Source organism: Neovison vison, chromosome 2, assembly GCF_020171115.1.
Source record: "Neovison vison isolate M4711 chromosome 2, ASM_NN_V1, whole genome shotgun sequence".
NCBI lineage: Eukaryota > Metazoa > Chordata > Mammalia > Carnivora > Mustelidae > Neogale > Neogale vison.
In genome coordinates this window covers 75,735,702-75,879,880 of record NC_058092.1, presented here as the reverse complement: position 1 = coordinate 75,879,880, position 144,179 = coordinate 75,735,702, and the positions used below count along the sequence as shown (strand labels likewise).

General features: G+C 39.4%; 2 protein-coding genes and 1 pseudogene across 2 annotated transcripts; 2 read left to right on the top strand and 1 right to left on the bottom strand.

The window, feature by feature from the left end:
• Nucleotides 1–67,502: 67,502 nt before the first annotated feature.
• LOC122900172 lies at nucleotides 67,503–141,833 on the bottom strand (annotated as a pseudogene).
• On the top strand, nucleotides 78,977–90,959 carry LOC122900170 (guanylate-binding protein 6-like). Its single transcript, XM_044238643.1, has 6 exons — nucleotides 78,977–79,132; nucleotides 83,808–84,009; nucleotides 85,457–85,541; nucleotides 85,905–86,095; nucleotides 87,033–87,212; nucleotides 89,812–90,959. The coding sequence occupies exons 2-5, from the start codon at nucleotides 83,923–83,925 to the stop codon at nucleotides 87,204–87,206; spliced, it is 537 nt and encodes a 178-aa protein (XP_044094578.1). The 5' UTR covers nucleotides 78,977–79,132; nucleotides 83,808–83,922; the 3' UTR covers nucleotides 87,207–87,212; nucleotides 89,812–90,959.
• On the top strand, nucleotides 96,828–108,784 carry LOC122900171 (guanylate-binding protein 6-like). The gene is made up of 6 exons (XM_044238644.1): nucleotides 96,828–96,983; nucleotides 101,650–101,851; nucleotides 103,298–103,382; nucleotides 103,746–103,936; nucleotides 104,874–105,053; nucleotides 107,637–108,784. Exons 2-5 carry the CDS (start codon nucleotides 101,765–101,767, stop codon nucleotides 105,045–105,047), a joined length of 537 nt encoding a protein of 178 aa, XP_044094579.1. The 5' UTR covers nucleotides 96,828–96,983; nucleotides 101,650–101,764; the 3' UTR covers nucleotides 105,048–105,053; nucleotides 107,637–108,784.
• Nucleotides 141,834–144,179: the final 2,346 nt, after the last annotated feature.

Below are 144,179 nucleotides of genomic sequence, written 5' to 3'. Positions count from 1 at the left end.
TGAACACATCTATCAACTACATCCTGAACCATATGCCCTAATTTAGAAACCTGGAACTGCTTGCCTATAAGCTCCTTGAGTTTGTGTGTCCCCAAATGAGTACCCTGATGTATCTGGTCTATTAACTTCTTACCTAGTCTTCGAGGAAGAATTATTTTTCCTGTTTTAGTCTTAGCCCAGTCCCCTTTATAGTCCAATTTAACCCATTTTGTAAATACTTTAAATCTTCTTCTGAATAGTTCAGTTTTTCTGGTAGGGCTGGAGCCAGGAGTGTAACCAGTTCTTGCACTGTTTCTCGGGCTGCTTGCTTTGAGGCTTGATCTGCTAAGTAGTTTCCTTTTGAAATCAGATCAGTCCCCTTTTGGTATCCTGGGCAATGAATAACTGCCACCTCTTTTGATTCCCAAATAGCCTGGAGGAGAGCCAATATTTCTCCTGTGTTTTTAATTCCTTTTCCTTCTGCTGTTAATAGACCCCTTTCTTTATAAATAGTCCCATGTATATGGAGAGTAGCAAAGGCATACCTGCTGTCCTTATAGATGTTGACGGTTTTACGTTTGGCCATATGCAGTGCCTTAGTGAGTGCAATCAGTCCCGCTTTTTGTACCGAGGTTCCGTGTGGCAGGGCTGCTGTTCAGAGTTCCTGCTCAAGGGAAACTACCACAGCCCCCACATACCTCTTTCCGTTGACCATGTAGCTCCTCCCATCTGTGAACAGAGTCATTTCGGCATCTGGGAGGGGAATGTCTCTGAGATCTGGCCTTATTCCTGCGACTTGGGTTAGGACCTTCCCGCAGTTGTGTGAATGGTCAGCCAGCTCCTCCGGCAGCAGTGTGGATAGATTTAGCACTACCAGAGCCAGAAGGTCACTCTTGGTTCATTGAGGAGGAGGGCCTGATACCCCATCACTCAGGCGTTTCTCATCCCTTGGTCTGGTGGAGTCTGGAGAAGGCCCTTGATAGCATGGGTGGTGGTCAAGATGAGATTTTGACCCAAAGTCAATTTACTTGCATTCTTGACCAAGAGGGCCATGGCAGCAATTATGCAGAGGCAAGAGGGGAACCCAGCCACTACTAGATCTAGTTTCATGCTTAGATAGGCTACTGGCCTTTGCGAAGGCCCCAGAGCCTGAGTCAAAACTCCTTTGGTCACCCCTGCTTTTTCATCTACATACAAGTGGAAGGGCTTACATCTGGGATGGCCAATGCTGGGGCACTTAGTAAGGCTGTTTGTAATTCCTGAAATTATTCTTCTGCCTCAGCTGTCAAATCTAGCATAGTGAACCCCCCTTTTGCCAGTTCTTAGAGAGGTCGGGCAATCTCTGCAAACCATGGTATCCAGAGCCTACAGTAACCCACTGTCCAAGAAACTCCCTCATTTGTCGGGACGTGGTGGGGTGGGGATATCAGGTGATCACCTGTTTCCTGGACTCAGACAGTGAACACACTCCCTCATGGAGATCAAAGCCTAGATAAGTGACGTGGCTCTGACAAAGCTGTGCTTTCTTTGCTGACACCTGATACCCCTTTTCCTGCAGAGTCTGTAAGAGAGGTCTTGTCCCCTGCAAACATGACTCATTGTCCTCAGCGGCTACTAGCAAGTCATCAACATACTGTAACAGAGTGACTCCTGGGTTGGAGGTTCTGTACTCATGCAAATCCTTGTGTAGGGCCTCGTCAAAAAATGGTGGGTGAATTCTTGAATCCTTGGGAAAATCTTGTCCAGGTGAGCTGGCCTTGGAACCCTTCCTGTGGGTCAGACCACTCAAATGCAAAAAGGGGCTGAGACTCCCTTGCTAAGGATATGCAGAAAAATGCATCCTTGAGATCTAAGTTGGTATACATAGTTCTTTTGGGGCCCAGGAGGGACAGTAGGGTATGGGGTTAGGCACTGTCGGGTGGATATCTTCAACCCATTTATTAACTTCCCGCAAGTCCTGAACGGGTCGGTAATCCCAGTCTCAGCCTTTTTGATGGACAGCAAAGGTGTGTTCCATGGAGATTTGCAAGGAACTAGGATCCCGTCTCCTCGGAGGTGGTTAATGTGTTTTCTGATCCCTTCCTTTGCTTCCCAGGGAAGGGGGTACTGCCGGACGCGAACAGCCGTAGCTATTGCCTTTAATTGCACCACCACTGGAGGTTGTCCCCTGGCCAAGCCAGGGGGCTTCCCTTCTGCCCAGACCCCAGGAAACTTGACCTATAAGGTTTGGAGAAGGCTCCCTCGCTTTGTCTCCTCTGGTTTTGAGACTGGCTTGTAAAGGAGGTATTCATCTACTGCTGCCATAAGAACCTGTACAGTGGGTTGTCTCAAGGTTACAGTCATGTCTCCTTCTAAGGAGACTCCTTATATCTGGGGCTGACTGACTAACACAAGATTCATTGCCCTCTGATTTTCGGGTGCCTCAGGGTCGATCGGGCTATACATTTTATAGGCATCAATTAGCCTTTCTAGGAAAGCTCTTGGGGACTCACTTTTACCTTGAGTCACCATACTAATTCTGGTTTAGTCCAAGTGCAACTTTTACTTCTGGAAATTCAGTTCCAGAATTTCAACATATCAAAGACCTGTATTTGTTCTGAAAATCTCCCATATGAATTTCCTTTAAGGCGAAATTCATCTTACAAGAGAATTAAAACAATTACAAATGACAAAAAACTCAGAATAGATATAGTTAAATATCAAATGATGACCCTTATCAAAACATTAAAACTTTAAGAAATGTATCAAACCTCTGGAGTAGTTACAGCATTTACCCAAATGTAACCCAAGGTTTATCATTTATTTAGCAGTACTTCCTGAGTAACTTTGCATATCAGGGAAAAGCCTTATGAGTCAAAGAGATCTCATTTACAATTCTGGGTGGACAAAGAAAACCATTTACATTTTCTTAGAAACATCTCAATCTCTAGTAAAAACCTGAGACAGACAATTAACCATCAGTTCAGTCATCTCTTTGCTAACAGACCTCATGTTCCACCTGGGCCCATTCCACTTCAGACACCATGCTTTCCCACCAGCAGGGAGGAGGGGTTAGGCAGTCCATGTCGGGCCAGAGAAGACAAGGAATTCCCTGAAACAAAGGGGAGTTTCAGCAGCTGATTGGGAATATTCCTTAAAGTCTCTGTCCTGAGTGACTAACCCCAGTTGCCTCCAGTTATAGCCCTTAACACATGAAATGAGTGAGGGAGAAGCCCCACATCTATTATGAGGAATGGAGAGATGAAAGTCAGATTCCCCTTACTCTCTGCTTTCCCCATTCCTTCAAGCACAACAAGCAACACAACAGACAGATCCTTACCCAGAACCTGGTGCTGGTGGGGATTTTCTTGGTCCCCGGTGACCACCTAGGTGGACTTAAACCCCCGGAGACCACCCAGGGGTACTAGAATGCTCTGGCAGGACCCTGACCGCCCATGGGGACCCAAACCCCCCAGAAGGCCCCTGACTGCCCAGGGGGACTCAAACCCCCCAGCAGGCCCCTGACCGTCCAGGGGTACTCAAATCCCCTGGCCATCTAGTGGGACTTGAACCACCCCCCCCAACCACCCAGGGGAACTCAAACCCCTCATCAATCTACCAGCAGAGGGATGGGGCATCCCCGCATCCACACCAGCCCTGGGGAGCATGGCTGCAACCAGCTTCTCCCCAGTGGGCCATACCCTGGAGGTGCAACCAGACAGACAAGATCCCAACACCTCTGGAGGCTTTTCCCACAAATTCCGATGCTGGCTCAGCTCTCGTCATTTGATCCTGAACGAGCCTCCAATGTTAGGATCCGTGATCAAAGGAATGAGACTGACACAAAGCAAAAATCAAACAAAGCTTTATTTCACTCCAAGCATCGAAAATCAAACCGACCAGTCAGGGCCATCTCTTACAAAGAGGCGATGACGACAAGGACACCACTCCGGACAACGAAGAGGCGACGATGACGAGGATGATAACACCGCTCCAACGAGGCCACTCCCCTGAGAGGCCGCTCCCCGGACGAGGCTGCTCCTGACAACAAAGAGGCGACGACGACAGCGAGGACGACAACCCTGACCACACAGACTCTGTTCCCCATGATGCCACTCTGACAAGGCCACTCCCTGGACAACACCACTCCGGAAAAGGCTGCTCTGGACGAGGTTGCTCGCTGATGAGGCCACTCTCCAGCCAGGCCACTCCCCTGCAAGTCCGTTCCCCAGAAGAAGCCGCTCTGGTGAGGCCGCTCATGGCAGGGCCCCGGCTCGGGGTGGCGAGGCCACTCGCGGCGGGCCACTCCCAGCAACGCTGCTCCCAACAACTATTACCCGATGACTACCCTAATGGCTCCCAATGACTATCACTCCGAAGACTAGCCTAACAGCTATCCCAATGGCTACTCTAATGGCTATCCCAACAGCTATTCTAAGGGCTATCCCAATGGCTATTCTAACTCCTCCTACTACTCCACCCACCCCAGCCTCACAGACTAACCTTTATAGAGGTGGTTGAGCCTGGCCCACACACACAGGTGGCCAATGAGATTTCAACTCACCACAGTAAATATATGTGCTCCCCACTGATTGGATGTCTCCATCCTGCCTGGCCCGCCTATATCAGGGGTTTGCAAGTAAGTTCTTCTGGGAGGGGCAGGGTCAATCTAAGTTTACAACCAAATGGCTCCCTCTGGCTCACCAGGCCCCTACAACCCTCACTAAAGATTAGAGAAGAAAGAAATCTTTGTCTTTGGGTACAAACTATATGTGCTTTCCACTCAACTTTGCTATGAACCTAAAAATTGTTCTAAAAAATACAAAGCTCATGGGCAATTAAATTAATTTTTTTAATTAAAAAACATGGGCAAAATTCTTGAACAGATGCTCCACAAAAGAAGATATACAAATGACCAATAAGAACATGAAAAAGTATTCACATATTTATGTAAGTTAAACTACCATAAGCTAAGAATATATGCCCATCAGAAGGGCTAAAATTGAAAAGACTACCAAATGTTGGTGAGGTCGTGGAATAAGTGGCACTGTTATATATTGTTGGTGGGAACATAACATACTACCTCTCCTTGGAAAAAATTACAACAGTTTCTTTTAAACTAAACATACACTTACTCTATCACCCAACAATTCAATTCAAGTTACTTACCCAAGAGAAATAAAAACATGCATCCAAAGAAAAAAATGATAAGGAAATAAAGTGGGACTGCACAAGAGAACCAATATGTTCCTGGAAGAACCTGGAAAAATCCTCACTGATACTCAAAGAATCCCATAAAATATTGATACAGAAAAAATAAAAGCAGCTCACCCTTAACTAAGTTCACAATATAAGGATGCACTATGAATAGGAAGTAGCAAAAACAAAGTAAAGCAAGTAGAGACCTTCAAAGTCTTTAGACATAGAATTATCCATGAAACAAGATGGGACATAGAATTATCCAAAGCATATTAGGAGCACCTGAGTGGCACAGTCATTTAAGTGGCTGACTTTGGTTCAGATCATGGTTCTGGGATTCTGGTATAGGGCCTCAAGTGGGCTCCCTGCTCAGTGGAGAGCCTACTTCTCCCTCTCCCCGACTTGTGCTCACATATTCTCTCTCTCTCTCCAATAAAATGAGTAAAATATTTTTAAAAAGCACATTAAAAAAGCTTAAATTCTCTATGCTTAAAGAAATAAAAGACAGGGGTGCCTAGGTGGCTCAGTCAGTTAAGCATCTGACTCAATTTCAGCTCAGGTCATGATCAGTAACCTGATTTAAAAAGAAAAAAATCTTAAAGAAAAATAAATAAATAAGAGAAAAACTTCAAAATATTTGCAGGAAATGGTGAACTACAAGATTACATAATGTACTTGAAAATGAGCTTATAGAAACTCCAAAGCGAAAATTGAGTAATTTTTCTGAAAAACTCAGAAGATGGCTTTAGAAGCAGATTAGACCCTCTCTGTAGAGAAAATAAAAGTAACATGATCCAACCCACTGATTCTTCCTGTACTTCTTTGGGTCTTTGTTTGTTGTTGCTTTACTAGTGGGTGAGGAAGTATGCCCTAGTTCATTAAATGTTTTCAGTATTTTGTCCTGTTATTTTTTATTCAGAATAATGTTACATAAATTACTGAAATCAAAATAAAAATCCCAAACTCTCAGTAATAACACAAAAGAAATCTAAGCGAAATCCCTCAACTGCCTGAGTTTTGTATGATACATTTGTCTCTTGGACAGAGTGGTTTTTTTCTGAGTCACAGACCAATCAAAGCAAGCCTAATGTAGGTGACAGTGATCATGATGATGACAGCAACAAATACAGTGCTGACAAGAGCTCAGCCTCCTCAGTTCATGTACTGTGGACTGACCCTGGATTTTTCATATATTTTTTGCAGAGAGCTAAAGGCACTGTGTAATCCTGACTGACAGCAAGGTGGGCACTTTTAAAAAGGACTGCATTTAGTCCCTCAGTGACGATGTACTGACCACTAACTATGTGCTGGGCACTGTGGAAGGCACTAGGAAGGCATTCTGTGGGTTGGCATAATAGCCATGGTCCCTGTGCTCATGCATTTTTTAGTTTAGAAATCAGACATTAAAACAAGTGACACCCACAAATGTAATTCTTGAATGTCTGAGAAGCACTGTAAAGGAATAATACTGGGTGCCTTAAGTATAGAAGGGAGACCTGATTTAGATTAGTCAGACAGCCATCTTACCCTGACAAAATGAGGGAAGATTCATTTCTTCATTAAAAGTGGCATTAGGGAAGAAATGAGGGGAGGGAGTTCCAGGCAGATGGAGGGTTTGTGTGCAAAATTCCTGATTCCACAAGAGTCAGCTGTGTTCGGTATGTAAATAAAAGTCCATGCCCTAAAGTGGAGAGAATTGTGATGGGAAGAGGAGCCAGCAGCATGCAGACTGGAGGACATTGTGGTCCCAGAATGACAACCACAAGGTTATATGAAGAGTGACATGACTTACTTCTTTTACAAAACTCACTGTGATGATTGGGTGAAAATGAACTGAACTGAAACTGAAAATGATCCCTGGTCATGCTGTCAGTCCTAAAAATAGGCTTTTTAAAATTACTAGCCCCTCTGTAAAAGATTTAAAATGCTAAGTGCCATACACTTGCTTAAAAAGAGAGCTGCAGGAACTCTTAGCCATAACATTTTCCCCCTTGCTCCCTCCAAACTGCACATACTTCCAGCCACTACTTTTTTTCCCCAGCTTTAGCAAAATACAGTTGACACAGAACATCTTGTAAGTTTAAGGCAAATACCATTAAGTTTTAAAATGTTCTAATATTAAGGGGTTGTTTTTTTTTTAAAGATTTTTATTTCTTTATTTGATAGACAGAGATCACAAGCAGGCAGAAGGCAGGCAGAAAGAGAGGGGGAAGCAGGCTCCCCGCTGAGCAGAGAGCCCGATGTGGGGCTCGATCCCAGGACCCTGAGACCATGACCCGAGCCGAAGGCAGAGGCCTAAACCACAGAGCCACCCAGGCGCCCCTTAAGGGGTTTTTTTACCCAGAAAAATAATCTCTGAGATTTGTTAAGGTCCTTCAAAATGGCATTTGCTGTGAATATAGTTCAGATTGCAACTGAAAGTAACGAAGAGATACTTTCATAACAGACTTCTTTCCAGGAAACCAAGTTATCTTTCTGTATGTACAAAACAAGAGGCTATTTTTTTGATCATCTACATCTCTAGCAAAATGTGTTAGAAGTGTTCTGTTAGACCACTGTCCCAAATGTGCTTTTGCATGCTCTCTTTAGACACCATAGTCTTCCTCTAAGACTACCTGCATTTCACTGGCCAGAAGAAATTCATGAACTAAAGGACTGCTGCTTGGCTGGGAACTTCACCAAAACCCCAGAGTGGTGTAATCCAAAACATGTATTCAATTTAAACTGCAGGGCTCTCTTCTTCTGTGATACACTTTGCTACCGAGTTTCCAAAGTAAAGGAATCTGGGTGCTATCTGAAAGCAGAGCCTTCCTTACATCGCCCTCCTTTCTTGTAACAGAACAGATATAGGATAATATAAAAAGATAAGGATTTATTAAACATCCGATCCTCTTGATAGAGAGACAGATGTGCATTGTAAAAACTCACTGACGTGCCATTGGAGCAGAGGGGGCGAATGCAAGGATGTGAAAACAACGCAATAAAAAATGGTGCTAAATTGCTTTGTTAGGTAAGTTTTAATTGTTCCTAAAAGCAAGGTAGAGAGTAAACAGAAGAAAAGAAGAGGCAGAGGAAGGCAGAGCCAGCAAGGTAGAAAGGGGCTGGGCTTCAGTGAAGTGAAATGTTTATGGTTCCCTTCAAGCTGTGAGAAGCAAAGAAATCTTAGGGAAGAAAGACGTCTTTCCTGATCTTTAATAAAATCTATTACAACTCACATGAGCTTTATGGATAGTCTTGCATTTGGCAGTGGGGCTCGCTTTCTGATTGAATTACTATCTAAAAGGAGAGATGTCAGCTTCCCCAAGATGGCAAAAATTATGCTGCCAAGAATCAGACAATGACCCAGTGCAGTCTCTGATAGCCCTTGAAACTACCCAAACGTTACAGCAAAATAAAGGGAATCACTCCTTAATATGCTTTCCCCTTTGGGAGTTTGTATAATTTGAGCCAGTAGTTTTGAATTACATAAATGGGTTTTTATTCCAATAAATGATCTTAGTAGAGAGAAGAAGTTTAACATGGACTAGCAAACAAAAAGAGTTCTGAAAGTGAATTCCTTGGGAAGGGAATGGAAGTCCATGCCACATATTCTTGGACAGTTCTAAGTTCTTCACTATGTCTAAAGCATCAAGACACAATGACCTGGAGACTGGCTTACATGCATGAGATTGGCCCTTGGCACTAGAAGATAAGCTACAGATTTTGTGCTGCCCAAAACTAGGAGTAGTCTTTGAAAGGGTTGAAAAATTAAAGCAACTAAATGTCTTTCAAGTGGATTTCAATCAAATCCAAAAGTTATATACAAATCTATTTAAGAATCTACTCAAGGATACATTTACTAACACACAAGATCTCAAAAAAATTGTGTGAGAAAAGAAATATTAAAAACAGGTATACCAAATGACTTCATTTTTGTAACAAAATCACTAAAGGATATCAGACATTCAATAGACATATGAAAAGATGCTCAATTGTATAAGGCATCAAAATCACAATGTGTTAACAATGCACATCTGCCAAATGAAGGATAAGCCAACAATACCAAGGATGATGAGGATGTAGAGAACATGGAATGAGCTGTGCTGCTAGTGTGAAGAGAAATTAGTATGACTATGAAAATATTTAGTAGTATTTGCTAATGTTGAATGTCTTTGCAGCAATATTTTTCTATGTATAGACACAAGAAGAATATGCACATAAATGAAAAGATATATTAAATAAAAATTCTTAATAGTCAAAAAACTAGACAATGCTCAAACGTCCATCAATACTTGTGTCAATAAATGTGACAATTCATAGAATGGAATACTAAATGGCAATGAGAATAAATGATTGACAGCTACACACAAAAATATAGACTAATCTCAACAAGTGTAATATTGAAAAAAATATACTACTAAAAACTACACAGTTTATGATTCAACTTGAATATAGTACTACAGCAGGATAGTTGTTATTCTTGGCTGGGAGAGATGGGAGGTGACAGAGCAGACTGGCAGGGTGTTTTGGGGAGTCCTGTCATGATGCGATTATTTGTATTTGGGGGCTGGTGATGTGGATGTGCTTAGTTTGAAAAATTCATACATGTACATATGTTTACAAGGTATGCACTTTTCCATATATATATTTATGCTCAAGAAGATTATTTAAAACATATCTGGGGATCAAACTGACAAACAGATTTAAGAACTATACATAGACCCTCAACTCTATGGTCAACTAATCTTCAACAAAGCAGGAAAGAATGTCCAATGGAAAAAAGACAGTCTCTTCAATAAATGGTGTTGGGGAAAATTGGACAGCCACATGCAGAAAAATGAAATTGGACCATTTCCTTACACCACACACAAAAATAGATTCAAAATGGATGAAGGACCTCAATGTGAGAAAGGAATCTATCAAAATCCTTGAGGAGAACACAGGCAGCAACCTCTTTGACCTCAACCGCAGCAACATCTTCCTAGGAACATCGCCAAAGGCAAGGGAAGCAAGGGCAAAATGAACTATTGGGATTTTATCAAGATCAAAAGCTTTTGCACAGCAAAGGAAACAGTTAACAAAACCAAAAGACAACTGACAGAATGGGAGAAGATATTTGCAAACGACATATCAAATAAAGGGCTAGTGTCCAAAATCTATAAAGAACTTAGCAAACTCAACACCCAAAGAACAAATAATCCAATCAAGAAATGGGCAGAGGACATGAACAGACATTTCTGCAAAGAAGACATCCAGATGGACAACAGACACATGAAAAAGTGCTGCATATCATTCAGCATCAGGGAAATACAAATCAAAACCACAATGAGATATCTCCTCACACCAGTCAGAATGGCTAAAATTAACTAGTCAGGAAATGACAGATGCTGGCGAGGATGCGGAGAAAGGGGATCTCTCCTACATTGCTGGTGGGAATGCAAGCTGGTGCAACCTCTCTGGAAAACAACTTGGAGGTTTCTCAAAATGTTAAAATAGAACTACCCTATGACCCAGCAATAGCACTACTGGGTATTTACCCTAAAGATACAAACGTAGTGATCCGAAGGGGCACATGCACCCGAATGTTTATAGCAGCAATGTCCACAATAGCCAAACTATGGAAAGAACCTAGATGTCCATCAACAGATGAATGGATCAAGAAGATGTGGTATATATACACAATGGAATACTATGCAGCCATCAAAAGAAATGAAATCTTGCCATTTGCGATGTGGATGGAACTAGAGCGTATCATGCTTAGCGAAATAAGTCAAGCAGAGAAAGACAACTATCATATGATCTCCCTGATATGAGGAAGTGGTGATGCAACATGGGGGCTTAAGGGGGTAGGAGAAGAATAAATAAGATGGGATAGGGAGGGAGACAAACCATAAATGACTCTTAATCTCACAAAACAAACTGAGGGTTGCTGGGGGGAGGGGGGTTGGGAGAAGGGGGTGGGGTTATGGACATTGGGAAGGGTATGTGCTTTGGTGAGTGCTGTGAAGTGTGTAAACTGGGCGATTCACAGACCTGTACCCCTGGGGATAAAAATATATTATATGTTTATAAAAAATAAAAAATTTAAAAATTAAAAAAAAAAGAACTATACATTGAAGAGTAGAATATTACTGAGATTTTACTTTTTTATTTTTTTAAAAGGTTTTAAAGAGCACAGGCAGGGAGAGAAAGAAGGTGGGTGAAGCAGACTGCCCGCTGAGTAGGGAGCCAGATCCCAGAGTCCTGTGACTGTAACTTGAGCCAAAGGCAGACACTCAAGTGACTGAGCCACCCAGGCACCCCTACTGAGAGATTTTAAAAGGCCTAATCAATGGCGGAACAGAAAGAGCATGGAAGACTCATTAGTTCTTGATCCCCAAATTTATCTATAGAATCAATGTAACTCCAAATTCCCAAAGATCTATTTGTAAAAAAAGGTAAGCTTATTCTAACTTCTATATGGAAATGCAAAAAAAAAAAAAAAGCCAAATACAGGCAAGGCCATTTTGAAGAACAAAATGAAAGAAGTTGCTCTATCTATATAGAAACTTATAAAGTTACAATACCTAAGGTAGCATGGGACACAAAGGAATAATTACACAGGAATATGCAGGAATAATATGTAGCATAAAGGAACGGATAGAACAACAAGCTAGAGAGCTCAGAGACATACTGACATGGGGACAGAGAGGTGCTTCTTGTCAACTACTGGGAATACTATAGTCTTTCCAGTGGTTGGTGTTAGGCCAATGTTATATCCATTAAAAAATGTTAAACTTGATTCCTATATCCCACTATTCACAAAAATCATTTTTACATGGTTTGTAGATCTAAATGTGAATGACAATACAATAAAGTTTAGAAACTATTACAGAGATAATTCTGTAATAATAATCTTTATTACAGTCCTCCTGGTTTGGAAATAGGACACAAAAGCACTACCTATAAATTAAAAATTCAGGGGTACCTGGTGGCTCAGTCAGTCGCCCATGGACTCGGTTTTAGCTCAGGTCATGATTTCAGGGTCTTGACATCAAACCCCATATTGGGCTCCCCATTCAGCAGGGAGTCTGCTTCCCTTCTCCCTCTCTCTCTGCCCCTCCTCCCACTTGCATACTCTTGCTTTCTCTAAAATAAATAAAATTTTAAAAAATAAATAATTGAATTGAAATAGTTAAAAATTTTAACTATGTAAAATTAAGATCTCCTGTTCATCCAAAATCACCATGAAAGAAAGAAAAGGCAAACCAAAGACTTCTAGGATATACATGTATGTATATGTACACGTGTGTGTGTGTATATATTCATTATTATATATGTATATATGTACACAAATACAAACACACACAAACTCAACCTCAGAATATACAAAGCCATCACAGGCACCCCTGGGTGGCTCAGTAGGTTAAGCATCTGAAAATTTTTGGCTCAGGTCATGATCTCAGGGTCATGAGATCAAGCCCAGCTCGGAGTTGGCTTGAGATTCTCTTTCCCCCTCCCACTGCCCCTCCCCCAGCTCTCACTCTCTTGCTCTCTCACTCTCTCTAAAATAAATAAAATCTTTAAGAAAATAAAGCAGTCATCACATCAAAGGAAAAAAAAAAGACACACAACCCATTAGAAGAATATGCAAGGCAAAGGCTATCCCAATAAATAACAGATGTGAATCAACCTCCTACTTACCACTATTAAAGAAAAGTAAATTAAACCTGATTTAAAACTACAAACTCACCAAAATGACTAAAATTTTAAAGTCTGGCATTTCTACATGATGGTGAGGCTATGGAGCACTGGAAATTTATACAATGCTGGTGAGAGTATAAATTGGGACATTTATATTGAAAAATTGTTGGATATTGTCTATCATAAAATGAACAAATGAACACTACAGGATCAACTAATTTCAGTCTTAGATAAATGCCCAACTGAGATGCTTATGTATGTACTGAGTGCCATAAATGACACCCCAAGTTCTCATCAGCAGTAGAATGAGAACATAATTGCAGTACCTTCATCAAATGAAATACTAAACTGCAAAACATATGAATAAATTATTACTAAAACCAACAACTTGAACAAATTATAAATCATAATGTTGAAGAAGCCAACATAAAACAAATCAACCTGTATAATTCAATTTATGTGAAGATACAAACAGGCAATAGTAACATATGGTGCTATAAGTCAGATTAAAGTTTCTGTATTAGTTATCTATTACTACACACAAACTTCCCCAAGCAACTCTTACCACTTCAGAGTTTCTAGAAACCAGGAATCTAGGCATGGTTTAGCCTGGTTCTGTGCTTCAAGATCTCTCACAAGTTACAATCAGGTTGCTTCCTGGGACCCTAGTGATCTCAAGGCTCAACAGAAGAAGGATCACCTTTCCAAGCTCAGTCACGTGGTTTTTGGTAAAATTCATTTCATCATGGGCTGTTGGACTGAAGCCTGCAGTTCCACACTGGCTGCTGCCTGAAGACTAAACTCAACACTTATCATTTGGGCCTGTCCACTGTAGCAACTTGCTTCATCAAAGTGAGCAAGAAAAGAAGACAAAAGAGAGAGAGTGCTAGAGAAATGGAAATCAGTCCTTTGTAATCATGAAGTGACACTCCATCACTTTTGCCATCTTCTGTTAGTTAGTTAGTTAGTTAGTTAAAGATAACTAATTTAAGCCCACACTCAGGAGAGACTTACATAAAGGTTTAAATACCAGAAAGCATAGATCATTGTCAAAAGCTGCCTATAGTTTCTTGTGGGAGAACAGAAGGAGTTGAAATTTGGGAGTTGCTAGACAAGGCTATTTGGGAATTTTGGTAATAATCTATTGCTTGACTTTGGTTATGGTAGAAGAACATAGCTACTTTTTGAAAATTATCTAGAGTAAGAATATAATTCAGTTACTTTTCTTTATATACATATGATTTATAAATTAATTCCTTTAAAAAAGAAAATCATTAGGCCTAGAATAGAATTTAGGAAGACAAGAATAAATATACTTGGCAAGATTAAAGTCTAGTATCAAAACATGAAAACAATACTTTTGAAAATATGAGATGAACTGGGGCTCCTGAAGAGGGACTAGCCATGAAAGGAGCTGCTGAATTTGTGGGATGAGAGACTCTGTAAAAATAAATGGAGGCCTTATGGTCACATTATTGATTAGAGAGCATGCTGCAGGTATACAAGTATCAAAAGAAAGTCCCTGAAGTTTATTGATCAAGGAGTACATGGGATAATCAATGTTTTAAAGGATTATTCTGCCAGTGAAGCAGCAGCAAAGCAAGGCATAGTGAAACAAATCATCCAGTTTTCAAATTCTGGGTCTACCCCTTACTAACTATAATTCTGGGGGATGGCACTCAGCCTTTCTGAACTTCAATCACCAATTCGCAAAGTGGGTATAATATGCCCTAACTTGCAAAGTTCTTGTAAATACCAGTGAGGTCAGGTATGGAAGGAACACACTATAAAACTTAGCATACAGTAGACACTCAATACATAAGAAGCATTATTTCAATTTTATTTTTATGATGGGAGATAATCAATGGAGATTGATAATACCCTGCATTTCATCACTGACATCATCAGAGAATTGGAGAAAGATGGAGGAAGTCCTCTGCTGTTTAGCAACTAGCCTACAATTTTGTGCCACAGAAAAATACAGAAGGCCCACCAGACCTCAGCTGGTGTACCTGTGCTTTGGATAACCCTGAGGCATAACATGGACTTGTGATTTTATTTTTCCTGGGAAGTTGTTCTGGTTGTGCATGCTACCATGATATCTAAATCCATGATTAGGACCCTCCTATGTCTGGTGTAAAAGAAGACTGAGCATCTTTTGTGAACCAAAAAGCCTAAAAGATTCTCTACAAGATTTTCCAGGTGGGGCGCTTGGGTTGCTCAGTGGGTTAAAGCCTCTGCCGTCAGCTCAGGTCATGATCCCAGGGTCCTGGGATCGAGCCCCGCATCAGGCACTCTGCTCAGCGAGGAGCCTGCTTCCCTCTCTCTCTCTGCCTGCCTCTCTGCCTACTTGTGATCTCAGTCAGATAAATAAATAAAATCTTTTTAAAATTTTTTAAAAAGAGAAGATTTTCTAGGCTGTGGTGTTTGTGGTTATGGCAGAAGTGTGTCAAACTAGATAATCCTGTTTGATGAACTGCTTGGAAAGATCCTTGGTGAGTGAAGTCCTGAGGGAAGAGACTCCACATTTCAGATTAGACAAGCCTTTTAATTCCAGTTCTCACCAGCAAAATTGCAATCTTAATTTCTTTTGTCCCTAGAAAGAATGACTATACACACCTCCTTTCTTTTCTTTTCTTTTTTTTAAGATTTTATTTTATTTATTTGACAGAGAGAAATCACAAGTAGACAGAGAGGCAGGCAGAGAGAGAGAGGGAAGCAGGCTCCCCGCTGAGCAGAGAGCTCGATGTGGGACTCGATCCCAGGACCCTGAGATCACGACCCGAGCCGAAGGCAGCGGCTTAACCCACTGAGCCACCCAGGCGCCCCCCTTTCTTTTCTTTTTACTCCTCTTCAAGGCAAAAGTATACTGTTTCTATTTCCTCTTTTCACTTCTTTTCTTCCCACCTCTTATTTTAGTTGACTGCTTTCTGGCTTTCAACCCTGATACTCCACTAAATTGCTCTTGTCATAGCTGCCAATGACTTCCATTTTGTCAGAATAAATGGATGTCTCCTACTATTCATCTTGGTCCCCTGCCTGGAATCATATCTCATAGATGACTTACCCCTGCTCCTCACCTCTGCTCCTTTCCTTACTTGGCCTCTGTGGCATCATATTCTTCAGGGTTTCTTCCCATCATCTCTTCAGTCACTTTATGAGGTTCCAACTTTTCTTCCAGGCATCTGAATTGTGAGCCCTTCTGGGACCTGGCTCTGGGATCTTTATTCTCTTCTATTTATATCCTACTTTGACGTGATCTCATATAATCCACAGATTTATGCTACCTTTATTCTGATACTTCCCACATTGATATTTCCTGCCTTAATACTCTTCTGAAAGTCAAACTTATAAATCAAATAACACCTGAGTTTTTCTTTTGAAAGTCATCATGTTCACAATAAAAGAAATGATCAACCCCAGTCTTACACCTGCAATGCCTCCTGCTCCTTTACCCACCTGCTCCTTCTCTTCAAGCCTCTGTACAAATGTAGCTCTCAAGCAGGTCTTCCCTCACCATCTTGTCTCATCCTGCCCCTCCTCTTTTTATCTCATCTTTTTTGTTTGTTTCATTCCTGAACACAGTATTAAATTTTGTTCAACTATATCTTTACTTATTTACTGTCTTCTCATAGTAAGACATAAATCTTTATGGTAAGAATGTTTATCTGGCTTTTCATCTGCTCGATTTCCAGCAGTAAGAACAAATATGAAACATAGTAGGCATTCAACAAAGACTTCTTCATTTCACTAACATAAAAAAATAACTATAATACTTATATCTTGGCCCACTGTTATCAGTATGTTTGTGGCTTTAGCTAACCATGAAAAATCTGATTAGGACTGTGTCTTGGTGCTGCTGACTGACTGCAGAGGTTGGCATATCTAAATATCACTGCAGGTTGGCATATCTAAATATCACCAAGCCCACGAGTAAGATTCTGGATAAAGAGAAGGTGCCACCAGGCCTATTAAAATATTAAGAAAAAACAGAAACAACTTACTGGGTCTCATGGGCAAAAACTGTGAACACAGAAGCAGCAGTAGCACCACCTACCAATGCTCTCCCTCTGCTCTGATCCTAAGGTAGTGTTCTCAGACTGGGTTACTTCAATATGAGTGAGACTGACAAAAAATATAAAGTTGATGTTCCTCTTGGAACAGTTCCTATTAGACCTGCTGCTGAGATCACTTGAATTCGTTGTGATTCAAGAATCTTCAAAAGAAAGAAGTCAGATGCAAGAGCCACAGCCTTTTTATGAGATTCAAAAAACTGTAATTTAAAAAGATCTCTTCGCTTCTCCCCATATTCCCATCCAGCAAGAGTCCAGGCTAGAATAAGCATCCTGGAGGAAAAGGCATCTAAACTATTGCCTCAGAATCAATAAGAACTACCAGTTACAGTGCTTGAGGGTGATGGATTTGGAAGTAGGAATCTGAAGCATAAGGTCTCAGTGAAATAATCTATTTAAATAATCTACAGAAATCTTCATTTACAACAGGAACATTCACAAAAATTTTAGTCCAAATCTCCAGATTTTTGAGGATTAACACTTGACTGACTTCTATAAAGCCTGAAATGGACTCGTGAGAAACACCATAAATAAGGCTATTTTTTGGTATTTTGCTTTTATAGTATTAGGTGAGATGATTCATTTCTCCCTATTTTACATTAAATAAACTGCAATCAGCAAGAATATATTTTTGGCTTCCTTTACTTCTAAAAGAGTTTAAAAATTTTTAATAATAATCACAGTCAACCCAATATTGGACCAAAGGATTTTGGACTGTGAAAAAAATGTCCAGATTACAATTAATGCTATAATTTCTCAAGGTTCACTACTTATCTTCCTTATCAAATGCTCCTCCTATATATAATAAGAAAAAGTGCTAGTCAGGGGTGCCTGGGTGGCTCAGTGGGTTAAGCCTCTGCCTTCACCTCAGGTCATAATCTCAGGGTCCTGGGATCAAGTCCCACATCGGTCTCTGTGCTCGGCAGGAGCCTGCTTCCTCCTCTCTCTCTCTCTCTCTGCTTGCCTCTCTGCCTACTTGTGATCTCTCTCTGTCAAATAAATAAATAAAATCTTTAAAAAAAAAAAAGAAAAAGCGCTAACCAGATTGGAAATTATTAACTTCAACATCACAATGAAATAAAATGACCTAACTTTAAACATATATTACATAGCATATTTTAGTAATACCTGGAGAGTCATACATTTCAGAGAAAAAATAATTTTTATATTTTAAAAGGCCAATAATAGAACATTGGCATCTTCCAATAATATGATCAAATACTTCATTTTACCTTTCTCATGATACTACCTTCACTCTTATAGCCTGTCTAATAAAGTTTAACTCAGGTCTGGGGTACCTTCACATTCCAAAGAAAGGTCTAGCCTTTTACTGGCTCCTGGAAGAAAATATATAAGCCCCTGGAATATCTTGCCTTATTAAAATGTTTTGCCTAACTTCTGCAGAGAGGACATACAAATGGCTAACAGACACATGAAAAAATGTTAGACATCATTAGCCATCAGAGAGATTCAAATCAAAACCACATTGAGATACCACCTTACACCAGTTAGAATGGTAAAGATTAACAAGACAATAAGCAAGTGTTGGAGAGGATGTGGAGAAAGGGAAACCCTCTTATACTGTTGGTGAGAATGCAAGTTGGTGCAGCCACTTTGGAAAAGTGTGGAGATTTCTTAAATTAAAAATAGAGCTACATTATGACCCTGCAATTGCACTACTGGGTATTTACCCCAAAGATACAGATGTATGTTCATAGCAGCAATGGCCACAGTCGCCAAACTGTGGAAAGAGCCAAGATGCCCTTCAACAGACTAATGGACAAATAAGATATGGATATGATATGAAGATACGATAAGAAGACATGGATAAAGAAGATAATGCAATGGAGTATTATGCCTCCATTCAAAAGGATGAATACCCAACTTTTGTATCAACATGGGCTGGACTGAAGGAGATTATGCTGAGTGGAATAAGTCAAGCAGACAGAGTCAATTATCATATGGTTTCACTTACTTGTGGAGCATAAGGAATAATATGGAGGACACTAGAAGAAGGAAAGGAAAAGTGAATTGGGGGAAATCAGAGGGGGAGACAAAGCATGAGACTATGGACTCTGAGAAACAAACTGAGGGTTTTGGAGGGGAGGGTGGTGGGGGATGGGTAAGCCTGACGGTGGGTATTAAGGAGTGCCCGTTTTGCACAGAGCACTGAGTATGGTACATAAATAATGAATCTTGGAACACTGAAAAAATAAAAATTCAATTAGTAAATTTAAAAAATAATAAAGAAATAAAATGTTTTGTCTATGTTTTGGACTATCACTAAACTGCCAGATAGTTTATGCTGCTAATGTGATTTATGGTATGGGTCTTAATCTACACTGAATCAATTTGACTTCTAAAGGGGCATCAGGGAAAAAAAAGGGGGGCCTCAGTCTGAGTAACTGAGAACAACTACATGAGGTCTACATGTCTCTCACAATAATAGAATTGCTAAACACCAAGGCTTGGGTGAGCTTTCCTGGTGGGGAATCTTCAGAAGATTCACACTGTGGATATTCTTGGCATCTAGAACCAAATGTATGAAAATATTAGACACACTCATAAAAGAATACTCAGGTGGTAGAGAAACAGACACACATGCTTAGCTGTGGAAGTCGGTAAATATAAAACCCATACCGTGATAATTGGGGATTTTCAGAAGTGAATTCTTTTTCTCTTTGAGAAACCCAAGAAGAACTGCTTGATGAAGGATTTAAAAAGAAATCTGAGGAGTAAATAAAGAGATAAATCAACTGAAAGAAAAGAGACTGAGACAACTAAAAGTAATGAGAGCCGAGGGTTTCACAGCTCCTGATGGAGCTGGTAATGTGTTCACTATGGGATGACAAGGCTATATGGTATAAGGAAGAAAACTCTGAGCCCGTAAATCAAAGAGGCTTTTAGAATTTCTGTTAAGGAGATTACAAAATGAGGCTTCTCTCTGGTTTGGTAGCATAATGCTGTGGCTCACTTTTGAAATATATGTTATGCTACCTTTATTCAATAAAAGTTTAAAAAATAAAAATATTTTCCAAAGAATATCAGAACCTGTAATCCAGGAAACAAATTGCAAGTTTTTTTTAAATAATTCACTTAAATAAATGGGAAACAAGTCAGAAGATGTAATGGAAGACAGACCAAGTTTGTAACATCATTGAAACAAATAACATACTATAGAATAAAATCAAGACACATATAATGTTATATGAAGAATTGTTCAAATATTGAGAGAGAAAAAAATTGCAAAAGAGGGTTAGAAATTAAAATGTCAATCTCTTGAGTTAATGTATACTTTTAATAGGATTCAAATGAATATGGCAAAAAGGATTTTTGGGAAGTAGAAAAACTTACCTTAAGGTAGATATGTAAAAAGTAAAAGTAAGAATGCAATTCTGGGAGAAAAATATTTGTAAATGATGGGGGAAAGTGGACTCACTGTAATCATATGTTAAAACATCCCAACAATTTCTACACTGGTACTGACCCCTGAACATTTAAACATCAATAAGACAGTCTTGAAAGCTTAAAAATAGACTCATATTAATACTGAAAATCAACATATGGTGAATTTGGTGTTTTGCATTAATGAAATGATATGGATTTTTCAGTAAATGGTATTTGGACTATAGGGTAGCCATATGCAAAAAAGTTTGAGTTCCCTTATGCCTTTTACAAAATAAATTTCAGATGAATCAAGTTGAAACATGAAAAATTCAACTAAAATCCTAGGTAATATATTTGAGCTTTAAAAAATAATACTGTAGAGGCACTTGGGTGGCTCAGTCAGTTAAGCACCTGGCTCTCGATTTTGGCTCAGGTCATGATCTCAGCGTTGTGAGATCCAGTCCCGTGTTGGGCTCCAATCTGGGTTTGGAGCCTGCTTAAGATTCTCTCTTCCCTTCTCTCTGAGCCTCCCCTCCACTCACGTGCTCTCCCTCTCAAATTAAATAAATAAAAATTAATAAGTAAATACATTTAAAAAAATAAAAAATAGTACTGTAATAAAGAGGTCCTTTCTATTTTTTCGTATTTTTTTTGAGAGATTTACTTATTTATTTTACAGAGAGAGAGAGAGCTTGAGGCACCAGTAGGGGGAGAGGGGACAGAGGGAGAAGGAGAGAGAATCCTCAAACCAATTCCATACTGAGCACTGAGCCTGGCAAGGGCCTTGATTCCAAGACTCTGAGACCATGACCTGAGCCAAAACCAAAAGTCAGCCTCTTGACTGACATCCAGGCACCCCAAAGAGGCCCTTTTTAAATGTTACATGAAAGAAAGACATAAAATAAAAAATTAATAAATTTACCTACTTAAAATAGTGAAATTATTTATTAAAAATATATAAGCAAAACAAAAAGACAAATGACAAGACGGAAGAAACTGCAATTTATACCAGATAAGGAGATCATTTCTTCACGCTATAAGGACACCCTCATAAAACAGTAAGAAAAAGAACAATCGCATGAAAAACTGGGCTAAAATAGTAGAAGAAAATAAAGCTGTAGGGATGATAAGGAGATGTGCAAATTAGAACTCTAAGTTATTTGACTTCTAAAAGCAGCAAGATGGGGGGGATGGGGTAACTGGGTGATGGACATTAAGGAGGGCACGTGATGTAATGAGCACTGGGTGTTATATGCAACTGATGAATCACTGACTTTTACCTCTGAAACTAAGAATATACTATATGTTAATTAACTGAATTTAAATTTAAAAAAACATAAAATAAATAAAAGCAGCAAGAGATGACATGTTTGTTGGGACATCAGGTCAGCAAGGGTTTGGGGAAACCGACCATCTCTCATAGTTGCTAGTGACAGTGCAAACTGCCACAATTATATATCAAAACTTTAAATGCACAAAAACCTCTGACCCAGCAAGTTCATTTTAAGAGTATCCTACAGATAACTTTGCCAGAGCGGAAAATGACAAACGTACTAGGATACGTGTTGCAGCATTGCGGTAATGGCAAAAGACTGAAACAACTCTGAAGTCCATCCATCAGGCACTGGTAATGTAAACCATGGGACAGATGTATAATGGACACTCTAAAATCATTAACATAAAAAAGAAAACACCATTTTAACTATCATGAGATAATCTCCAAGATGTATCATAAAGTTAAAAAAAATGATGCAGAAACTGCTCAATTTAAATTATCACATGGATAACAGAGTAATAATTTCTTCCAGTTCCTACCTATTGTTATGAAGTTTTGTCTCCTTATTTGCTCACCAGGATAAAGTATCTTTTCTTTTGTCTCCGCAACTATATCAAATGTCCAGGTTCTGTCTAAACCATGGAGGCCACTACTATCTCTCATTCCAGGCATCTTTTCCTGTCTGACCTAACTTAAAACTAATAACTTCAATGAGCCCAGTTGAGCCCTCATGTGTGACAGTATGGGATGTAGTCAGTGCATATTAAATACTTCTCTGATAAATACATGACCAATACATGATCATCAGAATTACTCAGATAATACTACTTGAAAGAAATGACATAAATTTTTCAAAATGGAAACTTTTATTATATATGTGTACTTCTATGATAAAAATAATTCACATTCATTGACGATAAATTTATAAAGCACACAAGACAATAAAAATAACAAAAATAAACTTTAATCTTTTTGGCGACCTAGACTTACAAGTATTTTTTTTTCTTTTTTTTTTCCAGTTCATTTTATTTTATTTCTTTTCAGTGTTTTTTTTTAAATAGACGGCAACTGTATGTACCACAAATTAAATTATTCTAAAATGAACTTTTCCAAGTTCATTTGAATGCAACGAATAACTCGTTTATCTGGAAAGGGATCTGGAGGACGGGCAAGAAATTCAGTTTGCCAAGTTTGCAAAAACATTCAGTTGCTCCTAGAACTCTTTTTGGTTTCCTGACATCAAGACTTTTATTGGTCCCCAGAAAAAGCAGCCAATTTCTCAGCATTTGTCTGATTTCAAAGCAGCCTTGCCCTACTTTCACTTTCAGTCCCCTTATATTAATAGAAAATAAAATGTTAGATTCTGTCCTGAAGACAACACCAGAATTTTGCATCCATGAAGGCGGTAAGGGTAAACGTTAGACCTTATCATTTACAAAATATGAAGCAGGACAACAGAAAGTTAGGGAGGGTCAGAAGAGAAACAGAGAGAGTCGGTGAGTTCTCTGTTTCTCTCAGAGTTCCACAGAGTCCCCAACTCTCCTGACATGCTGGTCACTTTCTCAGCCTATATTCCTGATAGCTTGGATAAGAATCTGAATTTTAGGTCAGGCATTAAATCTTTCATACTTACCACAAAAGCGTGAATTACATGTGCTACCGGTGCCATAAAAGAGCCAACAGTGCTTTTCTTTTTCTTTTCTTCCACCCTCCCTCCCTCCCTCCCTCTATCCCCTTCTCCCTCCCTCTCTCTCTCTTTTCTCTCTCTCTTTTTTTTTTAAAGATTTTATTTATTTATTTGACAGAGAGAGATTACAAGTAGGCAGAGAGGCAGGTAGAGAGAGAAGGAGGAGGAAGCAGGCTCCCCGCTGAGCAGAGAGCCCGATGCGGGCCTCGATCCCAGGACCCTGAGATCATGACCTGAGCCGAAGGCAGCGGCTTAACCCACTGAGCCACCCAGGCGCCCTCTCTTTTGTTTTTGAGGCAGAGCATTTACAATGAAATGTCCTAAGTAGCCTTTTTATTAGTGTAAGAACTTTAGCAGTAACTTTGAAACCTTCAAATTAAAGCATAATGTAAAGACAGAAAAGTGCTCAGCTCAAAAGTATGTAGTAGGTGAAACACAAAATAAATCCATCCCTGTATTTACTATTTAGGTTTAAAATACCCCAAAAACTTTCTTGTGATCCTTCTACTCAAGAACTCCTCCAACCAGCTCAAAGATACCCACTCTCCTTACTTTTCACATCAGAGACTACGTTTGTTCATTTGTGAATTTTATGTAAGTGGAATCAAACAATGTTTTTTGCTGTGTTGTTGGATTTAACTGCAGTTTGATTATTTTCATTACTGTAAGACATTCTGTTATACAAGAGGCCAGTGTTTAGCTATTTTCTGTGGACAGACATTTGGGTTACATTCAGTTTGGAGTTCCTACACATATTGCTGCTATGATCATTCTATATATGTTCTTTATGCACGTGTACCCATGTATCTGCTGGACATACACTTAGAAGTGAAATGGCCAGGTCATAGGAACTTTTTGTCAGCTTCAGTAAATGGTTCCAGTTCTCTGAGTGCATTGTAAGTCATCCTGAATTTTACAATGGTTTCTGAAAAAGAAACAGATTTTCAAGAAGAGAGTTCCAAGTCTGCAATAATTTGTATATATTTAATAATTCTACCTTTTCATGGTGGCAGATAAATTAAACAAATAGACTTTCTATTGGCTTGGAAGTAAGATACCTATGAGAACAAGCAAAATGTGTGGAATAATCTGTGCTGTAAATAGAAGTTTCTGATTCAACAGGCTCTGTGTACCACTTCAAGAAGCAAGAGGAGGGGCACCTGGGTGGCTCAGTGGGTTAAAGCCTCTGCCTTCAGCTCAGGTCATGATCTCAGGGTCCTGGGATCGAGCCCCGCATGGGGCTCTCTGCTCAGCGGGGAGCCTGCTTCCCTCTCTCTCTCTGCCTGCCTCTCTGCCTACTTGTGATCTCTCTGTCAAATAAATAAATAAAATCTTAAAAAAAAAATTTTAAAAGAAGCAAGAGGAGTAAGATGGGGGGAAAGAAGAGAGGGGAAGAAGACAAGACAAAGGGAAGAAAAGAGATGGATTTTAAAACGAAAGAAAGAAAAGAAAGGATGCTGATCATGCAAAACTTTGGTGAAAAATACCAGATACACATATTCAGCAAAAACTGAGCATCAATGTAAAGATAACAGCTCTCCTTAACCAAGGAGAAGGTGAAGGACTTGATGTCCTTCTTCAGGTTTGGTCACTGTTCCTACAGTTTGGAAAGGATATTTCCTGGGGAGCTGGGCCACACACTGACCTAACTCTGGTGTTCCAGTTGGGGCTGGAGCATTCCAAGTTACAAGGAGGAAGCCCACCTACACCCCGAACCCACAGTCCTGAGAACTTGGACCCTTCAGAGAGTACTCAGGATAAGCCTATATCGGAGAGTTCTGTGCACTTCTTCATGTGAGCCTTTTTCTTAGCTCAGGCTACCTCTACTAGGTGACTTTCATCACCACAGATGCTGATTTTGAAGCCCTTGGGGGGATAATGAGTGACAAGTAGTGCCAATGTAAATTAACAAGTTTGCTGCTTCCTAAAAAGAATGAGGCACAAACAAGTCAGCTGCAAGAGAAAGGGAGCAGGGGACAACAGTAGAAAAGAGCAACTCCTCAGTCCTGTTTTCATCAGATACAGACAGTAATCAACAAGGCAGCCGAAGAAGGCTACACATTAATCATATGCCTTATAGATAAACAAGAAGGAGGGCAAAATATTTCTGGCCAAGCAGTATAAAGCTTATAGTTGAGCAAGCACATTCAAAGGGCTCATCTAATTAGCCACAAGTGCTCTCCGGGGAAAGGGGAGATAACGGAAAAATAAAGCAGGTGGCCTTCTCCACCCCCCCCACCCTCTGCGAGCTGGGCATTCCCAGCTGCTCCGCTTCAAAGACGAATATTGTCCTCTCCCCTAGAGGCCTATTGCCAGTCTATGTTTTTTCTTAAGGCTGTATCTGAACATGCTTGGTAACTAGTATAATTTCTCATGGGTCATATTTTAAGTAACACATTGTTCTGAGGGACAGTGACGTAAGTTCAACCAGCAGAGTCTTGACTGATGTGATACCAAAATCACACATTTAAAAAAAGGTTTTTTTAAAATTTTAATTCCAGGGTAGTTAACATACAGTGTTGCATTAGCTTCAGGTGAATAATATAGTGATCCAACAATCCTGTCTATTATTCAGTGCTCATCAAGATAAGCGGATTCCCAATCCTCTTCACCCGTCTCACCCATCCCTCCACCCCCGCCCCCTCTGGTAATTATTGGTTTGTTCTCTATAGTTACGAATCTGTTTCTTGGTTTGTCTCTTTCTTAACTTTGCTTGTTTGTCTAGTTTCTTAAATTCCACATATAAGTAAGATTATATGGTATTTGTCTTTCTCACTGGCTTATTTCACTCAGTATTATACTCTAGCCACATCCATGTCGTTGCAAATGGCAAGATTTCATTCTTTTTCATGGATGAGTAAAATTCCATTATAGATAGATAGCTCGATTGATCCATCTCACATCTTCTTAATCCATTCATCTATCAACGGACATTTGGGCTGCTTCCATAGTTTGGCTATTGTAAATAATGTTACTATAAACATAGGAGTGCATGTACCCCACTAAATTTTTGTTCTCATATATTTTGGGTAAATCCAGTAGTGTGATACTGGATCAGAGGGTAGTTCTATTTTTAGTTTTATGAGGAATATCCAAACTGTCTTTCGCAGCGGCTGGCCCAGTTTGCATTCCCACCAACAGTGCAAGTGGTTTCCTTTTTCTCCATATCCTTGCCAACACTTGTTTCTTGTATTTTAAATTTTAGCCATTCTGACAGGTGTGAGGCGATATGTCATTGTAGTTTGGGTTTATATGTCCCTGATGATGAGTGATGTTGAGCATCTTCTCATGTTTGTGTTGGCCATCTGTGTGTCATCTTTGGAGAAATGACTGCTCATGTCTTCTGTCCCCCTCCCTTTTTTTTTTTTTTTTGAAAGAGAGAGAGAAAGAGCTAGGGTCTGCCCAAGTGGGGAGGGGCAGAGGGAGAGAAGCGAAAATCTTTAGCAGGTTCTGTGTTCGTGCAGACCTGATGTGGGGCTCAATCTCACAATCCTGAGATCATGACCTGAGCTGAAACCAAGAGTCAGACATTTAATAGACTGAGTCACTTAGGTGCCCCTCTTCTGCCCATTTTCTAGCTGAATTATTTGCTTTTTTGGTATTGAGTTGTATCAGTTCTTTATACATTTTGGATGCTAGCCTTTTATCAGTTATGTCATTTGCAAATATATTCTCCCATTCAACATGTTCTCTCTTAGTTTTGTTGGTTGTTTCCTTAGCTGTGCATCAGACTTTTATTTCGATGTAGTATCAATTTTATTTTGGCTTTTGTTTCCTTTGCCTCAGGAGACATATCTAGAAAAATGTTACAGCCGATGTCAGAGAGACTCCTCCCTATGTGCTTTCTAGGACTTTCATGTTTTCAGGTCTCAAATTCAGATCCTTAATTCATTTTGAAACTCAGTTGATAAATTCAAATTGAGTTTATTTTTGTGTATCATATAAGAAAGTGATCCAATGTGATTCCTTTCATGTAGCTGGACAGATTTCCCAAAACCGTTTGTGGAAGAGATAGTCTTTTTTCCATTGTATTTTCTTGACTCCTTTGTCGAGGATTCATTAACCAAAAAACATGGGTTTATTTCTGGATTTTCTATTCTGTTCCATTGATCTTTGTGTCTTTTTCTGTGCCAGCACCATATTGTTTTGATTACTGCACCTTTATAGTATATCTCGAAATCTGGGATTGTGATACCTCTTCTTTTTATTTCTTTAAAGATTTTATTTATTTATTTGACAGAGAGAGATATCACAAGTATGCAGAGAGGCAGAGAGAGAGGGGAGGAAGCAGGCTCCCGGTGGAGAAGAGAGCCTGATGCGGGGCTCGATCCTAGGACCCTGAAGATCATGACCTGAGTCAAAGGCAGAGGCTTTAACCCACTGAGTCACCCAGGTGCCCCATACCTCTTCTTTTAAAAGATAGCTTTGGGGCACCTGGGTGGCTCAGTTGGTTAAGTGTCTGCCTTCAGCTCAGGTCATGATCCACAGTCCTGGGATCGAACCCACACTGGGCTCCCTGCTTATCAGGAGGTCTGCTTCGCCCTTGCCCTCTGCCTACCACTTTCCCTGCCAGTGTTCTCTCTTTCTCTCTCTCTTTCTCTCTCTCTCTCTCTCTCAAATAAATACATAAATAAAATCTTTAAAAACAATAAAGATAGCTTTGGCTTCCTGAGGTCTTTTGGAGTTTTGTACAAGTTTTAGGATTGTTTATTGCTAGGTCTGTGAAAAATCCTTTTGGTATTCTGATAGGGATTGCACTAAATGTGTAGGTTGCTTTGGGTAACATAGACATTTTAATGATGCTTGTTATTCCAATCCATAAGCATGGAATGCTTTTCCATTTCTTTGTGTCCTCTTCAATTTCTTTCATAAGGTATTATTGGATTCAGTTTGCTAGTATTAGGTTAAGGAGTTTTGAGTCTATGTTCATTGAAGATATTGGCCTGTAGTTGCCTTTTTTTTTTTTTTTTTTTTGTAGTGTCTTTATCTCATTTTGGTATCAGGGTAATGCTGACAACATAGAATAAGGGAAATTTCCCTTCCTTTCCTATTTTTCCAGAATAGTTTGAGGAGTTTCCAAGAACTTCTGTTTGTTGGGAGTTTTTTTAAATTATTGATTCAATCCATTGTTGGTAATTGGTCTATTCAAATTTTCTATTTCTTGCTGATTTAGTTGTAGGATGTTATATGTTTCTAGACATTTATCCATTTCTTCTAGGCTGTCCAATTTGTTGGAATATAGTTTTTCATAATATTCTCTTATAATCCTTTGTATTTCTGTGGTGTTATTTATTATTTCTGCTCTTTTTTTTCTGATTTTATTTGAGTTCTTTCTTGGTTTTTGATGAGTTCAGCCAAAATTTCATCATTTTTGTTGATCTTTTCAAAGAACTAGCTCCAAGCGTCATTGACCTGTTCAATTATACTTTAAGTTTCTATTTTGTTTATTTCTGCTCTAATCTTTATTATTTCCTTCCTTCTACTGGTTTGGGGTTTTGTTTGTTCTTTTTCTAGTTCCTTTAGGTATAAGGCTAAGTTTTTTAAGGTTTTTTTCTTTCTCAAGGTATGCCTGTATTGCTATAAATTTCTCTCTTAAAGCCACTTTTGGGGGTGCCTGGGAGGCTCAGTAGGTTCAGTGTCTACCTTTGGCTCAAGTCCTGCAGTAGGTTTCCTGCTCAACGGGGAGGCTGCCTCCCCACCTTTCCCTCTGCCCCCTCCTTTCTGTTTCTGTGTGCTCTCTCTCAAATAAATAAATAAAATCTTAAAAAAAAAAAACCACACTTTTGCTGCATCTCAAAGATTTTGCTTTCATTTTCATTATTTTTATTTTTTTAATTTCCTTTTTGGTTTCGTGCTTGACCCACTCATCATTTAGTAGTTGTTATTTAATCTCTATGTATTTGTGTTCTTTCTAGACTTTTTTCCTGTGGTTGATTTCTAGTTTCATAGTGTTGTGGTCAGAAAAGATGCATGGTCTGCCTTTGAAATTTTTGAATTTGTTGAGACTTGTTTTGTGGATTAATAAGCGATCTCTTCTGGAGAATGTTCTGTGTGCACTTGAAAAGACTACCTATTTTGCTGTTTTAGGGTGGAATGTTCTGAATATACCTGTTAAGTCCATTTGATGAAATATGTCCTTCAAAGCTACTGTTTTCTTGTTGATTTTCTGTCTGAATGATCTCTCCATTGTTGCAAGTGGGGAGTTAAAGTCCCCTACTATTATTGTATTACTATTGATTACTTCCTTTATGTTTTTAATTAACCACTTTATGTACTTGGGTCCTGTGTTGGTTGCATAAATTCTTGTAATTGTTATATCTTCTTATTGGATTGTCCCCTTATGATTCTGTAGTGTCCTTCTTTGTCTCTTATTACACTTTTCATTTTAAAGTCTTTTTTGTCTGATAAAAGTATCACTATCCTAGCTTTCTTTTCACATTCATTTGCATGATAAATGTTCCTCCATGAATTCCTTTAACTTTTGTCTGGGAAACTCTTTATTTCTCCTTCTATTCTGAATGATACCCTATAAGGTAGAGTTGGTTGTAGACTTTTCCCTGTCAGCACTTTAAATGTATCATGCCTCCGTCTTCTGACCTTCAAAGTTTATACTGAAAAATCTGCTGACAGCTTATTAGGATCCCTTGTATGTAATGGTTTTCTCTTGTCACTTTTAAAATTCTTTCTTTATCACTACTTTGTGCCATTATAATTACTCTGTGTCTTGGTGTGAACCTCCTTGGATTGATTTTGTTGAGGGAATCTCTGAGCCTTCTTGAATCTGAATTTCTGTTTCCTTCCCCAGATTTTGGAAATTTCCAGCTATGATTTCTTGAAATAAAGAGTCTGTCCTTTTTCTGTCTCTTCTGCTTTTAGGATCCCTATAATGCCAATGTTATTACTTTTGATGGAGTCACTGAGTTCCCTAGGTTTATTCTCATTTTGCATAGTTTTTCTTTTTTACTCTTACCTACTGAGCCTAATTATTTTCCATTACTCTTCTTCCAGGTTGCTGATTTGTTCTTCTGCTTCCTCTAGTCTGCTATTTATTCCATCTATTTTAAATTTCACTTATTGTGTTCTTTATCTTTGATTGTTTTTTAAAAAATCTTTTAAAGGTCTCACTGATGTCCTCTACTCTTAAGTTCAGTGAGTGGCTTTATGATCATTACTTTAAATTCTTTATCAGGAATATTACTTATTTCTGTTTCACTTAGGTCTCTTGCTATGATTTTATCTTATTCTTTAATTTGGGACACATTCATCTTCATTTTATAAAATCTTCATTTTATCTAACTCTGTTTCTGTGTGTTAGGAAAGTCAGCTGCAGCTCCTGCTCTCAGGGTTATCTCTTATGTGTGTTGTGTGTGCCCTACTTTTGTGCCTAAGCCACTTTTTCCTTCAATCCAGCCATCTCTAGTGGCTCCTTTTGACTGTTGTGGGAAGTGGTGGGTCCTTGGGGTGTTAGCAGACCCAGTCTGAGGCTCCCTTGAGCTTGAATTGAGTCAGACCATGAGCTTGAATTGAGTCAGACCAGGCATTTGCCAGAGATACAGTTGCACCAAACTGAAGGGAGTGTTCCTTTTGTTGTCCCCTGAGAAGCTTCCCTTGGTGGGTAGGACTTGCAGTCAGATCAACTGTCTGCCCCAAACCCACTGCTGGGGTCACAGTCTGAGATGTATGTGATTACTTTTCCCTCTCCCGTGGGTGGGAGTCATGTTGGAGTGGTGCTGGCCCTTGTTGGTGTTGCTTACACATGACCAGACTTGTGGCCCCAGTTTGGATGGGCTCTGGCTAAAAGTAAATTGGAGGGGGCACATCCATAATGTGTGCGGGGGCAGGCTGCACAATTTCAGCAATGTTTGCTTGCTGGTCCTCTGTGAGCTGTATCACTGCCACCAGGACCAAGCTGGTGGGTGGGAGGACATGAATCGGAAATGTGCACAGGTAGGGAGATGAGTGTTAGCAAGACCGCCTTGGTCCGTAGGGTGGAAACGACAGTGCTGGGAATGAGGCAGGCCTGGCTGGAGAGGTAGGGTGCTGGTGTTAGCCAGGCAGGTAGAGAGTGTTGGTGCCACACTGGTTTGTGCAGGTGGCCATGCTTTTATGCTGCAGGGCAGGAGCAGGAAATGGCCCTTCCCAGAGAAGTCTCCCCCAGATTTATGTCCCTCTGGGTCATGTTCTGATACTAGTAAACAGATCTCCTTCCTGTGTGTCCAGGTATTTTTTCCAACTGCTGCTTCTATGTCGTATCTCTCTGGACTATGTGCTCTGTTGTCTCTTTCAGGGTGGGCACTCAGTTTCCTCTCACCCTCTTGACTCTCCCAGAGCTGAGTCCACTGATTTTTAAAATTCTGCTGGTTGTAAGAACTCACAGAATTTGGACGCTCTGGTTTTTAAAGCCAACTGTTATGGGGATTTGTCTTCCCTGTGCCAGCTACCCAATGTGTGTTTCTCTCCCTTCTCTGTGCCAGTGATAGTCCTGCGTGTCCATTTACTTTCCCCACCACATTTGTGTCGTTCTGCCCTCTTCAGTGTGGCCTGTTCTCCACATTTCATTGTGGAGTTTGTTCTGCCAGTCTCCAGATTGTTTTCTGGGTTATTTACACTGATGTGAGTGTTACTTAGCTGTAACTTTGGGAGGAAGTAAGCTTAGGGTCCTCCTACTCCACCATCTTCCCAGCAATCTATTAAATTAATCTAAAATGAACATCCTTGAAACATTTTGAACACATGTATTAAGGGGCATATCCAGCAATGGAGATTAACAACAATCTGCTTGCATATATATTCACTGTCACCAACCAGATGTCACAGGTACTGGAAGGAGGCCAACCTAGCTAACTGCTTTAATTTCACAGCCTGGAGCTTGAGATCAAGGGTGAAGATACTCATTCCAACTGGTCTCACTTGTAAGGCACCAAGTCTGCTCCCTGGGGAATAGGGTTACAGCAAGATGAGGAATGACCAAGAATCTGAGCTACACCCTGGATACCTGATCACCGTCAATGAAATGCCCTAAAACATATATATGTTCAGTGAGGGGTAGAAGGAGGCAGAAGGCACAATTGGCTGAACCTAAAATAAAGGACATAATATAAGAGGAAACACCAGGACTTCTCAGGGAGTGGCACAAGAGGCCCTTTTCTCTTTTGTGAAGGTCATAAATACAAAATGCTAGCATCCACTACTCTGTTCTTAGAGGAAGCTGCTTTCTTCTTTCAAGTGTGTATTCTAAAAATATTAAATTTTCCTAGACTTTTGTTTCCAGTCTGCTCCTCAGGGCCTAGGCACAGTAACTGTTGAACCGACAACAGACTTTCAGTCACCCACGGTATCAGTTCCTGTTCCTTTTTTCTATAGTTCTCCATGCCAGCAATACACACAGTGTTCATTCTATTGTTTTCGGCTTTCTGTCACAGGAGCTACTGCCCTTTCCCCCTGTTTATGAATTCTAAAGCCTATAAATCTTGACTCTAAAGATATTTCTTTCCTTTATTGCCAGACTTCCTTAGTTGAGAAATTTCACTAAAAAAATTCCTGACCTGAAACCGCTTAATGCCTGTGTTTGCAGGAAGCCCGCACAAATCTGAATATCATCAGGTTTGTGCTCCTTCTCCTTATGTTTCATGATTCCTGTCTAGGATTGTCCGCTGAAGTCCCCACAACTGCAAACACTAGGTACCAAACAACACTTCATTTCTAGGCAAGGTGCTCAAACAATTTTTCAGAGTTGGAAGCTGATTAATTCACGGAACATGAAAAAATATTATTCCAATTCAACCAAACTTATTATTTTTTAACCCGTATCAGTTTAGGACAAGCTTCTCATTACAATTCCCTTACTAATGGATTCTTACCAATACACTAATGCCCTCCTCTGTAATTAGACTTACTGAACAGCACATTACATAGATTCACGAGGAGAAGATCCATATAGGTCAACAGTAATGATATTTTTGCTATCTGATGTGAATTGAGCTATATGAATATGAATATTGCCCCACAATGTGCAGAAGCAGATATATATGAGGGAGAAGTAGGGGAAAGAAGGGTTTAAATGTGAGGAGTCAGTCTCCCAAACAGCAGATATGAAAAATTTTAAGGAGAGTATTTGGTTGTCATCTTTGTTCATCTATGATTTCTGGTTGTTTTATAAAAACATTGATTATTTATCAAACTGAATATTTTATTTTTTTTAAAGATTTTATTTATTTGTCAGAGAGAGAGAGAGCACAAGAAGGGGGAGCCCAGGCAAAGCAGGCAAAGGGAGAAACAGGCTCCCTGCTGAGCAAGGAGTCCAATGTAGGATTCCGGGACCCTGGGATCATGACTTGAGCCGAAGGCAGCTGTTTAATCAACTGAGTCACCCAGGCATCCCTAACCTGAATATTTTAAATTTTTTTTTAAATATTTTATTTATTTATTTGACAGACAGAGATCACAAATAGGCAGAGAGACAGGCAGAGAGAGAGGGGGAAGCAGGCTCCCTGCTGAGCAGAGAACCTGATGTGGAGCTCAAGCCCAGGACCCTGAGATCATGAACTGAGCCGAAGGCAGAGGCTTTAACCCACTGAGCCACCCAGGTGCCCCTAAACTGAATACTTTAAAAAGAACAATTGAAACTTCTCTGACTAAGGTATTATCTAAGAAATCCCTCCTAAGAAATAAGCTGTTAAAATCATTGGAATACATTCTTTATCATATGTGGCAAGGACACTGAAGTTAGTGGGAAGAGGTGTGTGAAGAAATGTTTGTGTGAAACTCTTCCAGGATCAGAGTTGGAGGGAAAATAGGCAAGTAGATGGTCTTTGGATTCCTGAAGGCTGAGTAGGGAGAAAATGTGGATTTTCCAAGCCCCTTTCACTCAAAGATATTCTGCAGTCCACTAATACCCACATGATGTCCTAGGTAGTTCAGAGCAGCTAGGTTTACTTTTACTTTTGACTCTGGTATCCTCCTTAGTTTTGCTGAGTATGTGACTATTGTATCCAGCTTTGATCCTGTTTCAAGAAGAGCCTTGTGCCCCTGTTGACTTTGTTTAACAGAGCCTCAATACCAGTCCTGGATTACTTATCAAAGGACTTCCAAGTAAAAGGTAAATAAATAAATAAATAAATAAATAAAATAAAAATTTCATCTTCTTTAATCCTTGCTTTGCTGGATCTTTTCTATTACTCAAAGATGAGTAACAGTGAACCTAATTTTGAATGACTCTAACTTTAGCTGTTATAATTTCTAAGAAAGGTTGAAGGCAAGGACTATCTTGTTCATATTTTTGACTCCAGAATTGAGCATAATATCTGACCATAATAGGTGTTCATCAAATATCTGATGAGCAGTAGAATAACAAGTTGGGCTGGATGTCATAAAATGTGAGATGAACTGAATTCCTTGATGAGGTGTTAAAAAAATGAAGATTTGTCTAGAAACAGTTTAGAGGTTGTGGGATGAATGACAGACACTGCAGAAGTAACATCTCCTTGATTTATACTAGCATACAATAAACCTGCTATGTGATAATCAAAACAGTATACCCATACTTCATTTACAAGGGGCTTATAGGATTTAAAAAATGGTAAGATAGTTAATTTCGGAACATCTGGATGTTTTTGGCTCAGATCATGACCTTACTGTCCTGGGATAGAGTCCTGCATTGGGCTCCTTGCTCAGCAGGGAGCCTGCGTCTCCCTCTCCCTTTGTCTGCTGCTCCTCCTGCGTATGTGCTCATGCTCACTCTCTCTCTCTGTCAAATAAATAGAATCTTAAAAAAAAAAAAAGAAAGAAACTTAATTTCAAGTAAGTTGTTGCATCACCAAGTCTAATGAGAGACAAAGAGACCAGTATTTACTTCTGGATTCTGTCTCTCACTACACAATTTTTGGCAAATCTGTCAGCCTTAATATACTGTATTTATCTACAAAGGAAAAATAAATATCTTTAACCTTAAGGGTTCTTGGAAAAATCAGTAAGATCATATGATTAAGACATCTGGACCAGGGCTGGACACAGTAAGGGATTCAATAAAGATTAAGCAGCACTAGAATGCTATTACAGAAGTAAATCCTTGGAGACTGGTTATACCCCATGAGTCATCACTAGCAAGTAAGGCCATGATAAAGAAAGAGTGGTGCCATCTGCCAATGTTAGTCTTCATAGTGAGAAGACACAAAGTGTCTCTTTCCCCACTGGGTCAACATGCAGGATGACTCTGAGTCAGGGGATGACTTGTGGTCTAGTAACCTCATCGGAGACTCCTTTATTTACTGGAGCCTGGCTCGCATGTATCCAGTGAAAAAACTCAGCAGTGGTCAGTGAATTAGGAAGCATTAAAGAATTTCTACCAGATTCTCAACTATCTCACAAAGACATTAATTTGCATTTTCTTCACTATAAATAAGAGTACATTTTCCTGTTCATCTGCTATTTTGTTTCCCCATGTAATCCCTGTAGACGTCTCTCTTGAGCAGTCTGTCTTTTTCATCTTGATTTTTAAGAATGTTTTTATATATTTCAGATATGAGTTTTTATTGCTTAGGTGATTGCAAATGTCATCTAGTCTGTGACTGCCTTTTAACACTTTTAAGAGTGCTTTCCACAAAAAATGTATCTAGTTTTGATATAGTCAAACTTAATATTTTATTTTATGGAGGTGGTGGTAGGATGTATGTGTGTTCTGTAAGAAATATTTTTCTCATCTAAGATCATGGCTTTATTTATATATGTGAAATAGTTTTTCCCCCATTCATATGATTAAATTGTATTGGAAAAAATGTACCCACCTCTAAAAATACACTTTAGATTACCTGAAAATATCAATTCTCAATGAATTATAGATCTAAAAGTGAAAGGTAAAATAACAAATATTTTAGAAAATAATACAGGTAAATAACAGAATGACTCTGGATGACAAAAATTCTTACAGAACACACACACCACCACAATAATTTACAAATAATAACAGTTTTCTTTGATTATTTTCAATCCTTATACTTTTTTCCTCATTTTATTTGCACACGGGAATGGACAGACCATCCCATACTGTGACATCAGCTTCACTTTGAAGATGTCTTTATTTTGCATTCTGTTTTGAAAAATTTTTACTGGGTAGAGAATTCTGGTTGTACATTCTTTTTCATTCAGTACTTTAGACATGTTATTCCACTTTCTTCCTACTTGCATAGATTTTAGGAAGAAGTCTTCTGACATTAATATTTTTGGTCTTCTGTGGTAGTGCTGTTTTTTTCTCTAGCTGTCTTTAAGATTTTCTCTGAATAATTGGATTTCATGAATTAGATGATGGTGGGCATAGATGTGTTTTTGCTTGTTATTTATTCTTCATGGGGTTGGTTCTCTAAACCTCTGAATATATTGTTTCTTGTTTTTTATTAATTTTGGGAATACATATTCCTTTCTTATCCTCTTCTTCTTTTGCTATTCCAATTACATGTATATTAAATACTTTCCTATCATTCTATGGGATTTCCTTTGAGTATCTCTAAGAGACAGTCTTCCCTCCCACACTCCCCTTCAAGTTTTTTAAAGATTTATTTAAATTTTTCTAAAGAGAGAGAGCAAGAACAGGGGGAGGGGCAGCAGGAGAGGGAAAGAAAATCCTTAAGCAGACTCCCCTCTGAGCATAGAGCCTGATAATGGGGACTAATCCCAGGACTCTGATGTCATGACCTGAGCTGAAATCCAGAGTCAGTCACTCAACTGGCCGAGCCACCCGAGCCCCTCCCTTTCCAATTTTAAAGTCTCCCCACTTTATGTGAACGCTCTAATACCAAAGAAATTGTAGAAAGGAAATACTGAGCCAAGAATAACTTTTTTCTCTTTATAAATGGGATCTTAGAGTGAGTCTAACAGTGAGATGTGAAACCTAAAGTCGAAAATTTAGAATATCTTTTTAATAACCTACATATAATTTAAATGGACCAGCCCTTACAAGTATTGCAAATGTGTAAAGGGGGTACTTCTTGAGGTGTGGCCCCAAAACAGTCCACTCATATATGTTTTCACACCAAAACAGATGTGGTGGGACATGGACAGGCTACACCAGCTGACTGTTGTGAAGGTATTTTCTAATTGAGTCTCTGGGACAAGGACAAGATGCTTCTTCACATCAGGCCCATTTATAAGTCACTGAACTGTTGAAATCAGGGCAGTGTCTATGAAGGGTTTTCGCGGCCGGCATGACAAATCGACCAGGAAATGTGAGGGTTAAGAGGATGGTGAAAAGAAATTAAGAGACAAAGAGATGGGGGCAGGAGGGACACTGAGGATGATGTCCAACAGTGCCGATTTTACTCCACATCTTACAAGCATTTATAAGGCAGACCACAATAGGAGGATACATCAGTATCTAGTCAGATGACCGCAAGTTTCTATAACAAGTTTACATTAACTACAAGCAAACCTTGGGATGCCAGGTAGTCTCCGCTAATGCCATTAGCAAGACAATCAACCAGGCAGTGGGTTATGGGAAGTACAGGAACAACAAGGACCAACTAAGAATTCATGACCCTGACCACATTGTTCCCTTCTGTAGGGAGAGGGTGTGGGAAGTCACGTAGGCGAGCACAGGACACATAGCACGGACCCTTTCTCAGTGTTGCTCAACTTTCCCGTCCTTAACCTTGTCAAGGTGTCCAGACTTTGAAGGAGACACAAGTCAGGGCCTGGTTTGGTCCTCAACTCCAACCGTGCTGTGGCCTCCAACAAAGAGTACTCCTGGAAGAAAGAATGACCAGATGCCTAAAGCTGGGCTCCAGAAAGGGCTTGTGGCCATCATCAGTGACGTGGCACAAGGCTTAGTCTACTTCAGTTAAGAGTGGATGCACCCTTAAAGGCACCACGGGTTTTAAGAGACTAGAGAAGGGGCACAATGAGAATGTCAGGGCCTCTCGTCACAGAAAGTGGCATGAGGGAAACTGGATTTTTATACGTTCATATGGAATTCTAGCATTCCAGTACCTAGGAGGTCTTACCAGAGGCTCTATCTTCCACTATTCAACTTATAAATTAAAAACCTCTGTAATTTCAGTTTTCCTTTTAATTTGAAACTCCAAGTTCCAGGTACGGGAAGAACAGGGGGTGTACTCTGTCTTTCTAGTGAAGTAATCTTATTTCAGCTTGTCAGCAAAGCCATATATTTACACAGCCAATCCACCAAGAAATTTCCATGCCTTACATTTTGTGTAATTCTGAAAGCCTAGCCTTTTATTCTGTTTCTATGCCTAGCAATATCCAAGGTACTGTTTAGTTTTGCTTTGTTTTTACTGTTTTTCACAGCAGGCTTCTCCAATTTTAGGATTCCCAGGCCTATAAATCTTGTCTCCAAAGGGCCATTATTCCTTTGTACCTATACTTCTTTCAGTTGAAAAACTGCACTTAACAGAATTCTAAACCAAAACCGCCTCAAGTTTGTGCTTGTCTGGAAGATACAGCACACCTGCAGCTTTTTGGCTTTCTACCAAGCTTTGTGTACAAGATATTAAAATGAGACTCCTCCTGCCTGAGAGTTTCCCCTAGGCCCCAAAGCAGAGTACACTTTGTGCCAAATAAGGACACTTTCAAAAACAAGATGACAGATCATTTTATCTGGAGTTAGCAAAATATGAAGAAATTTCATTTCAGTTAAACCAAGCCTCATTAACCTCCTTTAGTTTACAAAATCATGTTAATAATTCTTCATTTACCAGTATTATACTTTTGTGACTCAGACTTACAGAATATATTCTTAAAATATTTTTTTTCTTGCAACAATTTCCCAACATGGAAGCAGGGTGAAAGACTCTGAATGTATTTTTCAATAATGACAACAACCATAAGTTAAAAATAATATTAAAAGTAAGTTAATGGTAAATGTTAAAATATGATTAAAACAACAATAATAAAACATTGATTGAAAGGTTAAAAGGACTAACTAGCCTTATATTCTTTATCTCTAGAGTCATATTTTTGTATTATAGTGTCATGGAACAAAATAAAAAGCAAAAATGAAAGGAAGAGACAGACACACAGACAGCTAAGGGGCTATTTTGATCCAGTTGGTGAGGAAGGACCCTTCTCTGGGGCTTGGGGCAGTGCCCAGTCCTCATTCTGTACCAATCTCTGCATCTCAGCAGGTACATGGTCACTATACTTAGCCGAGTGTAGATTCAACTCTAGAAATTGCTCTGTTTAGTTTCAGGTCTTTTTAAAAAGCTGTCTCTGACATCGTTGCATACTTTTAGAGCTATGATGGAATTTTCAGCTCTGAATGTTATATGTTTCTAATTTATATGATGAGCTTGTGGCAACTCAGGTAGAGGTCATATTTTCCTAGATGCTCTTGCACTAGAAAAAGGAAGGAAAAACTAAACCCAAAGCTAGCAGAGGGAAACCTGTAAGAAGAATTAGAAATAAGTGAAATAGAGAATAGAACAACCATGGAGAAAATCAATTACCATCCTTCCCTTCTCCTTCACTAACAGAATACCTGCTTGTTTGCTATATATGTGTGTTCCCAGGATGCTCACAGCAATTTCAGCTTCCCCTGTGGTTCAATATGAGAATGCAATTACTTAAGATGTATTGTTTTTAAGTAGAAGTGATGAGTTCTTAAAGGAGGGACTATCCTTCTTTCCCTTCTCCAATCTGTTCTTACTAGAGATATGATGGTATACTTGCTTAGATGGCTAAGCATATGATAGGAGAGTCCTGGACCCCAATCTTGTGAAACACTTATCTATCCTGACAGTTATGGACTACTGATCCTAGAATTTACATAACACAGTAACATCTTTAATATATTTAGTAGCATATTTGTTTATGAGGCTTTTTCTTTTTTTTTTTTTTTTCTGTTTCTCACAGCAAAACCTGATTCTAACTGATATGATTACTCTAGTCTTACTTTGAGGGTGGAGGCCATGGTTCATAAATGATTTTGTCTCAGGAAACAAGTGGTTTCGGGTACATGATAGATGCTCATTCAATATAGTTCAATAAGTAAAAACACAGTATTGATAGGACTGGATATCAAGGAATGAAAACATGACAGTATACCATTCAAAAAATACGAGGTGATCTGGAGCTCTTGATGAGACACTGGTCATGCAAGGAAAGAGCCTGGAATCGAAATTGCTGGTATATGGGATAAGAAGTATGAGGAAACCATCTCATCTTACTAAATTCATTAGACAATGCATTATTGGTATAGGAAAGCAATAGAAAGCCCCTGTATACGGAGTACATGGAGTAATCAGTGTTGCTGAGAAAGATTATTCTGCAGGATAAGTGGCTACAAAGCATAGCATGATGAAACAGACTTCGCTGGTTTCAAATCCTGGCTCTGCCACTTATTCATATGTAAATCTGAGCAAATTTCTCAGTCTTTCTGAACTCCACTTACTACATATGCAAAATGAGCATAATAAGCCCAAACTTGCAAGGTTCTTACAAGCACAAGTAGGTCAGGTTCTGTGAATGCACTTGTTACAGAGCTCAGGGCAAGGCAGATTCTCAATACATGATAAGCATTGCTTGAGTTTTATTTTTATTATGGAAATAAAACTTGGAGGGCTGACAATATCTGCTGTTTCTTCACTACCATCATCTGAGATTATTGTGGGGGAAACTCTCTGTGGTCTGCTAATGCCATCCTCCATTTTATATTACAGAAAAATTCAAAGGTCTCCAGGCCCAGGTTGATGCACACAAATTTTGATTAATCCTGAGGCAGAAAATCAATTTGTGATCTTATTTCTACAGAGAGCTTTGGGGTTTGCACATTGCCGTGGTTATCTATATCCATCATGTTTGTTCCTATATGTTTGGTGGAAAACAAGAATGAGTAGCTGCTCATTCACAGTTCGTGAAACAGAAAGCCTTAAAGATTCTTTACAAGATTTCTCAACTTGGGCGGTGGTTGTGGCTAGCACTGGGCTGCATCATACAGGCAAATCCTACTTGATGTACTAATGCCTTGGAAGAGAAAACCTTGGTGAGTGAAGTTCTGTGGCAGAAGCTGTTTGCTTAATTCCAAGTGAATCTCCGTTTCTCACCACTCCTCCAGAGTGAAGGGAGATTCCAGATTTCTTACGAAACACATCTAATTCTAATTCTCACCTGCAAAATTGCAACCCAAGCTTTTTCTGTTCCAAATTTCTACTCCAGCTGTTCTGCTTCCTATAAAAGAAAATTCCCTCATACTGGTGTTCTCAAAGCCATCTTTTCTGACCCGTCACGCATGGAGCTCTTGCAATTATGTCTTCCATATATTTTGTTTGCTCTACTGGAGTATTCTTATTAACTAATCAATGTGCTTCAATAACTACTATCTTAAAAATTCTCCCTGGACTCTACATCTCATTGTGACTATCACCCCATATTGTGTTTTTACTCCTCTTCATGCAAAAATATATAGTCTCAATTTCCTTTTCTCACCTCTGTCTTCAATGAATTCTTCTCTGGTTTTAACCCAACACTTCACTGAATGCTTTTTACCAATGACCTCCATTTTCTCTGAGTCAGTTGGTGTCTCTTTGCATCTATCTTACTCCTGTTCTTCTCCCTGCTCCCCCTGAAATTCTTTCCTTCCTTGCCTTCCAAGTCACCACACTACTCTGGCTTTCTTCCTATCCCTGTGTTAACTCCATTCAGTCTTCCTACCAGACTCTGATTTTCATCTGGTCATCTGAATTGTAGGTCTCTCCAGGATGTGGATTCTTTTCTCTCCTCCATTTATCCCCTCTCAAAATGACCTCATCCAGTCTCTGGACTTTCAATGTCATTTTTATTCTGATACCTCTCAAATTGATATTTCTTGCCTTGATATCTCTTCTGAAATTCACATGCATAGATCAAATAACAATCCGATTTATTCATTTCTTTGCAAGCTGTCCATTTCAAGTTATCATGTTCACAATATAAGCCTTGATCACTCCTAAACCCAAATAAAATCAAGTAAAACAAAGCAAAATTAAAGCATATTTCTTGCTTTCTCATTCGTCTTCTCAATAGTGTGCCACCAGCCTGAGGGTTTAAGCCCCAAACCCTATATCCCTCGCTTAGTTTATTTCCCACACCCATAGTCCTCTCGTTTTTATTTTACCATCCTAGGCTGGGTCACCCTCCTCTTTTGCCTGAAATACTTGTTTTTGTCACCCAGTGTCCTTCTTGGTTTCACTTTGACCCTCTCTAATAAATTATCTTCAAAACAACCAGAGTGATCTTTAATTCAGGTGCTTTAATACCCTCCTTAAGCTTGCATTATAACATAAGATCCATACTCCTCAAAGGCACACCATGACCCAGTCTTTCTTATTTCTCCAAGCTCATCTATTATATTTTCTCTGCAATGGTCACACCATAGCCACCCTAGCCTCCTTTTTAGCTTGCAAACTGCAATTCCTTTCCTATCTCCAGGTTTTTGCATGCATGGTTCCCTCTGCCTACAATGCTTATTGCTCCCTCACCTGGTGGCTCCTTTTTTTTTTTTTTTTCAAGGCTGTACATAAATGTCAATTCTCAAAGAGGTCTTCCTTGTCCATCCTGTCTCAGGTTGCCCCTCCATGTGAACTTAACACAATATGAACATATTTACTTTTAACTTTATTTATTCTTTTTCTTCTTCTTCTATTAACATTAAAATCTATAGAGGAAGAAATCCTACCTTTGCTGATTCTTTGCTGCCAATTTCCAGCAACAAGGACAGTATGTAGAATATAGTAGGCACACAATAATTCCTTCCTTTCTGAATTTTAAAAACAAAAAGGCAAATCAGATTATTTATCTATGAACTCACTGGCTCTACCTAGCTTTCATGAAAATTCTAATTTTTTTTTTTTTGGCATGATCTTTCCATGCTTTATTTTTTTTCCAATTTATTTATTTTCAGAAAAACATTATTCATTATTTTTTCACTACACCCAGTGCTCCATGCAAGCCGTGCCCTCTATAATACCCACCACCTGGTACCCCAACCTCCCACCCCCCCCACTTCAAACCCCTCAGATTGTTTTTCAAAGTCCATAGTCTCTCATGGTTCACCTCCCCTTCCAATTTACCCAAATTCCCTTCTCCTCTCTAACGCCCCTGAAAATTCTAATTAGACCAAAGTATCTTGGTGTTGCAGAATAGCTTATATACTAGCATATCCAAATCCTACAAAGTCAATGAGTAAGGTTTAATGTAGAGCATTCTGATGCTGGACATGTACAAAACGTCATAAGAAAAAAAGGATACCTTACTTAATTTCAAAGGCAGAAAATGACAACATAGTATCAACCACCCATCCCCACTTTTACCTGATTCTTTGCAGGATCTCAGAAATTCTGTTCCCCTTCAGCACAGGAAAAATAGGTGGGAATGCATGTGAGGTTAATGTTCCTCTTAGAAAATATTTTAACTGCTGCTGAGATCCCTTGAATTAGCTATGATTCACGGCATCTTCAAAACAAGCAAGAAGTGAGATGCAGTCACAAACTTTTTTTAAGATTTTAATTATTTATCTGACAGACAGAGATCATAAAAAGGCAGAGAGGCAGGCAGAGATGGGGAGGGGGGAGGAAGAGGCTCCCCACCAAGCAGAGAGCTCGATTCGGGGCTTGATCCCAGGACCCTAGGATCATGACCTGAGCCAAAGGCAGAGGCTTTAACCCACTGAGCCACCCAGGTGCCCCTAATGAAGGCTTCTAAAAGTATGTTTTGTTATGTTTTACCCATTCCTTTCTCCCAATACTTCTTCCATTAAGACCAAATTCTACCTGCCTGGCCATAGTTGGTTATACATTAGCAGTCTTAGCACTTATCAGCTATATGACTCCAAAGGGCATCGTCTATTTTAGTCACTGCTGTATCTTCTTAGCCTTGAACATAGCCCCAATGCCAGGCACATAATAGGCACTTAATGATTATTGAATAAGTTATCTGTCTACTCCTCGGACTATTTTAAGGTCTTGACCTAATTATAATGCCGTCAACTAGCTTAATTTTTTTAGGGAGTCATGATCATTGAAAATCAAAAATCAAATCAAACCTATAATGAAATATCACCTCATATCTGTCAGAATGGCTAAAATCAAAAACACAAGAAATAAGTGTTGGTGAGGATGTAGAGAAAAGGGAACCCTCATGGATCACTGGTGGGAATGCAAGCTAGTGAAGCCACTGTGGAAAAAGGGATGAAGTCTCCTCAAAAAATTAAAAATAGAATTATCAGATTATCTAGTGCTTCCACTACTGGGTATTTACTCAAAGAAAGTGAAAACACTAATTTGAAAAGATGCGTGCACCCCTATGTTTACTGCAGTATTATTTACAATAGCCGAGATATGGAAGCAACCTAAGTGTCCACTGATAGATAAATGGATAGAGAAAATGTGGTGAATGGGATATTACTTGGCCATAAAAAAGAATGAGATCTTGCCATTTGCAACCACATAGATGGACCTAGAGGGTATAATACTAAGTAAAACAAGTCAGTCAGAGAAAGACAAATACCATGTGCTTTCATTCCTACGTGTAATTTAAGGAACAAAACAAATGAACAAATTAAGAAGAAACAAACAAAATCTCCAGACTCTTAAGTATAGAGAACAAATGTGGTTGCAAGAAGAGAGGTGGGGGGGCTAGTGAAATAGGTGAAGGAGATGAGGAATGCAGTTCCTGTGATGAGCACTAGTAATGTAGAGAACTGTTGAATCATTACATTCTACGTTTGAAACTAATATACACTGTATGTGAATTAGACTTGAATTAAAATTTTTTTCTAAATTCCTCTCCAGTGATATGTCACTCACATGAGTTTAATTTGCCATTTGTACAAATATGTCAAAGAAGTTCCGAGTTTAGAAGACTGCAAAGATTGAAAATTCCCACTAATAAAAAGCTTTAGCTGCCTTGTCCCAAGAGTGTGCTTAATGTAACGGCTTTCTCTCTTCCTCAGGTTAGAATCCTAAAGCTAAAAATTCCAACATACCCAGGGAATGTAAAGGCCCCCTCAAATGTTAAAAGGTTTTCTTTCCCCAAACAGAGTTGTTTTGTCTTTGAGCAGCCAAAACATGAAAAGGAACTGCTAGCCCATACTGAGGATATTTAGGAAAACCAACTGGATCCTGAATTCCCGTAACAATCAAATAGTTTCTGTTCTTATATCTGTACCCATTCAAGGGTTAGGGCTAGAACCCTTGGGAAAGAACTCAAGGTCACTGAGAATAGTGAGTCTCCTTGTCCAAAATCATATTTCTCTGTGGCCTGATATGTGCTAATTATGTGTTCTTCAATAGTTTTGTATCCTTTTATATATACATGTGTACTTATAAATATTCATACCCAGAGAGAAATGTGTATGTGTGACCTATGTGGACGCCATCAATCAGGGAACAGTGTCTTGCTTGGAGAACGCAGTAACGACACTGAGCCAGTGTGAGATCTCAGTGCCCATGCAGAAGGCAGCTGACCACTACAGCGAGCAGATGGCCCAGCCAGTGAGGCTCCCCACAGACATGCTCCAGGAGCTGCTGGATGTCCATGCAGACTGTAAGAGGGAAGCCATTACAGTGTTCATGGAGCACTCTTCCAAGGATGACCAACAGGAGTTCCAGAAGAAGCTTGCAGCACTTTTTCTTAGTATTCAACCTTCCTCATTCTTGTCCTTCTAAAATTATGCTTGAAGTTTTACATATTCAATCTATAGCTCATCTCCTACTTAAAGTAGTATGGATCCACATGATAGAATTCTAGAGGATTCTATTTCCATCTTTCCCCTCAAAGCCTGAGAAATTTATTTAGGATTTTTGTGATCTCTCAAGCAAAATCAGCAATGATTTCTCCTTTAGTGAACTATGGCATGGTTTCAAAACTCTCCCAAGTCACTCCTGAGCTAGAAGCTCTCTATGTAGTCACTCCGGTTCGCAGACACTTAATTTCCTGGGACAGTCTCTCTAAGAAGGTTGTTCATTATATTTATTTTTGCTTCAGTTGTGTCATTTTATTATTGCAGGTAGAATCACAGGATCCTACAGCTTCTAGGAACTATAGAGAATAGATCATGCAACTTCAACATTTCATAGATGAAGAACCTGAGAAACCCAGGGAGGTTTGGAAGCTTTAGGAAGGTCTTGCAAGTTTTCAGAGTTGGCAGTAGATCTCTTGGTTCTAGTTGCATTGCTTATGCTGTTTCACTAAGATGCTTTTCTTAAGAGGACTGCAATTAGACCACCCATCTAGTAGATTCTTGGGAATTTGATCTCCTCTGCTCCTTTCTTGTGGTGACATCCCTGTTCATTTCCCTTGCAGAAAATCAGAAAGGATAAGGAGGAGGATTTCCTGCTGTAGAACAAAGAGGCCTCTGTTAAATACTGCCAAGCTAAACTTGATCAGCTTTCAAAGGCCAGAACAAAAGGCATTTCAGCAGAAACCTTCTCTGTTCCTGGAGGGCTCAAGCTCTTCAGCCAAGACTGACTGGAACTATTTGCAGGTACCCAGGAAAGGAATGAGGGAAGGAAGAAGGGGGGCATGGGGACCCTACAGAATAGAGTCACAGGGGTCTCCAGATAATCTGAGAGCACCACCAGTTGTGGATGATAAGACAGCATGGGGATATCATGATGGCTTTAGCTTTTAAGGCCAACTATTTGCTATTTATTCCTGAGGAGAGTGGAAATGCTTATTCCCAAATAAACAGTATGGATTTCTGAAATCCACGAGAGACAGAACAGAAATTATTTATTTCTTTACCCAGCAATATGACAGTCATTGTGCCAAGGGCTGAGGATCTATGATGTAGTTAGAATCCTTGCACTCAAGGCTGATCAAAGTGAGAGAGTCAAATAAATAGACAACTGGACAGAGAGGAATAATATTTATTCCTGGGCTGTGCTGGTGGTAGTAATAAACAAAACGATCATACACCACCGTAAACTGAACAGTTACTGCCTACAGTCATAGTGTTAAGCTCTTTCTCTAGATATTTTAATTTAACCTTCTGGAAAATGTTAGGAAGCATCAACTCTTACTACCCACGTTTTCTAGATATGAACTAAAAAGCATAGGCAGGTTACAGAATTTGCCAAAAGCTACACATCTAGCAGGTAGCAAAGGAGAACATCAGCATGGATTAGAATCTACATCTTATACTGGGCATATGATCTAGGAAAATATACCCAGAGAGGAGAGGGATGTAAATTTTGAAGTATTTTTATCTGTTTTCCAGGTTGCGATGCTACCCAAAGGGAAGAGCCGTAGCTAAACATGCAAATACATGAAAGCACCAGAGACTGTGGGTTTGTACAGCTGCATGGCATTCTAACTGGCTGAAGTCTGAGTGGGGGGAGGGAAGGTGACCGGGGGGACACTTGGATTCTTGCCCTTCTAATAAGGCAAGTTGAACACTTAGTAGTGGGCTCAAGGAGCATTTTAAGTAAAAAGTAAAAATGATCTAGATGGCCTTGTATGTATAGAACAAATCACCTGAGAGGACATCTAGGTCCTTAGCTCCTTCTTGATTCCTCAGGCAAATGAGGTCCTTCAGGGCTTTTTGGAGTCATAGGCGGCAATAAAGAAATCCATCCTGTAGACAGATAAAGCTCTCACCTCTGGGGACAAGGCCATAGCACGCAAGAGCAGGACTCTGTTCTTGGGTGGGTTAGATCCTGCAGAAGGATCTTTACCCCAGAGGGGGCAAAGAACTTTCCAGAATGACGAGCTTCCCCTTCTTCTGTGGAATGTATACTCTTTTAAACCTGAAACTCATCAGCAGAGCTGTAGCTGTACGTCAGCCAGACGGTCAGGGCCTTTCCCATTATATTCACAGACTTGCTCTTGAAGATGGGGCCACCCTTTCTTTCAAATTTGGTTTGGTCTCTGATTTCAAGAGGGTAAAGCTCAGGCCTGACCTTTGACTTTCTTCTCTTTCTCAAATCTGCATGGGGTGGTGGAGCAAGGCAGGAAGGAGGTGGCTGAGAAGGAACAGGCATGGCTGAGACAAAAAATGGGAGCAGCAATAGCATATGGGGGCTCCAGAAAGAAGCCTCAAGGAAAACAACGTTCAACTAAGCAAGAAGCTGGAAAGGGAAACAGACAATGATCTGCGAGTGCAGACAAGGATACTGGAGCACAAGAACAATCAGTGCAAACCTGGCAGGAACCACAGTTCCTGGGAGCCACTGCCCTGGCACATCAGAAGAAATGGGTGAAAGCTAGAACAAAATGGCAAAGAGAAGCATTACTGCCATTCATTGCATTTGATCCACTGAAAGTATTGAATCCTGGCTTTTCATGAGGTCTTTGAGTTTTGCTCTGCACTGAAGCTCTGGGGATGACCTTGGCCCTTCCAAGTTCCTGGAGAAGATAAATAACCTCTCCAAGGTGCCATACTGGTGGGATTCTGGAATGGTCTCATGGAACCCAAATTAAACAGCGTTTCATGGATTATCAAGTAGATAATCCAACGAAGTGTTTTTTTGTTTTTTGTTTTTCAAGACAGAGAGAGAGAGCAGGAAAGTAGAGGTGTTGTGGCAGGGTGCAGAAAAGAGGGAAAGAGAGAATCTTAAGCAGGTTCCATGCCCAGCATGGAGCCCAACGTGGGGCTTGAATTCACAACCCTGAGATCATGAACCTGAGTTGAAATCAGAGTCCGAGTCTGACGCTTAACTGATGGAGTTATCCAGGCACTCCAACCAGGTGTTTTCAATATAAGCAGCAACAGGGTGCTTTACCAAGATCACTGTCAATTATAGAACCCCTTTTACCACCAAAGATACTGACATGGATCCATGATGACTTAAAAGTATCAGATATGTCCAGACTTAGAAATACAGGGGGAGCTGACACCTTCTAAACTTGCTGCACAACTTGACTAAGTCACTGCATGGCACCAGGGGAATTCTCTCTTTTCCCATTTAGAAATGTTCGTGTCAGATTTCTTTATCAGCTTATAATATCCCATTACTTCTATGATACAGGTGACCGTGCTATCCTGCCCATGCTGAAAATATACACACGTGAACTAATAACTCCCTCCCAAACCGTGGTTTTGGTTGGAACATGGTATTGCATTTGTCCCCATGCCTGGATTAGCACCCTTAGCAAAATGCTAATGATGTGTGTGCATATGGGTAAGGTTGGAAAATGTCATCCTCTGACTGCCCAGGTCGAACTCAGAAGAATTCTGTCCCAATATTAACCTCTGATGATCCAGTAAGAAATAACAGCTTTATCATAAAAGAGAGACAATTTACAAAGTTCTTAAATATACAATTTGTAAAAAAAAAAAAAAAAAAAAAAAAGGTGGATTTTTGAAAATTGACTTTTTCCTTTCCCCACAACCCTTTGCTTTAGATCCCAAAGGATTTCTTTAATGAAGGATGTAAGAAATCTGAGGAGATAATGCAGAAATAGATTGTCTCTGATATATGAGATTACTAGAAAGGATAAAACTCCCTGGATTCCACAGAACCTGGACACACTTGCCACTGAAGCAGCCCACAGTTCTGCCTGTTCCTGCTAGACTTGTTGGTCAGAGACTGAAGAGCCCGAGCTCACTGTTTAAATAGGATTAACTTTTCTCTCACAAAATTAAATAACGTGGATACATGCTCCGCCTTATTTTGGATCGGTATGCTTTTTAAAAGTTTCACTCGGGCACACATTAAACATAAAAGTGCCTACTAGAGGATACATCAGTGCCTGACACACATTAGATAGATTAAATGTTGGTTTTATTAGTTAGTTTGAAGAAAAACAACTTTTTATAACAGACACTGGCAAACCTTAGCCTACAAGCCAATCTGCCCGTTTTTCGAAATAAAATTTTATTGGAACGGCACCACACTTACTCAATTACATACTGTCTGTGGCTCCTTTAATGCCACAACAGCACACTTGAGTAGTTGCAACAAATACTCTATGACTCACAAAACCTAAAATATTTCCTTTGCAGCCCTTTACAGAAAAAGGTTGCCAACTGCTTGTTTAGGAGATGAACCAAATTTGCAATCGAGGTAAAAAACAAAAAACAAAAAACAACAACAAAAAAAAACCTTGAAACTTATCAAGAATGCTTTTGAAATACAAAATAAGAAAATAATACACATACATATTTCAAGTCAATTATCCCCTAATAGATTTATGAATGTAATGTGTTCTGGGGTTTTAAAAAAAAAAAAAAAAAGATGTTTTCGTGACGATAGGTAGGCTACTACCTTTATAGAAGTCTAAATGGAAATGCTTACAATGCTTTAAGAAATTGAACAGTGTGGAGATTCCTCAAGAAATTAAAAATAGAACTTTCCTATGACCCTGCAATTGCACTCCTGGGTATTTACCCCAAGGATACAGATGTAGTGAAAAGAAGAGCCATCTGTACCCCAATGTTTATACCAGCAATGGCCACAGTTGCCAAACTATGGAAAGAACCAAGATGCCCTTCAACGGACGAATGGATTAGGAAGATGTGGTCCATACACACTATGGAGTATTATGCCTCCAGCAGAAACGTTGAATACCCAACTTTTGTAGCAACATGGACGGGACTAGAAGAGATTATGCTGAGTGAAATTAGTCAAGCAGAAAGAGTCAGTTATCATATGGTTTCACTTATTTGTGGAGCATAACAAATATCATGGAGGACAAGGAGTGTTAGAGAGGAGAAGGGAGTTGGGGTAAATTGGAAGGGGAGGTGAATCATGAGAGACTATGGACTCTGACAAACAATCTGAGGGGTTTGAAGTGGGGGGGGGTGGGAGGTTGGGGTATCAGGTGGTGGGTATTATAGAGGGCACAGACTGCATGGAGCACTGGGTGTGGTGAAAAAATAATGAATACTGTTTTTCTGAAAATAAATAAATTAATTTAATTTAAAAAAAAAAAGAAATTGTCAGGGTAATACAGAAGAAGTATAACAAAAAAGAACAGTATTTGCTCTGTATGAAAACCTCTTCTAGAGCTGCAGTAATTAAACCAGTGTAGCACCAGGTCCTAACAAGACAGACAATGCTGTAGAATACAGTCCAGAGATAGAAACAAATACTTTTAGGAACTATTTATCAGAAAGGCTTTCAAGTCTGTGGGAAATAACAAACTGTCCAATAAATTGTCAAGGCAACTTGCTAACCACTTAGAGATTAGATAACAAAGTAAATTCCAGATGTACTATAGATTTAAACATGAAGATTGAAACCATAAAATATGGAGATCCAAAATCTTCTTTAAAAATCTTAAAACATGGAGTTCTTTCTAAGCATGGCATAAAACCCAGAAGACAGAGACCTATAGAAAAGTACATAAAGCTGAAATAACTCTTTTACGTAAAAAAAAAAGTCACTTATTTGTGGAGCATAACAAATAACATGGAGGATAAGGGGAGATGGAGAGGAGAAGGGAGTTGAGGGAAATTGGAAAGGGAGGTGCACCATGAGAGACTATGGACTCTGAAAAACAATCTGAGGGTTTTGAAGGGGCGGGGGGTGGAAGGTTTGGGGAACCAGGTGGTGGGTATTAGAGAGGGCACGGATTGCATGGAGCACTGGGTGTGGTACAAAAACAATGAATACTGTTAACGCTGAAAAGAAATTTAAAAAAAAAAGAATACCAAAAAAAAGTCAAAAGACAAACAACACTCTGAAAATATATTTTCAACTGGTATGTTTCTATGCTGCAATATAAAAGAAATAAAACTCAACATGTGAGTAGTTAATAGAAAATAAAACAAAAAGAAAAATACATGATATTCAGCTTTACTCACAATTACAGAAGTGAAACTAAAACCGCTGGCTATAATCTTTCACTTCTCAGATTGAAAATTAAAGGAAAAGAGTCTCTCTCACATGGGAATGCAAACTGTATAACTTCTATGAGAGGCTGTCCTAATATTTCTTATATTTTAATGTAGCTGTGCCTTGATATAGCATATTCATTTTTAGAAAAATACATGTGCAAAGTTACATACACACACAAACACAAATGAGATCCACTGTGGCACTGCTCTTAATGGAAAGACCGGTAATATAAATGTAAATCTTTATAAATATAAGTGGATGCTTCTCCCTCTGACCTTCTCCTCGCTCATGCTCTCTCTCACTGTCTCTCTATGTCAAATAAATAAATAAGTGGTAGTATAAAGTAGTACATATATAGAGTAGAATTCTGTGTGGTTGTTAAATAATCTGACAACAGAGTTTACATATACTAACATAGAACAATCTTCAAGCTATACTTTAAGGCAAAAAAATGAGATGCAATATCATATATATAAATAGTATGGTTTCTATGGAAAAAAATTCATAAGAAATAGTAACAGTGGTTCCTTCTGGGGAGAACTGCATGGGATTAAGAATGAGAGGAAAACAAATTTTGTAAAGGAAGCTTACATTACCTATTCATAAATAAGAAAAGAAAAGTATACTATAATACTACTTCTAAAAGCTAATAGGAATGTGAAATTGACCCCTAATGATAACTTGCTCATTGCTCCTACAAGTCACATCAGGCAATCCAATGAGGGGCTTAAGGCTAAGAATCAGAGTAGTGGAAGACACCAAAATTGCATCCTAATCTTGTTTTCACTTTGGCCTTGGTTTTTTAATCCCTATATTCACTTTAAAACAAAGTTATCAAGTTCCTGGTGACCCTCTGAAATCTCAGCTGGAGTGGCTTCTATTTTCCATCCCTGAATTACACGTTTAAGGTGTTATAAGCAGAATTACCAGAAAACGAGAACATGTGGGTGAGAGAGATCCAACCCCCCCCCCTTAAAACATCTCTCCCATATTCAGGGCAGATGGGACAACCTGCTATTGCAGAACTGGAATTCCAGTAGTGCCGGGGATGAGGCACCCTGACACATGGAGGACGGGTGTTGGCACTTGAGCATCAGAAGTCAAGCTGATACAGGAAGAGCTGAGCAGCAAGGTTAGAGGGACAGCCTGATAGACCTGACCATGAAGAATTCAGAAGATGATGAATTGAAGACAATGGTCAAGAGGGATAGAGAGAAAAAAATCAGTGAAGTCAGTTTTATGAGGAAGTTGTTGATTTATAGACCCATTCAAGTGGGACAACCCCCAGCCGTGATGTAAGCCAGTTTCATACCCTGAATTCATCACCTGGGGGAAAGGTAGGTCCTCAGGAAGAAGGGCCCTGAAATTTCAGGTCAAGAATAAAGAAAATTATTTCTTCTGCCCTCTCTCTAGCAGACCCTGGGCCATTTACTGAGGTACACAAGCCTGGGGAGATGGGAATACCGAAACATTTTAAAACTTTTGACTTGAGATCCAAATTGGCATGGATACCAAGATACTAGCTAGAATCATAGTGTCAGTCCGCTGTTAAAGTTGGACACATGGGTCCAGGTAATAAAGAGAGTTCTTCCTCAGCACAACTAACTAGAATCTAGTATTTGTTTCCAATTAGACAATCAAGTTCATTGAGTACAGGGAACATTTTTCTGTGCATCCCCTCAGAGTATGTTCAAGAGTCAAATGTGCTAAATTAGCTTTTAAAAAGACCAAAGGATGAGGCATAGTAAATTTCAGTTGTAAGAATTACAGTGTAATAGCTACTTTGCATTTTAGACTAAGAGACCAGACTAAGGTCTCCAAGGCAATTTAAAGACTGGTGGAACCAAAGAAATATTTCTGGTGAATTCTCCTCCCCTGTGACCTTAGATGTCACAGTAGCTGTGCCTCTATGAGGATGTTAACACATCTGCTCTAGAGATTTTCAACTGCTTTATCCAGCTATGACTTCAAATGTTCAGAATGAAGAGTAAGAGATTTCTCTCTTAAAAGAGGCCACAGTAATGAACGTGCGGACAATAAGTTGGAGCCTTGGAAAAGCAAGCTATTCTATAGAATGTCCTGCCCCAGTGAGAGTGTGAATCAGAGATGTTCCAATCCCTTAGACTAGAGGCAGCCTATGTGGTGGGACTGAATAAGGACTCACCAAAGATGTTATCATATAATTTCCAGAACTTGTAAATGGGCTCCCACGGTAAAAGGACTTTGCAGATGTAATTAAATTAAGGATTTTGAGATGGCTCCATGATTCAGATGGGCCCAGTGTAATCACAAGGTCCTTTAAGAGGGAGAATAAAAATCAGGAAAAAAGTGAGATGACTATAGAGAGTTTGGGAGGGACTACCCCTTGTCTTTGAAAATGCAGGTTGAGCCAAAGAAAAGAATGTACCTTCAGAGACTTCAAAAGGTAAGGAGAGACTCTCCCTGAGAGCTTCAAGAGGGAAAGCATCCCTGTCAACCCACATTTGACTTCTGATTCTCAGAACTGTAAAAGAATAAATTTGTGTTATTTTAAGCCACTAATTTTGTGGTAATTTTTACAGCAGCAATAGGAAACCAATACACCATGAATTAAAGAACAAAAAGAAAAAAATGCTTTGGGGGTTCCTGGGTGGTTCAGTAAGTTGAGTGTCTGACTTTGGCTCATGTCATGATCCCAGGGTCCTGGGACAGAGCCCTGTGTCCTTGGGCTCCCTGCTCAGTGGGAAGCCTGTTTCTCCCTTTCCCTCTGCCCCTCCCCTTGCTCACGCTTGTGCTCTCTCTCTCTCTCTCTCTCAAATAAATAAATAAAATCTTTGAAAGAAAAAAAATGAAAATGTTTTAATATTTTAATGAATAACTTTATACATGTAATTTTCATATGCTTCAACTATTCCTTTATTTGGACTGTCTGCTTAGCTCTCATTTTATACTTATCATTGTCTGATCCCTAGAAAGAAAGAAATATGATAGCTAAAGTTATTTTTTTCATGGAGCTTACACTATATAGGGACTTTAAAATAGAGGATGCTATCTAGTAATAAGAAGTGAATTTTTTTTTTCTGGCTAGTGATTATCTGTTGGAATAAGAACCAAGTTTTTCCTTATATTTTGCTTCAATCTAATTTATATTTCCTGGAAATAAAATTACATGCTTCTTCAAGAGATATTCATTTTTGAGTCCTAAGAACCTAACACATTAACATGAAAGTGTAGAACACGTAAAACCCAAGGTGCATGTGATTGAAAGAATGAATAAAGAGATGAACGGTTGCTTGAATGAGTAAGCGTAATACTTGTTTATCATTTCAAGGGATAATAAATATCTCTCCTGTGACTCATTGTCAAGAAAGTAGACTTTTACTGAAAATGTATTCTTGGATCTGATGGGAAAAAACCACAGAGAGGTTCCCAAGTAGTAGAATGACATTGACTAGACATTGACTAGGATGCATCAGACTAGTCTGATGCAAGGCTCTATATGACCGGATTGTGGGAAGCAAGTACAATATGCATGTTCCCTCACACAGCAGGGCTTGGGCCTGATAGTTCTGAATCCCAGAGTCCCAGAGTAAGGCTAGCACAACAGGTTTCTGACCTTAAGTAAACACTCCAAGCGGCTTTCCATCTTAAGTCTTAGTGATTATCTTGCTTGCTTCAGTTAATATCTGGAAGCAGGGTCATCTTCTCCAAGCTCCAGCTCCCAAAAGACAGGCCCTGTGTGGTTTCACTCTGCCTTCAGGCCCAGGCCTCTGGGCTTCCCATCACCATTTTATCACTTGTTTCTCTAGCCTTCTCTATGTGGTTGACTTAGCCTTGGGTTGCTTCATGAGGCCCTGCTTTTGGTCTCAGGTCCTCTATCAATTCTGCAAATGAATTGTGTTTCAACAAACGAAATTTGTTTTCATGATTACTGACTGATATACCAATTCGGGAATGTTCTTGGAAGTGTGGCTTCAAAACTGTTACTGAATTGAGTTCTTCTTACATCAGACGATATAATCCTATCTCTTGACACTTTTTTAGTGTGTGTGCCCACTTGCACTAGGCTAGACTGAATATAGTGCCCACTCTTGGCCCCACTGACTGATCAAGGAAAAGTCCTCAATCAGACATGAATTAAGGAATCCCTTCCCTAATATATTTGGACTAGAAAAGGCCCCAATCTCCATTTGTTCCTGTGGTCTCTTTGAATACATGAAATGCAGATTGTCAGTGGTTATATTTTTTTCTTAAAGATTTTATTTATTTGAGAGAGAAAGCGAGAGAGAGAGTGCGCGCACCAGAGTGGGGGGGGGGGGCAGATACAGACTTGCTTGCTGAGCAGGGAACCTGACATTCGACTTGATCCTGGGACCCCAGGGATCACGACTGAGCCAAAGGCAGTCCCTTAATCAACTGAGCCATCCAGGTGCCCCCAGTGGCTATGTGTTTGATAAAGTGAAGAGACTACCTTGAGGCAAAAGAATCACTTTATTTGTAAATAAAGACAGCTTTGTTTTTTTCTTAAAATCTTTATCCCATTTTCCCCCTTGCCTTATTGCACTGACAAGGACTTCTAATATTACGTGAGAATCTCTAGTGTAAGGTTTAATCAAAGTGGTGAGAGAAAAATCATTTTTTTCTCCTGATAGAAGATGGAAAATATTCAATAGTTCACTGTGGTGTAGAATATTCATTTTAGGTTTTCACTGATAACATTTATCCAATTTAGAAAGTGCTCTTTTCCCATTTTGCCTACAGATTTTCATTCTTCCTCAGTTACGATTACAGGCCGACTTTGTCAAAAATATTTTCTGCATCCATTTTCTTCTTTATTCTCTTAATTTTGTGAATTGCATTTGTTGATTTTTGGATGAAAAATCAATCTTGTCTTCTTAGGAAAACTCTACTTGGTCATGATAAAATACATTTAATTTATCTTGCTGTTTTCACATTTAATTTGCAAATGTTTTGTTAAGGATTTTTGTAGTAAAAGTTCTTCAGAGGCTTGTTGTCTCATTTTGTTTTCTTGTAATGTTCTTATCATAGTTAGGGGTCAGTTTTATGCTGGCCCCAAAAATGACCTGGGAAATTCTTGTAACATTTTTTGAAAAATGTAGTATATGATTGGTTTTATTTTTCTTTCAAAATTTGATAGTATTTGCCAATAAATCTATCTGCTCATTAAGCTGTTTTCTTGAGAAGGTTTTTAATTCTGAAATTAATTTTAGTTTATATACAGTTATTCAAATGTCCTCTTTTTGCATCACTTTTGTTAGCTGGAATTTTCAAGGAATCTATTTCATCCAGGTTGTCAAATCTATTGGCATAAAGATGTTTATGAAATTTCTCCATTAGGTTCACAATTGTGCAGGGTATCTCACAATATGTTCAGTTTCATTCTTTACACATGATTTGTGTTTTCTTCACGTTTTCTTGACCATGCTAAGTTTTGTTTTATAATTTTCTTTCTTCTATATACATTGCATTTAATTTCCTCTTTCTTATTTCTTAGGACATCAGTTGGATCAGTGATTTTAATTCTTTTGTATGTTATGAAGTTTTAAAGTTCCAAATTTCTCTATAATCATTGCTTAAATCACATTCCTCAAATATTGATATGCTTTATTTTAAAAATACTTTCAATTTTACCCTTGTGATTTACTTTTACCTCTAGAGTTATATAGGTGTGCTTGCTTAGTTTCCAAATATTTTGCATTTTATTGATTTTTGAAATTAATTTTTAATCAAATTTTTTATGTCAGGGAGCATATTCTGTATGATTTTAATCCTTTTAAGTTATTGAGAGTTGTTTTATGTTCCAAAATATGATTTTTCATCATCAAAATGCATGTCTATTCTTTAGTTTGACCAGTGCAACTCTAACTAAGGTCATTAAACAGATAAAAGCTAATATATTTAGAGGAAATATCACAATGCCTATTTCTTGCTTGCTTGATATTCAGAAGGTATGAAGTGGTTTGCTGTGGGAGTGGATTTAAGAGGGTAAGTATTACTCCATAGCTTCCTGACTAAGACATTCTAATTCAGGCTTTTGAATAACTGGGGGCAGCTGGGTGGCTCAGTCGGTTAAGCGTCTGCCTTCAGCTCAGGTCATGGTCCCAGGGTCCTGGGCTTGAGCTCCATTTTGGGCTCCTTGCTCAGCAGGGAGCCTGCTTCTCCTTCTGTCTGCAGCTCCCTGGCTTATGCTCATGCACCTTTCTCTCTCTCTCCCTCTGATACGAAATGAAATAAGGAACAGAATGATTGCTATGTTCTTCTTTCCCAAATAAGGGTCAAAGCATACCAAGATAAAATATTTTTGTATCATTTATGATTTTGCTGAATACCTCCAAAAGATATGGGATACTTTCCCACAAGTATACTGCTTCTCCTTGAATTTATTTCTCTTGTTTTGTGAGGACTGAGCAGGGGAGAGGGGAAACATTCCAAGTTTCTTTTACTTTCTATCTGTTGGGTCTCTAATCACTCCCTAGAAAGGAAGGAAGAACTGAAGAACAGACATGGATTTCATGACACTAAGTCATATTTTGGAACAGAAACAGTCCCTAAGGAAAGAGTTGCATGGCAACTCCTGAAAAACTTCATCTAGCTGCATCTGTTAGGTGACTGCTTTTTAGTGGATGCTTGGTGGCAGTCCTTTGACGATACTGTTGTGGTTCCTGGAAAATGACAGTGGAGGAGGAGAGAGGGTAGTGGTCCCAGTTGTGCCTGTGCGGGGAGATGGCTGGTGAGAAAAGCTGGGTGTTCCTTCAGCTGAGAATGGCGAACATTTATCTCACCTTTGTTTCCAGCTGTGGGCTTATGGAGCCACTTCCTGTGAGACAGGAAAAGATCTTTCTCTGTTCTTGATACTACTACCCTATTTTTTTTTTAATTTTATTTATTTATCTGACACAGAGAAAGAGACCAAAGCAGGAAGAGCAGCAGAGGGAGAGGGAGAAGCAGGTTCCCAGCAGAGCAGGGATCCCAATATAGGACTCTAACCCAGGACCCTGGGATCCTGACCTGAGCTGAAGGAAGACACTTAACGGACTAAGCCACAGGGTTAGGCCCTACACTACCTGGGCCACCAGGTGCCCCTACACTAAACTATTTTTTAAAAGGTTGAATTCAACTTCTGGAATGGCATTGAATTTCCAGCAAAACAATCATGTTTAAAATTGTTTAAAAAGCAACCAGGTGGTGGGTATTATAGAGGGCACGGATTGCATGGAGCACTGGGTGTGGTGAAAAAATAATGAATACTGTTTTTCTGAAAATAAATAAATTGAAAAAAAAAAAGCAACCATTTAAAGCCTCTGGAAGCTGCCCTAGGGACATAGAGCAAATAAATAATTATTTAAGAAATTTTACTAAATTTTGGAAAGAACAATGAGAGTCCATGGCACTCGAGCCATTACCCACACCATCCCCCGCCAACCCCTCCCAGCTCAACAGGAAACAGAATGTCCGTTTTGGGTAGGTGTGGCCAAGAAAACAAGAATCTCCCTACCCTCAGCTTCCAGTCAAGGACAACATTTCACATGGAGAGGGGTAGACCACCACCATTCTTCATCACCCCCAGCTCTGAGTGGCAGAGGTTAATTTCCTAATGAGTGCAGCTAAGAAGTGAGGGGCTTCTTCCCTCTACCCATTCTCCACTGATTGGGTAGAAGAGCTATGGCCCATGCAGCAGGTAGAGAATACTGGAATCCTGATCACGATTTCATGGTTCACTCATGGGGCAGAGGTTCCACTTCAGGAGAACAAGGAGAGAAAACAAGAGGCTACTGGCCTTGCCCAGCACCCTGCTTTAAAGCAGAAGTGTCACTCAGAGGGAAGTGGGCCGCTGTCTCATCACTTCTACCCTGGACCACAGCTCAGAGATTTTGTGTGGAGAGAGGGGAGGGTCCATAATATAAAAGACTCTGGGGTATACTTCCAAGATAGCATAGAGAGTGTGAAGAAACTATTCCCTCTTGGATTGCTCTAGAACAAAAGTAAAACTTCATTCTGATATCAAAATGCAGTTTTCACACCACTGTGAGCACCTTTTAGAGAGAATGAACGAACAACAGGAAGCAGGTTTTCTTTGTGACTGCACCATAGTGATTAGGGAATTCCAGTAAAGCTCATAGGAATGTGTTTGCTTCATTTAGTGAGTATTTTGGTGTGATCTACAGAAGCACTTCTGAGAATAATGTCTTCCTTGATCAGAGTCAGGTGAAGGCTGATGGATTTCAGAAACTGTTGGAGTTAATATACACAGGAACTTTAAATCTTGACAGAACAATCTTGAATTGATTTGATCACACTGAAGAGCATCTTACTTGGAACCTTCATGCAAAGAACTGATATAAAAAAAGAGCCAGATTTTTGCTCAATCTTTTTTGGTACATATCTCTCTGGGAAACTAGTTGAGCCTAGCCACAAATGTGAGAAGGCTTACATCAAAAGGAGAAAGTCTGTACAACTTAGTGATTAAGTTTGGTGGAAAAAAATAAAATAAAAATAAAAAGTTAAGTCAGGGGGGAGACTCTGAAAGTCTCTCCAGAGGAACTGACTTTGTTTGGAACCAATTTTAGGGGAGTCCAAGCCTAAGAACACTGTCAAAACCAATGGCAATTCGGGTAGTAATCAATTAAGAAATTGTATACTCCTCTTAAATAAAAGCAACATAGGCCAGCTAATTCATCAGAGAGAACCAGAAAAAAGGGAGTTAAGAGCCTTTCTGCATTCAGAACCCCAAAAACTGGCCTCAAAAATGATACTTCCCTGAGTTTGATTAGATCGGACTGGAGCAATTATTTCCCAAGGCACTGTCAAAAACCATAGAGCAATCAGCTGGAAACTAGTGGAGCTTTGCCAGCTGGTTGTGATACCAGTAATGGAAGACAGAGAGATTAGGGAACGAGACAAAGAAAAGCCTGATAAAATCTCTGCCATCCCAGGGTGACTGTGTGCATGCCCAAGGATGGGCTATCCGAGGACTGATACCAGACACTTCACAGTGAGGGGGAGAGAAAATTCACTAAAATAGTCTAGCCAAATTATTAAAAAAATAAATTATTAAAACATGTTTTATTTCCTCCCATCATGTATTCTACCTTGGGAAATGTTCTATGTTCATTTGAAGAGAATATGCATTTTGCCATTGTTGGGTGAAATCTTATAAGTATCAATCAGGACAGGTTAGTCAATAAAGTTCTTCAGGTCTTCTATATGCTGATTTTCCAAGTGCTTCTCCTAGCAGTTATTGAGATAGAGGTATGGAAATTTCCATCTATAATTATCAATTTGTCTATTTCTTCTGGATGTTCTGTCAGATTTTGCTTCCTCCATCATGAAGTTCTGTTTTTGATACATAAGCATTTATGATTTTGATGAACTCCTGATGAACAGACAGCTTCTCAGGGTGAAAGGACCTTCTCTTTCTTCATGGTATTAATTGCTGTGAAATCTACTTTGTCTCATATTTGTTTGGCCTTTCTGGCCTTTTCCTTGGTGTCCCAGGTTTCATCATCTGCTCATTTCCTTTGTGGCAATGTTGATGTCCTTAGTTTCTTTCAGCTTCCATAAGGGAGACAGCAGGGTAGGAGGAGAGTCTGGGAGTGAGGCTGAGAGAGGCAGCTGAGTGCTTGCTCTTGAACTCACTGCCCTGCAGTGATGAGAATGAGAAATGCTTATTCTTAAGCCTTCTGCTACATGCAACTTACCCATAAGCCTAAAGTTCTCCATCCTAATTCAAAATAGCACTGGAAGAATGGAGAAATAAGGAAGAAGGTGGCCTGATAGTCTAGCCAGGAGGGGCCAGTTACTGGTTTCAGTTCTGCAGGAGTTCAGCTTCTCCACTTGAACTAGAGGGTGCTGGGAGGTGACAGCCTCCCATCATATCACATAACCCTGGGCAGCAGCAAGTGGGATGGAATGAACACTGCATGGAGAAATACAGGTCTTCTTCTGGTCCTTTAAAAAGGTGCAGGGAGACAGTTTTCATCCATGACCTCAAGTCATCTCTCTGTAATGAATATTATGATAGACCACTGGTTCTCAACCTAACTGTAGAGGAAGTACCAATAATTCTCTCTCCTGCCTTCATCTGATTTAATTAATCTAAAGAGTGCCCAAGTGGCAGTATTTTCTAAACAACCCACACCCCTGCCAGGTGACCATAATGTTTAGCCGGTTATAGGAAACACTAGGCAAAACCAGAATGGCAGTCTCCCAATGAAAAAGCCTGTATCTCAGTGCACTTAAAATATACTGATATCTAACTACATCCCTTGGACGCATATGCTAGAATGGTGATGTGTGAGGTAAGTTTAAACTCACAGTTCTCAAGCAAAATCTTTTAAAGTGCTTCCAAGCCCATATTCAAACAGATTTTCAAAAGAAGAGGCTCATTTCTCTGATGGCCTCTCAGATCAAGTACCAGCCTCCCTTCAATAGATGGCTGTTTCTGGACAGACAGAACAACAATAGTCTTCATTTAGGAGTTTACAGAAAATTATCATCAGAAAAGATTGGTCTTTTTAAATTTATATTTCCATTGTTTATACTTCTTAAAAAATTTTATACTTTTTTTACTAAGTTCAATTAGCCAACATATAGTCCACCATTTGTTTTTGTTGTAGTGTTCAGTGATTTGTTAGTTGTATATAACTCCCAGTTCTCATCAGATCACATACCCTCCTTAATGCCCATTATCCCCCATATCCCCACCCCCTCCCTACTTCAGCCTCAAATTATTTCCCAGAGTCTAGAGTCTCTCATGGTTTGTCTCCCTCTCTGATTTCTTCTCATTCAGTTTTCCCTCCCTTCCTCTATGGTCCTCTTCACTATCCCTTATATTCTACATATTAGTGAAACTGGTATGGTAATTGTTTTTTCTCTGATTGACTTATTTCACTTAGCTTAATACCCTCCAGTTCCATCCATGTTGATGCAAATAGTAGGTATTCATCCTTTCTGATGGCCAAGTAATATTCCATTCCAGAAGATAGAAACCACATCTTCTTTATCCATTCATCTGTTGAAGGACATGTCAGCTCCTTCCATGGTTTGGCTATTGTGAACATCACTGCTATGAACTTTGGGGTGCATGTGCCCCTTCTTTTCACTACATGTGTATCTTTGGGGTAAATATCCAGTAGAGCAATTGCTGGGTCATAGGGTAGCTCTATTTTTAATGTCTTATGGAACTTCCATACTGTTTTCCAGAGTGGCTGTATCAGTTTGCATTCCTACCAACAATTCCTTTATCCACATCCTTTCCAACATTTGTTGTGCCCTTTCTTGTTAATTTTGGCCATTCTAACTGGTGTAAGATGGTATCTCATTGTGGTTTCGAATCGCACTTCCCTGATAACAAGTGATGTGGAGCATTTTTTCATGTGTTTGTTGGCCATTTGTATGTCTTCTTTGAAGAAGTGTCTGTTCATGTCTTCTGCCCATTTCTCAACTGGATCATTTGTTTCTTGGGGTGTTGAGTTTGAGGAGTTCTTTTTAGGTCTTGGGTATCAGCCCTTTATCTGCTATGTCATTTGCAAATATTTTCTCCCATTCTATAGGCTGCCTTTTAGTTTTGTTGATTGTTTCCTTCGCTGTGCAGAAGTTTTTTATCCTGATGAAGTCCAAATAGTTCATTTTTGCTTTTGCTTCTTTTGTCTTTAGAGACATGTCTTGAAAGAAGTTGCTGTGACCAAGAAGAGGTTACTGCCTATGTATGGTGTAAGCGAATGGTCCAGTTTCATTCTTCTGCATGTAACTGTCTAGTTTTCCCAGCAATATTTATTGAAGAGACTGTGTTTTTTCCATTGGCTATTCTTTCCTGCTTTGTCAAAGATTAGTTGACCGTAGAGTTGAGGTTCCATTTCTGGGCTCTCTCTTCTGTTCCATTGATCTATGTGTCTGCTTTTGTGCTAGTACAATACTGTCTTGATGATTACAGCTTTGTAACAGAGCTTGAAGTCAGGCATTGCAATGCCCCCAGCTTGGTTTTCTTTTTCAACATGATTCAGGGTTTTTCTGGTTCCATACAAATTTTAGGATTGTTTGTTCCAGCTCTGTGAAAAACATCAATGGTATTTTTGTAGGGATTGCACTGAATGTGTAGATTGCTCTGGGAAACACAGACATTTTAACAATGTTTATTCTTCCAAACCATGAGCATGGAATGCTTTTCCATCTCTTTGTGTCTTCCTCCATTTCTTTCATAAGTGTTCTGTAGTTTACAGAGCACAGATCCTTTACCTCTTTGTTTAGGTTGATTTCTAGGCATCTTGGGAATTTTGGTGCAATCGTAACTGGGAGGGATTCCTTAATTTCTCTTTCTTCAGACACATTATTAATGTATACAAATGCAACTGATTTCTGTGCATTGATTTGGCATCCTTCCACATTGCTGAATCACTGTGTGAGTTCTAGCAATTTTGGGATGGAGTCTTTTGGGTTTTCTTCTCTTTCTTTTTAATTATTTATTTATTTGACAGAGAAAGAGAGAGAAAGAATACGCAGGGGGAACAGCAGAGGGAGAGAGAGAAGTGAGGCCACTATTGAGCAAGGATCCTGCTGTGGGACTCAATCCTAGGACCCCAGGATCATGACCTGAGTCAAAGGCAGATGCTTAACTGACAGAGCCGACCCACGTATTCCCTCTGGATTTTCCATATAAAGTATCATACCATCTGCATAGAGAGAAATTTTGACTTCTTTGTCAGTTTGAATGCCTTTTATTTCCTTTTGTTGTCTGATTGCTGAGGCCAGGACTTCTAGTACTTATTCTGAACAACAGTGGTGAGAGTGGGCATCCCTGTCGTGTTCCTGACCTTAAGGGAAAAGTTCTCAATTGTCCCCCACTGAGAATATTTGCTGTGGGCTTTTCATAGATAGCTTTTATGACATTGAGGCATGTTCCCTCTATCCCTCTACTCTGAAGAGTTTCAATCAAGAAAGGGTGTTGTATTTTGTCAAATGCTTTTTCTGCATCTATTGAGAGGATCATATGATTCTTGTCTTTTATTAACTGCTCTATTACATTGATTGATTTGCTAATGTTGAACCACCCTTGCATTCCAGGAATAAATCCCACCTGGTCATGGTGAATAATCCTTTTAATGTACTGTTGGATCCTATTGGCTAGTATCTTGGTGAGTATTTTTGTGTCCACCTTCATCAGGGATATTGGTCTGTAATTCTTTTTGCTGGGGTCTTTGTTTGGTTTTGGGATCAAGGTAATGCTGGCCTCATAGAAGGAGTTTGGAAGTTTTCCTTCCATTTCTATTTTTTGAAACAGCTTCAGTAGAATAGGTATTATTTCTTCTTTAAATGTTTGGTAGAATTCCTCTGGGAAGCCATCTGGCCCTGGACTCTTGTTTTTTGGGAGGTTTTGATTTCTGCTTCAATTTCCTTGCTGGTTATTGGTTTGTTCAGATGTTCCACCTCTTCCTGTTTCAGTCTTGGAACTTTGTAAGTTTCCAGGAATGCACCCATTTCTTCTAGATTGCCTAATTTGCTGGCATATAGTTCTAACAATTACCTGTATTTCCTTGGTATTGGTTTTGATCTCACCCCTTTCATTCATGATTTTATTAATTTGCATCCTTTCTCTTTTCTTTTTGATAAGTCTGGCCAGAGATCTGTCAATCTTATTAATCCTTTCAAAGAATCAGCTTCTATTTTCCTTGATCTACTCTACTGTTCTTCTGGTTTCTATTTTATTGATTTCTGCTCTAATTTTATTATTTCTCTTGTCCTGCTTGGCTTAGGCTTTATTTTATGTTCTTTCTCCTGTTCCTTTAGGTGTAAGATCAGCTTGTGTATTGGGGATTTTTCCAATTTCTTGAGATTAGCTTGGACTGCTATGTACTTCCTCTTACAACTGCCTTTGCAGTATTCATAAGTTTTGAATTGACATGTTTTCATTTTCACTAGTTCGCATGAATTGTTTAAGTTCTTCTTTAATTTCCTAGTTGACCCATTCACTGTTTATCAGGATATTCTTTAATCTCCAAGTGTTTGAGTTCCTTCTGTATTTCTTCTTATTGTGGCCTGAAAATATGCAGGGAATCTCAATCTTTTGGTATCAATTGAGACCTAATTTGGGACCCAGTATGTGATCTATTTTGGGAAAGTTTCATCGGCACTCAAGAAGAATGAGTATTCTGTTGTTTTAGGATGGAACGTTCTATATATATCTATGAAGTCCATCTGGTCTAGTGTGTCATTCAAAGTTTTGTTTCTTAATTGATCTTTTGCTTAGATAATCTGTCTACTGCTGTGAATGGGGGTGTTGGAAGTCCCCTACTATTAATGTATTATTATCAATGGTTTCTTTACTTTGGATATTAATTGGTTTATATAATTGGCTCCTCCCACATTGGGGGCATAGATATTTACAATTGTTAGATCTTCTTGGTAAGAAGTGGATAGACCCACCGAGTATTACATAGTGTCCCTCTACATTTCTTACCACAGTCTTTGGTTTAAAATCTAATTTGTCTGATATGAGGATTGCTACCCCAGCTTTCTTTTGAGGTCTACTAACATGAACAATGGTTCTCTATCCCCTCAACTTCAATCTGGAAACATCTTTCAGTTCAAAATGGGTCTCCTGTAGACTCTATTACTTATACTTAATGAGCCTTGAGGTGAATCCTCCGCAGGTCTCTATGTAGAAATGAACTGAATCCTTACATAATTGACTTCTATCAGTTAAAAATAACACCTCAGTCAAAAATGAGTTTTGATCATGGTCATTTTTCCTATAGAAACATCCGACTCACCAGTGGTACTTACATGTATAAATTCTGGGCCATAAGAGTCTAGGTTGCTTTTTAATATTTTTTAAAAAGATTTTATTTATTTATTTGAAGAGAGAGAGTGTGCATGAGAGAGTACAAGCAGAGGGAGTGACAGAGGGAGAGGGAGAAGCAGGTTCCCCACTGAGCAGGGTGCCTGACATAATCTGGGTTGGTCTTTAAAAATCACCTCAGGTGATTCTCTTATACATAAAATTTTGAAAACTACTTCCGAAGAGGCTTGAACTTCCCTACTTTTTTTTATTGGGAGTTAATGTCCCATGGTCCATTCAGAACTTTGACACCACAGGCAAGGTTTTTAATTTCAAAAATGCATTAAAATTCACATCTTCCCACAGCTCCCTTTAATTCTCACTCTTCAGGGGAGACTACATAAATCCAGTGATTATTATTTGGATATTTGTGGCTCATATTTTCCTTTTTTTTTTTTTAAGTTGAGGAGTTTATTAGGGAAATATGAGAGGCAAAGATACCCCAAATGACAGAAAGAAAATTCTGAAAATGTCCCTTCAAGCCAAGTGGGGGCCTGACATTTACCTCCCCCAAAGGACAAGAAACTGGTGGGTTAGCAACAACATTCTCTGGTGGCCACCTTGGCAGGGCTTAAGGGTCTCAGCCAGGACTGCCTCCCAACCCCCACCACAGGTGAAAAGGAGACAAAGACTGCTTCTAGAATCAATGCAGAGGCAATGAGAGCTGTAAGGAAAATCTGAGAGAAAGAGAGGTGGGGAGGACCTTGACAAAGAGTCCCAGGCATCTGGCTCTGAGCACCTCATACACTGACAGATAGTTCTACAAAATGCTACTTAAAAGATAAAACGCCTAATGTTGGTTCCAAGAGCTTCCCTGGATGACTTCCCACATGCCACATCAACTCCAATGTACATAGCAAAAGCCAAAGTCCACGCTTTTGGGAGGAAAAGAAAAAAAAAAGACAAGAATAAGCCCTGTTGCTCTTTAAGGAAAAAAGAAGGAGCTGAGGCTGCTGGGGCCTTTCCCACATCAGCCTGTGTTCCATGAAGCAACTTCCCAGCAGCAGCATGGCGTAGCTCTAGGTGAGGGTCTCACCTTTTGTCACCAGCACTTCAATGTACTCTATTCTCCATTCCAGGGCTGTCAATTTCTCATTTAGTGTTGCAAGTCTTGAACAACAAGACATATCGAATGAGCTGAGAAAGTCTGCAATTTTCTTGATGCTGCTGGTGATGACCTCAGTGTATTCTTGGTTCGCCCAGTCCTAGTGAATCTTCCTCTGCACCAGATCCTCTTGACCCGCCATGGCTGCCACTTGAAGATGAAGCTCATATTTTACTTTTATTTAACATTATTTTCCAAAGCCTGGAGAATATAACATAGAGAAATTGAATATAACAGTGTTTTCAACATATCATTGTTCCATTCTAACAAAAAATCTGTGTCCTATGTGTTTTTGTAATTTAAAGTTTAAAGAATGCATTTAAATACATTACCTAACAGACCAATTTGTTCATTGTGATTACCATAGTTTATTCTTCATCTAATGCAACAGATAAACTTGGCTGGCCCCTCATAGTTGGCTGAGCATATGAGAGAAGGGTCCTGTGCCTCTTGGAAAAAGGAGTATAAAGTAAATTTTGTCGTATTTGCACCTATAACTCAAGTTGAGCTCTTACTTGTGGAAAAGAGTCCCAGACAGAAAATTAGAATATGCAAGAATGTGAAAACATCAAAGACTACCTGTTTTAAATAACATCCCTTTGGTATATGCTGCTGTATTAGAAGATTTTAACAGAGCCAATATTAAATGGGGCTTCCAGGGTATTAAGTACAAATTCTTTTTTAAAAAGATTTTATTTATTTATTTTAGAGAGAGAGCATGTAAACAGAGAGGGGCAGGTAAGAGAAAGAGAACTTCAAGCAGACTGTGCTGAGCACAGAGCCCCACACTGGGCTCTATCCCATGACCCTGAGATTATGACCTGAGCTGAAATCAAGAGTTGAATGCTTAGCCAACTGAGCCATTCTGGTGCCTCTCAAGTAGAAATTCTAATCAATCATATCTAATGTAAGCAGAAAATGGGTTGCTTTACCAAGGTCATTGCCAGTTAGCAGGAATCTTACAACCATCAAGGGCTGACATAGACACATTCTGGTCTAAAGCTAGTAGATAAGCACAGACATAGGAATGCTGCAGTTATTTCCAAGTGAGGAGAATCTGCCTGAATCAGCACACAGCATAGGGAGAATTCTCTTATTTTCCTACCTGGAAGTGTTTCTATCAGATTTATATATCAGTTTAGAAGTTCCCATTTTTTCTTTTAACATATGGGTGAAAATTAATGTCATTCAGACCTTGAACTCTCTCCCATCAGAATAACTGTGGCTAGAGAACCTCACAGAAATGTACTCTAACCTTACATAACACCCAAGTATTACATTCATATTGGGTAAATATCAGAAAAGGTGTGATATCCTTCCTGTTTTCTAGACTAAATCAAGCATCCTCTTGCAAGTATCCTCTTATGATCTAATGAGAGAAAGTACTTCTAAAAGCAAAATACAATTATATAAATTGTTGATATAAAATCTTATTCATGAAAGGATGAGGTTAACAGTTCAACTTTTATTAGCCAATCTCCTTACTTTTAGATCCAAGTTAACAGACTTACATCTAACAATATCTAGAATTCTGAGTATGCCTCTGGGGTCCACATTTGGAAATAAAGCAACAGAATACACTCGAAAATAGAATCAAATGCATATGGGAATGCAGTCTACGTTAACCTCATTCATTATGGTTAGTCAGTGTTAAACACTATTTAGACGCCTATCACCAAGCAAAAAATTTAATCTGTTTCTGAATTTTATATAAAATAACTTCATGTACTCTTTTCTGAATAATTTCCTTACTCAACAATCCAATTGTTACAGTTATTCTTTTTTATTTTTATTTTATTTATTTATTTATTTATTTATTTTGAGGAGAGAGAGCATGAGCAGGGCAGAGGGGCAGAGGGAAAGAGAGAATCTCAAGCAGGCCCCACAGCCAGCATGGAGTCTGACTCAGGGCTTGATCTCATAGCCCTAAAATCATGACCTGAGCCAAAATCAAGGGTCAGATGCTTAACTGACAGAGCCACCCAGGTGACCCTGTGACCAGTAATTCTTTCCTGGCCAGCAGGAGTTTATTCTTTCATTGCACTACAAAATGTTTCTCAGCCTTAGCACTCTTGATTTGGGGCTGGATTATTGTAGGAGCTGCACTTGATTATAAGAAGTTTAGCAACAACACTGTCCTCTAATCCCCTGAGGCCAGTAGTACCTGTTCTACTAACCAATCCAGCTGTGACAATCAAATATGGCTCCAATAGCTTCTTGGCCTTTTAGCTAAGATCAAGTGCAAACATGGCTCCAGACATTTTGAAAAATCACCACTGGTGCAAAATCACCACAGTTGGGTACTACTGAACTGGAATAAATAAGACTATCTCCATTGAATCACATTCTACTCTCCTAATAGGTATTCCAGGGTCTAAGCAGCCATAAGGGCTGGGTGAAAGCATGGAAGGAGGGGCCACCTGACAAAAGAAAGAGGTCTTCTTTGCTTCAAAATGTGTTTAAATTAACTCTCTATGGAGAAGACAACAGTAACACGAGCCAACTTACCAACTCATAACATAAATCCTCCCAGTCTCTGTTTTTTGTTGATTTATCAATGGGTACAAACTTTTACCAAAATTTATCAATTTTTTAAACATTTTATGTGAAACATTTTAATATTTAAATATTTTAATATTTAATAGCCTTCAAATTTAATATTTAATAACCTTACCCATTAATTTATCAATGGGTAAGAATTTTTACCAAATTTTATCAATTTTTTTAACATTTTGATGTGAAGCATTTTAATATTTAAATATCTTAATATTTAATAACCTTAAAATATTGTCAAATGTCAAAGGTTCTTGTAATCCTTTTCATTTTCTTACTCAGGATAATGTTAAGTAATTGAACTCAGAATGAAATTCAAAACTTTCATTTCACTGGAAATATATACCAAATCTAAGTAAAGCCTCTAAACTTACCACTTCTGGTATAAGGTATTTATCTCATAAAGATAAGATTAATCAATCTCTGGATTAATGACCCATCCATTGTAAAGAAAACATGATAAGATGATGATGATGGCAATGAGAAGGATGAAAAGAAGGTCAACACTAGATAGGTGAGTAACACAAGCTCACATTCATCAAGTCATTTATGAGCATTATGGGATGGATTTTCCATAGCTTGTCTCATGAGATCAAAAAGCCAAGATGCTAGGAATCAAACTCAAACATAGTCCTTACTAACACCAAAGCAGGCACTTCTAAACATGATTACATCTAATCATTCAATAAATACATATTGACTGCTACACAGTGTGGAAAGGATCAAGGATTTTAGCTTATCAAAACAACATAGGTTCCTATGCTCATGGAGTTTTTTATTTAGAAATAAAACATTAACCAAACTGTTATACCAACAAATGAGACTTCGAACATCTGACGAGCATTGCAAAAAAGTAGTACAGGGTACAAAGAGTAAATGTAGAAGGAACCCCAATTTAGATTAATCAGTTCAGTGATCCTTCCCTGAGGAAGAAAAAGTATGATGAATTTGTAAGAGCGCAGCTAGGAAAGATATGAGAGAAGTGAGTTTCAGGCAGAGGACTGTGCCTGTTTGCTTACTGGGGAAAGGAGACTGTATTTACCTGAATGACAATCCACGTAGCGACAGAGAGACAGCAAGCATGACTGCAGAGAACAGCAGGCAGGAGCTAGATTGTGTAGGATCTTACAGGCCTTGTATGGAAACTAACTTTCTCCTAACTGCAAATAGAAGCTTTTAAGATTTTGTGCAGAGAAGTGACATGACTTAATTGGTAGTTTTTTTAAAAATCGTGGAATCTTGCATCAAAAACTAGTGATATGCTGGACGGTGATTAACACAATAATAAAAAAAAATCCACTGTGATGACTGAATGGAGAATGAATTGGATGAGGCCAAGTGATGATTCCTGGTACATCAGCAGCCCCGACAATAGATTAGCTAGCTTCCTAAAATGACCAGACGGTGTGTACAAAGATTTAAAACCCCAAGGGCTACCCATATTCTTGCTGCTGACAAACAATAAACTTTTTCCTTCCCAACTGCACATACTTGGAGTCATTATTGTTTCTTGGGTATTTTTTTTTTAATTTATAACTATACAGTTCGGTAGTGTTAACTATATACACAGTATTATGTTACAGATCTCCAGAACTTTTTATTCTGAAATACTGAAACTATACCCCTCAAAAAACAACATTTTCCCCTCCCCCAAACCTCTGGGAATCACCATTCTACCTTCTCTTCCTGAATTTAACAAGTCATTTTTTTTTAATGTTTATTATTGAAGTGTAATTGATAGTATCTTTTTTTCTCCTCAAAATTCAAACATTTGAAATTTTATTTTTGTTAGCTTGGTACTTTTTTTATTTAAGAGAACTTTGTTTTGTACCTTTCCCGTCTCTTCCCCCAAAACAAGCTAAACTTTTCCCACCCTCTCTTTTCTCATCCACATACTTCTACTACATATGCCTATATTCAGACCTAGACATAGCATGCTTATTTGTCTCTGTTTCAGTGAGAACAACATAAAATCCCCAAGGGGTTAGACAGAAAGCTGACACAATGGAAGGCATCTGCTTGTTGCTGTTACTGGGAGCTGCACCCAAACACTGCCCCTGTTATCAACCTCTGCTCCACAGACTTTCCTGTCTGTTGCAATCCCTTCTATCTTTTGAACCAGATAGTCACATGTTTTAAAATAAACTCACATAAAGATTTCAAGCCAGAATAACAATCTCTGAGGTCATTCAAGTCTACGTGAAACAAACAGTGCTTCCTGCTATTTTAATTCAGATTGTAACTGAAAACAATGAAGACCTACTTTCATAACAGGCTCAATTTCAGGAAATTGGTTGCTTTTTCATTGGGGAAAAATACGCACATGATTTTTAAATCTCTTGTATAGAATCTTACAGGCCTTGTATGGAGATTGAACTTTCTTCTAATTGCAATCAGAAGCTTTTAAGATCTTGTACAGAAAAGTGACATGACTTAATTGGTCTTAGCAGACTGCATCAGGGTGTTCAAGGACAACTAAACCACTGTCCCTAAGGGGACACCTGTCACCTCTGTCTCTAGAGAAGGTAAAGACCCTCTTGAGATACCTCCTTCCACTGCACCCTCCACCCCCGTGTTTCATGAACTAGAAAAACGTGATGGCATGTGTAGCCACTACTTGTTTCAAAGTGTCACCAAAGCTCCAGAGCCCTCATTTCAGCTCCAAGCCTCTGTCCACCTGTGGAACTTGTGCCCCAGGGTTTCTCAAGGGTGTTGGTGCCCCATTTATAAAACTCATAGTTTACATACAGTCTCCTCCTCTCTCACAGCAGAGTAACTACTGAGATAACATGATATTGTCTAAAACAAAGGTTATTTTTCTAACAGGTTATTATTCTTGACATAGAAGAAAATGCATATGTTTATAAAAATATGTTGACGTGCTTCCTGGAACAAAGGAGGAAACTACCAGGTTGCAAGTCTCAACAGAAAGCTAAATAATGAAAAGGGACTGCTAACTTGCCTTACTAGACCATTTTATTTTCTCCTAAATCAGATCCTGGCCAGAGAAAAGAAAACAGAAAAGGTAGAGGAGCGAGAGAGCACCCACAGGGTCAAAAGGGTTTGGGCTTCTGAGGACTGGAAGACGTCATTCTCACCAAAACTGATAGGCAAAGACGGTTACGAAAATATCCCTGAATTAGGGGAGCTTGCAGGGGGACCCAGGAACAGGAGAATACTGAGATCAACCCCACCCAAGATTTCTTGATGGAGTCAAGAAACCAGAGAGCAATCCGAAGACTGGCAGAACAGACTCTACAACACAGTACAGAGAAGAAGCTGAGTCTGAAAGGTTAAGAAGGTCAGGAAGGCAGAGAGAGGCTCCCTTCAGGACGGAGGGAGCTGTGTGCAATGAGAGGGGAGAGAAATGAGCCCTTGTACCTGGGAGATCACAAAGGGAAAACTAATCCCCATAATTTATTGCTTTAAAAACTAGAGGGGCTAAATTCCGTGAGTTTGTAAAACCAGTGGCCCTGGAGCCTGGAGTTTTTAAGGTCAGCTAACTCAGTTTGGGAGGAGTCTGGAGGGGGGACTAATAACCAGGTTGCTGCGGCCCTAAAAAAATACAGTGGCTTGTGCAGGGAGGCAACCTAAGATCAGCAATTTACACAACCCTAACGCAAACGGGAAACAGATCTGTTCCAATTTTAGAACGTGTTGGGGGACTGCTCAGAAAATGAGAAAGCCTGCAGATGCCATTTTCCTCCCCTGTCTTCCAAAATAAACACAGCCATTTGCCAGAGGCAGGGCTGCACCAACACCTTGAGCCTCCAGCTGGGGGGTGGGCAGCCATGCTTGTGTGCTGCACCCAACCTCCTTCCGGGACCCTGGAAGGCAGTCCCCAGCCAAGGCTGTGCTTCTGAGAATCCAACACTGGACTAGACACCCAATGCAAATTTTGCTAACACCATTTTCCCAAAATATATAAAGAACTTATAAAACTCAACATCCAAAAAAAACTAATCCAATTTAAAAAGACGTGAACAGAACATTTCTCCAAAGAAGACATTCCGATGGACAACAGACACATGAAAAGATGTTCATCATCACTGACCATCAGGAAAATAAAAATCAAAACTACAATGAGAGGGGAGCCTGGGTGGCTCAGATGGTTAAGCCTCCAACTCTTGATTTTGGCTCAGGTCACGATCTTGGAGTCTTGGGATGGAGCCCCCACTAGTCACTGCACTCGCAGGGGAGTCTGCTTGAGGATTCTCTTGCTCCCTCTCCCTTTGCCCCTCCCCCTGCTCGTGCTCTCTCTCTCTCTCTCTCTCTCTCTCTCAAATAAATAAATAAATAAATAAATAAATAAAACAAACTGTGGAAAGAGCCAAGATGCCCTTCAATAAACGAATGGATAAAAAAGATATGGTCCATATGTACAATGGAATATTACGCCTCTATCAGAAAGGATGAATACCCAACTTTTGTGTCAACATGGACAGATCTGGAGGAGATTATGCTGAGTGAAATAAGTCAAGCAGAGAGAGTCAATTGTCATATGGTTTCACTTACTTGTGGAGCATAAGGAATAACAAAGAGGACATTGGGAGATGGAGAGGAGAAATGAGTTGGGAAAAACTGGAGGGGGGGCACGAAGCATGAGAGACTGTGGACTCTGAGAAACAAACTGAGGGTTTTGGCTGGGAGGGAGGTGGGGGGTTGGGTGAGTCTTGTGGTGGGTATTAAGGAGGGCATGTACTGCATGGAGCACTGGGTGTGGTGCATAAACAATGAATCTTGGAACACTGAAAAACTAAAATAAAATTTAAATAAATAGAAATAAATAAATAAATCTTTGTAAAAAATACTACAATGAGATATCAGAATGGCTAAAATTAAAAGCACACAAGAAACAACAGTTGCTGGCCAGGATGTGGAGAAAAATGAACCTTCTTGTACTGTTGATGGGAATGCAAATTGGTATAGTCACTCAGGAAAACAGTATGAAGATTCCTCAAAAAATTAAAAATAGAACTACCTTATGATCTAGCACTCAAGCTACTGATATTTACCCCCAAAATACAAAACCACTAATCCAAAGGGATACATGCACCCCTATGATTATTGCAGCATTATTTACAATAGCCAACATATAGAAGGAGCCCAAGTTTCCATTGATTGATGAATGGATAAAAAAGATGTGGTATACATATACACAATGGAATGTTATTCAGCAATAAAAAAGAATGAAATCTTGCCATTTGCCATGACGTGGATGGAACTAGAGAATGTTACGCTAAACAAAATAAGTCAGTCAGGGAAAGACAAATATCATATGATTTTGCTCATATGTGGAATTTAGGAAACAAAACAAATAAAGGGAAAAAAGGGAGAGACAAACCAAGAAACAGACTTTTGACTAGAGAGAACAAAAGGATGGTTACTAGCAGGGAGGCAGGTGGGAGGCTGGATTAAGTAAGTGAGGGGGATTAAGGAGTATACTTATCATGATGAGCACTGGTGATGTACAGAAGTGTTGAATCACTACATTATATACCTGAGACGAATATAATACTGTATGTTAACTAGGTGGAATTAAGACAAAATCGTAAAAAAATTACATCCCCTACCCCTATTCAGTAAAGCCCATTACACTTATACCTGCTTTTGGGATAGTCCTGCATTTGGGAGTGGGAATTATAAGAGAAGCTATATCCAGCTCTTTCTCTGATGTGTTACACTCCAAAGGTAAAAGATCACCTCCACAATAACTGCAAAAATTGTGCTGTAAGGAAACAGAAAGTGATTGAGCACATTCTCAGCCCTGGAAAACCACTCAAATATTACAAGTATTACATTAATGCAGTGAGAATCAGCCTCTGATCTTCTTCCCTTTTGGGAGAGCATGCGCCTTGAGATATGTTTGAGTGATAAATGAGATTCTGGCATAATAGGTGTCCTTACTAGAGTAAATAAGTCCATCACAACCTAGTTTGTGAAGGAGAGCTCTGAAAGTGTGGTCTCAGGAAGAGGAAGGAAGGTCCTTTCATAATCTCAGAAAGATTCATGTTTGTTATTTTGTCTCATGTGTCAAAAGAGTGTCTTGCACACAAGTTCCTTGCATGAGATTGAAACAGATATTCCCTGGATGATGAGCCAGAGATAATTATGCTACCAAACCTAGAAAACAGTCCCAGAAAAAACCAAAGAATTCTAAACTGCCTAAAGTGTTTCAGTTGTGAAATACAAATCTTATATCTACTCTAAGCAGCTATTCAAGAATACAACACACACACTTTGAGTGTGACTCAAAGATCAAATAGAAACACAAACAATTGAAAACATGCATAATATTTTTAAAAGGCTATGTTTTTTGATACAAAAAATAACAAAAGTGACTATCCCAAAAGTTAAAAACATAAGAAAAGACACCTCATTTCATGAGTTATTAAAACCGCAATGCAAACCACTACTACTCATCTACCAGATGAAGCAGAGGCAGACCTTACTGAGGTCTGATGAGCTTGAACAGCACCTGGAATGCTCTACAGTGTTGGTGCAAACATAAATTTGTACAACTATGAGACTGTTGGACTCTGTCAAATCTGTGAGCAGAACACATGCACTTCAACAATCCACTCGTAGGTATAGACACAAGGAGATTGTGCAGATATGTGATCTAGAAGATGAATGCAAGAATGTTTATAGCAGCCCTTTTCATAACAGCCAAGAAATGAGAAACTGTCAAATAGTCTGTCAATAAATGATTGGATAAACAAGTTCTATAGTATACTATTGTATACTATATTCAATATGTATACTATATTCAATAGTATACTATTGACTACTATACATCATAGAAAATAAACAATCTATAGCTATACACAGAAATATGGACAAATCTCACATGCATAGTATTGAATACAATACATCAGATATTACAGAATACACACTTTAGGGATCCAGCTGTATCAAGGGTCAAAGCAGGACAGCGGTTACCTTGATGTGGCCAGGGGAGACATGGTGGTGACAAAGGGAGCATGAGGAAGGAGAGGTATCTTGCAATCCTAACAGTCTCAGCAGAGCTATTATTATCTCAGGACAAGGTCAAACCTTATGCGTCAGAAGGTTACTCGCTATTTGGAAAGCTACTTTGAGGTTGTTGTTGAGACTGAGCTCCTGACTTCAATATATCAAGTCACTACAAGAGTAGAACTTTTCTTTTTTTTAAAAAAAAAGATTTTATTTATTTATTTGACAGACAGAGAGGCAGGCAGAGAGAGAGGAGAAAGCAGGCTCCCCGCTGAGCAGAGAGCCCGATGTGGGGCTTGATCCCAGGACCCTGAGATCATGACCTGAGCTGAAGGCAGAGGCTTTAACCCACTGAGTCATCCAGGCGCCCCAAGAGTAGAACTTTTCATAATGAGCTACACATGGTTAGACCATCCAAATCTCAAGTTTATTTGGGTGGCTATAGGACAAAACAAAGTTACATAAGCAGGTGGCTTAAGTCCCTTATCACCAACCTCTATTATACTGATGGCTCTCCCTTCATCAGACACATTATGCAATGAGGCATTCTCTAATACTCCTTGAATTCCACTCACAGTACCCTGGCAGGACTGAGCCCCAGAGACTCAGAGTGGCTCCATAACACGTCCTCAGATCTGTTTATTTACTCTCCTTGCTTCACTCTTTCCTACATTCACCTAGCTGAATGTGAATGAGGCCTTGCGTATGCAGGAATAATGCCTTCTGAAACCAGGTGTCGACAAAGGATGTGTATCTATTGACTCAAGGCAGGAAGTATGACATAAAACATATGAAAAAATAACCAGAAACATGCATGATTTGTGAAAAATATTAATCGACTCATTCAAGAAGCTCCATGAATTCGAAGACATAAAAGTACAACAGAATGCATACCTTACTTACATCGTAGTCCTGAAAGAGGACCCAGTTTGGGGAATTACCAAAACTACCTATATTTGGACACCAGTCTGTACTTTCTAACTGATTAAGTTCCCTTAAGACCAGTAAGACCCTGCGTGATTGGCCCCAAGACAATGACCTGACCTTGACTGCCCACCTGCATGTACCCACTGACCTCTGTCCCACTCTTTCCTTATACAAACCTGGAAGTTTTCTAGACTTTGAAGACAGTCTTCGGACACTAGTCCTCTACCTCCGCTTGGCTTCCCTGGAATAAATCTCTTTCTTGTTGCACCATCACTGGTCTCTCTGCTTTTGGGTTTTGTCAATGGCAACTGGCCGAACCTGGTCTGCTCAGGAATCCTGGAGCTAGACTCACTTATGCCCTTGGCCTCTGGTAATAGTCCATTTGTGGACAGATAAGTTGGGGACAAAACAAAGAAAGCTGGTTAGGGTGACTTTTAGTAAGGCCTAAGTACAGAGTGACTAATATTCTCTGAGTTCCCTCGGACTAATATTCTCTGAGTTCCCTCCCTCCTCTACTTCCTCAAGCTCTGGTGACTCGGTTCTGGCATGCCTTCTCTCAATATGTAACCAAGAGTTAAAGTAGTTTTACTTTCAGGTTCCATTTCATCTTCCTTTTCCTTTCTCAACTTTCTCAGTCTGTTCTCTGCTTCTGCGGGAGGAGGAAACAGAAAAAGGGTGAGTTCTGAGACAGCTGAAAACTCATTCGTGAACAGACCAGCAGTGCTAAGATGCAGGTATGTTCATTTCTAAACATTCTTTTAGAGGCACTTTAGGTTTGGGCTTAAAACTTTAATTTCTGGGGCGCCTGGATGGCTCAGTGGGTTAAAGCCTCTGCCTTCGGCTCAGGTCATGATCCCAGGGTCCTGGGATCAAGCCCCGCATCTGGCTCTCTGCTTGGCAGGGAGGCTGCTTCCTCCTCTCTCTCTGCCTGCGTTTCTGCCTATTTGTGATCTCTGTCAAATAAATAAATAAAATCTTTAAAAAAAAAAACACTTTAATTTTTGAGATAAAAATGGAAACTGAGAAGAGGAACGCAATTGATAGATCTAAATATAGAAGATATAAAACCTTATATTTGTGGGGCGCCTGGGTGGCTCAGTGGGTTAAAGCCTCTGTCTTCGGCTCAGGTCATGATCCCAGGGTCCTGGGATCGAGCCCCGCATCAGGGCTCTGCTCAGCAGAGAGCCTGCTTCCCCTCCTTCTCCCTCTGCCTGCCTCTCTGCCTGCTTGTGATCTCTGTCTGTCAAATAAATAAATAAATCTTAAAAAAAAAAAAAACCTTATATTTGAGATTTCTACTTAATGTTGTTTACATATTCTTGCTCTAAAATCTACGTATTCAAAAAGTCTACGTATTAAAAACAAATCTGAATTACAGACGAAGCTTAAGAAATCTGACATACCTTTCACTTAAATTTAACCTGTGGTGATATTTTGTGATATTTGCATTCTTTTTCTAAACAGATATGGAAGTTTTTCTACTTACATTCTTATTTTGATTATTATTGGGGGGAAAAAGTAACAGAGGCCATAACTCTTCTCCACTAAATACTCACACCTCTATCTTGGGATCCAGAAATTCTTCTTCTTCCTTCTTTGGATCTACTTCATTCCCCCATGGCTGCTCCTTCCTCTCCCCTATTTCCATCACTCCAGTAAGTCTGTGCTCAGTAAGGACATCCCTGGCCATCCTACTAATACTTGTGGGGAATTCTCTGGGTATTTAATGTAGCTAACCTCTCCCTGCTTCTGGATGCTCACTCTGTCTGCATTGCCTCGGAAACCCCATGCTCTCCCAGGACTCCCACCTTTTAAGGTTCCCCAAGGCTTTTCTTCTTCTGTATTCGTAAGTTGAATTAAGTCATCTCTACACGTAATTCAATTAACCCCCATCACTCACCTATATCTCTTTCCTCAGGATTATTTCAGTTTCACAAATCTACTATGTGCCCAACATGGGGACCAAGAAGAGAACAGAACAGATATGACACATTTCTCCTCAAGCTTAGATTTAGTGGTCATAATTACAATGATGAGAAACAGTAGAGTATCATCCTTGTCTTGTCTGCCGTCTTCCTAGTTTGAGAAGGTTACCAGGAAACACTATTAACTCTCTCCTTAATCTCTATTATTCCTTTCTCCAGTACTAATGGGGCTCCTGCTAATTTGCCATGCACATAGTTTCCCAGAATAATGATGCTAATTCCAGCCTCTCCTATGGTTGCGTATGGGAATACAGATGAATCTAAGAAGCAATTTGGTTTATGTCGACATGGAGAGTCAGGAAAGGAGAGGCCTATCTTCTTCCCCTTGTCCATTCCTGGCTTAAAATACAAATATGACAGCTCATCGTCACACCATGGGCCACCCCTTATAGATGACAGAGCATATGACAAAAAGGTTCTGAAGCCTCAAACCTTATGAAACAAAAAGCACATACCATCTCTACATTACTGACCCCGAAATTCATGAGGGAGAAATCAATGTAAATTGTTTAGGAGATTTTTTTTTCTAATTATCACAGCTGAACCTAATCCTAAGCAATACATTTACCTTAGTATCACTCAGAGGACAGGAGCCACAGCTTTTCTTTTTCTCCAAGCACACAAGCACAACGTGCAGCACATAATAGAAGTTCAACCAATGTGTTGAGGGGTCGGGGGGAATAGCTACAACAAATGGGACTGAAGATCAAGGAATAAAAGTATGGAAAGATATCTTCCCTAAACTGGAAGTGAGCTGCAGGCCCTGGCAAGCACTAGCTGTGACAGAAGAGATCCAGGTCTGGAAACTGCTGAGTGGTTTGTGGGATGACAACCTGATGCTGCAGAAACAAGAGGAGCCCAGTAGATCAGAATAATAATACACTAGAGACGGTGTTTTGGGGATAGGAGAGTCAACAGAAATCCTCTAGAGGTTACTGTCATCAAGCATGCGTAACCAACGTTTTTGAGGAAAACTGTCTTGTCAGGTAATTAAGTGCGAAACATAGAATAGTAAAATAGACCTTCCAGGTTTCTGATCATGGATCTACCATTTATTCACATGTGCTTTGGAAAAATACCTTCCTTAGACTTTCTGAGCCCCACTGAGCTCATTTGCAAAGTGGGTATCATAAGCCTATTTTGCAGGTTCTTGTAAATATCAATGAGGGCAAAACATTGCAGACTGGTGATACCCAGGGTTTCATCCCTAGCTTCATCAGGAATTTGGAGAATTCCAGTGCATTCTGGGCTATAGAGAAGTACAGAAGTGCTAATGTATGCATCCTTTGAATAACTCTGAGGCAAGAGAATGACTTTGCGGTCTTATTTTACTGTGAGACTCACTCTTCTGGGCTTGCAAGTTTCCACTGCATCTGAAGAAACATCCTGTATGATAAACACTCCTCTCAAAGCATATATAAATATATAATATATTAATATATATTAATTATATATATATATATTTATATTTATATATACCAGAGAAAACAAAATTTCAAACACTTGGTTCCTTAAAGTATGTTGGACATTTTTTTTTAATTTTTTTTTTTTTGAGAGAAAGAGGGTACATGCACAAGTGGGGTGGGTTAGAGGGAGAAGAAAGGAAAGAGTCTTAAGCAGGCTCCATGCCCACTGCAGAGCCTGACATGAGGGCTTGATCCCACAACCCTGTAATCATGACCAGATCCAAAACCAAGGGTCAGATGCTTAACCAGCTGAGCTACCTACGCCTCCAATAGGTGGAATTTTAATAGGAATAAATATAATCTCATTTACCTGCCTCAACTATTCACCTCTTATCTATTTTTATTTTTATTGATAGAACACCATGTAAGTTTTAGGGTATAAAACATGTTGCTTTGGTACATTTACATATGACAATATGATTACCACCTTAGCCTTAGCTAACATCTCTATCATGTCACTTAATTATCATATTTGTGTGTATGTGTTGACAATAAGATCTAGTTTAATAATATCTAGTCTCTTAACAATTTTGAAGTTTATAATGTGGTATTGTTGTCTTTAATCATTATGCCATGCACCTCCAGCCTTATTTATTTACTGGTTGCAAGTTTATACCCTTATAAACCACTAACCTTCAAATTCCCCAACTCCTAGCCCCCCATAACCACCATTCTACTGTTTTTATGGAGTTCATTTTTTTAAAAAGACTTTATTTATTTATTTGTTGGAGAGAGGGGGAGAGAGAGAGAGAGAGAATGGCAGGCAGAGGAAGGAGCAGTCTCCCCGCTGAGCAAAGAGCCAGATGTAGGACTCAATCCCAGGACCCTGGGATCATGACCTAAGCCAAAGGCAGATGCTTAACCAACTGAGCCACCCAGGTGCCCCCAGTGTTTTCTTTTTTATATTCCACATATAAGTAATATCATATAGTATTTGACTTATCTCACTTGACATTATGCCCTCAAGGTCCATACATATTGTCACAAAAAGCAGCATTTCCTTATTTCTCATGCCTGAATAATATTCTATTGTATATATGTACACAACTTCTTTATCCATTCATCTATTGATGGACACTTGGTTTGTTTCCTATTGTCAGTTATGTGGCAATAACACAAGAGTGCAGATATCTCCTTGAGATCCTGATTCCAATTCTTTTGGATAAATACCCCCAAGTGGGATTGCTGGATTATATGTTAGTTCCTATTTTTGATTTTATGCAGCCTCCATACTGTTTTCCATGGTAGCTGGACCAATTTACGATGTATATTCCTATTATCCATATACAAGGGTTCTCTTATCTCCACATCCTTGCTAATAATTATCTCTTCTCTTCTTGATAATAGCCGTTTGAACAGGTATGAGGTGATCTCCCATTGTGGTTTTAAGACATCCCAGATTTCCTTGATGATTAGTGATGTTAAATATCTTTGCATATACTGTTGGTCATTTGGTGTCCTCTTTGGGAAAATGTCTGTTTAGTTCCTCTACTGATTTTCTAATCAATTGTTTTTGCTGTTGTTGTTATTGAGTTGTATGATTTTCAATTGTGTTCTTAATATGCTTCGTTGGGAGAGATATCAAAGATATCCAAAAGATACCAGAGCATGATAACTGAAGGAAGATACTTAGCTTTTTTTTTACCTTTTTTTTCCAATTTATTTATTTTCAGAAAAACAGTATTCATTATTTTTTCACCACACCCAGTGCTCCATGCAAGCCGTGCCCTCTATAATACCCACCACCTGGTACCCCCAACCTCCCACCCCCCCGCCACTTCAAACCCCTCAGATACTTAGCATTTTTAACTGCAGTGATTGGAAAGAAAACTGATTTAGTAGGATGAGAGTGACTGATGAAAAGTTTCAAACTGATTAGGGTCTTTAAAAAATCATTTTAGAATTATAGTTTCTGATTTTGGATCTCACTGGTCCCCTCAATTTCTTGCCTCATACAGGGCTGGGGATTCTGACGGTGACCTTTACGGATGCCTTCCACAGTGGAGCAGTTTCTTGTCTGGACGACGTGGGATACCCCTGTCCTAGTGTGAGAACTCAGTGATTCCCACAGAAATGGTCCTGGCACTCCCGCACCTGGATGGGGAGGCAGCCCCCACACTGCAGCCCTCCCAGGATAACGAGCTACAGAACCAGTACCTGGTACTTGGTCTTAATACTTGATTCTCCATGTTACCCCCTCTACCTAGAAGCTAACTGACTGGCCATAAATTAGCTAGCCTTCATGGTGGAAGGATTCTGATTCTTCTGAGTGAGAGAGTTATAAAGGACACTATTACTCTATTTTATCTGCTTCTCCTCCAAACTCAGACACGTCCAAAGTAAAGTCAGTATAGACACACAGATGGCCTCCTTGAATGAATATTGGCAGCTTCCCTATGTGCTTGGAACATGCTTACATTATTTTGAGCTTGCTGCTTTTTCTGTGTACTCTCTCCCATTTTCAGCAACCCAAGTTTCTCTGAGAAGATTGTTACCATATCATTCTTTATTTTTATTTTGCTTCCTGTTGTATTACTGTTAACCATGCCTTGTAGGTCACAGGACATTACAGCTGCAAGGAACCATCAAGATTATATAATGAAGACTCAACATGTCACAAGGAAGGCTCAGGGAGTTCAGAAACTTACCAATGGTCTTAATGGAGTATTTCTCTCTGAGATGATAGTAACTCAAGTTTAACAGTGATTCAATGAGTGTTATATGCAAGTAATGAATCATTGAACACTACATCAAAAACTAATGAGGTACTTAGATGTTGGCTAATTGAATTTAAGTTAAAAAAAACAGTAATTTACATACCATAAATTCATGCATTTATTGACAAAAGTAAACAAATGAAAATATACAATGTCTTCTTTTATATGGGTTAAGTAGTCTAGGAAATCTTCCTGGAAGAGGAGTGTGACATAAATTTCAAAAGACTTGTACACACTATCCAGGGTGGGAGGTTACTAGAGAAGCCACAAACAGAAAAAAAAAAAAAGAGCAGGATTCTGAATACCGAAAACTGCCAACATTCAGTCAAGGAGTGTGTACTGACATTGCTTCAGATAAGGTATCTGAGTTTGGAGGAGAAGGAAAGCACCCAAGATTGTGTTTATAAAACTGCACATTCTTCTGGAGGCTGGAGGGGTTAGTGAGATAACCAGAATCTTAGAACATTCTATTTGTTGGAGAAGCAAATAAGGAATGTTACTTGGTTTTTTTCTCAGAATATTTCTTTTTTTTTTTTTTTCCCCAATTTATTTATTTTCAGAAAAACAGTATTCATTATTTTTTCACCACACCCAGTGCTCCATGCAAGCTGTGCCCTCTATAATACCCACCACCTGGTACCCCCAACCTCCCACCCCCCCGCCACTTCAAACCCCTCAGACTGTTTTTCAGAGTCCATAGTCTCTCATGGTTCACCTCCCCTTCCAATTTACCCAAATTCCCTACTACTCTCTAACGTCCCTTGTCCTCCATGCTATTGGTTATGCTCCACAAATGAGTGAAACCATATGATAATTGACTCTCTCAGAATATTTCAATGGAAGTTCAGGTTTGACCTGCCTGACATGTCTTTGCCATTTTTGGTCCCCAGGAATTGCTACAGATGAAGATAGAACTAGAGGAAATCTGTAAGAAGAAAGATGAGCTTCTCCGTGATACACAAAGAGCCTTAGCAGGTAGGGGGAGAGCTTAGCTCATGATGGGGCGGGAGGCTCCCATGTGTCCTTGGAGCACTGCCCAACAGGAAGATCTTCCTGAAGGAAGGCGTTTCCTCGCCTTCTGTGGAATGCACGCTCCTCAAATCTGAAAATAACAAGGCAGGGTGTGGTTGCTCAACAGCCAGGCGGTCAGGGTCTTTCCCACCACCTTCTCCAACCTGCCCTCCAGGTGTGGTCACCAGGCGATTTCAGACATTGCCCTCTGCACTTTAAAGACAGTTTGGTGTCTGAGAGAGTGGGGTGTTATGGGACAGGGGGCTGTAGCTCTCAGGCTTAACCTCTGTCATCTTTCCTCTCGGAATGAAAATCTTCCTGGAGCAGAGGAGCGGGCCAAAAGAGAGACAGCAGAGCGGGAAAAACAGCTTCTTGAGGAAAGGTGTAAAGAGATGCAGCAAAAGATAAAGCTTCTAGAAATAATGTTCAATAAATCCATAATCCAACTGAAAGCAGAGATGATGATTGAGACAGAAAACCTTCTGAGAAAGCGGGATGAGAAGATTCAGAGGCTTGAGGTAAGCCCGGCCTGGGACCCAGCAGAGACTGCAGAACAAAGCCTGGAAGCCCCAAGAAGGGAGTGGTGAAAGTCACAGAGAAGTCAGAGAGAGAAGCACCACTGTCATTTATAGCATCTGATTCACTACACGCCCTGAACTTGTCATGGCTTGTGTCCAGGCACTTGAACTGGGTTCACATTGAGTTTCCAGAGAATCCAGTAAGAACTTGGTAGCTCCAAGCATTTACAGAAGATGCTGCTGTTCTAGGGGATTCCTGGATGAGCTCATGGAGCAATATTAAATGGGATCCCCAGGTTTATTGCATAGATGTCCTAACCGGGTGTGTGTAATAGAAGCAGCAATTGGTTCACTTTCCCAAGATTACTGCCAGTTTTCAGGCACCCTACTCACCCAGTGACACTAAGATAGATCCTTGCTGACCTAAAGCTATCAGCTAAGTACAGACTTGGGGGGACCGACAGCTCCTAACCTAGAGCTGTCTCCAGGGGAGGATGGCCTGCCCAAGTCAGCACACAGCACAGAGGGAATTATTCTCTCTTCTCTTATCTGGAAGTGTTTGTATCAGATTTCTAAACCAGCTTAGAAGGTCCCATTATTTCTAAGATGTGGGTGAGCATTTGTGACATGCTGGTCAAAGGCTCTCTCCTAAGCAGTTTAATTTTAGCTAGAAGATCTCACAACAATTGTCCTTAGGCCTGTTTTGCACCTTGTAAAACCCTAGTGATGGATGACTATAAACAAGGTTTTACTATGCTTCTTCTCATTTCCCAGCCCTAAACCAGGAGATAGCCCTGTTGTAAATTATCTAATAAGAGAGACTACATTAAAAAGGAAAATGTAGATAATTTTGTAAATTATTAATATAAGATATTATTCCTGAAAGTTTGGAGTTTTTGAGTGCTTTCCTTTTATGACTAAATCACATGCTTTTTAGGCCCAAATTGAAGTGCTGACTGAAAAGAAGCAAAATGATAAAAATGACTGCACTTCAGAGAATACAGCAAATGATAAGGAAGAAAACAGGTCAGAGCACTCATGGTGGTCTAAAATTTGTGACCTGATACAAGAGTTGACTTCACGACTTGCCAAGTTTTTCTCTAGTGGATAATTACAGGTAATTTTTACAAGTTTTCATAACAGCTTTTTGATATGGCTTATTTATACGTATATGTACCTTTTCTGTTTCTTAGCAAAATTTTAATAGAAAAATACAAAATACCTACTACAGGGCATCAATGCTTAGCAAACAAAAGATATAGTCAATGTGGTTGGATAGTTGATTCATTCATATTCCATGGACATGGAAATAACAGATTTGAAGACAAAGAGAAGGTCAAATCTGTAATATCCTGAAAAAGAAACATATTAGACTATATCAAAAAATGCTTCTGAAAGTCGCACATTAATCACTACACGAAAGACAACCCATACTGTGTTCTTGAGTAGGACAGGCTGGTTCCATAGGCAGATCAGTTCTCCCTCAGTTGACTTATAAATCGCGTGTGTTCTGAATTAAAATTTCAGAAAGGCTAATTGTAAAATATAAATGGAGCTGATCAAAAAATAATTTAAAAAGTCAAGACAAATTTGCGCCGACATGGATGGAACTAGAGAGTATCATGCTTAGCGAAATAAGTCAAGCGGAGAAAGACAACTACCATATGATTTCCCTGATATGAGGAAGTGGTGATGCAACATGGGGGCTTAAGTGGGTAGGAGAAGAATCCATGAAACAAGATGGGATAGGGAGGGAGACAAACCATAAGTGACTCTTAATCTCACAAAACAAACTGAGGGCTGCTGGGGGGAGGGGGGTTGGGAGAAGGGGGGTGGGGTTATGGACATTGGGGAGGGTATGTGCTTTGGTGAGTGCTGTGAAGTGTGTAAACCTGGCGATTCACAGACCTGTACCCCTGGGGATAAAAATATATTATATGTTTATAAAAAATAAAAAAAATTTTAAAAAGTCAAGGCAATTCAGAAGAGGTACGATAAAATTTATAGAACTGTGGTAATTAGCACAGTGTGTGTCAACTGGGCATAAAGGCATAACAGCAGAACACATTGTGTAGTCCAAAAATAGAACCCCACCACATATAGGACTTACGTGCATGTGAAAAGCATTACTTCAAATTAGTGGGAAAGTATGAAGTATATACAATGCCTGTTTTCAAATAACCAGACAGCAGTGCAGAATGAAACCATGATTAGAACTATTGTAAATTTTGCACGAAGTAAATTTCAGCTTGACCTCAGAGTGAACATTGGAAAGCTGCATAAGATCAGTAAATGTCAAATAATTTATAAAATTGTCTTGGAACATCAAATTTATTTTTAAATGTCATAAAACCTGAAGACATAAAAGTACTGACAAAACTACATAAAAAATAAATTTGTTGTGGTGAAAAAGAACCTAAAGATAATTCAGAAGCCAAAATGTTCTGAAGACAGCCTTGATTTATATCAGAGGAAAGAACTGATTTTATAAGTTGTATATCATTAAGAGCCACAAGTCAATAAAAATAGGCAAACTCTGAGTAGATAGCTTATAGAAAAGATGTTCAAGTAACTCAAAATAAGTGAACTATGAAATGTAGTATCTCACTCATATGCTATCAAATTGTGTTTCCAGTGTTTCAGAAAACATGTCCTTGCATGGGAGCCCAAATTGTTTAATATCTATTGCAAACTGTGTCTAACCGTTCTGAAGTTTTAACCAATGTCCATTTGGCCCCACAAATTCAGTTTTTAAGGCATGCATACACCCTCTCTCTCATACACGCAGTCAGAAAAATTATGTATTTATAAGATGTCCACTGCAGCCCTGATTGTAACTTTCAAGACTGGACCTACTTACACATCCATCCATATAGGAGTGGTAATATAAGTTTTAGCACCCTTACACAATGGAATATCATATAGTCAGAAAATTGAGAAACAGAGCACTATTTATAATGACACAGAACAATTTACTAGCTATACTGTAATGTGGGAAAAGTAGGGTACAAACCAATAGGAATACTGCACTATTTTTGCCAAAAGTTGGCACTTACATATACTTTATGTATACACTTAGATGATCTCTGATAGAACATGATGAGCTGGCAATGTTGGTTCCATCTAGGGGAAGCTAGGTTTCTGAGATCAGGAGTGAGAGGAATACTTATTTTTTTTTGTATAAAACTTTATATGTTTGGAAATTTTATAAGGAGTATGCAATTCTTGTTCAGAAGGATAAGAAAGGAAAAAACAAGGGTGATGGTTATGGTGATGATGTGGTGGTAACAGGGAATTTTGCATTCTTAGGAAAGCATCAGTCAGTTCAAAAGAGAGGTCTGATGGTGAGGTCTGATACCGGGAAAAAAAAAACAAACACATATATTCTAATCCTGTTTGTATTATGGAGTTGACTTATACTTCTTCCAATTCTTTGAAAAATAAGATATAAAGTATGATTTGATTCTGAAATTCCAACTGGTATCTTTTACTTTCCAGCTGCAATTTACAGGTTAAGGTGTTAGAGAGTGGGACTTCAGTGTATCTTTGGTGTTTTGGGGACTTCCCTTTCAGCTGACTAATATTTGCACACTATACTATTGGTATAATGAACTACTTCCAGTTGCACAGGTTACCCCTTTTTTCTAGATACCTGTGTATAGTACTCGGACTTCTTCAAACAACCTCTCTTACTGATCTTCACCTTTATTTTGCAGACTGGATTCTCCTTGAAGTCTTGGATTTCCTGAACCCACAAAACTGAGTAGGGTGGCTCTCCTTTGCACTCTCATTGAACCTGCAGCATGATTTTGGAAATTTCAATTACCCATTGATTCTGTCTTTCTGACGATGCCTCGCCACCAAGGACCACTTGATCTTTACCATTGTAATCTTAGCTCCCATTTCCATGTCTGGCACTTGATCAATAACTGGAAAATGTTGGTTGAAAAAGTTTCCCACTTTCTATATTCTCATTAGGGCAAATGCTTCAAAGGAGTCTTGTTAAAACAAAGGGTGTAGTTTTTGATATGGAGAACAAAGGCAAAAGGAAATGTGGATGGAATTAAATTTCCTTATAACTTACAGCCCACTGACAAACACTTGAGACCTCCAGGAACTCCTAACAGTCTTAATGCAATGCTTTGCTAGTGGCAAAACTCAACCTTAGCTTGACAATAGTCAGATTTCTAGGATCCTGTAATGTTAGGAGTTAGTTGCAGTTATGTGGTCAGAGCCCAGATCCCCAACAAGAAAATAGTCGGGACAGTTAAAATAAAACAGCACTAGCATCCTGTTTTGTAGCTTAGACAGGGCTGTACTGACATTCTGTTTTTGCAGACTTTGCGGAAATGACTTCTGCAAAATACCCTAAAATAAAACAATGAACCACAAAGCATAGACCACAGATGTCAACCAAAAAAAGACCATCATCACGTACACATTAACCTATAGGTGCCCAGATACATGACCAAAGTCCTAATTGGCACAACCAGCACACCTTGATGGCTTAAGAGGGTTCTGCAGATGCGCTCATAAAGCCCCCCAAACTTAGAAACTCAGGTCCCCTCTCTCTCCAGGAGCTTTGCTCAATAAACTTTGCTTCACTGTCCACCATTCTTCCTCTGGTCTACCTCTTCATTCTTCATAGTGGCATGACCAAGAATTGTGGTCACTAAAGGCAGAGAATTCCTGCCACAGTAAGTCTTCTTTAACATATTAAAATCCCTTTGGAAACCTCCTTTGTCTCTACCCCTCCCAACTTAAAATTATATAATCAATCACTCCTCACATTCCTAGTACAGCTCTTTCTGCCCATGGATCCTATCCCCATGCTTTAATAAAACCATCTTTTTTGCACCACAAATGTCTTAAGAATTCTTTCTTGACCATTCGCTCCTGAATCCCACATCAAATCCCATCAGTTTTAAGATCCCAATATAAAGTGGGCAGAATGAATTAGAACGGCAATTCCTAGAAAATAGGGCTGTTATGATGTGCTAATTGAGACTTGCCACAATGTTCTTCCTGAGAAAAGGACTGATTCACTATGTGTCCAGTTCGAGTCTCCTATTGTTACAAGATTTTGTGTCCCCTTAATGCCCACGGTACAGGCATGAGAGATTTTTAACACACTTTTCAGTACCTCAGAAAAAAATGCAGACTAAACATATCAATAAAGTTAGAAAATATTTGAAAAAATGACTAACCAATGTGGCTTATCATATTAATATAGGGATCTAAACCCAGAGAAGTAGAATAAGCATTACCTCAAAGTACACTTGGAACTTTCACATTGAATTTACCTGTACTCAGATAGCAGGTTTCAAGAAATCTGAAAATACAACACCATGCAAAACAATGCATATAAACTGGGAATTACTAATATTAGAAGAACTAGGAGAAACTCACATTTGAAAATTGAAAAATACATTTCTAAATAGATAAAAGAAGTAGAAATGTTTGAAAGTAAGGGCACCTGGTTAGCTCAGTCCGTTAGGCATCTGCCTTCGGCTCTGGTCATGATCCCAGGGTTTGAGGACCAAGCCCTGCATCAGGCTCCCTGCTCAGTGGGGCATCTGCTTCTCCCTCTCCCTCTGCCTACTGCCCCCCTGCTTGTATGCACATGCTCTCTCACTCTCTCAAATAAATAAATAAAATCTAAAAAAAAAAAAAGAGAGAGAGAGAGAGAAAAGAAAGGTTTGAAAGTAGAAACTTTGAACTTTGAACAGTGATGAAAATGTCACCTATAAAACCTAGGGTGCTGCTAAAGCAGTCCTTTTAGAGAAATCCATAGCCTACAAATCTACATGTTAGGAAAACTGAAAGTTAAAATATGGTTGAGCAGGCCATCTATCTTAGGAAATTAATTTAATATAATTAAAAATTAAAACAAAATAAATCAAATCTTCTGGAAGAAGTTTAACTGCCATAAGAGCAGAAACGAACAACAACCAAAAAATACCATAGAGAGGATAAACCATACCAGAATTTTGCTACTGAGAAAAACTAAGAAAAGTAACAAAATTCTATTAAGTTTGATAAAGGAACAAAGAAAAGGAACAAATGTCCAATATCTAATATAAAAGAGGAGAAATCAATAAAGTTGTTGTTGATATATTTTTATGCTTATTTACAAACACTGTATTTGAATTACTCACCATCAGGGGATTTTCCCTATACAAACATTCCTTTTTAACTGATAAAACTATGTATACTTTTGATGTTTTGAAATTGTAGCTGTTTTCTTAATTCCCACACAGATACATTCTTTTTCATTTTGACACTTTCCAAATTTGCTCTGTAGTGACTTGAGCATGTTGCAAAAATGTGTAACATTTTTTGTGTATGACTTTAGGAAGTGTTTTGACCAGGGCTTCAAGGATCTCCAATTAATTGCAGATACTCTGAGCTTCAATTAAGGGTTTTAATCAGCTTGTCCATTAAAAAAAATCAAGTATATTCATATTGTAGGGTTTTTCAACTGTGCTATTATTCCTAGGGATAATTTAATGTAACAAGAAGCAGACTTGAGGGGCGACTGGGTGGCTCAGTGGGTTAAGCCACTGCCTTCGGCTCAGGTCATGAACTCCGAGTCCTCGGATGGAGCCCCGCATCAGACTCTCTGCTCAGCAGGGAGCCTGCTTCCTCCTCTCTCTCTCTCTGCCTGCTTGTGATCTCTCTCAATAAATCTCTCTCAAATAAATAAATAAAATCTTAAAAAAAAAAAAAGAAGCAGAGAGAGTCAATTATCATATGGTTTCACTTACTTGTGGAGCATAAGGAATAACAAAGAGGACATTGGGAGATGGAGAGGAGAAATGAGTTGGGAAAAATTGGAGGGGGGACACGAAGCATGAGAGACTGTGGACTCTGAGAAACAAACTGAGGGTTTTGGCTGGGAGGGAGGTGGGGGGTTGGGTGAGTCTTGTGGTGGGTATTAAGGAGGGCATGTACTGCATGGAGCACTGGGTGTTGTGCATAAACAATGAATCTTGGAACACTGAAAAACTAAAATAAAATTTAAATAAATAGAAATAAATAAATAAATCTTTGTAAAAAATACTACAATGAGATATCAGAATGGCTAAAATTAAAAGCACACAAGAAACAACAGTTGCTGGCCAGGATGTGGAGAAAAATGAACCTTCTTGTACTGTTGATGGGAATGCAAATTGGTATAGTCACTCAGGAAAACAGTATGAAGATTCCTCAAAAAATTAAAAATAGAACTACCTTATGATCTAGCACTCAAGCTACTGATATTTACCCCCAAAATACAAAACCACTAGTCCAAAGGGATACATGCACCCCTATGATTATTGCAGCATTATTTACAATAGCCAACATATAGAAGGAGCCCAAGTTTCCATTGATTGATGAATGGATAAAAAAGATGTGGTATACATATACACAATGGAATGTTATTCAGCAATAAAAAAGAATGAAATCTTGCCATTTGCCATGACGTGGATGGAACTAGAGAATGTTACGCTAAACAAAATAAGTCAGTCAGGGAAAGACAAATATCATATGATTTTGCTCATATGTGGAATTTAGGAAACAAAACAAATAAAGGGAAAAAAGGGAGAGACAAACCAAGAAACAGACTTTTGACTAGAGAGAACAAAAGGATGGTTACTAGCAGGGAGGCAGGTGGGAGGCTGGATTAAGTAAGTGAGGGGGATTAAGGAGTATACTTATCATGATGAGCACTGGTGATGTACAGAAGTGTTGAATCACTACATTATATACCTGAGACGAATATAATACTGTATGTTAACTAGGTGGAATTAAGACAAAATCGTAAAAAAATTACATCCCCTACCCCTATTCAGTAAAGCCCATTACACTTATACCTGCTTTTGGGATAGTCCTGCATTTGGGAGTGGGAATTATAAGAGAAGCTATATCCAGCTCTTTCTCTGATGTGTTACACTCCAAAGGTAAAAGATCACCTCCACAATAACTGCAAAAATTGTGCTGTAAGGAAACAGAAAGTGATTGAGCACATTCTCAGCCCTGGAAAACCACTCAAATATTACAAGTATTACATTAATGCAGTGAGAATCAGCCTCTGATCTTCTTCCCTTTTGGGAGAGCATGCGCCTTGAGATATGTTTGAGTGATAAATGAGATTCTGGCATAATAGGTGTCCTTACTAGAGTAAATAAGTCCATCACAACCTAGTTTGTGAAGGAGAGCTCTGAAAGTGTGGTCTCAGGAAGAGGAAGGAAGGTCCTTTCATAATCTCAGAAAGATTCATGTTTGTTATTTTGTCTCATGTGTCAAAAGAGTGTCTTGCACACAAGTTCCTTGCATGAGATTGAAACAGATATTCCCTGGATGATGAGCCAGAGATAATTATGCTACCAAACCTAGAAAACAGTCCCAGAAAAAACCAAAGAATTCTAAACTGCCTAAAGTGTTTCAGTTGTGAAATACAAATCTTATATCTACTCTAAGCAGCTATTCAAGAATACAACACACACACTTTGAGTGTGACTCAAAGATCAAATAGAAACACAAACAATTGAAAACATGCATAATATTTTTAAAAGGCTATGTTTTTTGATACAAAAAATAACAAAAGTGACTATCCCAAAAGTTAAAAACATAAGAAAAGACACCTCATTTCATGAGTTATTAAAACCGCAATGCAAACCACTACTACTCATCTACCAGATGAAGCAGAGGCAGACCTTACTGAGGTCTGATGAGCTTGAACAGCACCTGGAATGCTCTACAGTGTTGGTGCAAACATAAATTTGTACAACTATGAGACTGTTGGACTCTGTCAAATCTGTGAGCAGAACACATGCACTTCAACAATCCACTCGTAGGTATAGACACAAGGAGATTGTGCAGATATGTGATCTAGAAGATGAATGCAAGAATGTTTATAGCAGCCCTTTTCATAACAGCCAAGAAATGAGAAACTGTCAAATAGTCTGTCAATAAATGATTGGATAAACAAGTTCTATAGTATACTATTGTATACTATATTCAATATGTATACTATATTCAATAGTATACTATTGACTACTATACATCATAGAAAATAAACAATCTATAGCTATACACAGAAATATGGACAAATCTCACATGCATAGTATTGAATACAATACATCAGATATTACAGAATACACACTTTAGGGATCCAGCTGTATCAAGGGTCAAAGCAGGACAGCGGTTACCTTGATGTGGCCAGGGGAGACATGGTGGTGACAAAGGGAGCATGAGGAAGGAGAGGTATCTTGCAATCCTAACAGTCTCAGCAGAGCTATTATTATCTCAGGACAAGGTCAAACCTTATGCGTCAGAAGGTTACTCGCTATTTGGAAAGCTACTTTGAGGTTGTTGTTGAGACTGAGCTCCTGACTTCAATATATCAAGTCACTACAAGAGTAGAACTTTTCTTTTTTTTAAAAAAAAAGATTTTATTTATTTATTTGACAGACAGAGAGGCAGGCAGAGAGAGAGGAGAAAGCAGGCTCCCCGCTGAGCAGAGAGCCCGATGTGGGGCTTGATCCCAGGACCCTGAGATCATGACCTGAGCTGAAGGCAGAGGCTTTAACCCACTGAGTCATCCAGGCGCCCCAAGAGTAGAACTTTTCATAATGAGCTACACATGGTTAGACCATCCAAATCTCAAGTTTATTTGGGTGGCTATAGGACAAAACAAAGTTACATAAGCAGGTGGCTTAAGTCCCTTATCACCAACCTCTATTATACTGATGGCTCTCCCTTCATCAGACACATTATGCAATGAGGCATTCTCTAATACTCCTTGAATTCCACTCACAGTACCCTGGCAGGACTGAGCCCCAGAGACTCAGAGTGGCTCCATAACACGTCCTCAGATCTGTTTATTTACTCTCCTTGCTTCACTCTTTCCTACATTCACCTAGCTGAATGTGAATGAGGCCTTGCGTATGCAGGAATAATGCCTTCTGAAACCAGGTGTCGACAAAGGATGTGTATCTATTGACTCAAGGCAGGAAGTATGACATAAAACATATGAAAAAATAACCAGAAACATGCATGATTTGTGAAAAATATTAATCGACTCATTCAAGAAGCTCCATGAATTCGAAGACATAAAAGTACAACAGAATGCATACCTTACTTACATCGTAGTCCTGAAAGAGGACCCAGTTTGGGGAATTACCAAAACTACCTATATTTGGACACCAGTCTGTACTTTCTAACTGATTAAGTTCCCTTAAGACCAGTAAGACCCTGCGTGATTGGCCCCAAGACAATGACCTGACCTTGACTGCCCACCTGCATGTACCCACTGACCTCTGTCCCACTCTTTCCTTATACAAACCTGGAAGTTTTCTAGACTTTGAAGACAGTCTTCGGACACTAGTCCTCTACCTCCGCTTGGCTTCCCTGGAATAAATCTCTTTCTTGTTGCACCATCACTGGTCTCTCTGCTTTTGGGTTTTGTCAATGGCAACTGGCCGAACCTGGTCTGCTCAGGAATCCTGGAGCTAGACTCACTTATGCCCTTGGCCTCTGGTAATAGTCCATTTGTGGACAGATAAGTTGGGGACAAAACAAAGAAAGCTGGTTAGGGTGACTTTTAGTAAGGCCTAAGTACAGAGTGACTAATATTCTCTGAGTTCCCTCGGACTAATATTCTCTGAGTTCCCTCCCTCCTCTACTTCCTCAAGCTCTGGTGACTCGGTTCTGGCATGCCTTCTCTCAATATGTAACCAAGAGTTAAAGTAGTTTTACTTTCAGGTTCCATTTCATCTTCCTTTTCCTTTCTCAACTTTCTCAGTCTGTTCTCTGCTTCTGCGGGAGGAGGAAACAGAAAAAGGGTGAGTTCTGAGACAGCTGAAAACTCATTCGTGAACAGACCAGCAGTGCTAAGATGCAGGTATGTTCATTTCTAAACATTCTTTTAGAGGCACTTTAGGTTTGGGCTTAAAACTTTAATTTCTGGGGCGCCTGGATGGCTCAGTGGGTTAAAGCCTCTGCCTTCGGCTCAGGTCATGATCCCAGGGTCCTGGGATCAAGCCCCGCATCTGGCTCTCTGCTTGGCAGGGAGGCTGCTTCCTCCTCTCTCTCTGCCTGCGTTTCTGCCTATTTGTGATCTCTGTCAAATAAATAAATAAAATCTTTAAAAAAAAAAACACTTTAATTTTTGAGATAAAAATGGAAACTGAGAAGAGGAACGCAATTGATAGATCTAAATATAGAAGATATAAAACCTTATATTTGTGGGGCGCCTGGGTGGCTCAGTGGGTTAAAGCCTCTGTCTTCGGCTCAGGTCATGATCCCAGGGTCCTGGGATCGAGCCCCGCATCAGGGCTCTGCTCAGCAGAGAGCCTGCTTCCCCTCCTTCTCCCTCTGCCTGCCTCTCTGCCTGCTTGTGATCTCTGTCTGTCAAATAAATAAATAAATCTTAAAAAAAAAAAAACCTTATATTTGAGATTTCTACTTAATGTTGTTTACATATTCTTGCTCTAAAATCTACGTATTCAAAAAGTCTACGTATTAAAAACAAATCTGAATTACAGACGAAGCTTAAGAAATCTGACATACCTTTCACTTAAATTTAACCTGTGGTGATATTTTGTGATATTTGCATTCTTTTTCTAAACAGATATGGAAGTTTTTCTACTTACATTCTTATTTTGATTATTATTGGGGGGAAAAAGTAACAGAGGCCATAACTCTTCTCCACTAAATACTCACACCTCTATCTTGGGATCCAGAAATTCTTCTTCTTCCTTCTTTGGATCTACTTCATTCCCCCATGGCTGCTCCTTCCTCTCCCCTATTTCCATCACTCCAGTAAGTCTGTGCTCAGTAAGGACATCCCTGGCCATCCTACTAATACTTGTGGGGAATTCTCTGGGTATTTAATGTAGCTAACCTCTCCCTGCTTCTGGATGCTCACTCTGTCTGCATTGCCTCGGAAACCCCATGCTCTCCCAGGACTCCCACCTTTTAAGGTTCCCCAAGGCTTTTCTTCTTCTGTATTCGTAAGTTGAATTAAGTCATCTCTACACGTAATTCAATTAACCCCCATCACTCACCTATATCTCTTTCCTCAGGATTATTTCAGTTTCACAAATCTACTATGTGCCCAACATGGGGACCAAGAAGAGAACAGAACAGATATGACACATTTCTCCTCAAGCTTAGATTTAGTGGTCATAATTACAATGATGAGAAACAGTAGAGTATCATCCTTGTCTTGTCTGCCGTCTTCCTAGTTTGAGAAGGTTACCAGGAAACACTATTAACTCTCTCCTTAATCTCTATTATTCCTTTCTCCAGTACTAATGGGGCTCCTGCTAATTTGCCATGCACATAGTTTCCCAGAATAATGATGCTAATTCCAGCCTCTCCTATGGTTGCGTATGGGAATACAGATGAATCTAAGAAGCAATTTGGTTTATGTCGACATGGAGAGTCAGGAAAGGAGAGGCCTATCTTCTTCCCCTTGTCCATTCCTGGCTTAAAATACAAATATGACAGCTCATCGTCACACCATGGGCCACCCCTTATAGATGACAGAGCATATGACAAAAAGGTTCTGAAGCCTCAAACCTTATGAAACAAAAAGCACATACCATCTCTACATTACTGACCCCGAAATTCATGAGGGAGAAATCAATGTAAATTGTTTAGGAGATTTTTTTTTCTAATTATCACAGCTGAACCTAATCCTAAGCAATACATTTACCTTAGTATCACTCAGAGGACAGGAGCCACAGCTTTTCTTTTTCTCCAAGCACACAAGCACAACGTGCAGCACATAATAGAAGTTCAACCAATGTGTTGAGGGGTCGGGGGGAATAGCTACAACAAATGGGACTGAAGATCAAGGAATAAAAGTATGGAAAGATATCTTCCCTAAACTGGAAGTGAGCTGCAGGCCCTGGCAAGCACTAGCTGTGACAGAAGAGATCCAGGTCTGGAAACTGCTGAGTGGTTTGTGGGATGACAACCTGATGCTGCAGAAACAAGAGGAGCCCAGTAGATCAGAATAATAATACACTAGAGACGGTGTTTTGGGGATAGGAGAGTCAACAGAAATCCTCTAGAGGTTACTGTCATCAAGCATGCGTAACCAACGTTTTTGAGGAAAACTGTCTTGTCAGGTAATTAAGTGCGAAACATAGAATAGTAAAATAGACCTTCCAGGTTTCTGATCATGGATCTACCATTTATTCACATGTGCTTTGGAAAAATACCTTCCTTAGACTTTCTGAGCCCCACTGAGCTCATTTGCAAAGTGGGTATCATAAGCCTATTTTGCAGGTTCTTGTAAATATCAATGAGGGCAAAACATTGCAGACTGGTGATACCCAGGGTTTCATCCCTAGCTTCATCAGGAATTTGGAGAATTCCAGTGCATTCTGGGCTATAGAGAAGTACAGAAGTGCTAATGTATGCATCCTTTGAATAACTCTGAGGCAAGAGAATGACTTTGCGGTCTTATTTTACTGTGAGACTCACTCTTCTGGGCTTGCAAGTTTCCACTGCATCTGAAGAAACATCCTGTATGATAAACACTCCTCTCAAAGCATATATAAATATATAATATATTAATATATATTAATTATATATATATATATTTATATTTATATATACCAGAGAAAACAAAATTTCAAACACTTGGTTCCTTAAAGTATGTTGGACATTTTTTTTTAATTTTTTTTTTTTTGAGAGAAAGAGGGTACATGCACAAGTGGGGTGGGTTAGAGGGAGAAGAAAGGAAAGAGTCTTAAGCAGGCTCCATGCCCACTGCAGAGCCTGACATGAGGGCTTGATCCCACAACCCTGTAATCATGACCAGATCCAAAACCAAGGGTCAGATGCTTAACCAGCTGAGCTACCTACGCCTCCAATAGGTGGAATTTTAATAGGAATAAATATAATCTCATTTACCTGCCTCAACTATTCACCTCTTATCTATTTTTATTTTTATTGATAGAACACCATGTAAGTTTTAGGGTATAAAACATGTTGCTTTGGTACATTTACATATGACAATATGATTACCACCTTAGCCTTAGCTAACATCTCTATCATGTCACTTAATTATCATATTTGTGTGTATGTGTTGACAATAAGATCTAGTTTAATAATATCTAGTCTCTTAACAATTTTGAAGTTTATAATGTGGTATTGTTGTCTTTAATCATTATGCCATGCACCTCCAGCCTTATTTATTTACTGGTTGCAAGTTTATACCCTTATAAACCACTAACCTTCAAATTCCCCAACTCCTAGCCCCCCATAACCACCATTCTACTGTTTTTATGGAGTTCATTTTTTTAAAAAGACTTTATTTATTTATTTGTTGGAGAGAGGGGGAGAGAGAGAGAATGGCAGGCAGAGGAAGGAGCAGTCTCCCCGCTGAGCAAAGAGCCAGATGTAGGACTCAATCCCAGGACCCTGGGATCATGACCTAAGCCAAAGGCAGATGCTTAACCAACTGAGCCACCCAGGTGCCCCCAGTGTTTTCTTTTTTATATTCCACATATAAGTAATATCATATAGTATTTGACTTATCTCACTTGACATTATGCCCTCAAGGTCCATACATATTGTCACAAAAAGCAGCATTTCCTTATTTCTCATGCCTGAATAATATTCTATTGTATATATGTACACAACTTCTTTATCCATTCATCTATTGATGGACACTTGGTTTGTTTCCTATTGTCAGTTATGTGGCAATAACACAAGAGTGCAGATATCTCCTTGAGATCCTGATTCCAATTCTTTTGGATAAATACCCCCAAGTGGGATTGCTGGATTATATGTTAGTTCCTATTTTTGATTTTATGCAGCCTCCATACTGTTTTCCATGGTAGCTGGACCAATTTACGATGTATATTCCTATTATCCATATACAAGGGTTCTCTTATCTCCACATCCTTGCTAATAATTATCTCTTCTCTTCTTGATAATAGCCGTTTGAACAGGTATGAGGTGATCTCCCATTGTGGTTTTAAGACATCCCAGATTTCCTTGATGATTAGTGATGTTAAATATCTTTGCATATACTGTTGGTCATTTGGTGTCCTCTTTGGGAAAATGTCTGTTTAGTTCCTCTACTGATTTTCTAATCAATTGTTTTTGCTGTTGTTGTTATTGAGTTGTATGATTTTCAATTGTGTTCTTAATATGCTTCATTGGGAGAGATATCAAAGATATCCAAAAGATACCAGAGCATGATAACTGAAGGAAGATACTTAGCTTTTTTTTATCTTTTTTTTCCAATTTATTTATTTTCAGAAAAACAGTATTCATTATTTTTTCACCACACCCAGTGCTCCATGCAAGCCGTGCCCTCTATAATACCCACCACCTGGTACCCCAACCTCCCACCCCCCCGCCACTTCAAACCCCTCAGATACTTAGCATTTTTAACTGCAGTGATTGGAAAGAAAACTGATTTAGTAGGATGAGAGTGACTGATGAAAAGTTTCAAACTGATTAGGGTCTTTAAAAAATCATTTTAGAATTATAGTTTCTGATTTTGGATCCCACTGGTCCCCTCAATTTCTTGCCTCATACAGGGCTGGGGATTCTGACGGTGACCTTTACGGATGCCTTCCACAGTGGAGCAGTTTCTTGTCTGGACGACGTGGGATACCCCTGTCCTAGTGTGAGAACTCAGTGATTCCCACAGAAATGGTCCTGGCACTCCCGCACCTGGATGGGGAGGCAGCCCCCACACTGCAGCCCTCCCAGGATAACGAGCTACAGAACCAGTACCTGGTACTTGGTCTTAATACTTGATTCTCCATGTTACCCCCTCTACCTAGAAGCTAACTGACTGGCCATAAATTAGCTAGCCTTCATGGTGGAAGGATTCTGATTCTTCTGAGTGAGAGAGTTATAAAGGACACTATTACTCTATTTTATCTGCTTCTCCTCCAAACTCAGACACGTCCAAAGTAAAGTCAGTATAGACACACAGATGGCCTCCTTGAATGAATATTGGCAGCTTCCCTATGTGCTTGGAACATGCTTACATTATTTTGAGCTTGCTGCTTTTTCTGTGTACTCTCTCCCATTTTCAGCAACCCAAGTTTCTCTGAGAAGATTGTTACCATATCATTCTTTATTTTTATTTTGCTTCCTGTTGTATTACTGTTAACCATGCCTTGTAGGTCACAGGACATTACAGCTGCAAGGAACCATCAAGATTATATAATGAAGACTCAACATGTCACAAGGAAGGCTCAGGGAGTTCAGAAACTTACCAATGGTCTTAATGGAGTATTTCTCTCTGAGATGATAGTAACTCAAGTTTAACAGTGATTCAATGAGTGTTATATGCAAGTAATGAATCATTGAACACTACATCAAAAACTAATGAGGTACTTAGATGTTGGCTAATTGAATTTAAGTTAAAAAAAACAGTAATTTACATACCATAAATTCATGCATTTATTGACAAAAGTAAACAAATGAAAATATACAATGTCTTCTTTTATATGGGTTAAGTAGTCTAGGAAATCTTCCTGGAAGAGGAGTGTGACATAAATTTCAAAAGACTTGTACACACTATCCAGGGTGGGAGGTTACTAGAGAAGCCACAAACAGAAAAAAAAAAAAAGAGCAGGATTCTGAATACCGAAAACTGCCAACATTCAGTCAAGGAGTGTGTACTGACATTGCTTCAGATAAGGTATCTGAGTTTGGAGGAGAAGGAAAGCACCCAAGATTGTGTTTATAAAACTGCACATTCTTCTGGAGGCTGGAGGGGTTAGTGAGATAACCAGAATCTTAGAACATTCTATTTGTTGGAGAAGCAAATAAGGAATGTTACTTGGTTTTTTTCTCAGAATATTTCTTTTTTTTTTTTTTTCCCCAATTTATTTATTTTCAGAAAAACAGTATTCATTATTTTTTCACCACACCCAGTGCTCCATGCAAGCTGTGCCCTCTATAATACCCACCACCTGGTACCCCAACCTCCCACCCCCCCGCCACTTCAAACCCCTCAGACTGTTTTTCAGAGTCCATAGTCTCTCATGGTTCACCTCCCCTTCCAATTTACCCAAATTCCCTACTACTCTCTAACGTCCCTTGTCCTCCATGCTATTGGTTATGCTCCACAAATGAGTGAAACCATATGATAATTGACTCTCTCAGAATATTTCAATGGAAGTTCAGGTTTGACCTGCCTGACATGTCTTTGCCATTTTTGGTCCCCAGGAATTGCTACAGATGAAGATAGAACTAGAGGAAATCTGTAAGAAGAAAGATGAGCTTCTCCGTGATACACAAAGAGCCTTAGCAGGTAGGGGGAGAGCTTAGCTCATGATGGGGCGGGAGGCTCCCATGTGTCCTTGGAGCACTGCCCAACAGGAAGATCTTCCTGAAGGAAGGCGTTTCCTCGCCTTCTGTGGAATGCACGCTCCTCAAATCTGAAAATAACAAGGCAGGGTGTGGTTGCTCAACAGCCAGGCGGTCAGGGTCTTTCCCACCACCTTCTCCAACCTGCCCTCCAGGTGTGGTCACCAGGCGATTTCAGACATTGCCCTCTGCACTTTAAAGACAGTTTGGTGTCTGAGAGAGTGGGGTGTTATGGGACAGGGGGCTGTAGCTCTCAGGCTTAACCTCTGTCATCTTTCCTCTCGGAATGAAAATCTTCCTGGAGCAGAGGAGCGGGCCAAAAGAGAGACAGCAGAGCGGGAAAAACAGCTTCTTGAGGAAAGGTGTAAAGAGATGCAGCAAAAGATAAAGCTTCTAGAAATAATGTTCAATAAATCCATAATCCAACTGAAAGCAGAGATGATGATTGAGACAGAAAACCTTCTGAGAAAGCGGGATGAGAAGATTCAGAGGCTTGAGGTAAGCCCGGCCTGGGACCCAGCAGAGACTGCAGAACAAAGCCTGGAAGCCCCAAGAAGGGAGTGGTGAAAGTCACAGAGAAGTCAGAGAGAGAAGCACCACTGTCATTTATAGCATCTGATTCACTACACGCCCTGAACTTGTCATGGCTTGTGTCCAGGCACTTGAACTGGGTTCACATTGAGTTTCCAGAGAATCCAGTAAGAACTTGGTAGCTCCAAGCATTTACAGAAGATGCTGCTGTTCTAGGGGATTCCTGGATGAGCTCATGGAGCAATATTAAATGGGATCCCCAGGTTTATTGCATAGATGTCCTAACCGGGTGTGTGTAATAGAAGCAGCAATTGGTTCACTTTCCCAAGATTACTGCCAGTTTTCAGGCACCCTACTCACCCAGTGACACTAAGATAGATCCTTGCTGACCTAAAGCTATCAGCTAAGTACAGACTTGGGGGGACCGACAGCTCCTAACCTAGAGCTGTCTCCAGGGGAGGATGGCCTGCCCAAGTCAGCACACAGCACAGAGGGAATTATTCTCTCTTCTCTTATCTGGAAGTGTTTGTATCAGATTTCTAAACCAGCTTAGAAGGTCCCATTATTTCTAAGATGTGGGTGAGCATTTGTGACATGCTGGTCAAAGGCTCTCTCCTAAGCAGTTTAATTTTAGCTAGAAGATCTCACAACAAATGTCCTTAGGCCTGTTTTGCACCTTGTAAAACCCTAGTGATGGATGACTATAAACAAGGTTTTACTATGCTTCTTCTCATTTCCCAGCCCTAAACCAGGAGATAGCCCTGTTGTAAATTATCTAATAAGAGAGACTACATTAAAAAGGAAAATGTAGATAATTTTGTAAATTATTAATATAAGATATTATTCCTGAAAGTTTGGAGTTTTTGAGTGCTTTCCTTTTATGACTAAATCACATGCTTTTTAGGCCCAAATTGAAGTGCTGACTGAAAAGAAGCAAAATGATAAAAATGACTGCACTTCAGAGAATACAGCAAATGATAAGGAAGAAAACAGGTCAGAGCACTCATGGTGGTCTAAAATTTGTGACCTGATACAAGAGTTGACTTCACGACTTGCCAAGTTTTTCTCTAGTGGATAATTACAGGTAATTTTTACAAGTTTTCATAACAGCTTTTTGATATGGCTTATTTATACATATATGTACCTTTTCTGTTTCTTAGCAAAATTTTAATAGAAAAATACAAAATACCTACTACAGGGCATCAATGCTTAGCAAACAAAAGATATAGTCAATGTGGTTGGATAGTTGATTCATTCATATTCCATGGACATGGAAATAACAGATTTGAAGACAAAGAGAAGGTCAAATCTGTAATATCCTGAAAAAGAAACATATTAGACTATATCAAAAAATGCTTCTGAAAGTCGCACATTAATCACTACACGAAAGACAACCCATACTGTGTTCTTGAGTAGGACAGGCTGGTTCCATAGGCAGATCAGTTCTCCCTCAGTTGACTTATAAATCGCGTGTGTTCTGAATTAAAATTTCAGAAAGGCTAATTGTAAAATATAAATGGAGCTGATCAAAAAATAATTTAAAAAGTCAAGACAAATTTGCGCCGACATGGATGGAACTAGAGAGTATCATGCTTAGCGAAATAAGTCAAGCGGAGAAAGACAACTACCATATGATTTCCCTGATATGAGGAAGTGGTGATGCAACATGGGGGCTTAAGTGGGTAGGAGAAGAATCCATGAAACAAGATGGGATAGGGAGGGAGACAAACCATAAGTGACTCTTAATCTCACAAAACAGAGGGCTGCTGGGGGGAGGGGGGTTGGGAGAAGGGGGGTGGGGTTATGGACATTGGGGAGGGTATGTGCTTTGGTGAATGCTGTGAAGTGTGTAAACCTGGCGATTCACAGACCTGTACCCTGGGGATAAAAATATATTATATGTTTATAAAAAATAAAAAAAATTTTAAAAAGTCAAGGCAATTCAGAAGAGGTACGATAAAATTTATAGAACTGTGGTAATTAGCACAGTGTGTGTCAACTGGGCATAAAGGCATAACAGCAGAACACATTGTGTAGTCCAAAAATAGAACCCCACCACATATAGGACTTACGTGCATGTGAAAAGCATTACTTCAAATTAGTGGGAAAGTATGAAGTATATACAATGCCTGTTTTCAAATAACCAGACAGCAGTGCAGAATGAAACCATGATTAGAACTATTGTAAATTTTGCACGAAGTAAATTTCAGCTTGACCTCAGAGTGAACATTGGAAAGCTGCATAAGATCAGTAAATGTCAAATAATTTATAAAATTGTCTTGGAACATCAAATTTATTTTTAAATGTCATAAAACCTGAAGACATAAAAGTACTGACAAAACTACATAAAAAATAAATTTGTTGTGGTGAAAAAGAACCTAAAGATAATTCAGAAGCCAAAATGTTCTGAAGACAGCCTTGATTTATATCAGAGGAAAGAACTGATTTTATAAGTTGTATATCATTAAGAGCCACAAGTCAATAAAAATAGGCAAACTCTGAGTAGATAGCTTATAGAAAAGATGTTCAAGTAACTCAAAATAAGTGAACTATGAAATGTAGTATCTCACTCATATGCTATCAAATTGTGTTTCCAGTGTTTCAGAAAACATGTCCTTGCATGGGAGCCCAAATTGTTTAATATCTATTGCAAACTGTGTCTAACAGTTCTGAAGTTTTAACCAATGTCCATTTGGCCCCACAAATTCAGTTTTTAAGGCATGCATACACCCTCTCTCTCATACACGCAGTCAGAAAAATTATGTATTTATAAGATGTCCACTGCAGCCCTGATTGTAACTTTCAAGACTGGACCTACTTACACATCCATCCATATAGGAGTGGTAATATAAGTTTTAGCACCCTTACACAATGGAATATCATATAGTCAGAAAATTGAGAAACAGAGCACTATTTATAATGACACAGAACAATTTACTAGCTATACTATAATGTGGGAAAAGTAGGGTACAAACCAATAGGAATACTGCACTATTTTTGCCAAAAGTTGGCACTTACATATACTTTATGTATACACTTAGATGATCTCTGATAGAACATGATGAGCTGGCAATGTTGGTTCCTTCTAGGGGAAGCTAGGTTTCTGAGATCAGGAGTGAGAGGAATACTTATTTTTTTTTGTATAAAACTTTATATGTTTGGAAATTTTATAAGGAGTATGCAATTCTTGTTCAGAAGGATAAGAAAGGAAAAAACAAGGGTGATGGTTATGGTGATAACAGGGAATTTTGCATTCTTAGGAAAGCATCAGTCAGTTCAAAAGAGAGGTCTGATGGTGAGATCTGATACCGGGAAAAAAAAAACAAACACATATATTCTAATCCTGTTTGTATTATGGAGTTGACTTATACTTCTTCCAATTCTTTGAAAAATAAGATATAAAGTATGATTTGATTCTGAAATTCCAACTGGTATCTTTTACTTTTCAGCTGCAATTTACAGGTTAAGGTGTTAGAGAGTGGGACTTCAGTGTATCTTTGGTGTTTTGGGGACTTCCCTTTCAGCTGACTAATATTTGCACACTATACTATTGGTATAATGAACTACTTCCAGTTGCACAGGTTACCCCTTTTTTCTAGATACCTGTGTATAGTACTTGGACTTCTTCAAACAACCTCTCTTACTGATCTTCACCTTTATTTTGCAGACTGGATTCTCCTTGAAGTCTTGGATTTCCTGAACCCACAAAACTGAGTAGGGTGGCTCTCCTTTGCACTCTCATTGAACCTGCAGCATGATTTTGGAAATTTCAATTACCCATTGATTCTGTCTTTCTGACGATGCCTCGCCACCAAGGACCACTTGATCTTTACCATTGTAATCTTAGCTCCCATTTCCATGTCTGGCACTTGATCAATAACTGGAAAATGTTGGTTGAAAAAGTTTCCCACTTTCTATATTCTCATTAGGGCAAATGCTTCAAAGGAGTCTTGTTAAAACAAAGGGTGTAGTTTTTGATATGGAGAACAAAGGCAAAAGGAAATGTGGATGGAATTAAATTTCCTTATAACTTACAGCCCACTGACAAACACTTGAGACCTCCAGGAACTCCTAACAGTCTTAATGCAATGCTTTGCTAGTGGCAAAACTCAACCTTAGCTTGACAATAGTCAGACTTCTAGGATCCTGTAATGTTAGGAGTTAGTTGCAGTTATGTGGTCAGAGCCCAGATCCCCAACAAGAAAATAGTCAGGACAGTTAAAATAAAACAGCACTAGCATCCTGTTTTGTAGCTTAGACAGGGCTGTACTGACATTCTGTTTTTGCAGACTTTGCGGAAATGACTTCTGCAAAATACCCTAAAATAAAACAATGAACCACAAAGCATAGACCACAGATGTCAACCAAAAAAAGACCATCATCACGTACACATTAACCTATAGGTGCCCAGATACATGACCAAAGTCCTAATTGGCACAACCAGCACACCTTGATGGCTTAAGAGGGTTCTGCAGATGCGCTCATAAAGCCCCCCAAACTTAGAAACTCAGGTCCCCTCTCTCTCCAGGAGCTTTGCTCAATAAACTTTGCTTCACTGTCCACCATTCTTCCTCTGGTCTACCTCTTCATTCTTCATAGTGGCATGACCAAGAATTGTGGTCACTAAAGGCAGAGAATTCCTACCACAGTAAGTCTTCTTTAACATATTAAAATCCCTTTGGAAACCTCCTTTGTCTCTACCTCTCCCAACTTAAAATTATATAATCAATCACTCCTCACATTCCTAGTACAGCTCTTTCTGCCCATGGATCCTATCCCCATGCTTTAATAAAACCATCTTTTTTGCACCACAAATGTCTTAAGAATTCTTTCTTGACCATTCGCTCCTGAATCCCACATCAAATCCCATCAGTTTTAAGATCCCAATATAAAGTGGGCAGAATGAATTAGAACGGCAATTCCTAGAAAATAGGGCTGTTATGATGTGCTAATTGAGACTTGCCACAATGTTCTTCCTGAGAAAAGGACTGATTCACTATGTGTCCAGTTCGAGTCTCCTATTGTTACAAGATTTTGTGTCCCCTTAATGCCCACGGTACAGGCATGAGAGATTTTTAACACACTTTTCAGTACCTCAGAAAAAAATGCAGACTAAACATATCAATAAAGTTAGAAAATATTTGAAAAAATGACTAACCAATGTGGCTTATCATATTAATATAGGGATCTAAACCCAGAGAAGTAGAATAAGCATTACCTCAAAGTACACTTGGAACTTTCACATTGAATTTACCTGTACTCAGATAGCAGGTTTCAAGAAATCTGAAAATACAACACCATGCAAAACAATGCATATAAACTGGGAATTACTAATATTAGAAGAACTAGGAGAAACTCACATTTGAAAATTGAAAAATACATTTCTAAATAGATAAAAGAAGTAGAAATGTTTGAAAGTAAGGGCACCTGGTTAGCTCGGTCCGTTAGGCATCTGCCTTCGGCTCTGGTCATGATCCCAGGGTTTGAGGACCAAGCCCTGCATCAGGCTCCCTGCTCAGTGGGGCATCTGCTTCTCCCTCTCCCTCTGCCTAATGTCCCCCTGCTTGTATGCACATGCTCTCTTACTCTCTCAAATAAATAAATAAAATCTAAAAAAAAAAAGAGAGAGAGAGAGAGAGAAAAGAAAGGTTTGAAAGTAGAAACTTTGAACTTTGAACAGTGATGAAAATGTCACCTATAAAACCTAGGGTGCTGCTAAAGCAGTCCTTTTAGAGAAATCCATAGCCTACAAATCTACATGTTAGGAAAACTGAAAGTTAAAATATGGTTGAGCAGGCCATCTATCTTAGGAAATTAATTTAATATAATTAAAAATTAAAACAAAATAAATCAAATCTTCTGGAAGAAGTTTAACTGCCATAAGAGCAGAAACGAACAACAACCAAAAAATACCATAGAGAGGATAAACCATACCAGAATTTTGCTACTGAGAAAAACTAAGAAAAGTAACAAAATTCTATTAAGTTTGATAAAGGAACAAAGAAAAGGAACAAATGTCCAATATCTAATATAAAAGAGGAGAAATCAATAAAGTTGTTGTTGATATATTTTTTTTTTTTGATTTTTAAACCTTGTTTATTTTATTTTTTTTTCCAATTTATTTATTTTCAGAAAAACAGTATTCATTATTTTTTCACCACACCCAGTGCTCCATGCAAGCTGTGCCCTCTATAATACCCACCACCTGGTACCCCAACCTCCCACCCCCCCCCCGCCACTTCAAACCCCTCAGATTGTTTTTCAGAGTCCATAGTCTCTCATGGTTCATCTCCCCTTCCAATTTACCCAAAAGCACATACCCTCCCCAATGTCCATAACCCTACCCCCCTTCTCCCAACCCCCCTCCCCCCAGCAACCCACAGTTTGTTTCGTGAGATTAAGAGTCACTTATGGTTTCTCTCCCTCCCTATCCCATCTTGTTTCATGGATCTTCTCCTACCCACTTAAGCCCCCATGTTGCATCACCACTCCCTCATATCAGGGAGATCATATGATAGTTGTCTTTCTCCGCTTGACTTATTTCGCTAAGCATGATACGCTCTAGTTCCATCCATGTTGTCGCAAATGGCAAGATTTCGTTTCTTTTGATGGCTGCATAGTATTCCATTGTGTATATATACCACATCTTCTTGATCCATTCATCTGTTGATGGACATCTAGGTTCTTTCCATAGTTTGGCTATTGTGGACATTGCTGCTATAAACATTCGGGTGCACGTGCCCCTTTGGATCACTACGTTTGTATCTTTAGGGTAAATTCCCAGTAGTGCAATTGCTGGGTCATAGGGCAGTTCTATTTTCAACATTTTGAGGAACCTCCATGCTGTTTTCCAGAGTGGTTGCACCAGCTTGCATTCCCACCAACAGTGTAGGAGGGTTCCCCTTTCTCCGCATCCTCGCCAGCATCTGTCATTTCCTGACTTGTTGATTTTAGCCATTCTGACTGGTGTGAGGTGATATCTCATTGTGGTTTTGATTTGTATTTCCCTGATGCCGAGTGATATGGAGCACTTTTTCATGTGTCTGTTGGCCATCTGGATGTCTTCTTTGCAGAAACGTCTGTTCATGTCCTCTGCCCATTTCTTGATTGGATTATTTGTTCTTTGGGTGTTGAGTTTGTTAAGTTCTTTATAGATTTTGGACACTAGTCCTTTATCTGATATGTCGTTTGCAAATATCTTCTCCCATTCTGTCAGTTGTCTTTTGGTTTTGTTAACTGTTTCCTTTGCTGTGCAAAAGCTTTTGATTTTGATGAAATCCCAAAAGTTCATTTTTGCCCTTGCTTCCCTTGCCTTTGGCGATGTTCCTAGGAAGATGTTGCTGCGGCTGAGGTCGAAGAGGTTGCTGCCTGTGTTCTCCTCAAGGATTTTGATGGATTCCTTTCTCACATTGAGGTCCTTAATCCATTTTGAATCTATTTTTGTGTGTGGTGTAAGGAAATGGTCCAATTTCATTTTTCTGCACGTGGCTGTCCAATTTTCCCAGCACCATTTATTGAAGAGGCTGTCTTTTTTCCATTGGACATTCTTTCCTGCTTTGTCGAAGATTAGTTGACCATAGAGTTGAGGGTCTATTTCTGGGCTCTCTATTCTATTCCATTGGTCTATGTGTCTGTTTTTGTGCCAGTACCATGCTGTCTTGATGATGACAGCTTTGTAATAAAGCTTGAAGTCCGGAATTGTGATGCCACCAACTTTGGCTTTGTTTTTCAATATCCCTTTGGCTATTCGAGGTCTTTTCTGGTTCCATATAAATTTTAAAATTATTTGTTCCATTTCTTTGAAGAAGATGGATGGTACTTTGATAGGAATTGCATTAAATGTGTAGATTGCTCTAGGTAACATAGACATTTTCACAATATTTATTCTTCCAATCCAGGAGCATGGAACATTTTTCCATTTCTTTGTGTCTTCCTCAATTTCTTTCATGAGTACTTTATAGTTTTCTGAGTATAGATTCTTAGCCTCTTTGGTTAGGTTTATTCCTAGGTATCTTATGGTTTGGGGTGCAATTGTAAATGGGATTGACTCCTTAATTTCTCTTTCTTCTGTCTTGTTGTTGGTGTAGAGAAATGCAACTGATTTCTGTGCATTGATCTTATATCCTGACACTTTACTGAATTCCTGTATAAGTTCTAGCAGTTTTGGAGTGGAGTCTTTTGGGTTTTCCACATAGAGTATCATATCATCCGCGAAGAGTGATAATTTGACTTCTTCTTTGCCGATTTGGATGCCTTTAATTTCCTTTTGTTGTCTGATTGCTGAGGCTAGGACTTCTAGTACTATGTTGAATAGCAGTGGTGATAATGGACATCCCTGCCGTGTTCCTGACCTTAGTGGAAAAGCTTTCAGTTTTTCTCCATTGAGAATGATATTTGCAGTGGGTTTTTCATAGATGGCTTTGATGATATTGAGGTATGTGCCCTCTATCCCTACACTTTGAAGGGTTTTGATCAGGAAGGGATGCTGTACTTTGTCAAATGCTTTTTCAGCATCTATTGAGAGTATCATATGGTTCTTGTTCTTTCTTTTATTGATGTGTTGTATCACATTGACTGATTTGCGGATGTTGAACCAACCTTGCAGCCCTGGGATAAATCCCACTTGGTCATGGTGAATAATCCTTTTAATGTACTGTTGAATCCTATTGGCTAGTATTTTGGTGAGAATTTTCGCATCTGTGTTCATCAAGGATATTGGTCTATAGCTCTCTTTTTTGATGGGATCCTTGTCTGGTTTGGGGATCAAGGTGATACTGGCCTCATAAAATGAGTTTGGGAGTTTTCCTTCCATTTCTATTTTTTGGAACAGTTTCAGGAGAATAGGAATTAGTTCTTCTTTAAATGTTTGGTAGAATTCCCCCGGGAAGCCATCTGGCCCTGGGCTTTTGTTTGTTTGGAGATTTTTAATGACTGTTTCAATCTCCTTACTGGTTATGGGTCTGTTCAGGCTTTCTATTTCTTCCTGGTTCAATTTTGGTAGTTTATATGTTTCTAGGAATGCATCCATTTCTTCCAGATTGTCAAATTTGTTGGCGTAGAGTTGCTCATAGTATGTTCTTATAATAGTTTGTATTTCTTTGGTGTTAGTTGTGATCTCTCCTCTTTCATTCATGATTTTATTTATTTGGGTCCTTTCTCTTTTCTTTTTGATAAGTCTGGCCAAGGGTTTATCAATTTTATTAATTCTTTCAAAGAACCAGCTCCTAGTTTGGTTGATTTGTTCTATTGTTTTTTTGGTTTCTATTTCATTGATTTCTGCTCTGATCTTTATGATTTCTCTTCTCCTGCTGGGCTTAGGGTTTCTTTCTTGTTCTTTCTCCAGCTCCTTGAGGTGTAGGGTTAGGTTGTGTACCTGAGACCTTTCTTGTTTCTTGAGAAAAGCTTGTACCGCTATATATTTTCCTCTCAGGACTGCCTTTGTTGTGTCCCACAGATTTTGAACCGTTGTATTTTCATTATCATTTGTTTCCATGATTTTTTTCAATTCTTCTTTAATTTCCCGGTTTACCCATTCATTCTTTAGAAGGATGCTGTTTAGTCTCCATGTATTTGGGTTCTTTCCAAACTTCCTCTTGTGGTTGAGTTCTAGCTTCAGAGCATTGTGGTCTGAAAATATGCAGGGAATGATCCCAATCTTTTGATACCGGTTGAGTCCTGATTTAGGACCGAGGATGTGATCTATTCTGGAGAATGTTCCATGTGCACTAGAGAAGAATGTGTATTCTGTTGCTTTGGGATGAAATGTTCTGAATATATCTGTGATGTCCATCTCATCCAGTGTATCATTTAAGGCCTTTATTTCCCTGTTGATCTTTTGCTTGGATGATCTGTCCATTTCAGTGAGGGGAGTGTTAAAGTCCCCTACTATTATTGTATTATTGTTGATGTGTTTCTTTGATTTTGTTATTAATTGGTTTATATAGTTGGCTGCGCCCACGTTGGGGGCATAGATATTTAAAATTGTTAGGTCTTCTTGTTGGACAGACCCTTTGAGTATGATATAGTGTCCTTCCTCATCTCTTATTATAGTCTTTGGCTTAAAATCTAATTGATCTGATATAAGGATTGCCACTCCTGCTTTTTTCTGATGTCCATTAGCATGGTAAATTCTTTTCCACCCCCTCACTTTAAGTCTGGAGGTGTCTTCGGGTTTAAAATGAGTTTCTTGGAGGCAACATATAGATGGGTTTTGTTTTTTTATCCATTCTGATACCCTGTGTCTTTTGATTGGGGCATTTAGCCCATTAACATTCAGGGTAACTATTGAGAGATATGATTTTAGTGCCATTGTATTGCCTGTAAGGTGACTGTTACTGTATATTGTCTCTGTTCCTTTCTGATCTACCACTTGTAGGCTCTCTCTTTGCTTAGAGGACCCCTTTCAGTATTTCCTGTAGAGCTGGTTTGGTGTTTGCAAATTCTTTCAGTTTTTGTTTGTCCTGGAAGCTTTTAATCTCTCCTTCTATTTTCAATGATAGCCTAGCTGGATATAGTATTCTTGGCTGCATGTTTTTCTCGTTTAGTGCTCTGAAAATGTCATGCCAGCTCTTTCTGGCCTGCCAGGTCTCTGTGGATAAGTCAGCTGCCAATCTAATACTTTTACCATTGTATGTTACAGACTTCTTTTCCCGGGCTGCTTTCAAGATTTTCTCTTTGTCACTAAGGCTTGTAAGTTTTACTATTAGGTGACGGGGTGTGGGCCTATTCTTATTGATTTTGAGGGGCGTTCTCTGAACCTCCTGAATTTTGATGCTCGTTCCCTTTGCCATATTGGGGAAATTCTCCCCAATAATTCTCTCCAGTATACCTTCTGCTCCCCTCTCTCTTTCTTCTTCTTCTGGAATCCCAATTATTCTAATGTTGTTTCGTCTTATGGTGTCACTTATCTCTCGAATTCTCCCCTCATGGTCCAGTAGCTGTTTGTCCCTCTTTTGCTCAGCTTCTTTATTCTCTGTCATTTGGTCTTCTATATCGCTAATTCTTTCTTCTGCCTCATTTATCCTAGCAGTGAGAGCCTCCATTTTTGATTGAACTTCATTAATAGCCTTTTTGATTTCAACTTGGTTAGATTTTAGTTCTTTTATTTCTCCAGAAAGTGCTTTTATATCTCTGGAGAGGGTTTCTCTAATATCTTCCATGCCTTTTTCAAGCCCGCTATAACCTTGAGAATTGTCATTTTGAACTCTAGATCTGACATATTACCAATATCTGTATTGATTAGGTCCCTAGCCTTCGGTACTGCCTCTTGTTCTTTTTTTTGTTGTGAATTTTTCCGCCTTGTCATTTTGTCCAGCTAAGAGTATATGAGGGAGCAAGTAAAATACTAAAAGGGTGGCAACAATCCCAGGAAAATATGCTTTAACCAAATCAGAAGAGATCCCAAATCATGTGGGGGGATTTCTCCCCCCTCACGATTGGGTGAGGGATCTCCTCTGATTGGGATCTCCTTTGATTGGGATCTCCCAATCTCTTCTGATTGGGATCTCCCAATCTCTTCTGTTTGGGATCTCTTCTGATTTGGGGATAAAAAGAGGTTCAAAAAGAAAGAAAGAAAAAAAGAAAAAAAGAATTTAAAAAAAGAGATTGAATTAAAAATTCAATCAAGAATTTAAAAAAGAGTTAAGAAAAAAAAGATTGAAGAGATTAGGATCTCTTCTGATTTGGGGATAAAAAGAGGTTCAAAAAGAAAGAAAGAAAAAAAAGAATTAAAAAAAGAAAATGAATAAAGAAAAGTATAAAAAAGCAAAATATATATATATTAGATAATCTAGTTAAAAAACGTTAAAAAAGAAAAGGGTAAAATTATAAAAAATTTTAGCAGAAGAAGAGAAAAAAAATGAAAAAGAAAAAAAAATAAATTAACTGCAAGACTAAAAAATCACCGGCAGAAAGCCATGAGTTCCGTGGTTTGTTTTCTCCTCCTCTGGAATTCTGCTGCTCTTTCCTTGGTATTGAAACTGCACTCCTTGGTAGGTGAACTTGGTCTTGCCTGGATTTCTTGTTGATCTTCTGGGGGAGGGGCCTGGTGTAGTGATTCTCAAGTGTCTTTGCCCCAGGCGGAATTACACCGCCCTTACCAGGGGCCGGGGCTGAGTGATCTGCTCGGCTTTGCTTTCAGGAGCTTTTGTTCCCTGAGCGCTTTCCGTAGAGTTCCGGAGGATGGGAATACAAATGGCGGCCTCCTGGTCTCCGGCCCGGAGGAGCCGAGAGCCCAGGGCCCCGCTCCCCTGTGCGCCCTCAGCGAACTGCTCCTGGTAACTCGCGTCTGCCTAACCTCCGGCCGTGCTCCGAGCTCACCGAGCTTGCGACCGGTTCAAGGCAACTCCGAGCTGCGAGCTTACTGTCAGCTCTGTCTCTGCAGCCGGCTTTCCCGTTCCAATAACCGCAAGCTCTGCGACACTCAGACACCCCCGATCCTTCTGTGACCCCGCGGGACCTGAGGTCACGCCGACCCCGTGTGGGCTTCACCCCGGTTTAGCCTCCGGAGCGATGTCCCTCAGCGGAACAGACTTTTAAAAGTCCTGATTTTGTGCTCCGTTGCTCCGCCGCTTGCCGGGAGCCGGCCCCTCCCCCCCGGGGTCTCTCTTCCCGTCGCTTTGGATTCACTTCTCCGCCAGTCCTACCTTTCAGAAAGTGGTTGTTTTTCTGTTTCTAGAATTGCTGTTCTTCTTCTCTTCGATCTGCCGATGGATTTGCAGGTGTTTGCAATCTTTAGATAAGCTCTCTAGCTGATCTCCTGCTAGCTGAGGTAGTCTCAGCCTGCTACTTCTCCGCCATCTTGACTCCTCCCCCAAGTTGTTGTTGATATATTTTTATGCTTATTTACAAACACTGTATTTGAATTACTCACCATCAGGGGATTTTCCCTATACAAACATTCCTTTTTAACTGATAAAACTATGTATACTTTTGATGTTTTGAAATTGTAGCTGTTTTCTTAATTCCCACACAGATACATTCTTTTTCATTTTGACACTTTCCAAATTTGCTCTGTAGTGACTTGAGCATGTTGCAAAAATGTGTAACATTTTTTGTGTATGACTTTAGGAAGTGTTTTGACCAGGGCTTCAAGGATCTCCAATTAATTGCAGGTACTCTGAGCTTCAATTAAGGGTTTTAATCAGCTTGTCCATTAAAAAAAATCAAGTATATTCATATTGTAGGGTTTTTCAACTGTGCTATTATTCCTAGGGATAATTTAATGTAACAAGAAGCAGACTTGAGGGGCGCCTGGGTGGCTCAGTGGGTTAAGCCACTGCCTTCGGCTCAGGTCATGAACTCTGAGTCCTCGGATGGAGCCCCGCATCGGACTCTCTGCTCAGCAGGGAGCCTGCTTCCTCCTCTCTCTCTCTCTGCCTGCTTGTGATCTCTCTCAATAAATCTCTCTCAAATAAATAAATAAAATCTTAAAAAAAAAAAAAAAGAAGCAGAGAGAGTCAATTATCATATGGTTTCACTTATTTGTGGAGCATAACAAATAGCATGGAGGACAAGGGGCGTTAGAGAGGAGAAGGGAATTTGGGTAAATTAGAAGGGGAGATGAACCATGAGAGACTATGGACTCTGAAAAACAATCTGAGGGGTTTGAAGTGGCGGGGGGGTGGGAGGTTGGGGTACCAGGTGGTGGGTATTACAGAGGGCACGGCTTGCATGGAGCACTGGGTGTGGTGAAAAAATAATGAATAATGTTTTTCTGAAAATAAATAAATTGAAAAAAAAAAAGAAGCAGACTTGAACTGTAATTAAAACAGTAATGATAAATTATTGAATGATTAGGATTACATATAAATTCCAGAAACTCAGCATTTAGGATATTGTGAGACACAGTTGATTATTAAATTTTATCAAGGTACCAGTGAAATTCCAGAATACAATTGTTTCATTACTTTGGTTTTTATGTTAATTTGTGGTGAAGAAGCCTGCAGTTGTCAGTTTATAAAGTATTTTATTTCAGTGCCTTTTTGTTACTTATCATTGCTTGTCATGGCTTCATCATTTAAAGGAGATGTACCACAGTTCTCCAGTCTTCAAAACAGACATGAAGAACTACTTTGGAATGTTTTAAATGGATATGGAGTAATAAGTGTGACATGACCTTATGCATTCTCATCTTTAACTAACTATCTTTATGGAGAAGAAGGGACTTGCATGTAATAATACAAATTTCTGTTAGCCAATAATACTTCACTGCACAGATATTTGCAGTTGATCCAAGGTCTTAGAAAACACAAATGAAAACAAACCATTGTATTCACCTTGGGAACTGAGATGTGATATAAGAAATACACATTAGGTCACTCACTGTCCCAGATTCCTGACACTAAAGCTTCTAAAACTTCTAAAACTTTTGGAATTTCCTGAAAGATTGGAATGAGAGGAGTGTTCTTTGTTATTCATAATAAGACTCTTTCAATGACACTGGCGATTATATTAATGAGTGAGTCTAGGAAGAAGAAGGCTGGTTACCCAGGGAACTAGCCATATGATTATAGAGTTAGAATTATCAGCACCGGGGCGCCTGGGTGGCTCAGTGGGTTAAGCCTCTGCCTTCGGCTCAGGTCATGATCCCAGAGTCCTGGGATCGAGCCCCACATCGGGCTCTCTGCTCAGCAGGGAGCCTGCTTCCTCCTCTCTCTGCCTGCCTCTCTGCCTACTTGTGATCTCTGTCTGTCAAATAAATAAATAAAAATCTAAAAAAAAAAAAAAAAGAATTATCAGCACCTCTCCCCAAGGTACAGCAAGAGATGAAAGGTTGTAGATTGACTTAATTACTAATCATATCTATGTAATAAAGCCCCATAAAAACCCTAAGCTACCTGGGGAGCTTCTGGCTGAGTGAACACATGGGAGATCCTGGGATAGTAGCGTGACCTGAGAGGGTATGGAAGATGCATGCTCCTTTATACGTTGTCCTCTGTGGCTTTTCTTCTGGAGCTTTTTATTTGTATCCATTTTGACAAGCCAGTAAACAAAGATGTTTCCCTGAGTTATGTAAACCATTCTAGCAAATTATCAAACCCAAGGAGGGATATGGGAAACCTCAAATTGTAGTCAAGTTGGTCAGAAGTACCACCGGCCTGGACTCATCATTGATGTATAAAATGGGACTTGGTGTGGGACACAAAGGCAAAAGAAAAATTACATTTCCTTACTACTTCCAGCCCATTGACAACTCCTTGAAACAGACAGTGACATTTCTCTAGGAACTCGGCTGCCTCCACACTAACACTATGCAAGGGTAAAATGCAATAGCTTAATATTATCCTTATTCTCCAGGATCCTGTAAGTCTGCTTTAACATATAAAGATTCCTTTGGAAACTTCCTTTATCTCTACCCCCCAAGATATATGTTAGCAACCAACCTCCAAGCATATAACCCACTGATATATATCTGAAGGGTCTCATGACAGAGAGGTCTTATTAAACAGTAATACATGACTTTTTCCTAGCAAGAGTTAGCTCCTACAAGGTCCTGAAAACCTTGTTTCCAAAACACCTTGGAGGCTTGTGCTGTTCCTGACCAACTCTCAACTTCAAAGTATATAATCTGTCACCTGTCATGACCCCAGTGTAGCTCTTTCTGCCCATGGGTCCTATCCCAGTGCTTTAGTAAAACCACCTTTTTGCACCAAAAACATCTCAAGAATTCCTTCGTGGCCCTTGACTCCAAACCCCACTACTTCAGACCACATCTGAACTGGGCCTTTACCCTGTGGGTTCTGATACTAACGCCAGGAACACAGTGTCAAATTGATTTGATTTGAATTGTAGGATATCCAGGCAGTGTATGAAGAGTTGGAGAAGTGGTTGCTGGTACAGAAAAACCTACACATTTACTGTCATCAGTGTTCTAATTGGAGAGGAACAGTTTCTTTTAGAAACCAAGTTAATCTAGTACATCTGTGGTTAAACTAGTACATCTGTGGCTAAAGAACCAGAGATGTGTTAGGAAAGCTAGTACCCTCTGATTGCTTTAGATGGTGGTAGATGAGTTAACCACAGTACTCTTTGGAAAAAATAAAGACACCGAAACCTTTCCTTGCTTGTATCTATTCACCTTTCAATTCAGAAAACAGAAACCATTAGAGTCCTTGCCAAATGAAGACAATCCCAATTCTGTTTACTGCAGTTCATACGACCGACTTCAAAAGGTTGTGTAAAGAAAGAGTAACTATACTCTGTCCTCTAAGAAAAAGTACACAATGTGATCATCTGCATGAGAATAATAAACATCTTAATAGCAGCTATTATTCATCTTGCCATGTAATATGTCTATAGACCTAAACAGCAACAGTAAAAGTTAAGCATCATCAGATTTAGAAAATATGAGTACAGAAAGTACATTTGAGAAGATCAGATATTTGTTTCTATCTTGCAAAATGTGAGCGTGTTGTTTCAAATTCCATAGATTTCAGAGTCTACAGTCATAAAAACAGCAGACCTGTCTAAAGTCATATTTCTGAGTCAGGAGATAAACAATGATATCAATAAAAAGACAAAATACACATACACACACACATGCACACACACAAGGTTAGACTTATTTCAGATGTATTCTTCCAACATATAGATCCCTGTAACTCCCACCAGATCAAAAAGGAAAACATTACTAATATCCCATAAGTTTCCTTCATTGTGGCCAACCCAAGGTTAAGCACAATTCTGACTTTTATCACCCCAGAATAGTTTTGCCTGTTTCTGTACGTAATATAATTTCATATAGTCTTTTCTAACTGACTCCCTTCACTCAGCATTATGTTTGTGAAGCTCATCCTTGTTTTATACCACAGGAGTTCCTCTCTTCCATTGCCCTATAGAAGATTTCTCAGCTTCAGCACTCTTGGCTTATGAACTGGAGAATTCTTTGAGTGGGGGCTGTCCTGTGCACCGTAAGACATTTAGCAGTATCCGTGACACTACCAATTTGATGCCAATAGCAACTGTTGTGCTAACCAACCCAGCTGTCACTACCAAAAATGTGGGCAGACATTGCTACATATCCCCCAGAGCACAAAATCACCCCCCACTGGGAACCATGGAGCTAGAAATAATTAAAATGGTTCTATTCAAACATATCCCAGTCATAAAAGATAGTTCAGGGTCTAAACAGCTATGAGAGCTAAAGAAATGTGAGGAAGGAGAGGTCACTTAACGATGTCTAAGAAGAAATCTTTTTTAACTCAAATATATTTAAATTATCTGACTCTGCACAGAACACGATGTAACATGATCCAAACTGTGGGCTCCTGCTTTCCCAGATCTTTGAGGTTTTTTTTGTTTTTTGTTTTGTTTGGGGTTTTTTTTGTGTGTGTGTGTGGCTATATGCCACATTTTGGTAATTTTTTTTTCAATGTTTTTTGATGAAAGAATTTTCATGTTACCTAGTTCAAATGTTGCTAGGTTCAGAAGTCTTTTCTAATTCTCCCTTTTATTTTTCATACAGAATAATATTAAGTAACTCAGAGTGAAATCCAAAACAAAACATATCTAAATAAAACTTCTAAACATACTGCCTTTTGTACAATATATTGATCTCATAGAGAGAAGGGTTTCTTTGGGTCACAGAACCATCATGGCCCAACCCAGTAAGATGAGGGGTGGGGGAAAGACAATGACAATGATAAAAACAACAAATACCTTAGTATGAAGCTTAGCTCACATTCACAGAATCACGTTTGAGCACTGTGGGACAGACTTTCCAAATTTTGTTTTACTAGATCAAACAACCAGGGAGCTGTGAGCGCAACTCAAGTATGGACCTTCCTGACACCAAAGCAGGTTTTTTTATTTTATGTTTATTTTTTTAAAGATTTTATTTATTTATATGAGAGCAAGACAGTGAGAAAGAGCATGAGCGGGGTAGAGAGACAGATGGAGAGGGAGAGCCAGACTTTCCCACTGAGCAGGGATTCTGATGCGGGGCTCGATCCCAGGACTCTGGGATCATAACCTAAGCTGAAGGCAGATGCTTAAACAACTGAGCCACCCAGGGACCCCCAAAGCAGTTGTTTTAAAATGTGACTGCGTTTAGTCATTCCTTGGGTACGTACTGACCCCTGATCATGTACTGGGCACTAAGGAAGCCACCCAGAGGCACTGAGGATCCTGTGATTAGCAAAGTAGTCAGAGTTCCTTGTGCTCATCTTTTTTCTTTTTTAAATTGAAGTTAGACATTAACAAATAGTCATAATAACAAATGTAAAAACTTCAATTTCTGACAAGCATTATAAAGAATGAGTGCAGGGGGACAGAGTCAATGTAGAAGGGAGACACAAGTTAAATAACCTATCAGAAATGTCTCCCTGAGAAAGTGAGCATTAAAATAATTTTTAGTAAGAGTATAATTAGGAAATGAATGAAGAAGATGAATTCTGGGCAGAAGGTGAGTTTATGCAGAACTCTTGAATTGGGAATAGCCTGGCATGGTTGATCCTGAACACAGGTCCATGTGGCAATGCGGAGAATATAAAATGCTCAATGGGTGACGTATGGAATTGTCATATCACTATATTGTACGATGGAAACTATTATAACACTGTATGTTAACTACCCTGGTATTAAAATAGAAGCTTTAAGAAAAGGTAAAAAAAAAGGGCGGGGGGGCTCCTGGGTGGCTCAGTGGGTTAAATCCTCTGCCTTCAGCTCAGGTCATGATCCCAGGGTCCTGGGATCGAGTCCTGCATCAGGTTCTCTGCTCAGCAGGGAGCCTGCTTCCTCCTCCCTCTCTTTCTGCCTCCTTGTGATCTCTGTCAAATAAAAAAATAAAATCTTTAAAAAAAAAAAAAAGAAAGAAAGAAATGATTGTAAGTCATGACACCAGCCCTGGCAGTAGAGTCCTGCCTGAAGCTTCCTACATTGAACCAGCCTGTTTGTAGGAAGACTTAGAGCTGAATGCCTGATACTTGCTCGTGTAGAACAAGGGAAGTGCTCTCTCTTTAGACCCTCCAAACTGCATGCACTTCCAGATATTAGGTTTTAAAATAACTTAGCTTCAAGGATTCCTGGTCAAGAAAACAATCTCTTAGGTCAATTCAAGGCTACGTGAAATGGCACTTCCTGGAATTATTTCAGATCGAAACTGAAAGCCTACCTGGTACGCTTAATTCTGGGAAATCAGCTGCTTTCCCATTCTAGCAAAACAAGAACATGATTTTTAAACTATTTAAACCTGTGGAAGACTGCAGAAAAAGTATTTAAAGGACAACTAAACCACTGCCTGAAGGGACCTTTGCAAACTCTCTTGAGACACCTCCTTCTTCTACCCAGGGACCCCATGTTTCCAGGACTAGAAAAATTGGATGGCATGTGCAGCTCCTGCTTGGCTTAAAACTTCGCCAAAGACCCAAAGCCCTCAAAACACGTAATTCAATTTAAGCTGAATGCCTCTGCCCTCCTGTAGGAATATTTTTCACACAGTTTCCAAAGCAAAGATTTCTGTGCACAAATCACAACTCTCCCTATTTTTAATACAGCCTCTTCTCTTTTGCAGGGGGAGAGCTACTAGGATAATATTATGAAAAGATAAAATGTTTACTATGTGAACATCTGAACATCTCACCCCAAAATTTTTGAGAGGAAATGTGCAAGCTTGTAAAAATTCATTGGCATACCAGCTGGAGCAGAGATGGAAAATACAAGGATGTAAGTTGGCAGAAACCCAAACAATGAAAAATGACTTCTCCATTACTTTGTTAAGCATAATTTTGTTTATTCCAAAGAGTAAGTTTGTAGGTGGAGGAAAGTAGTTAGAGTTAGGAAGAAGAGAGTGGGGTCATCAAGGTAGGAGATGATCTTCAGTGGAGTGGAAGGCTCTGTTCACCTCCAAGTTATGATGGGCAAAGAATCTTGGGAAAAAGATGCTCATGCCCCACATTTTCAATGACATCTACTACACTCACACACGCTTTTTGGAGAGCCTGCATTTGAGAATGGGCTCCATAGGAACTGCTAAATTCAACTCTATCTCAGATAAATTACCCTCCAAAACCTGAAAGGTCACCCTCACCGTGATGGCAAAAGTCACACTACAGGTAATCAGACCATGACCCAGCATGATCTCAGCTAGCCCTGGAAAACTATCAAATGTCAAAACATAGGCATATAATGGTGTCACTCCTTGATCTTATTTTTCCTCTGGAGGGTATATTAAGGTTCTCCAGAGAAAGAGAACCAATAAGAGGTTTCATATACATACATATATGTATGTATGTATGTACATACATATATACAGTTACAAAGTACTAACATATATATATAGTACTTTGTAACTGTACAAATACAGTTACATATACACAGCATATATATACATATATAATATAATATATATTATTAATAAAATTATATGTGTATTTTATTACATAAAAGTTATTTTATGTAATAAAATATAAATTCTATTTTATAAATTTTATTTATATATATATATAAATTAGGAATTTGGTTGATAAAATTATGAAGGCTGAGGAGTTTCATAATCTGCCATCTGAAAGCTAGAGACTCATGATATCCAGTGGTGTAACTCAGTCTGAGTCCCAAGGCCTGAGAACCAAAGAAAGTCAAAGGTATAAATCCCAGTCTCAGTACAGGAGAAGATGAGATGTTTCAGGTCAACAGTGAAGCAGAAAAAAAAGAGGGTGAATTTCTCCTTCCACCATTTTTGTTTTATGTAGGTCCTCAATGGACTGGATGATGCCCACCCACACTGGAGACATAATCTACTAAACCCATCAATTCAAATGCTAATCTAATCTGGAAACACCCTCTTAGACACACCCAGAAATATTGTTTCATCTGCTCACTCCATGGACAGTTAAATTGACACATAAAGTTAACTATCATTAAGTCCATCCTTGTCAACTTGGCACCCATAAGCATCTCCTTAAATCATATTTATTCTCCAAATAAAGAAAATAATAAGGTCATAATTTTTTTTACAAAAGAGGACATGAAGTCCTTGAATGATATTTACTCTTCTCCTTGATAACCCATAACTTAAATATTATAATGTAAAAATAACAATACTTCAATACTATAACATAAAATCAGTATGTCTTATGCTATGTTAAGAAAATAAGAGAAAAAAATAAAACAAATACACATACATATTCATACCAAAATAAGGAAGAAATACTCATGACAGTAACTGGAGAGTCAGCTATAGCTGGTACTCATGACTACTCTTTTCCACTACCCATCCCATATTCCTTTTACCTTCAAGAAGCACCTCAGCTGGTGGTGGTTCTTTACCTGGTGGAGTAACCCAAACTTTCGTTCCTTAAGGGTCTAAACCATCAGTAGTCCTGCCTGGATGGGGTAGTTGTAGTTTTCCAGTGACCTTAATCATGGGTTATGATAACACTAAGACGTGTCCTGTGGGATCCCCTGTATTCCAGATATACTCTTCTTTACCTCCATTGCACTAGTTCAATTTCTCCCTTGGTAGTCAGGACCAATCACCCTAGCCAACACCGTACCACCCTTCTTGGTCTATTGATTCAGAGGTAAAAGGAACCCTAAGTGGCCAGGTAGTAGTCTTAACTTCCAGGTCAATAGAGTCATTGCTGTGTCTCCTGGTGGAAGCATTCCTCCTTCTGGAACTAAGACCTCTAGACCAGCACAGCATAAAGTTGTGAGAACAGAAAGTAAACATTTTGCTAGTGGGTCACTAGGGGTAACAGCTAGTGGTGCCATTTCCACTTTCACCTCTTGATCTTAATTTGATATGTTCCACTTACCAAAATAGTCTCTGACTGCCAGAGTTCTCTGTTCTTACAGCTACAGTCACAGCCCTGTTACCCCTTGCGGGCTTCCATATGGGTTCCATAGTGGAGCCTCATCCCAAAGGGAATCCACACATACTGTGTGTGTCATCCCAAAAGGTCTGCTTTTGCTTGATGCTGAGGGACTAAGAGATGCAGAATAATTAAGAAAGAAAATAAAATACCTCCTGTGTCAAAGTAGCAGTACATCCTTAAATGTTTTTTTTTTCATTTAAAAAAATTTTTTTTTCCAATTTATTTATTTTCAGAAAAACAGTATTCATTATTTTTTCACCACACCCAGTGCTCCATGCAAGCTGTGCCGTCTATAATACCCACCACCTGGTACCCCAACCTCCCACCCCCCCGCCACTTCAAACCCCTCAGATTGTTTTTCAGAGTCCATAGTCTCTCATGGTTCATCTCCCCTTCCAATTTACCCAAAAGCACATACCCTCCTCAATGTCCATAACCCTACCCCCCTTCTCCTAACCCCCCTCCCCCCCAGCAACCCACAGTTTGTTTCGTGAGATTAAGAGTCACTTATGGTTTGTCTCCCTCCCTATCCCATCTTGTTTCATGGATTCTTCTCCTACCCCCTTAAGCCCCCATGTTGCATCACTACTTCCTCATATCAGGGAGATCATATGATAGTTGTCTTTCTCTGCTTGACTTATTTCGCTAAGCATGATACGCTCTAGTTCCATCCATGTTGTTGCAAATGGCAAGATTTCATTTCTTTTGATGGCTGCATAGTATTCCATTGTGTATATATACCACATCTTCTTGATCCATTCATCTGTTGATGGACATCTAGGTTCTTTCCATAGTTTGGCTATTGTGGACATTGCTGCTATAAACATTCGGGTGCACGTGCCCCTTTGGATCACTACGTTTCTATCTTTAGGGTAAATTCCCAGTAGTGCAATTGCTTAAATGTTTTTTAACGAGGTTCAGGCTTCCAATTTACTATAATAAATGTATCATTTTTCTTTCTACATAGTAATGGGAAAATTCTGTTATTGAATTCAATTCAGAGGCCCTCAAAACCAGCTGTGCTGCGTGGTTTGTTATCATCCACACCTGTCTGAGGCTGGGAGCTAGTTTGCAGAATTCCATTCCCTCTACGCATCTAGGTGAGAGGTTGTTAATGAGGGAAAGCCATAGGCTACTCAGGAGGCAGAAGTAGAACCAATGCCATTATCCTTGGGTAGCTGCGGCCTTGTTTCCAGTGTTGGTTGGAGAGAACAGTTCACCAGACTTCTCTGGTCCCACATGGGCAGCCAGACAGGCAGAGACTTTTGGACTTGTCCAAAGCTTCACTCTGTCCATCTCACCTGTGCTTCAGGTTGATATGGTTAGTGACTTTAATTCTGCGAGTTATCCCCTTCCAGATCTTCACATCCCACCTTCTCTATATCATTTTTTTAGTCTTAGCGTCATGTAATTCCTGCATTAAAAACATTCTCCCTTTAATGCTTGGTAGTGGCTCTGTTTTCCTGAGAGAATTCACACCAATGCACCAAAATCATATGAGGACAAAATTCTAAAGAAGAATAATTCCAGCATTTTTTGAAGGGTTTACTGTCCCTTCCCCCTACATTGTTCACATAGTATGAGCATTGGTCAAAAACAGGTAAACAGGGGTGCCCGGGTGACTCAGTGGGTTAAAGCCTCCACCTTCGGCTCAGGTCATGATCTCAGGGTCTGGGATCGAGCCCCACATCGGGCTCTCTGCTCGCAGGGAGCCTGCTTCCTCCTCTCTCTCTGCCTGCCTCTGCCTACTTGTGATCTCTGTCTGTGTCAAATAGATAAATAAAATCTTTAAAAAAAACAACAACAGGTAAACAGTTTCATCAGAGTATGCTATTTATAAAGTCATCTTTTTTTCATACAGAAGCAAAACTCCACTTTAAGAATTTGTATATATTCTAATCCTGAAGTAGACATTTTTACATGTATATAAAGTAATAAAAGGGAAACTAATATTAATAGGAACATAAATGATAATACATTTTGTGTCCTTAAAACTTTCCCAGAGGGAGCATGTATTGAATTAACAAGATCAAGAAATGTTTTGATCTTTTAGAGTTACTTTTTTTTTATTTTACTTTTTCAGTGTTCCAAGATTCATTTTTTATGCATCAAACCCAGTACTCCATGTAATATGTGCCCTCCTTAATAACCCCCAACAGGCTCACCTATCCTCCCACCTACCCAAAACACTCAGATCATTTCTCAGAGTCCACTGTCTCCCATGCTTCATCTCCCCCTCCGATTTCTCCCAATTCATTTTTCCTTTCCTTCTCCTAATGTCCTCCATGTTATTCTTTATGCTCCACAAGTAAGTGAAACCATATGATAATTGACTCTCTCTGCTTGACTTATTTCACTCAGCATAATCTCCTTCAGACCTGTCCACACTGATACAAAAGTTGGGTATTCATCCTTTCTGATGGAGGTGTAATATTCCATTGTATATATGGACCATATCTTCTTTATCCATTCATCTGTTGAAGGGCATCTTGACTCTTTATACAGTTTGGCGATTTGGGCCATTGCTGCTATGAAAATTGGGGTACATATGGCCCTTCTTTTCACTATATCTGTATCTTCAGGGTAAATGTGCAGTAGTGCAATTGCAGGATCATAGGGTAGCTCTATTTTTAATTTTAATTAACTTTAATTAAAATAATTAAAAGTTGCCAATTTTTAAATGATCATGATGAGTTTGATAGGTGATAAGCCTTTTATATATATTGCCTCAAGCCTCACAAATCCTTATGAATTAGGTATTAATATAACTTACTGACAATGATGGAGGAGGCCACAGAGAACTGAAAGCTGATGGGGGCAGTTGATTTACATAAGTGTTATGTGGGCAGCTCCTTCTAGTGGTTGCTTTTTCCTCTACTTTCTTAATTTGATAGAGCTGTGAGGTAGATTAGATGCCCTTCCTACTCCTTATTATGACTTCCAGATCATTTATCCTTTTTTTTAGCTCCACCCCACCCTCCCATTAAAACATGCACGCACGCACGCACACACACACAAAATGACAGAACAACAACAAACCACAAAGTATCTTTGAAACACATATCATCAGACTTCTATTACTCATCACTCCCTCTTATTCCAGGGGTCCTAGATCTCACAATCCTTTCATTCATTGAAGATTTTAGCACCTGATTCTTCCCCACTTTACTACTACTCTTGTTATTAATCTTGGGGTCTTCAGAATCTAGTAGACAGCCATCTAACACCCTGACCTCTTGGTCCATTGATCTCTCATATTCAAAGTCTTGTCAACCATCTGACCTCAGCGTAAACATTTTTCCACTGGTAACTAAACCTTCCCCGTAATCTCAATTTCAAGCATCCAGCACAATTAGTCATTCTCAAGACCTCTGCCATGCTGCCACAGCAAGTGGTCAATTCTCTGTCCTCATTTTACGTTTCAGCAACACTTGACAAACCTATCACCCCTTTCTCCTTCTCTCCTTCCCTCCTCCCTTCCTTTCCTTCTTTTCTTTTCTTCCTTCCTTCTTTCCTGTATTTTATTTTTCTAGTTGCTTCTCCTCTAGCATACGCTTTAGATGAATAAATTTTTCCTATAGTATTCTTTAATTATTGTTTAGTTTGCTTTTCTCCTATTCCTATATCTGGAACTCCCAAAGTAAATAATGCATCACAGGGACCAGTCTCTGTGTGTTTTCTTTCATGTTGTCTTTTTGCTCCTTGGCTCTGCTTTCAAAGACTCCTTGGTTCGATTTTCTTCTTTCTTTTTTTTATTTTTTTTATTTAAATTCAATTAGCCAACATATAGTACATCATTAGTTTTTGATGGCTTGATTTTCTTATTAGTAATCAGTTTTAAGCAGCATCCATTCTTCCTCTTCAGTACCTCTTCTGATTTTACATGTCAACATATGCATCTTTTTATTTTGAGACTATTTTCATGTGACAGGATAGACTTTTTTCCATGACAGCCTTTTCATTTAATTAGAGCAAAGGCACATCCATTCTCACTGAGGATGTGAATTAGAAATTCATAAATTGTATGTCTTCATTGGAGAAGTGTCTGTCCATATCTTCTGCCCATTTTTTGATATGATTGTCTGTTTTGTGTGTGTTGAGTTTGAGGAGTTCATTATAGATCCTGGATATCAACCTTTTGTCTATACTGTCATTTGCAAATATCTACTCCCATCACTAGCCATCAGGGAGATTCAAATTAAAACCACATTGAGATATCACCTTACACCAGTTAGAATGGCCAAAGTTAGCAAGACAGGAAACAACACGTGTTGGAGGGGATGTGGAGAAAGGGGAACCCTCTTCCACTGTTGGTGGGAATGCAAGTTGGTGCAGCCTCTTTGGAGAACAGTGTGGAGATTCCTCAAGAAATTAAAAATAGAACTTCCCTATGACCTTGCCATTGCATTCCTGGGTATTTACCCCAAAGATACAGGTGTAGTGAAAAGAAGGGCCATCTGTACCCCAATGTTTATAGCAGCAATGGCCACGGTTGCCAAACTGTGGAAAGAAACAAGATGCCCTTCAACAGACGAATGGGTAAGGAAGATGTGGTCCATATACACTATGGAGTATTATGCCTCCATCAGAAAGGATGAATACCCAACTTTTATAGCAACATGGATGGGACTGGAAGAGATTATGCTGAGTGAAATAAGTCAAGCAGAGAGAGTCAATTATCATATGGTTTCACTTATTTGTGGAGCATAACAAATAGCATGGAGGACATGGGGAGATAGAGAGGAGAAGGGAGTTGGGGGAAATGGGAAGGGGAGGTGAACCATGAGAGACTATAGACTCTGAAAAACAATCTCAGGGTTTTGAAGGGGAGGGGGGTGGAGGTTGGGGTACTAGGTGGTGGGTATTATAGAGGGCACGGATTGCAAGGAGCACTGGGTGTGGTGAAAAAAATAATGAATACTGTATGCTGAAAATAAAAAAAAAAAAGAAATTCCTAAATTGTTCTGCTTCCCATATTTCCCTTTTCTTCAGTTTTATATATTTACCCTGATTGTTTAGTGGAGTCAGACTCTTCTGACTTGTCTAAATAATATTTGTATGCTTGATCATGTCATTGAAAATCCAGATTAGTGGTCCTTAATCAAAGAAGCACTATTGAATTAGCTCAGTTTAGGTGTCCACCATTGTACCAGTGGGACAGTGGGGAAATTATCTATGAGAGGTTATAATTCAATCAGCTATCCATCCCAAATTGGTATCACATCTTACAAATATTAGAGCTATTTATTAGAGTTATATTATATATATATTATATTATATAGTTATATATTATATTAGAGTTATGTGTTCATTCATCTATTTATTCATTCATTTAATCAACATTTATTGATTATATGTTACATAACATTTGAAGTGCTATGGATACAGCAATGAACAAACAATGATACAAAGACCCCTCACATGGATCATTCTAATAAATTAAGATAGGAAAAAATAAACGTATGAATCAGTAAAAATATATCAAATGATGATAAATGGTCTGGGGATAAAAAAGAGGGAAGAGACGGAAATTTAGGTCAGAGAAGGAGGCAGATTTTGTAAACTGAATTAGAGAGTAGCCATGTAGATAATTAAAGGAAGAACTCTGCATGTAAAAGGAGCAGCCACGTACAATGAATTGAACTACAGCATCTCTAGCACATTCACAGAACAACAAGAAAGCAGCAGTGTGCACCGAGCAGCGGTGGGCAGATGAGTTGATGAAGAGAATGGGGGCCAGATTTTTTGAGCCAATATAACGACTTTGGTTTTTACAGGTCTTTTAAAGATTTAGCAAAATCACAGAAAAAATTGGGGTAAAGGGTTTATAGTACCTAACTTACATTGAAAAAAATCTAACACTAGATGCTGAGACAGGGCAAGAAAGAAAGGGTGAAGGCAGAAAGACCTATTTCTCCCCATAATCAACTAGAGATGATGATGGCCTGTACCAGGGAGATAAGTAGAAAAGTGTTGAAAATAGATTCTGGATCTATTTTAAAGATTTTATGTATTTATTTATTTATTCATTTATTTGGGAGAGAGAGAGAAAGCATGAGAAGAGAGAGATCAGAGGGAGAAGCAGACTCCCTGCCGAGCAGGGAGCCCGATGTGGGACTCGATCCCGGGACTGTAGGATCACAACCTGAGCCGAAGGCAGTCGCCCAACCAACTGAGCCACCCAGGTGCTATCTGGATCTATTTTAAAAGTAGAATTGTGATTTCCTATATACGTGTCATTAGATAAATAAGTACATGGATGTCTAATATTGAGAGCAAAGTTGTTACTAGACATGAAAGAAACTGGAGGTAGAATGAAGAGAAGTAAGAAAACATCCTTAGCCCAGTTTGGCAAAGTGTATCTAATGTTGGTATACTCAGATAGCTAAGATAAATTCATGTTTTCTTAGCTTTAGTTTCTCTAAAAGCAGAGCCTGAAAATAACAGTTTGCTCACTGGTGCTTTAATTGGGAAAATACCCTGGGAGCAGGAATAGGAAATAGAATGAAACAGGGGAAGAAGGGAAGTTAATAAAAGAATGAGTTCTCAAGCTGGGAACTTCTACTATAGAGCTGTTTGCTTCCACTGGGGTCTTTGGGGACTGTTACAAAATGCATTTCAGGACTGTTATCCCAAGAAGTTGAAAAAGGAAAGATTTACCCATCAGCACCCATCCTTTATTGACGATGGAGGTCCCACAGGTGTTACCTTCCAAGTATGTGCAAGAATGAGGGCTAAGCACATTCTAAGGTAGATCCAGACTGCAGCATCAAAAAAGCCTCAGAGAAGGAAAGAAATGGCATAGTATGGTATTGGCCTGAGACAAAGTGCTCACGGGATGAAGCCTGTCCCAGCCCAAGTGGAACTGGTTGCAATAACACGACCTGGATTTTGAGGCAGAGCTGTAAGAAATCTGAAGTCGTATAAAAGGGCTGCCTGCACAACTCACCACCATCTGACCCACCTGCCCTCTCCATCAGGATCAATCATACAATCCTTTCCAAGGTGTTCTCACCTGGAAACTGCAAGGATTTCATAAAGCAAGCTTAGTGGGAAAACTATCTCCTGCTTAGAATAGCAGGTTTTGAGGCCATAATGATTCTTCACCTCCCTCTTGTACCACTCATTCTAAACCTTCTTGAGCCCCAGCCAACACTTTGGATGTTCTATGTTGCTAGTGGGGTAAGCTCAATTTCTCCCTGGGAAGTATGAAATCTTAGTTACTGTGATTACCTCTGTTGGGTACCAAGTGCTGCTATTGCCAGTACAAAATCAATCACAAAAACAAAATGAAACAAACAAACAAAAAACAAGCTCTGCTCTATGTTACAAATGTACTCCTCTGTGTACCCATTATGTAACTCCAGTTCCTCCTTATAATCAGGGTAAACTATTCTGATTATATATTTCTTAAGAAGTTACTCTAAAACTTAGTGGTTTAAAACAACAAACATTTTATTATAGTCAATGATCTCACAATTATCTATGTCAGAAATTTGGGCCAGGGTTGGCTCAACGACACTGCAGCTCCAAGTGGTTCCAACTGAAGATACTCTGGTATTCAGGTGACAATGGTCTGGAGGGCTCAGGATGGCCTCACTCACATACCTGGGTCCCTCTGGGAATGTCAACTAAAATGTCTACATTAGTTTTCATCTCAGCATAGGCGTATTAGTTGTACTTCTTACATGGCATATTAGGGATCCGAGAATATCAAAAGAACATTGTAAGCCTCTTTTCTTTTTTTTTTAATTTTTTAGATTATATTCATTTATTTATTAGAGAGAGAGAAAAAACATGCAAGAGGCAGGGGAGGGGCTGAGGAAGAGGGAGAAGCAGACATTGCTGAACAGGGAGCCTGACACAGAGCTCAATCCCAGGACCCCAGGATCACGACCTGAGTTGAAAGCAGATGTTTAACTAATTGAGCCACGCAGGGACCCCTATTTTTCTTTTCCTGGGTTTCTGAGCTAGACCAACTAACTAAGCTAGTTAACTAACTAGACTCATGTAAGTCAGTCTAAGCTAGACTAACTAAGCTGACTAACAAGAGTCAGCAATTCCAAAATTCATATAATTTCCATGGGCCCATACTTTTTAAAATCTTAAAGCATAATCCAATGATCATCTGCCATCCTGCATTTCATCTTCTTCACTTAAACGTTAGAGATTATTGCCATCCCACTTATCACCCCAAACAGAGCCCTTATAACTCTCTGACGAGTAAATGATCCAGTCTGAATGCACCATGAGGGTTGCTTGCTGGGATCTCTATTACCAGCTGTCTTAGTCCGGATTCTCCTAAATTCAGAGCCTAAAACAAAAGGCCCAAGTGAAAAGAGGTGTTTTTAGAAAAATGACCCCAGAAAAGGCTATAGGGATTAGGATAGAAGTTCAGGGGATAAAACAGGGGGAAAAAAAAAAGAAGAAGAAGATCAATGAAAGACCTAAATCATTGTATTAGTCATAACTGTGAGTAATTGCTAACTGATCTCATCGGAACTCTCTGAGATACTTTATGAAAAGCATCTCAGAATGGAACACACAGAAGGAAAAAAAGAAAAAGGAAAGCATTTTCTCATTCGCTGCCATTCCTTCCATTGTTGTACACTTTGGGGTTGTATCTAAAAGAGTATGGAGTAAACTTTCATTAGAGCCCCACACTGTGAAAGCATAGAATGAGAGGCACCAGCCCAGATGGGAAACCACCCAATGACACCCAAGCAAAGCTGCTGAAATGGTAACAATGTCAGAGGCTAGAGTAAGATATAAGGCCAACAGTATTTTGGATTCTTGTGCAAGGAATTTTCAATAGACCTGAGAACCTCAATTCAGAAGATAAAATTTTATGGCTGTTCTAACTCCCATGTTTGGATTTTTCTATTTATAAAAACCAAATTGAAAATTGATTGCTGCTGCATGTAGGGATGGCCCCAAGACACTGATGTGGAGAAATCTTGTCAAACAATAGGCTATCAGTTTTGTATAAAGGAAAAAGGGGTCTGAAGTAACCTTATACATAGAATCTTGAACAGTGGTAATTGTTTATCTGGTTGGCCACAGCTTAGAAGGGCCATCATTAGGTAATCAGAGATAAGGAGAGTGGACATTAATCTAGAAAGTGGGCATATTGGGTACGTAGATCTTTATATCAGTATTCACCGAAGAGTATACACTCCATAGAGACACTGAGCAGTCAGGTGGAAAGAATGACCCATCTAATACATTTGAGTCATTTTCTCCTCAGCCACCCATTTCTTCAGAATATACTTGGTAGCTGGGATAGAGGCTTCATATGAACACATTAGCCTGTACTACATTTCACCAAGGCTAGTCGTCTTACCTGTGAAATGTCTGACCTGAAGGCAACAGAGCTCACGGTTGAGCCTTTAATATGTTACCATGTTTTGAGGATATGAACCAGTCCCTAAACGACAAGATGATCACGCCAGTCCCTTTATACTCTGAATGAGGGAACAAATTTCTTACTGGAATTAATGTGAATTCTGGATATGGGTTTGCCTCCTCTGCTTAGAGAGCTTTGGTTATCACCTGTTCAAGGACTGATAGTATCTAGCTTGTTGTCACGGGATCTGATTAAACATCATCTTAGACAAGTTTCTGATTTTATACAAGTCTAACAATATGAATGAAACCACAGAATCCACTAGTCCCGTCTCATATATCGACACTGTCCACCTAACAGAACACTAAAATGGTCACTTAAAGATATAGCTATAACACATTGACATGTTGGACACTGTCATTCAAGATGCAATATATAATTAGTGAACAAATGGTCATTGTACAGCGCTGTGTCCATAGCAGCTAGCTAAAGTACAGAAGTCCAGAACCAAAGGGTGGAGGTAGGAGTGTCCCAGTAACTCACCTGGCAATTTGTGCTCTACTGCCCACTACTTGAGTCTCTGCTGGACTAGAGCACCAGGTTCCAAAGGTGAGAGGTTAGCAGTAATTCTACCAGGGATCACAGTAAGGTTCCACTAAATCGAAACTATGGCTGCCACCTGATCATTGTGTGAACTTCATGCTAGTAGATCACCCAACAGGCAATTAGCAGATTGCTCCTTTGCAGGCTTAAATGACCATGATTTTCATGCTGAGATGGTACATAATGGAAGCCAGATAGAGTAGATCTAGAATTCAAAGGATTCATCATGATACTCTTGGTGTTTCCATGACCTTGAAAATGCATTCACAGCAGCCACAGCTTAATTTGAGCACAGTAACAGGTTTTATACTCACTAGGAATAAAAATGCATGTTCCCGCTCCAGGAAAGCAAACTAGACCAGCAGAATTACTGACCAAATATAAACAAAATCTAGAATGGATAGTAGAGGGAGAGAGAGTGAATATCAATCATGACTGTGAAATCAGTTGCAACAGTGAGGACTGTATCTTAGACTACTGTGTATGTATATATGTTGAAGAAGTCATGACTGGCCACCAAACTAAATCAGCAATGATGGAAGAGAGTCAGCTTTATATGAGATATGAGAGGATCTGAACAGTGCAAAACATAGCTTTACAGATGCTGTTGGTGCCCCAACCATGGCCCCTTGTCACTCACCATTTATGTATTCCCAGTGGAACCTTACCATATACCAGAGACGCTCCCTCTGAGGGTCTGCTCTTAACCTTCACATGGGCCAGGCCAGAAGTGTTAGGGATTTATAGTCACAGGAGTGGTTCCCATCCAATAATGGAAGGAAGTTCCCCACATTTCTCACCCATTTTAGAAGGGATTTGGAAACAGATTTTACACTGTTTCCTAGAGTTATCTCAAAAGATTTGAGCTCCTTGTCCCCAAAAGGGACCTGCAATATATGTTCCCATTTATTGGTTTCCTTCCCTTCTACTTCTCAATTTCTCATTCTCCCACCATGCTTCTTAGGATAACCTTCCAAATAAACTTGCTCTAAAATACTTGACTTGGGAACTGCTTCTCATGAAACTGCCTAAAAACCCATTTATTCTTTATGAAATAGAAATGAAATTAACTAATTATGATCAGGATAAACGGAGACATTTAAAGTGTCCAGATCTTAGATGCCAATTAGTAAAAAAGAATGATTATGGTGATGATGGTGATGATGATAATTCCCCCAGAAAATACAGAAGCAGTACAATGAAGTGGTTCAGCATACTTCAATTTTAATCGTAAGATCTACTTCTTTGTAGCTCTGTGATTTTGGACAAGTTACTAAATCTCTTGTTGCCTTAGTTCTTGAAAAACTAGGGGCAAATATTTGTTATGAGAATTAAAATAGGATAATCTATATAAAATAGTGAGCACTATGTATGGATCATAGCACATTATTTAATAAATAATGTCCTCATTATCATTCATTCTGTATTAAGATTCAATAACTTTGTCTTTTCTTGTGCATTAGTTTAAGTTCTCAGCTACTGAACCTACTATAAACAAGCAATAAACATGGTCCTATGTGTATCTATTATTTCAGGAAATTAAACTCAAAAAGTGTATGTAGTCTCTCCCAGTTCTGCTTCCAAACTTCAGATTAATATCACTGTATTTCAGGACGGGTAAAATACCATATACTTTGAAGACCCAGGAGCCAATTACAGAATTCATGTACAGAAATCAGTGGCTTTCCTATACACTAACAATGAAAACACAGAAAGGGAAGTTAGAGAACCGATTCCATTTACTATAGCACCAAGAACCATAAGATACCTGGGAATAAACCTAACTGAAGAGGTAAAGGTTCTGTACTTGAAGAACTACAAAACACTCATGAAAGAAATTGAAGAAGACACAAAAAGATGGAAGACTATTCCATGCTCTTGGATTAGAAGAATAAACATTGTTAAAATGTCTATACTGCCTAGAACAATCTATACTTTTAATGCCATTCCGATCAAAATTCCACCAGCATTTTTCAAAGAGCTGGACCAAATAATCCTAAAATTTGTATGGGATCAGAAGAGACCCCGAATCACTAAGGAAATGTCGAAAAACAAAAAAAAACAAAAATAAAGCTGGGGGCATCACGTTACCTGATTTCAAGCTTTATTACAAAGCTGTGATCACCAAGACAGCATGGTACTGGCATAAAAACAGACACATAGACCAGTGGAAGAGAATAGAGAGCCCAGATATGGACCCTCAACTCTATGGTCAAATAATCTTCTACAAAGCAGGAAAAAAAATACAGTGGAAAAAAGACAGTCTCTTCAATAAGTCGTGCTGGGAAAATTGGACTGCTATATGTAGAAGAATGAAGTCGACCATTCTCTTACACCGTACACAAAGATAAACTCGAAATGGATAAAGGACCTCAACATGAAACAGGAATCCATCAGAATCCTAGAGGAGAACATAGACAGTAACCTCTTCGATATCAGTCACAGCAACTTCTTTCAAGATATGTCTCCAAAGGCAAAGGAAAGAAAAGTGAAAATGAACTTTTGTGACTTCATCAAGATCAATAGCTTCTGCACAGCAAAGGAAACTGTTAACAAAACAAAGAGGCAACCCACGGAATGGGAGAAGATATTTGCAAAGGACAGTACAGACAAAAGATTGATATCCAGGATCTATAAAGAACTTCTTAAACTCAACACACACAAAACAGATAATCATGTCAAAAAATGGGCAGAAGATATGAACAGACACTTTTCCAATAAAGACATACAAATGGCTATCAGACACATGAAAAAATGTTCATCACTAGCCATCAGGGAGATTCAAATTAAAACCACATTGAGATACCCCTTACACCAGTTAGAATGGTGAAAATTAGCAAGACAGGAAACAACATGTGTTGGAGAGGATGTGGAAAAAGGGGAACCCTCCTACACTGTTGGTGGGAATGCAAGTTGGTGCAGCCACTTTGGAGAACAGTGTGGAGATTCCTCAAGAAATTAAAAATAGAGCTTCCCTATGACCCTGCCATTGCACTACTGGGTATTTACCCCAAAGATACAGATGTCGTGAAAAGAAGGGCCATCTGTACCCCAATGTTTATAGCAGCAATGGCCACAGTCACCAAACTGTGGAAAGAACGAAGATGCCCTTCAATGGACGAATGGATAAGGAAGATGTGGTCCATATACACTATGGAGTATTATGCCTCCATCAGAAAGGATGAATACCGAACTTTTGTATCAACATGAATGGAACTGAAAGAGATTATGCTGAGTGAAATAAGTCAAGCAGAGAGAGTCAATTATCATTTGGTTTCACTTATTTGTGAAGCATAACAAATAACATGGAGGACATAGGGAGATGGAGAGTAGATGGGAGTTGAGGGAAATTGAAAGGGGAGGTGAATCATGAGAGACTATGGACTCTAAAAAACAATCTGAGGGTTTTGAAGGGGCAGGGGGTGGGAGGTTGGGGGAGCCAGGTGGTGGGTATTAAGGAGGGCACATATTGCATGGAGCACTGGGTGTTGTGCAAAAACAATGAATTCTGTTATGCTAAAAAGAAAGAAAGAAAAAAATCTAAGGATTAAAAAAAAGAAGAAGAAGGTGGTGACAAAGGAGTCTCCAGAACTCACCTCATCCCACAAATACACCTAATCTATAGCTACATATGGAAAAATTCCCTCTGAGAGAAATCCAAACTCCTACAAGTGGGCAAGTGAGGAAACACACACACACACAACACCTGGAAACAGGCAGGAGAAACTGAGATACAGTCTTGCCATAAACCCTACCCCTAGTGCAGCAATACACAATTGGGAGGGAACACACAATTTCCAGATTCTCCTGGAGGAGCAAAGGGTTTAGACCCGGCTAGTGCCCAACTTTTAATACTTCCACCTCAGAGATGATGTCCAAAATATTTAGCTTTAAAAGCCAACTGTTCTTTGCATCCATGAGAACCACAAGGCTATAAGAAACTCAGAGACGATTCTTAAATGGTTCAGGTGAACTCAACATGGCTAACTTCTAAGGCCCAGTGCTGAGGCAACAAACTGAAATGCACCAGTCTTTCCATGAAAGAATCCTATTTGCTTATTCTAAAGCCTAGGCCTTAGGGGCATGCTTCTACCTTGAAACCCATCTAGGCATTGATTACAATACTCTACAGAGATTGCAGAGGGCAGTGGATGCCATCTTCACCCTCTCCCTCACTTCAAGTCACAGGTATCTCCTAGAAACGAGCTTGAGTACTTGTCTGGTGCCCCAGTTTTTGCAGCTACTGTCCAGGGGACACTCATTGATCACCTGGCTTTGGTGGCCACAGAGTTTAGATTCATAGGGCCCACAGAACTATAAAAAAATCAAGAAAAACTTCTTATTTGGATACCCTCCCACATGGTGCAGCACAGAGACAGCAGATAAGAATGCCCAGTCTTTCAATGAAAGAGGTCTCTTTGATAATATTAAAAGCTGTGGCCTCAGGAGCAGACTTCTAATTTAACACCCTTCAAGAGGCCCACTGCAATCCTCTAGAAAGCAGGAGGCAAGCAGACACCATATTTGCTCTCTCACTCTTCACCTTGTCTCAAGTCAGCTCTGTTCTGAGAAAGGACCTTGTGCATTTGTCTGGCACCCTGGCTTTTGTGGCTGCCCCCCAGACAGTGGACAGATCCCTTAATACCCTGGCTCTGGTGGCCAGTGGAGCTTATGTTCATGGAATCAACAGGATGGTAGCAAACAAAGAAACAGTTCTCAAGTGGAACAGACAGAAACACTCATCTTCCAACATTCCCCTAAAAGAGGTCTACCTCATATTTTAAAAGCTTCTGTTTGAGAGTTTGGCTTCCAATCAGACTGCATCTAGGTGCCAACTGAGAGCCTTCCCTTTGGGACACTGATAGGTCTTGGCACAATCTCAGCTACTGGGAGCCACTAAGAAAAAAGAAGCCTGCTTAGACAATCACAAATATTTAAGCTGGGGATGGCTTGAACAATAAAGTTTTCCTCTTACATGAGAAAACTCAAAACTGGTATAGATGACGATTTTATCTAATGCATAAAAACCAACACAATGAGTCAAGGAAAATGAGGAAATAGAGGAATATATTCCAAATGAAAGGAATGTTAATGTTTCAGAGAAAGAATTTAATGAAACAGAGATAAATAAGTGATTTATCTGATAAGGGGTTCAAAATAACTGTCAAATTCAAAATAAATACTGAGGTCAAAAACAATGTATAAACAAAATGAGAATTAAAAAAAAATAGAAAATGTAAGTACCAAACAGAAATTACAGAGCTGAAAAAATATAATTGAAATAAAGAATTCAGGGGTGCCTGTGTGGCTCAGTGGGTTAAAGCCTCTGCCTTTGGCTCAGGTCATGATCCCAGGGTCCTGGGATCGAGCCCCGCATCAGGCTCTCTGCTCGGCAGGGAGCCTGTTTCCCCTTCTTTCTCTGCCTGCCTCTCTGCCTACTTGTGATCTCTGTCTGTTAAATAAACAAATAAAATCTTTAAAAGAAAAAGAATTCAATAGAAGAATTCAAACTAATTAAAGCAAAATAAAGAATTGGCATAAGACTTCTGGGGAATATGGCAGAGCAGGAGGGCCCTAAATTCATTTCCTTCCAAGGATACAACTAGGTAACACTTACATAAGACCAAACAATCAGAAAAGGACTCATAAACTGGCCAAAGTCCACAACCAAATGTAGAGAAGAGGCCACATCAAAAAGGGTAAGACAGGCAAGGATTTGGTGGGAATCTAAACCCCGGGTTCTGACCTCTGGAGAGAGAGAGCCACAGGTGTGGAGAGGTACAGAAAACAGACTATCACACCAGGGAGTCTGCAAGGGCAAGAGGAATCCCCAAAGAATTTTGTCTGGAAAATCAGAGGGGCCAAATTTGGTGAGTGCTTATAACCTGTGGGACTTAAAGCCTAGAACTTAAAAATCAGTGGGCTTGGCTCTGAGAGAGCTTGGAAGGTGATGAGAAACTGAGTCCCTGTCCTTAAAAAGACAGTAGACCAAACGGCCCACCTGGATACACCTTGGAAACAGCATCTGAAAGGCACCTGAGATTATGGGAGACAGAGTTAGTTTGTTACCTCAGAGTTCAGTGAGGGACTTCTCCAGGAGCAAAGAAGCTGGCAGGCATTTTCCTCCCCCATCCTTATCATAAATACGCAGTCATCTAGGGGAACAAGTGTGACACTGTTATTCTCTATCTAACTTGATTACTGTGTTCCAACTCCTCTAGCCAGGTCTGCCTCGGTCCTGGTTTTGCAGATCCCCTCCCTCAGACAACCCACACAACTTTTTGCCAATACCGCATCTGCTGATATCCTAGGGAGAACGTGGTTACTTTCTTAAAACTGCATCCCCTACATCTTCATGTTTTGCAGGGCAGAACTAGAAGGCCCTGGACTCCACAGTTACTTTCTATCTATCCACTGTTGGAGAAGGACAAGCACCACACTTGCCTCCCCCACTTACCAATGTGTGTTTTGTGGAGCAGTCCCAGCACCCTCAGTGTCCACACAGCTTCATGTCCCCTGTTCAGGAGGACCAATACCACCTAGTCAAAAGTGCACATCCCACCCACTACTTTCAGGATCAAGAGGCAGAGCTGAATCTCTTAACATGCAGAATATTGAGCAAAATGAGGATACAGAGGAATATGTCATAAATGAAAGAACAGAACAAAAACACAGCAAGAGACCTAAATGAAGCAGAGATAACTAATATGCCTGATAGAGAATTTAAAGTAATGATGATAAAGACATTCACTGGACTTGAGAAAAGAGTAAGGAACATCAGTAAAAATCTTTAAGAAAGAGGTAGAAAACATAAAAAAAATCAGAAATGAAGAACACAATAAATTAAATTAAAAATACCCTTGATGAAGTAAATAGGCTGGAAGAAGGAGAGGAATGAATTAATGAATTAGAAGACAGAATGATGAAAAGTAATTAAATTGAACAAATGAGAGAAAAAAGAATTATGCAAAATAAAAATAGACTTAGAAAACTCAGTGACGCCATCAAGTGTGTAACATTCATATTATAAGGGTCTCAGAAACAGAAAAGAGAGAAAAGGGGGCAGAAAGTTTATTTGAAGAAATTACAGCTGAAAACTTCCCTAATCTGGGGACAGAAACAGATATCCATACCCAGGAGGCACAGAGACCACCCCCCCAACAAAATCAGCTAAAGGAGGTCCATAAGAAGACACATGGTAATCAAAATGACAAAAGTAGTGGTAAAGAAAAAAATATTTTTAAAGATTTGTTATTTAGAGAAAGAGAAAATATGCAAGTAAGAGGGAGGGGCAGAGGGAAAGGGAGAGAGATTCTCAAGCAAACTCTGTCCTAAGTGCAGAGCAGGACACATGATATCACAGCCTGAGCAAAAACCAAGAGTTGGATGTTTAACCAATTTCATCACCCAGGCACCCCAAAGAAAAGTTTTTAAAGCAGCAAAAGAAAAGAAGACAACTACATGCAAGAAACCCTATAAGGCAATCAGCTGATTTTTCAGCAGGGACTGTACAAGCCAGATAGGAGTGGTATGATGCCGTCAAAGTGCTGACTGGGAAAGGTCTATAGCCAAGAATACTCTATCCAGAAGAGGCAAGATGGTGGAGGAGTAGCAGACTGAAATGACATCAGGTCACAGAAGTTCAGCTAGATAGTTATCAAACCATTATGAACACCTACAAACTCAACATAGATTGAAGAGAAGAAAAGCAGCAATTTCAGGAACAGAAAATTGACCACTTTCTGAAAGGTAGGACATGTGAAGAAGTGAATCCAAAGTGACGGGAAGATAGACTGTGGTGGGAAGGGCTGGCTTCTGGCAAGCAGTGGAGGAGTACAGCCCAAAATCAGAGCTTTTAGAAGTCTGCTCCACTGAGGGACATCACTCCAGAGGCTAAGTGAGGGTGGACCCCTCACAGGGACAGCGGGTCTCAGGACCCATGGGGTCAATGAAAGATCGGGGGTTTCTGCATGTGGCAGAGTTCCCAGGTATCGGAGCGGGAAGCTGACTACAGAGACAGAGCCGAGGAGTGAGCTCTCAGCTCAGGGTTACATTAAACCATGATCTGTAGCACTGTCAGACCACTGCTCTTTGAGCAGGGACACCACAAATGGCATATACAGGGAGACTCACCTTACTTCTCTGGAGGAGGAGTATGGCAGGAATCTGCTGAGTTTGGAAAATCCAAATGACGCTGTGCACCAGAGACAGAAATGCTCCATCAAAGGCCAGGTGAGCCCAGAGCACAGCCGGAGACTAGGGAGATGGGAGTGATTGACCCCTTTTCTCTGAGAGTGCACTGAGGAGTGGGGCCCCGAGCTCTGAGCTCCTCCAGGCCGGAGACTGGGAGGACACTATTTTCATTCCTGTCCTCCAGAGCTCTACAAAATGTGTTCAGGAAATAAAAACTCCCAAGCGTGAACCCAAGCAGATTTCTTAGCCAGGCCCC

What these genes read in the sequence shown, in the direction of transcription:
- LOC122900171 (XM_044238644.1), top strand. Translation starts at nt 101,765, where the DNA reads ATGGTCCTGGCACTCCCGCACCTGGATGGGGAGGCAGCCCCCACACTG. An exon ending in AGCTACAGAACCAGTACCTG is followed by an intron (nt 101,852 to 103,297) that starts GTACTTGGTCTT and finishes TTTGGTCCCCAG; the next exon opens with GAATTGCTACAGATGAAGAT. An exon ending in AGAAGATTCAGAGGCTTGAG is followed by an intron (nt 103,937 to 104,873) that starts GTAAGCCCGGCC and finishes CATGCTTTTTAG; the next exon opens with GCCCAAATTGAAGTGCTGAC.
- LOC122900170 (XM_044238643.1), top strand. Translation starts at nt 83,923, where the DNA reads ATGGTCCTGGCACTCCCGCACCTGGATGGGGAGGCAGCCCCCACACTG. An exon ending in AGCTACAGAACCAGTACCTG is followed by an intron (nt 84,010 to 85,456) that starts GTACTTGGTCTT and finishes TTTGGTCCCCAG; the next exon opens with GAATTGCTACAGATGAAGAT. An exon ending in AGAAGATTCAGAGGCTTGAG is followed by an intron (nt 86,096 to 87,032) that starts GTAAGCCCGGCC and finishes CATGCTTTTTAG; the next exon opens with GCCCAAATTGAAGTGCTGAC.